Source organism: Leptosomus discolor, chromosome 9 (assembly GCF_034619465.1).
Source record: "Leptosomus discolor isolate bLepDis1 chromosome 9, bLepDis1.hap2, whole genome shotgun sequence".
Classification (NCBI taxonomy): domain Eukaryota; kingdom Metazoa; phylum Chordata; class Aves; order Leptosomiformes; family Leptosomidae; genus Leptosomus; species Leptosomus discolor.
Window position 1 is genome coordinate 30,366,660 of NC_141399.1, and position 142,059 is coordinate 30,508,718.

General features: G+C 44.7%; 4 protein-coding genes and 1 non-coding gene across 9 annotated transcripts; 2 read left to right on the forward strand and 3 right to left on the reverse strand.

Annotated features, from left to right (window-relative positions):
• The first annotated feature begins 5,870 nt into the window (after nt 1–5,870).
• CD40LG (CD40 ligand) lies at nt 5,871–12,613 on the forward strand. Of its 2 annotated transcripts, XM_086470246.1 has the most exons (7): nt 5,871–6,026; nt 7,890–8,027; nt 8,633–8,647; nt 9,314–9,341; nt 9,647–9,703; nt 10,008–10,070; nt 12,235–12,613. In XM_086470246.1, the coding sequence occupies exons 1-7, from the start codon at nt 5,871–5,873 to the stop codon at nt 12,603–12,605; spliced, it is 828 nt and encodes a 275-aa protein (XP_086326372.1). In that variant the 3' UTR covers nt 12,606–12,613. The 2 variants fall into 2 exon arrangements, with proteins under 2 accessions (XP_086326372.1, XP_009956675.1); XM_009958373.2 differs by lacking the exon at nt 8,633–8,647 and having other exon boundaries at nt 9,296–9,341.
• A 4,869-nt stretch (nt 12,614–17,482) lies between these two features.
• On the reverse strand, nt 17,483–58,546 carry ARHGEF6 (Rac/Cdc42 guanine nucleotide exchange factor 6). Of its 3 annotated transcripts, XM_086470373.1 has the most exons (23): nt 58,348–58,546; nt 57,213–57,296; nt 48,819–48,903; nt 48,200–48,202; nt 43,859–43,986; nt 43,244–43,445; nt 40,560–40,630; nt 39,045–39,139; nt 37,398–37,493; nt 36,430–36,552; nt 35,007–35,145; nt 33,046–33,105; nt 30,705–30,851; nt 29,743–29,829; nt 28,681–28,759; nt 27,759–27,892; nt 27,337–27,462; nt 24,331–24,351; nt 23,431–23,524; nt 22,364–22,453; nt 21,449–21,548; nt 20,508–20,562; nt 17,483–19,843 (listed from the first exon to the last, which is right to left on the reverse strand). In XM_086470373.1, the coding sequence occupies exons 1-23, from the start codon at nt 58,510–58,512 to the stop codon at nt 19,703–19,705; spliced, it is 2,325 nt and encodes a 774-aa protein (XP_086326499.1). In that variant the 5' UTR covers nt 58,513–58,546; the 3' UTR covers nt 17,483–19,702. The 3 variants fall into 3 exon arrangements, with proteins under 3 accessions (XP_086326499.1, XP_086326500.1, XP_086326498.1); XM_086470374.1 differs by lacking the exon at nt 48,200–48,202 and having other exon boundaries at nt 43,886–43,986; XM_086470372.1 differs by lacking the exon at nt 48,200–48,202.
• An 8,242-nt stretch (nt 58,547–66,788) lies between these two features.
• RBMX (RNA binding motif protein X-linked) lies at nt 66,789–77,400 on the reverse strand. 2 transcript variants are annotated; one of them, XM_086470629.1, is made up of 9 exons: nt 77,380–77,400; nt 75,783–75,909; nt 75,483–75,589; nt 69,771–69,942; nt 68,550–68,666; nt 68,072–68,186; nt 67,829–67,954; nt 67,645–67,733; nt 66,789–67,146 (listed from the first exon to the last, which is right to left on the reverse strand). In XM_086470629.1, the coding sequence occupies exons 2-9, from the start codon at nt 75,889–75,891 to the stop codon at nt 66,839–66,841; spliced, it is 1,143 nt and encodes a 380-aa protein (XP_086326755.1). In that variant the 5' UTR covers nt 75,892–75,909; nt 77,380–77,400; the 3' UTR covers nt 66,789–66,838. The 2 variants fall into 2 exon arrangements, with proteins under 2 accessions (XP_086326755.1, XP_086326754.1); XM_086470628.1 differs by having other exon boundaries at nt 67,645–67,748.
• Nucleotides 75,660–75,733, reverse strand: LOC147414906 (small nucleolar RNA SNORD61). The gene has a single exon (XR_015183802.1). It is a non-coding gene; the product is annotated as a small nucleolar RNA SNORD61 (small nucleolar RNA).
• A 4,932-nt stretch (nt 77,401–82,332) lies between the features above and the next one.
• Nucleotides 82,333–114,706, forward strand: LOC104346440 (transmembrane 9 superfamily member 2-like). Its single transcript, XM_009951188.2, has 17 exons — nt 82,333–82,521; nt 83,001–83,068; nt 84,379–84,472; nt 86,136–86,263; nt 86,500–86,629; nt 88,932–89,059; nt 91,191–91,302; nt 93,701–93,780; nt 94,711–94,819; nt 99,169–99,301; nt 100,882–101,001; nt 101,179–101,236; nt 103,767–103,926; nt 104,529–104,680; nt 106,165–106,276; nt 106,700–106,871; nt 114,091–114,706. The coding sequence occupies exons 1-17, from the start codon at nt 82,402–82,404 to the stop codon at nt 114,156–114,158; spliced, it is 1,944 nt and encodes a 647-aa protein (XP_009949490.1). The 5' UTR covers nt 82,333–82,401; the 3' UTR covers nt 114,159–114,706.
• The last annotated feature ends 27,353 nt before the right edge of the window (nt 114,707–142,059 follow it).

Below are 142,059 nucleotides of genomic sequence, written 5' to 3' on the forward strand. Positions count from 1 at the left end.
GGGATAACCAGGCATGGCCAGCCTGGGGCTCAACCAGCATGAGGGCTCACTGCAAACCACCAGCTATGGAGGGGAACGCTGTGCAGGACAGCAGCTGATCCAGGTTGCGTCTCACCCATTTCCCATGACAGAATCCACATGAAGTCCTTGGGTTCCCATCCATCCCAGTGCTGCAGTGGCATCACCTCCTGGATTTCAGCCAAGAGCTGTGAAACCCTCCTTAGGACTCAATGCAAACCCTGACCTATGGGCATGTCCCACCGGCATGGACAGGGACCAGCATGGGGTGGTGGGAGCTGAGGGCCGGGTGGCTCCGCCACAGCAAGGTTGGGTTTGGCCCCGTGGAGCCCATCAAGTGCTTGGAGCTGGCTGCAGCAGTGGCTGCTGGGGGCTCAGCCCCACAGGGTGCAGAGGAATGGCAGCGTGTCCCCTCTCCTCCCAAGGTTTTTGTTTTGTTTGCGAGTCCCACACAGATACAGAAGACGTGGTTCATCCCGATGGGGCGGGCGGGGGAGGAAGGGGCGATGCAAAGACGATGCCGGGACCCTCCCCACCCACCCCATCGCGCCATGCCGTGGGAGGCAGCCGCTGGCATCAGCAGCCCTGCAGCCTCCCGTGGGTCTTGCTTTTCCCCACTCCTACCTGCTCCTTTCACAACATGAAAGGGCAGAGCCTTGCCGGGGCGTTTCACTGCAGCTTTGATGGTCGTAGGCCCCCGCATCCCGTCCCTTGGAGACCTGCTTTTGGCATTTGGCCAAGTGCGGGTGGACACACTGGATGCTCCCGCTCCCTTCCGCTGTGACTCAGGCAGCAGGGGCTTGTTTGGCACAGCCAGGGCTGCGGGGCTCCCCCTGCCAGGCTCTATTTTTAGGAAGCCAGGAGAAGTAGATGCAGCCGTCACAGAAGAAGTTTCTAGTGCAATTTGTGGTTTCACAACTTCGGTGAGGCTCAGCATCAGCAGTTTAGAGACCGGGTGCTCTCCATGGTTCAGCACAGCAAGGCTGGCATCACTGCCCAGATGTGCAGCCCAGATGTGGTGCAAGAGCCACATGGGGCCCTTCCATCCTCTGTGGGGTCACTGGGGCTTGTTTCTCTGCCTTTCCATGCTTTCCACCCGCCTCAATGCCCTTGGGAAAGGCCAGCTCAGAGTACATCCGTGAGTGGTATAGCAGGGCAGGGAGGTGAGGAGGGAAGGGGGCACAGGGGATGATGGCCTTCGGAGCAGGGCAGCTCAGAGGGACAGCAGCACCCCAGTGCCATCCCCTGCAGCTCTTCCCAATCGCTTTTTGCTCTCTGGAGGGTGGCAGAGAAGGGGCAGATGACCCTTCACATCTCTGAGGAAAATGCAGTGGAGATGGAACTCTACACCCTGCTCTGATCTACCTGCTGGGCAGTGGGAGCCTGGGACAGCTCGTGTCCCCGTCTGCTGGAGCTTGGAACCTTCGCTGACCTCTGCATGGTGTCTGCATGGCTGAGGGCCATGGCGAGCGGTGGGCTGCAGCCTACCATTACCACCATGTGGCTACAACCACCGTCTTCTGCTCTCTTCTTCCACAGAGAGACGTGACCTTCATAAGTAGTGACACCTTTCTCTATCCCTGAGGCTGCTTCTTGCTGCTCTGGACTCCAAGAGCTTTCTCTCATTCATAACAAGGTAAAAAATGAACGGAAACTGCAATGCAACCTTTTCTTCTCCGGATGCTGGTGATGTATTCTGTGGTGTTCTGGCTATGTCTGTTCCCTCTTCCTCTCCAGTGATGGTGTTGTCCTGGAGACATGACAGCTCAGAGGATGCAGGAGAGGGAAAAATCTAAAGAAGTAACAAAGCAAATGGTGGAAAAGCTCAAATTTCCCTCTGCCTGTGGCCCTGTGCTGAAGGGACTGAATTTAGGTTTCTCATAGATTCCCTTCTGCATCCCTCCCACGGCATCACAGGCAAACTCCTTTTGTGACTCAGAATAAAATCTTCTTTTTGAATGTATTGTTCTTAGTACTGCATAGCACCCAGGTTTTGTTAATTGTAAAGAGCATGTGGGGTGAACAGCACATTTTAAAGAACTACTCACAAAACCTCAGTGGGCATCGAAAAAAAAAAAATCTTCTCATCAGCTTTCACCTTGCTGCCTTCAGAACTGCTCCCAGCCTTTGACAGATCACCAGGGCAGGCAACCGGATGTTTTCTCAGTAAACAAAACTCTAAGCACCGAGTACAAGTGGAGACAATTTGCTGATCAGCGGAAATACCACAACTAGGTCAACAGGAATGCAAGCGATGGATCACATTTTCCCATTGTCTCACCCAGGGGTTATCTGGCTGGAGGAACTGTGCCGTTTTGGGTTCGCCAGTAGATTGGTATGGTTATGGCTGGGAGGGTTTGGAGGGTGAAAGAAAACCCTGTTGGTTTCTTGGTGGTGGGCTCATCACCAGGTGAAGGTGTGACTTCACCTTCGCTGGGGTTATTGCATGTAGGCAAACTCTTCTCTCTGGTGTTGGGTCCTCCCTCTGTTGCCCATTGTCCCTCTGGACCATGCCTCTCTTTCCCCAAGGCTGTGTCACCTCTCTGCTATGCCTCTCCCATATTTGTACAGCAGTCAAGAGGTCAAGGATGTGCAACCATGATGCTACCTTGCCCTGGCATGGGTTAATGTGGATTTTGAGGATTTTAAGTCTTTCCCCCCATCCCTACCATACCTGTGAAGCAGTGAAGTTGCAACAGAGCATGTCCCCAGGGGCCAACACCACTGCATATGCTGTGGCAGCTCTGTCCTCCTGGGCTGGCTGGCTCTGAACAACAACAGTAACGAGATGGCCCGATGGGGCTCTGCCTTCCCCAAAGCTCCATTAGCACCTCCCAGTAGATTTGGCATGATTGACAGCAACTCCCAGCTTGAGCTGGACAAGCTACAGGACCTGGTGGTGTGGGGTGGAGGAGGCAGCTCCCAAGGGCTTGCTCCCAGCCAGCCAGCATGGCGAGGGGCTGGATTGCCAATGTGGAGCAATGGTTTCCGGAAAAGAAACTGCCAGCCTGCCCTCCTTACTGACGAACCTCTGCCAGGATCCACATTGTCATATTTTCCACCCAGTTTCTCCTGTCAGGGTGCTGGTGACTAGTGATTCTCAGTTTCCTGGTTTGCAGCACAAGCTGTCCAACCCTCCAGTAATGTTTTGTGCTGTGTACCCAAAACCAGAACCTTTCCCCATCCTCCTCGCCCAACCCGGCAGCCTTCCAAGGCTGCCACTGGCTCTGGACTCCCCAGCAAGGTACATTCCATGGGGCCAGCGATGCACTTGGGGTTTCTGGCATTACCTACAGGTTCTCCTCATTTTGGTGAAACAGTGACAGGTGGCTATCTAGAAACGGCTTTGAAAAGGTTTTGTCTGCTGGGGACAGCCAGGGCTCAGGAATAGCTGTGCAAAACCTCACTTGCTGCTCTCTGCAATGCTCATTGCTGTGGTTTCACACGTTATCGGCTGCCTCTCAGTCCAAACACTCAGGATTTGGGGAAAGTATTAAGTGATGAATTCTCATGTCGTTTTGTTTCTCATGTAGAGACTTCCCCCAAACGTGAGCTTCAAATTCAGAGGAAAATCTGAAGAACCATTGAAAATGCCAGTGAACGCCATGGGGCTGAGGCACAGGGGGAGAACTTTGATGAGTGGGCACTGCTACCTGCCATGGCCTTGTGGCCCTCAGCTGTATAGGGTGTCCTTGGGAATGTCCACCACGAAATGGCATTTTGCCTGTGGCAAGCTCGCCATGGCAGGGATATTGTGTAGGAGCTCAATGTCAGATCAGATTCCTGTGAGGAGGCCAGGGCTGACCTTTCCAAAGATAATGCAAATTTTAACATTAAAAGGTATAAAAGCAGTGACTTGGTAGTGCCCCCAGGCTGTGTGCATGTCCCATACACAGCAGGAGTGCAAGCCCAAGGGACCAGGACCAAAGCCCAGTGATGCCAAGGGGATCCCCTTTTGCCACCCAACACGGTGCATCCCCAGCACTGTTTGGGTCACCTTGCTGCTGCCAGGAGGATGCTCCTGCGGGGGCTGGGAAACCCTGGTGAGCTGAGGCGTAAGGCAGCCTTTGGGGCACAGGCACACAGGGGCAGGGACCCCAGGGGCCACTCTCTCCTCTAGACAGCAAAAGTGACACTAGAGGGCTGGCCCTGGAGCTGGCAGCCCCATCCCAAAGCTCCTCTCATCACAGAGGGGTGACAACCCTGGCATGGTGAGGGGTTACATGGCTCCAAAGCACCAGCTAGGGCCTCAGCCCCAGGCTGTCCTCTGCCCAGCTGCTGAACTGCTGCCCACAAAGACCCTGGTGCCATCCCACACTTGTGATTTGGATGCTATAATTAGAACACAGCGACCTGCCAAGGTCAAACTCTGACTTGGTTGCAGAGATGTTTGCGCTTTGTAGCCAGCTTTTGCATTTGCTCCTCACAGCGCCCTAACCACACAGGACAGGATGCGAGAGAGTGGGTAGATAGCAAAAGCGAATGCTGGACTCCATCCTGCATGCTTTGAACAGCCCCAATAAGGTGCTGTGTACCCTCCTCTCCTGGGCCTGCTGGCAAGCAGCGCCTTGCTCAGCACCGTGCTGCTTCTAGCAGGATCCACTCCTTTATTTTCTGCATGCACATCTGATAAGAGCATCGCCTTCAGCATGTTACTTTCAAAACAACTTTACGTGCCTGTCTTCAAACCAGCGCCCCAGCCCTCCTCACAGTACAGCCTCGCAACCTTCCTCCTCTGCACCCCAACAGAGACCCAGATTTATCCCCTTTACATGGAGAAAAGGTCTGTTCCCTGTTGCAAGCATTGAGGACCCCTCTGCATTTACCCTAAATTATTTTATTGGCTGTGCATGGCTGCTCAGCTGTTGGATTCCTGAAGAGCTTGGGGGCAGGACCTTACCTCCTTGCTGCCACCTCAAGAGGCATGAGGGCATAGAGGGGACATGGGTTGCCCAAAGTTACACAGAGGCAATGCTGGGAGGTCAGCAGCTGGCAGGACCACCCAGCATCCTCAACAGTCCTTTTCATGCCCAGATAATCAGATATAGGTAACACAGGTAAGTGAGAACTGGGTCTGAGATGGCTTGTGCCCTTGGGTGCAGGGTGAGCACCTCACTAGGGTATCAAGAAAGCTGCTTAAAAATTGCCTCTCCAAAGTGACAGCCAAGAACCAAGACCCAAAGTCCTGCCATCTGTCTAGCAGCATGAAAACTGAGCCCACACTAGGGTCACAGTGCCCATAGAGACAGTCCTTTCTCCAGGATCATCCAGCCTGCCCTGGCAGGGACTTCACCCATGCAGAGCACAAGGGAAGGCCAGAAACCAGCACAAACCACCTGCCTCAGCCAAGTGTCTTCACTGAAAAATCATCCTTCTCATGAAAGAAACAGAGGGCAATAAGTCTTTCTTCCCCTTTTGAGAAACAACTGACTTTCCAAGTGCTTCCTAGCCCCTGGCAGCTCACAGTGCTGTTCAGCTCTCTCTGTGTATTCATAGTCTTCATTTCTTTGAAGACAACTTGCCGTGAAACTTTCATCCACAGCAGTAAAGAAACACCAGGGCATAGTCTGGAGTGTTTCGAAGGCAAATATGAATACATGGAATAAGAACCTCTCTCTGCTTCTGGTAGAATGGTAGGAAAAAGCATGGAAGTGCACAACAGAAGAAAGTCTAAGCAACCTTTTTTTGTTGTGGGAGACAGTAGTGAGCAAACCTACCCACTACGAAGAGTTTTTTCCAGGAAGTGTAGGTTGCTGCAACCTGTATCCCTTGAGCAGTGGGTGCTCACACAACAGTTCTCATGCTACTTGCAAGCAGCACATTAGAAGGAGCTCCAGCAAAGCGCACAGAGGATGAACGAACCCTACAGCCCTGCGATGCCCCGACCCATCAGTGGCACCTCAGCCAGTACCATGAAAATGTTCATGGGCTTCCTCGCTGTATTTATTGTAGCACAAATGATTGGGACAGTACTCTTCTGTTTGTATCTTCACATGAAGATGGATAAGGTAAGTGGAGAAACAAGGTTGTTTCTGCTGGATTGCTAACATGATTTGCCTTCAGCCATGGCAAGACATATGCTCACCAAAAGGATGAACACAGTAGAAGATTATGCTGGTCACTGGATGGATGCGGGAGTGCCATTTATTACACCCGTGTTCTCATTTCTGCTTTAATTTGCCATGTATGCTCAGGAAGACATCTGTTCCCTTCATTAACAAAAAGAGAATGGATCAATCAAGATGAGCTGTTAAGAGCAAACCTGGCAGATAATGACCAGCCCAGGGAGAGGAGAGTGTGGCTTAAACACACAAGTGGCTGTTTTAGACTTGGTGGTGTTTTTGGTGCCGTAGCACTTGACAGCACTGTGACACTAATCGTGAGGATGGTCCAGAAATGTAACTTTTTTTCATGTTTGCATGTATGAATTTTACCAACATCTCATTTCAGATGCTGTCTTTTCCTTCTTCACAGGGAAGAAAAGTGAATCTTAGTACTTTGTCTTTTTTTGAAGACACACACAGTGTCAGTGATCCTGTCCCATACTTGGGACAGTATTTACCAAAAAAATTATTTATTATTATTATTATTTTAAAAATGCAAAACTGGTTTTGAGGTTGCCATGACTGCAGCTGCACTGCACAATGCTTAAAATCACCAACCTAAAGCTACTTTCATCCAAACCAGAAAAGACTACCAGCTAAAGAAATGAAATGTCTCTAAAACCCAGAATGAGTTCTCCTTGCCAGATACAATGACAAGATCATCATTACCGATTTTTAAACATGTTGCCTCAACTTAAATTGAAATTTAAGTGGGTGACTTCTGATCTTCAAGGGTGGAGAGCGATCCTGAGAAGGCTTGAAAGTCAGGGGGATGGAAGGGGACTTTGCCGCACAGAGTTTGCAGTGGGGTGAAGGCGTGAGTAGAGGGTCCCTGGCAGGGAGGAATCATGACTGAATGGGGCTGTGGCAGAGGATCAGAGGTAGACGAAGTGCAGTCACAGGTGACAGGAGGATTTCAGCTGCCTTCAGAGATTGTAGCAGGGCTTTAAATCCGACCCTCTGTATCCTAGTGCTGCCTGCGCTGAGTGCTCTGCCAGGCTGCGTGTCCTCATGGCCATCTACAGTTCTCTTTACTGTTTAGTTGACTGTTGGGTTTCTACAAAAACAAGGCGTAATTTCAAAAATCAGTATTTTTTAATTATTTATTTATTATTTTCTCGTCTTTCTGATTTTTTTTAATTCTGGGGTTTTTTTAAACCTGATTTTTTTTTTTTTTTAATCTGAAGTTCTTGGCAGAATTCAGCCCCAATCCACAATCCATTTTGATCTCTTGGCAGCTCTTTTAGTCAATAAGCTAGCCAAAAAAAGTGGAAAGCCACCCTGCATGTACAGGGCAGTGCAGGTCTGAGCAAACATCCCAGCTGCTTGCCAGGGCCACTGGTGCAGCAGTGGCGAGCGCTGAGCCACTCATTGAGATTTCTGTGCCGCTGTCTGTAAAAGCAGGTGGGTGGATATTTGCCACCCGCCTCTTGGAAAAGGCACAATGGGAAATTTAAATTCATTATCAAGGTGACAGAAAACAGGAAGGGATCCTGAGCAATTCTCTCATCCAGCATTGCCCAACAGGGTCAGCCCTGTGGGTGCAATTCCCAGCGGATACGGGTGAGGACACTGTGCTGAGCAGCTGGTGGGAGCACTTGGTACCTGCGGTGTGTCTGCCCGGCTCATCCTGATGCTGAACAACCAACCCTGAGCTTTCCAGGCTGCGTTTTATTGCTAGCAGGCATAAAGTGTGGCTCCGCTGCCAGCCGTTGCAGGTTTCCAACTAACATCCCATTCACCCTCTCTTCTCTCCCCCGCCGGCAGATGGAAGAGGTGTTGAGCTTAAATGAAGATTACATCTTCCTGAGGAAAGTACAGAAATGTCAGACAGCAGAAGGTCAGAAGTCGACATTGTTGGACTGTGAAAAAATTTTAAAGGGCTTCCAGGACCTCCAGTGCAAGGTACACTGCTGTTAGGTGGATAAAGACCCTGCTAGAGGTGGAGGGGGGGCTCCCAGGCACACACACAGCTTCACCCAAGCTTTTTTTAAACCCATGGTTGTACCTTGGGGCTGCATAACACATGCCCTTTTTAACACTATATTATTTTTACACTCTATTTTTACACTATATTTATATAACTGAAAAATCTCATCCTTTTTTTTTTTCTCAAAATGGTCTTGGCCAGAGTACATCCAGCTGCGGCATGCTGAGGGATGCTCAGGGCTAGTGGTGGGAGAGGTGGAGCTGCAGTCACCCTGGCTCTGCGTTTTGATCACGTTCTGAAAAACGTTGGCTTTCTGCTGTCTGGCACCTTGCTTCGATCCTGTGCTGGGTGGCTGTGAGGATGCTTATGGCCATCTGCTGCTGGGAGAACTTCTATGCCTGCTTTGCCCAGATGTTGGTGATGGTGCAAGGCTTGGGCCGGGCGGCATGGCTCCCAGCAGCCAGCAAGGAGGAGGAGGAGAAGGATGCTGCGCAAATGCCACCCCATGAGCTCAGGGATGGCACCTCCAGCTGGTGCAGCGGATCCTCACGTTTAGGTGCGAAAGAGCCAACCTGCACAGCAACGTCCTCCTGGAGTGGCTGAAGGTTGCCCAGTCAGGGATGAGGTGCTCTCAGCCTGCTCAGCCCTTGAATTCACTGTTTAGGAGGGGCTGTGCTGGCCAGAGCAGGCAGAAGAGGGACATTTCTTCCTCATTGTCAGTGCCTAATGACGTCAAATGCCTCAGCTAAATCTTCGCGTTTGCATCGGTACCCAACTGACAACAGAAAATTGTGTCTGAGATGGGTCCTGCCCAGCAGTCCCGAAAACTCCCTCTTGTAGGGGCAGGGACATGCCCGGCTTGCTGGGCAGCATCTACAATATGGTTCTCTGACACTGCTTTAAATGAAAAGGAGATGGGCTTTTTGTTTGTTTCTTTTTTTTTTTTTTTTCCAAATAGACTTTCCCCATCACATCATTTTAATTGTGAAAAACCTAAGATCATAAACCCTGCAAATGCCCTGCTGCAAACAGCCAGACAGCCCACGGCTGTATGTGATGCTGGGGAAGGTACTGGAAGGGCTCTGCAGGTTCGGGTGCCCTTTGCCAAGAGCTGGCAGGGCTGGCAGGGCCAAGCACCACCAACCTGAGTGGTGACCAGAGCATCCTTTACACAGAAGCTTTCAAAATTACTGATTTGTACATCTGAAAAAAAACCCAACATGTATTTTTGCTGTTTTTACAGGATGGGGGAGCCAGCAAGGGGCAGCCCAAGTTTGAAATGCAGAAAGGTGAGTTTCCTGGTGCTGCCAGTGTACTCATGGCTTGCTAGGGGCAGAAGTAGCAGCTTGGCCTGGGAAGGCATTTCCTTCACCCTGCAACAGCCCACTGGTGCCTCAGGGCATGGAATGGAGGTAGGGGACAGGGTCAGGGTTTGGAGCATCCCCATGGTGGTAGGCCTGTGCATGCCATGGGGCTGGCAGAGGGGGGCACTGGGCATGGCTGTCTCACCAGGGCAGAAGGCTCTGGATGCCACGTTGCCTGAAGTCAATGAAAATGAATCCAAAATTTAATCCATGGCCTTTTTGCATTGCAGGCCATGAGCACCATGAGCATCCCCATTTGATGCACAAGAACAATACATCAGTGGCAGGTAAGGGGCAGGCATATCCAGCTCCTGTTCCCACGGCAGGCAAGATGGCACACCCTCCTCCGTGGGCTTTATCCCTCAGAGGCTCCACCTTGAAGGCAACTGAGTGTCTTTGCTGAGCAGAGGCCTGATCCTGCCTCACTCAAAGCTGGGGGGGAACTTTGGAGACTGTGTCTAAGCTGGATTTGGCCCATAGAGAATTACCAAGAGTGGGAGGTGCCACAGTCCCTGCAAAGGAGCTGTGCTGCCCAGGGTGGGGGATAGTGAGTGCCAAGGCATCAGTAACACCGGCCGTTCTGAATTGCAGCAGAGAAGAGGCAGCCAATTGCAGCCCACCTGACAGGTCAGAAGAGCAGCAAGACAGTCTCAGGTAAGACAGACCTGCTCAGCACTGCCTTGGCCAGGGACCCAGTGGGGCATGGCAGTGTGCATCCCCTGGCTGGACCCTACAATCCTGCCCCGTGGCTCTGTAAGGACAGGGACAGGGACCCTACAACTCCAGCATGAAAGCATATCCCTAAAGCACAGCAAACCTCCCAGTGGTCACATCACCACATGTACCTGTGCCACATGGGGTTCGTGCATCCCGTGCTGGCTGTCCTCAGTAGGCTTATATATGCCTTCCTAGAAATGCATCAAAATGGCTTAATCTTTACAGTGGTTTTTAGGAGGAGGAAATTATTTCTCTTTGTATTCAAGGAAACCAACCTCTCACTTTTCTTTTGGACTCAAAAATGCCATGTTTTCTTCTCCTGGACGTATCTTGATAGGGTGGCTGCTGCAGGAGGGCTCTGCTGGCATACTGTATTACAGAAACATAGAATCACAGAATGGTTTGGGTTGGAAGAGACCTTAAAGATCACCTAGTCCAACCCCCGTGCCATAGGCAGGGACACCTTCCACTAGACCAGATTGCTCCAACCTGGCCTTGAATGCTGCCACATTCTTGAATACTGTGGGGGGACAGCCACAGCTTCTCTGGGCAACCTGTTCTAGTGCCTCTCCACCGTCTGCTGAGGTGTATCTGCTGGTCTAATCATCTGCTCACTTGTAGTGGTCCTGGTAGCAATACAGGCTGTCTGATGACTTTACAGTTGCAACATAGATAGCTCCAACCTGATTTAGGCAAACTGCACTTATCCACAACCATGGCCATATTAGGTTTGAGAAACACATGAGTTCATTTGCATTTGTGCATCCCTCTGAACAGATCGTGGTTGCTCTCACAGTTCTGTCCCACTGCATAGTTTTAGTTAAGGGACATTCTGCAATAGCAAGGATTACCGAAGTGAGTAAGAGCTTGCAAGGTCAGTCTCTGAATCTGGCAAGGATTTTGCAATCTGAGAATGTTTTATTTAATTCTGGAGTAACTGCCAGTAATCAGCAACTGCTCTTTCCATCTCTGACGCAGCATTTCACCCAGAGCTCAATCTACCTGTGGAAAGCTTAGTGTTAGATAAGATCAAAGAAGTGAGAAACTCACTGCATTTTAAAACTCTCTGCTTAAGCATTTGTTGAGCCTATAAAGCAGGCTGAAATTGCGCAGAAAGCAGCAGCTACGTGGAGCTTGGCTCTTCGCCTCAGCAGTCGAGAGCAGAGGAAACATCCCTGCAGGATGCATGGGCATGGACCATGGGCTGTGTGACGACCCATGCCACGCTGCTGCGATAACTGGGACTCTGGGCCAGGACAGTTGAACCCGTTATTCTCCATGGAGCTTGGTTGCTCATTTCTGATGGTCTCGCAGGTGTCTCTGTAGGCTGAAGAGGCAGAGTCCAAAATCGCTCCCAGAGGTTGTAGCTGGGTTCAGCCCCTATGGTCATGGCTTCCTGGTTTCTGTATTTACTTATTTGTACCTGCTCCAGTGGGAGTGCATGTTCATGAGCAGCTCCCATGACACTGGTAGTGCCCCAACAGTCATGCTAGCAGCAGGTCTGCATGGGCAGTAGTCCCGGCAGTGGGAGGTAGTACTTGCCATGCAAGTACTTTGCACCTTATCAGGGACCAAAAGTGTGGGATGGTTATTTTTGTGCTGCCTTGGCAAAGTCTTGCCTTCTCCAGAGGCCAAGTGGAGGAAAGGCAGCACACAGTTTGGAAAAACTGTGCCCTGGGATGGGTGCCTCTGAAGACAGGAGCTGCAGTGTGTTTTATCAGCACTCTGAGGGCTCAGAAAGCCATGGAGATAGAAACCCTACAGGGATGGACATAGGGGTGTTTGGCCCATGGTGGCAACCATGTCCACCCTAAGCATTTCCACTTGGTTGGATGAAGGAAGCATAATGCTCCTCTGCTCACATAGTCAATTCAAGGGTGTTAGAGGCTAGTGACCAGAAACATGGGTTAAATGTGCCGTGGTCTTGGGGAAGCTCCCCTGGGCTGGAGATGGTGCCCTGGGGTGGGCAGGACCCACCCCCACACCCCGCAGCAGACACAGACTGTGATGGCAAAAGTCTGTGGGATGGCCCCCCCAAAATCGGCCTGCCAAACTGATGTCTCCTTCTTCCAGCTCATCTGCCATGCTTTTCCCCCTACAGTGCTAGAGTGGAAGACAACGATGTATGGCCCCATGAACAACAACTCAATATCCTACCAGGAGGGGAAACTGAAGGTGAAGGAAGCAGGCCTCTACTACATCTACTCCCAAGTCAGCTTCTGCACCAAGGCAGCGACTTCAGCACCCTTCACCCTCTATATTTATTTGTATCTCCCCATGGAAGAGGACCGGCTCTTGCTGAAGGGACTAGACACACACAGCACCTCCAAGTCTCTCTGTGACCTCCAGTCTATACGGGAGGGAGGCGTCTTCAAGCTCCGGGAAGGTGACATGGTCTTTGTGAACGTGACAGACTCAACGCAAGTGAACTACAACCATGGCAGCACCTACTTTGGCATCTTCAAGCTGTAGTGAGGAGGGGGCTGCCCCAAACTGGGGTCCAGCCTGACTTTGTTGAGCAAAGTGGCTTTCCCTGTTTCCCGTATTTATGTTCCTCTGCCTCTTTGGTTGTCTTGTTTCTTAATTTGTATATTTTGTTATTTATTAATGAGGGCCAAGGGGCTCTGAGAACAGAAATGGAACAAATTTTGAAGCTGTTGTTGTTTGCACTTTGCTTTTTTCTCTCGTTGCCAATGGTTTAGTACGTTCTGGTGTTGTCTGTCTGGGTCCTCCATGCCCCGCATGCCTGACAGAGTGGTTGTCCCCGTTATGTCACAAGACCTTTATTTAGCAAACTCTACCATCAACGTTTCTTTCCTAACAATGTAGGATGGCTCATGGCACTCCAGCCAAGCTAGGTTCATACATATCTCCCATACCAATCTGCTTGCAAAACATAAACGGAAAAACATTAAAAGGCTTAGGAACGTCTCCTCTAAAGGAATCAATCAGCCGAGCACTGTCCTTACGTGCTAGCTGCTGGTGATGCATCATTGCCACCCTAACTGTCTGCTTTATACTGAGAACTCCCTTTTTTCCACCTGTGGCTATCTATGAAACTCAACGAGCCTTCTTGCTTAGGGTGACACTGCCTTGGCTGGGTTCATGCTTAGTGACAATCACGTCATATCAGAGGGGCGACGTGTGGCCATGGGGGAGATTGCTGATTTCAAGCCAGAGTGTGGGTAGGGCACCAGCGGTGCTCTGCTCTCAGTGGCCCAAATCTGCTCACGAGACTGTTCTCCTCCCACCTCTGCAGGTAGAGGACCCTCTGCCTGTGGACTGTTTCACTCCCCTGCGGAAGGGCTGTTGGCCACCACCATCAAATCTGGACCTGCCTCCTCTCCTGAGACCACTCCTACTCTAGGAGGAGGACCAGGAAAGCACAGAGGTGGCAGGACCAACTGCTTCTTCCCAAGGCGCATGTGCAGAGCATTTTCTGTCTGTCCTCAGTGAGGTCATGCTCACAGTGGCACTTTTCCTGGAGCTCCAAGAGAGCAGATGAACAGGACCCTGTCTTGGGCAGGGGGCACCTGGGTGATGCTGCACACTGGGGTCTCTTTGACCATCTTCTCCAGCTCGGGCAGCAGGGGAGGTGAGCTGAGCAACAGAAGGACAGAAGGATGTTGAGGCAACGTTTTTCAAACACTTCTAAATATGCCAAAGGTGGCAAGCCTGGAGCTATTGGTTATACAAGTCACACTTGTCAGAGTGCAAAAGTTTGGAAATACTCCTGGAAGCCAACAGGTTTGCAACTGGAGGTTTTCAGATTTGTGCAGTCCTTAGGGTTTGTTTGGCTGGAGGCTGCAGGTCTGGTCCTAACATGGTGCCAGAGTGCCATCACTGCCAGGACACACGGGGCAGTCTTTGCACAGCTCATTGGCAGTGCTGGGTGCCTGGCATAGCCCCCTCCCAAAGTCAGTAGAGGAGAGCTCAGAGGCAGTCTGGTTTTACTATAATTTAATATGTATTTGTTGGCTGTTCTCCAAAACTGCTTAACTTCATCAGGGAAAGGACCACTTTTGTCTGACACCATGTATAAAAACCATTTATTTAACTAAAACCATCTTATATTTGCAAAAAGAGAGGGACTGCGTGCCAAGGGACTGTGCATGGCTGTAGCTGTGTTTTACAGCATATTTCAACATTAACAGTTCCCCCTTCCCAAGCGTGGGGTTTCGTCCACTGTCACCCTACAGCTAATACAATTTAATTAAGAGATAGGGTGCTTTGTATGCTTTGAACGCCTCTCACCCTTCTCAGCCCCAGGCTGGGATTTCCCAGGGTCCTGCTTGGGATCTGGGGACTGAGAGGGTAGTGGGGTGGCGCTGGGGGGTACAGTGCAGACAGCCAGTCCCAAAGCCTCTGGGGGCAGCCACACCACCCTGCTCCTTGGGGTATGTTGGGATGCCAGGGCCAGGCAGCACCAGGTGCATTTTGGCTGGAAGAGGGAGCAGGGACCCCCCTGCTTTAGGAAGGCAGAGAGGCACCAGGGCTGGAGCCTCTATCACAGCTGTGGAGCAGAGGGGTGGCGGCCAATTTAAGGGGATTTAGGACACCTGGCTGGAAGAGGAGTATTCCTGCTTGCCCTGAGGTTTTGGAGCGTGCAGGGATATCTCAGCTTTGGAGCAGAGGGATGGATGCTGCACAAGGTGGGATCTTGTGGCCTCTGCATGTGGGGTAGCAGAGGCTAGGTGGCCACTGCTGCTGGCAATGGTGTGGCTCCCACCACCTCCTGCAGTGGTGTGGGTCTGACCCCATCCCTGCTGCTGCCGAAATCCAGCCATCCATCCGTGGGCCAGGCTTGCAGAGGCAGCGCTGGCATGGCTGGAGAGCCCTAGACCTGTGGGAGCCACAGGAGAAACCAAAGGCCGTGCAAACCAGCATGGTCTGAGAAAGGGGAAAAAGCTGGCTCAGAGTGAGCAGATGGGGAGAGGAGGGGAGGGGAGAGGAGAGCTGTGAGGAGCATGTGTGTGGCCATCCTTGGGTGCCCCAAACCTTCAGAAGCCGAAACCAGCTTTGGTGGCCAGGTGCACCCACTGGAGTGTTTGGGCTGAGCTGTAATGCCTGGCCCAAATAAATCACCAAGAGGGGATCCAGGAGCCGCAAGTCGCATGGAGAAATAGATTTTTCTATTCCCCCTGCTGCCCCATAGCTGGGAGAAACAAAGAGGGGAGAAAAAATAGGCATAAAACAACTCAATAAATTCTGCAGCAAGAGCAGCAGATGCCAACTGCCACCTCCCCTGCCTGCAGGCTGCCTGCCCAGCCCCAGCCCCCTGCCCGTGCTGCTGTCTTTCCCGGGGCTTTTGTTTCTTGCCTCTGTTTCTTCGCTTGCCAAAAATAGCCCGTGGGATTCAGATGCGAGGTAGTGCGTGGGAGGGGAGGAGATGCGATTGCTACCATCCAGCTGTGGCCTTCTCCCAAGCGGCTTTGTTCTCCCCCCTGGCCCCTGCCCCGTGCTGTGGCGGGTGCAGGTTTCCTCTCCCCGTGGAAAGTTTGAAGGTCATCAATACATTGATTTTTCCTTTGACGTGGGGCCTCTCTGTCACTCCTTGGGCTGTGGATTTTACGGTTTCTGAACTGATTTTTGTTGTTCTTTCTGAGCAAAGAAGTGAATGAGAGGGTGATGGGTACGTAGCGCACATCAGCAGGACTGGCAGGGTCATCCTTGATGAGCAGCAGCAGGAGCAAGCAGCAGTCATCTGCTTGGAGAGGTGCTTCCATGGCTCAAAACACACAGACCCCTGGGAAATACTTTTTTTTAGGTTTGTATAAGAGATGAGATTTTAGGTTGGCTTGTTTTTTTTTTTTTCCTCAAAAAAGCATTGGGATACCAGTTTCCAAGCAGGGGTCTTTCCAGCTCATGCCACCAAGATCAGGGCTGCCGGGCAGCAGGAGCTGGAGGATGGCTGTCCATGTGCTGCATGTGTCCATGTGCATGGTGGCCACTTGGGTGACAAGCCTGTTCTAGCATCTCTATGCACTACTTTAGGGTCTTTTTTGTTTCCTTTTTTTATCTCCCCTTCCCAGTTAGGCACTGTATGCCTGGGTGCCAGCCTTACCTTAGCACCCTTTGCTAGGTGACAGCCCTTTCCCCTGATCAGGGCAAGGTACCCATCGGCAGGGTCTCAGTCTCTTCTAGGGGGCCAAACGTGTTGCATGCATCCCTGCATGGGAGCAAGGGAAACTTCTGCCCCCCCATTTCAGTTTGGGTTTGGGGACACTTGTGCCATGGAGCGGTGCACACTGGGGCGGCCGGCAGGAGTAGCCCACCATCAACAGGCACCTCCAGAGTATCCTCAGCTGCCGTGGTGGTTTGGGCTGTGGAGATTAAGCTGCTAGGGTTTTTCTTCTATTTTTTCATATTGGTAGTCATTTGGAGCCAAACTTTGTTGCTTGGAGGGTGCTGCTAAAGCCTGTGTTAGAGTTGGGATGTACAAAGGGGCTGTTCGGGAGCTGGCGTAAGAGAGGGGGACAAAGGGACCCTGTATTCAGCAGGAGAGCAGGATGGAGGGTCTCTGGTTAAGGCCTGGATCTGGCCTCATGGGCACCTGGGAGCAGAGGTGCTCCCTCCAAAATGAGCCTGGGAGGCACCACCTCCTTGCTCTTCTGCCCAGTGCAGGCTTTGGGGCGCTCAGGTCTGGATGTGGCCCTGCTCTGCCTCTGCAATAATTCCTCAAAGTGCCACTTGGGTTCAAGCGGGGTCCCTTGCAGACTTCCGTGTTTTTACATGATGCACCCAAGGCCAGTGTTTCTTTTTCACTTGTTCTTTTTCCCGCTCCAAGTGCTGGTCGGGGAGGGAGAGCAGGGTCCAGCCCTCCTGCCCTTGGTCTTCCTTCTTCCGCTGTGGGCTGAGAGCATGGCATCACTCTACCAAAGAGTTAAAAATACCAGCATGCAGGAGAGGTCTTGTCCAATTGGTAGACCAAAGGAAATCCTGTCACCACACCTAATTGCCAGAAAAAAACATGCATTAACTAAAACAAAACAAAACAAAACAAACTCAAACAGGCAGGAAGTCGCTTATCTACAACAGAAACCCGCTGCTGCAGCGGAGAGCAGCTAGTTCTCCATAAAGCATCCTTGTTAACTGAGTGCAAGTGGGGCTTGAGGGACGGAAATGCATCTCCTTCCCCTGGGAGCAGGTGCCCCACCTGCTCCAGGGCCAGTGGGAGCAACAGCCCAAGTGCCAGCATCACCATTCACACCACTGTCCCCACCAGCATCCAGTAAAACAGAAGGTGGATGATGCAGCCATGGCATTTTGAGCAGATCAGGGATGTCCAGAGCAAGCACTGGCCTTGCTTTTGTGGTGGAAACAAAGGAAGCAGCACTGAGAGCTAAGAAGAGATTTTTATCTTTCTTTATTTGTTGAAAATGTCAATTAAAAAACTCTTCAAAATAAAAACATGTTAGAAAAGTTGAACTTGCATAAGTAGTTACAGTAAATAAACCTACATGACAAAGATAAACTGGAAGGCAGCTGACACAACATCCATCTAATGACAGACTCACTGGAACCTATTTACAAAGCACTGTAAACAAAGTAAATATGAAAACATTGCTGTCCATCCGGCATGGCTTCTTTTCCTTTTTATTTTATTTTCTTTTCTTTTTTGGCTTCTAGCTCTTGACAAATGCTTGATCCAAAATGTCCCAGTGTGCCCTCCATCACATTACATCTTACAAACATGCATATGTACACAGCACGGGTTTCAACGAAACTGGGGGGCAGCAAGGAAACATTTCTACCCTTTCCTCAGAGTGTAAATGGCCCTTGGTTTGCTTCCTTGCCCTGGCTGCACATCGCGAGCCCAGTCCCCAGCCCGCCTTTGGGCAGGCAGCAGAAGCAGTCAAAGCCAGGGTGGCTGGGCACAGCCTCCCAGAACAGCAGCGCGAGCTGCTCAGTGTGCAGCAAAGGTCAGCATCCTGGAAAAAGATTAACCAGCACAGTAGGGCTTGACTGCTGACCAAACCGCTCAGCTGTGTGCCTGGGTGGGGATGTGGGGAGCTGCTGTCCAGCTGGGGTGCTCTGGAGATAGCAAATGTAGCCAGAGCAAAAAAGATCTCTGTTTTGTCCTAGAAACAGCTTAGCTTTAAAGAGGGTTGTTTACACTCCTCGTGATGTTTTTGAGTCTGGCTTTCCCCAGACACCATTTGCTATGTTCTGGCTAAATTTTAATTGCAAGGAGGGAGTTGTAGTTATTGCCTCTCTTATGTCCTTCATGACCAACGTAACAGTACGACTGTAATAAGCTGTAGTGTGTCTGCACACCCTGGGACCTTGCTGCCCTGTGATATATGTAAGACCTATCATTAACAGAAGGTTACTTTTATAATGCTGCTAAGGAAGGAAGGAAAACATCAGTTCTAAACTACGGTATAACATCAAATAAGATGAAGATAGCCGATACATATGCATGTTGCCTGTGTGCTGTGTTCGAGGAGCTGTGCAGGGATCTGGAAGGGTGTTGCACGTCCTTGCCCCAGGAGCATTCCAGCTCTTGTCAAAGCATATAAACATAAATATCTTCCCTATCCTAAGAGAAAGTTCCTTTTTCCTAGCCAAAAGCCCCTTTGGGGTGACGGGGGGGAGAAGTGGCCGTTGGCTACGTTCCCAGCCTTTGGGAAGGTGCGACGGAGAGCCCAACATGGGCAGAAGGGAGCAGGGAACCAGCACATTTGGCGGTTGTTTTTTGTTGTCAAGCAGTGTTTACATTTCATACAGAGAAAAGCACATCCTGCAAGGGGAAGCACAGCAAAACTATAAACTCATACGATACCTGGACACTCAATGTGAAAACAAAGCAGGGGGTAGGAGTTATAGGTCATGCATAAGAAAAGGGATGGGGGGGCAGAACAGCAGTTACCTGTTGTGCTGATCACGAGCTGTTAGGAGGCAGTACTGTGCAACATACCTTCCCATGCGCTCTGACAGGTGCTCCAGATCTGACTTCCCCAAGGAGTTCAAATGTCTTCATGTTAATTGCACATTTTAATCAGTATCAAGGCCACACGGGAACCACAGTATTGCTGGGCTCTAGTTCGCTACAGTCAACTAATGGGGAAAAAGAAGGTGGATGGGAAAGGCTTCCCCAGTTGTGATTATCTGAAAAAAGGAGCATAGTGCTTTTTGGTTTCTGCTCAATGCCGCCTCAATAATGTTTTCATTCAATAAATAGGTACCGGTGCTTTTGAAAAGAATGAAAGCATTTAAAAGTGCTTAAGCTTCCTCTAGGAAACTGCTGACAAACCCTTTGTGAGCGGCAATCGCTAGCAGAGTTTGTATTTGCTCCCAGTAGCAGGTACGATGAGGTATTAGTTGCCACAGATGAATTGTGAATCATGGACCGCTTGCTTACTGGTTTAGTTGTGATCGATTGATTCTGGTTTATTTCCTTATTGGATGGAAGAAAACCTATCTTTTTTTTCCTCTATGACTTTTTTTTTTGGTAACGAAATTCCCAAAACCAACAAAATAAGGAGCAAGGAGAGGCAAAGGATCCAGTTCCGCTTCCCAAGAAACACCTGAGGTCACACACCACTGCCAGCAGCTTCTCCCCGAATTCAGGCGATCAGGGATGACTTGCGCCCCGTGTCCTCCCTGCCACACTCATCCGTCTGCTTCAGCAGCCTTCTAACCAGCTTCTCCAAGTCCTTCCTGGATTTAAGCTCTTCCTCCAAACACTGTTTCATCCTTTTGTTCTCCTGCAAGAGGAAAAATAAAGGAATAAAGAAGCAGTTAGCGATCATGCACTTCATGCAGTGAGGTACCTCCATGCGCCTGGCTGCCTGTGCCTCAGAGGTAAGGAAGGATATTTCAGGGATATCTGACAGGTCACTGCTGGCTTGTGACGATGAACAACATGCGTTACTTGTGGTCCGATCCACTCAAGCAGACCCCTACTACCTTAAAGACCTTCATGGAAGTCCCAGTGACTCTGAGCAGGCAGAAGCATCCTCCTGGAAATCTAATTTTAGCCTGGGTTGGAGGACCCTGGTCTCCCAGGGTGGTCTCTCCCTCCTCCAGGCTTGGGGCTGGAGAGAGGAGGACATATTTCGTCTGGGTCTGCAAGAATTGGTATCCACCAGAGCTCTATAAAATGAACAGTGTCAAGTTGAAAGAGCGAGAAAAGAGTGCGAGGAAAGTTTCATGTTACCACAAAGGCCAATTACTCCTTCCCTCTTGCTGGCCTTGGTGCTGATTCAGGGAGCTAAACCAGGAGAAAACTAATGCTAATTCAGGGAGCTGCAGGATTGCAACAGCTTTGGTAAGATTTTTCCTGGGCACTGACCAGTCGAAGACCATGCCCCGGCACAGCCTGGCTGGCTTTTGCTCAACTCCTAGCACAAACAATCCTACTCAAATTACCTGCTTTAGTTCTTTGACTTCGTCTTTCAGTGCATAAACCGTGTCAACAAGGCTCCTGCAAAAAGAAATTAAAAAACCCCAAATAAAAGGAACTGGACTGCATCAAAACAAAAACAAGAAGGGAGCCTTTGTGAGCGAGGTGCTGATGGGGAAGCTGCTTCCAGCTTGTTTTGCTCTGCTGCCCATTGCAAGCATCAGGCTGCTGCTATTGCTGCTGCCCATGAGAGGACTCGAAACACAGCCCAGGAGCATTTATAGTCCACTGGTTCAAAATTCAGTGCTCTTTTCTCAAAACTCAAGAAAAATACCTCGTTCTGCTATCTTTAAATTATCAACAAAGGTCTGTGGCTTTGGCTTCCTTGTTTATGCTACTGCAATAAATAATATTGATTTTAAAACTGGAAATGCCTGAGTGTCTTTTGTAAAATGGCCTTGATTCCTTGAGGTTATGCTGCAAAAATACAAGCATGAAAGGAATGCACTGCCTGGGTTAGAAAAGGAGCAGATCAACACAGTCACCTAGATGCTAAAGCTTCGTAACAGGCTGGGAGCACTCACAGACAGGGTGCCAGGAAGGCTCCCGAGCGGTAGCAGCAGCCCAGTAGGTCAGTAGTTAAAAAGAAAAAAAAAAAGCCACTTGTTTGGTTCTGTCCTCCCTGACCCCATTAGCTACATCCGGACAAGCTCTGGGAGTCGATAAACTGGCTCTCAGGACCCGGCACACAGAATCCCAGAGGGCTACAGCCACATCAGAAGAGCTGGGAAGGCAGCTCTGTTCTTAAAAAGGGACAAAATAGCAACTGAAATGGCCCCATGGTTCTTGTTAGGACTAAGGCAGCAGTCAGTGACGCCAGCCCTGCTCCTCTGTGGAGATCATTGGTTTTTAATGTCCTTCCAAAAAGCAAGAAGGGGATCTGCAAGTGGAGAGCGGCTTCTCTTACTTTTCCTCTGTGACAGTCTGGCCATTGCTTCGTGTTTCCTCTACAATGATTTTCTCTTCCTCAGGAAGAAGGACTTGGGGGATGGAGTCTTTACGGGAGCCTGTGTACAAGAATTACTCATCAGAAAGAAAAAAAGAGAGACTTTCCCTGATGCCCAGGCCACTGCAGAGACAGCACGGCAAACACAGCCCTCGTTCTCCCTGCTCCTCTGCAAGCCTGGGGCAGGCTGGTGATGCAGGGGCTCGAGCAGCCGCCGGCTATCTGCCACAGTTAAATACAGGCTTATACATACCTCTAACCTGGAGCTAAAGAAGCAAGCAGAAAGTTTTCAAGAGTGCTCATCGCATCTAAAACTACACCATGACTTATAAATGAAAACATTCTATTAGGGTCAAGGGCTCTCAGAAGAAACATGCCCTCCCTTTCTTAAATGTACTATTATTCGATAGTTCAGTGATTTAATTTGACATCTCACCAGCAATGACAAATAGTTATATTTCCAGAGTTGAAGACGTTAGATAGATTCTGATGAAGCAGCTTGCTCTTAAACATGCAGCTGATTGAGAGATAATATTCATGCTTCCTTTCTAAAGCTATATGCAACTTGAGATTACCATCAGGTTTTCAGTGCTGACAGCCACAGGCACTGACTAGGTTTGCTTAATTCCTAACAAGTGCTGGTGAAATAGCTGTGTCTCATCTGCCCTCCTACCTGCTTCATTCTCTGTATTTAGAAGAAAAACAATGGCAACTAAACCACTAGATAGATGAACCTCCCTTATCTTGAAGATTGAACACCACACAGTTTCCTAGCATGAGTCTCGTTGCTCTATGATGCAACAATCTGGTTTTTCCCAGAGGGGTTATCAGTGTTGCAGGCAGAGCAAGAACTAAATAATCTGGTTGTGTGCCCACCTGAGCTGAGAGCTTGCTGGAAGCCTGCCCCGGTACAGTATGCCTCGATCACCTTCAGGATCTGAGCATCTTCTTCCAGCGCAGCAGTACCTGTAAAACATTGCAGACAACAGCTATCACAACCAGCAAACTGCTCTGGCTTCACCTCTCCCAGTTTTTGCTCTCAAGTCCCTTAAGCGAAGAGCATGCCGTTGCCTTGACTGACACTCTCTCTGGGACTTTGCCTAATTCCATTTTGAGGTCCTTTACATTTTCTGACTGTTGCAACATCCTGTGGCATAGAGCACCATGACTAAATGGTATGAAAACGCAGTTCTAGCTGCTCATCTCAGCAAAACTCAGGGGGTGATGCCTGACTTTGGGTGCACGCAGCACCAGGAGGTGAGCAGGCAGAACAGCTCTGCTAGGAGGGGTCTGGTACAGCCACATCAGAGCAGGACTTGGAAATGTGAAGACTTAATTTCCAGCCTTAGCTCAGTGCTGTCTTCTCAAGGGAGACAACTGACCTTCAAGCTGTACATCGCAGAAGCTCACTGCTGGGTGACCGTGGCCTTTCATGCAAAACCCCTGAGGAGTGTCCCAAGTGCACTTCAGGGAGCTGTCAGGACATCCCTCTTTGTGAGCAAACACCCCATGAAGTGAAGGGCCTTTTTTTGTTCCCTGGTCCCCCATGGAAACTGTTCCAAGACCTGCTGGCACGGCCAGGTAAAGGTTTGTCCCAACTCTCAGACACATTTTGATGACCACTGACATGCACACTTAATGCAGCTTTTAACTTTGGAAGTAGCTCCTTGGCTTTGTAACCAGAACAAGACCAGTCACAACACGTGATCTTGTGCTAGCAATCACAAGGAGGGTGGTAGCATGTCTGGCAGTCATCACTGGCAGGGGACCTCTCAGAGGCTGACAACCAGTGCACTTCCAGAAGCCTCCCATGCTCAGCAGCATGTAGGCTTGCTCACAACGTGAGCATCCTGTCGCATCCTGCACCGTAACAAAGACTGTTCTCAAAGTCCCATGGAGATAGCACACAGAAACCGCCAAAAATAAGAGAAAAATATGCTTACTTTTCCGAATAACAAACTCTTCATCAGATGGTTTTCTCTCAGTTTTCCTTTTTGGAAGAAACTTCTTCATTGTTTTCGGACTTTTGCTGGAATCCTATAGAGAAATAGACTCTTGTGTTTAACCAGAACAGCTCAAACAGCGGAGCAGCACAGCTGAATGCAGCTATCCATGTAACGCACAACACGTTAGAGAACTACAAAGCAGACAATGACAAAGTTGGGGAAGATGATGCGTTTTGCCTTTCCCATGCGCTAGTTGTGGCCCATTGCTCCCTGGAACAGGGGTGGGAATTGCACCTGTAGGCCTGGGACAGGACAGGTTCCTCTAGCAAATTCAACCCTCAGCTAAGACCCTTTAGCCCAAGAATTCAAACATTCACAGCACTTATGTCTGCTTACCAACTCTGGGGTCTTTGTTAGGAAACCCTATAATGTTGTTTATTTCCTTGACTTGGTTTGATTTCTAATACAAAACAGCTGGCAAATGACACTGCTTCTAAATGCACACAATTTGTTTGAGAGTATAAATCCCCCCCACACACATAGAGAACAAACAAACACACACAAAGTTAGTGTTTGCTGACTCCACGAGTAAGAAACACAAGCTTTTATCTCCTTCACTGAGTTACAAGTCTTGCTGATTTGGAGAGAATTAGTGTATTAGTAGGTTACATGCAATAATGATTTTAAGCAGGGGAAGAGGCATGCCAGGAAGTTTAAGTACCATAATACTAAATCCTTCTTGAGAGTTATCTCAAAATATATTTGCCAGTTGCTACTGACTCTCATGACAATTTACTGATAAAGCCAGGCAAAATTAGGGTCATGCAAGCACGAGAAGCGTGAACAGGAACAAGCATTCTTTGCCACAATAAGCCAAAGAGATGTATCTACCCTTACCTTTAAGATATAAGACATCCTCTACAATGAATATGCAAAGAAAGAAGAGATGAGTGTGAGAGACTGATGATTTTATTGACCAAGTCCATTAAATCCACAATTCTAAAACACATTTAAATGTTAGTCTTGCGATTAATGTGGCACACCCTCCATACTGGTTTTAGAGCATTGTCAACATGCAAAGGAGCACGGTGTCATGCAAAACTGAAAAAATTACATGTGAAACGCACGGTAAGTGGGCATTAATACGCTCCAAACACGTCAAAATAGACAACATGCCTCCTCGGTTAGTAGTAAGTTTCTGTAGATGTTGGTTGTCTAAAACAGTGCTTGAAAATGCAGCACCCCTTGGTGCTAGCCAACACTGCAGCCACTCGATGTGCCCAGCTCCATCCAAGCCCTGGAGAGCAGCTCGGGGCCTGGCCCCATGCTCAGCATGGGTCCTGTGGTCTTCAACCCAACCCAGCCAGGATGATGGGATGCTCTGCCCACCCCGGTGACAAACTCCCAGCATTGCATCTTCTCAAAGGAGACCTCCTCAGAGGGAACCCGCCATCCTTATTGGAGACCTGACAGTGCCAGGCACCAGCACAGCAGCACCTCCCTGCTCCACAGGTAGGACAGGGAGCTCCCTGCACACCCCGCGGAGGGTCCCATCCCTAGGACGCTCGACACAGGGAGCTGTGCGGCTCTCCTGCAGGCCTGCCCAGCAAAGTCCTGAATCCTTGTTATTTATAAACCCTTCACCTAATGCAAAGCAAGCCACATAAAAAAAAGAAAAAAAAAAGGAAAAAAAGAAATAATCTGTAAATCTTTTTCACTTCGCTAACCTGAATCCGGACACAGCGCTTTATGCACAGCACCTGCTCTGTCATTTCAAATGATTACTGGAAACGGAACAGGAAAAATGACCCAATTTCAATGGAAATAACAAGAGTGCTATGCGGTATGCAAGCAGGTTCTGGGGTTTCCTGAGCATAGCTAGGTACGAGGAAATGTACAAGACTGTGCCATCCCGTCCTACACTACTAGGAGCCAATTAAAGTAACACTGGATGTCTGAAAATCTCTAATCTTTTAATCAAACTCCCCCACTCCCCTCCCTGCAAATAACCTTTGAAATTTGTATTCCTTCATTATATCTTCATTATAAGAAGGTGACTTGCACTGAGCTGTTAGCACAGTTTATTTCGTGCCCTACTTCGAATTAAAAAAAAAAAAAAAGAAAATAATACAGGGAAATAGGAGTTCTGCTCAGTGATTAAGCACCCCAGAGAGGAGGATGAGGCAGATGCAGATCTGCTTGGGCCAACAACTGAACTTATTTCACATTTGTCATTGCAAGCTCGTGTCCATGAGTCCCTCCCCTGAGAGGGGAGCTGCCCCGCAGGCTCAGCCTGGACTGACTGGGTACCAGACTGTGCCTGTCCACCTCTGCTCCAGCTCTGGTAGACCTGTTGGCCTTTGGGTTTCCACCAACATGGCCAGCACAGACTGTTCCCATTGCAAATCACATTTTTGGTCCTTTGGCACCCTGCATGCTACCACCCAGCCTGCGGCAGCATCCTACCCCTTGGTGCTCCCTGCCTGCTCGGCCTCTGTGGCAAAAATCTCTCACCTGGTTTCTTTCAACACAGAGAATTTAAATCCTGCTATGTGTGGTAGGGGACAACTGAGAAACTGCAAAGGACCGTGGTATTAATGATATCACTCAATCTGTGGTTTTGGCCTACCTTATAAATAAATACCAGCCTTGCACTTTCACCCAGAAAAATTTCTCCTCTACTTCAAGCCTCTTCCTGTATTTTAATTCACCATGCAAGTAAGAAACGGTTTAGTCTACGTTAGGGATTTGGAGCATGCAAAGATGAAGGGCTGTTTCCAGTCTGCTTGGCTGGTTTTGAACAATTTAATTCCCAAACTGAAATGCGCTGCAAATTTTAAGAAATAAATGTAACAAAATGCCATGAGGCTATCTAAAATCTCTGCCTGGAGCAGTGGACCCAAAGCCCCCTGGGCTGCCGGGCTCTCCATCCCTGCGTGCTGGGGAGGTTGAGGGGGTCCAAGCCCTCCTACCCATCCCCATCGCTGCTGGGAGCCCCGACAGTGACACTCCCAGGGCTGCTGTACCAAGAAAGGTAGCTGACTCAGAACCGGAGTGCTCATTCTGTAAGGGGAATGTTACCCAAGTTACTGGTGAGTAATCCCAAAAGTTTAATGTGAGGTAGGGAAGGAGAGCACTGCAGTTGTAGTGTGGGGTGAGAATCGGAGCTAGGTTTTATTTTGGGTTTCCCCACGCCACCTCCTACCTCCCAGGCTTGGGGTTTCTGCGGGGTAAGCAATCCCTCGGGCTGCTGCCTCCCAGCAGAGTATGGGTGTGTAAAACACTTGGGTGGGCAGCAAAGGAGGGTCGAGCCCCATGGGTGCTGCAGGGAGCCCTGCTCCAGCCACCAAAACACAGGGTAGAAGACACAAGAAGTATCAAGAGGCCTTTTTCCTCTTCCTCTTGGTGCAGCGTCGCTGCTCGATCCTGCAGCACCGGCCTGGGCAATGCTGAGCCACTGCTATGGCTGGAGCTGGGACATGTCCCGGCAAGGAGTCAAGCTCCCACCCACATCTCAGACCAACGCAGGAGGAGGAGGGGAGGCAGTTCCACCACAGCACTGCTGAAGGAGAGTGCTTGGTGGGACACACAAGGCTGTGGGACACCCCACTACAGGACCGGTGACATCCAGCAGCCGAGGGCTGGCTACAGCAGCCGGTAGCAAAGATCGAGCCTGCAAACACACGTGCTTGTGCTTCACTTGCAGCACAAAACCAGCTGCAGCAACAAGCACCCATTGCACATCTGCAGGACCACGGCAAAACTTGGTCTCTCAACATCCCCCTTAACTAAAGGGCAGTAAACGCAAGCTTCTGTGCCCTCACTATGGGATAAGAATCCTGGACACAAGCACCAGGGATTGCCATGAAACCACAGTCTTCTGCAGGCACGTGGGATGATTACCTCTTTGTAACTCAGCGCTGCCGATGGTCTGAGTGGAGGAGCAGGACGGAGGCAGCTCAAGCTCCAGGGCTTGAGGATTTTGGGGGGTTCCAGAGGCCCACGGATCTGTCCAGCTGAACTAAATGTCTGAGAAAATAGATACGAAGCAAATGAAGACTGTTAGCCACCAAAAAGTGTAGAGAAGCAGAGGAGGACACACAAGAGTCCAGTGTGAACTCCTTCGAGACATCTAGGTTGCAACAAAAATAGGGCAGGATACATGTAAAATGGTACAAGCATGATGTGGTTACAAACAAAACTGCAGGATGTGTCTTACAGCCGTACACATTAGCTCAGTATCAAGATGTGTTGCCGAAAGAGAGAGATCAGGTAGCTCTGAGGGACCCTAGGCAGCAGAGAGACTGGGGAGGCAAGATGCTTACCGAATGAGCACTCCAGGACTGTGTTTTGGATACAGTGTTGCACATCCCTTTGGTCAGCCTTTGCAAGTGGTCGAGCCAATCGTGCAAGTCCTGGCTGGTGCTGCAGGACACAGTGATCCGCTCCGTCATGTTCCCTGCAGCAGAGGGTTAAATAACCATCTTTAGCAAGTGGTAGAGACCAAGGAGGAAACACAGGGTGAGCTCAACTCAGCACAGCAGCAAGCAGCAAAGTCCCATGGCTGCAAAAAGGCCAGGGCAAAGATGCTACTGCCCATCGAGCTCTGGGCACTCAGTGCCAGCCAGTGTGGGAGCAGCACAGAAAAGCTAAGGGAACTGGCGAGATGAATGTGTGAGGAATTATTCAATGTTAAAAGTAAGCAAATGCAACATGTTAATGATTAACAGGACCCTGACACCAAATAACACCAGCACAAATAGCTGCACTGCAGCCAAGGCGCTGAGCATGAAATGAGTGTGTATAGCTACAAGTAATGAGATAATCTGAAGAGGAAAACTCGGAGGAACATTAGGAAAGCAACCCGATGACCAGAGCTGTTAATCTGTCAATAAACAAGGTGCTCACAGCTGCAGGGGATGGACCCCAATGCAGATGGGGCAGGCATGCATGGCACAGAGCAGTGCTACTGGGGCCACAACCATCCTTGTCAGGAGATTTGTCCCATACAAAACACTACGGTCTCCAAAAGCTGCCCAGCACCAGTGACAGAGCTCAAAGGCACTGGGAGGAGGTTGCCTCAACCAGGAGGGGGATGCTCAGGAACTCAGACGACGCATGGTAAAAGAGCAATAAGAAAAGCGTGGTGTGGCGCAGTGGTTAGGGGGAGGAGGAGGAGGACCAGTATCTCCAGTGGCAGCTGCTGTTTGGACTGGGAGGATGGCCCCAGGCAAAAGCCCCACTGACCTGCAATTTCAAACATGTGCTCGTTCCCTTCAGCATCTTCCAGCTTTGTCAGTGTCATTCCTGTCAAAGGCAGCTTTCCCTAGGAGAATTGAGGAGGAGTCAGTGTCTGCATCTGCTTCTCAGCGGGCATCGTTCTGCTTGTTTCTGACGATTCCTTTCTCTCTGGCAATCGCCATTAAAAACTAATTTGTGAAGGCTTCAGACTGCAGGAAGAGTCTCCTTTAACGTATGGATCTAGATTTCCCTGCACAACTAGGTCAAACCCCCGAGAAGAGGCTCCCATGACAACTGAGTCATCCTTGGCTCATCTGCCACCCTTTCCCTTTACTAGGTGCAAACCCTTTTCACAACCAAGTCAGATGGATCAACTTCTTCGTTTTTTCTGAAAGCCTTCCCTGTCCTCTGTTTTGCATGCTGAACTGCCTGCTCACCTTACTGGTGGGTAAAATCAAAAAAGCCAGCCAAATCTTCCCCAAATCTTCTCCATCTCCCTTGTGTATGAGAAATGACACATCAACACAAGAGCATCCCTTTTCTAGAGGGTACTGATGGTTTCAGGCAACTGGAGAAAAGCCAAGTTCCCAATAGCATGATTGCAGCCATTCAAATGGTAAAACACAAGAAATGCAGAATTTTGGGGTGCCTCATGGAGTGGAAATCTTGGTCTTTTTACAGTGGGATTTACGGTAGTGAGATTTTTTCGAGAGATCACACAACACAGCTGTCTGGCTGGTTGTGCGGGGCAAAACCCCACAGCTAGGTCAGGACAGCTTACACACACACACAACATTCTTGAGAACGGCATGTAGGACAACATCCTGAGAGGGTTTTTTAATCTCATTTCACAGCACTCACACTTACCAAATGCTGTTTAACCAGGTGGCAGGACAAAGGCACCGAGTGTCCTGGCATGCATGGTAAAACCAAGCCCTGGTTCCCAGCCTAGGGCATTTACATCACAACAGAGAAGTTTAAGGAAGCAGAGGATTTGAACTTGATAACAGCTATCTGATTTCCTTTTTCACACCTAACGCCTTGCAACTTCAGATTAAGCATGCCTACCTGATAGATGAACCCACTCATCCGTGGGCTTGCAGACAGCATCAGCAAAACGTTTGAAAACAACAAGAAGTATCGCTCTTCCTTCTCCTGCGGGGATAAGAATTTAGGTTAGTCCAGTTCGCAATGCATCACAAGCACTTTCCTCCAGCAGACTGAACCTGTTGCAGCTGGAATCACAGCCTGTGAGAGATTGCACCAAACCAATTATGTTGGCTTTTTTTATTACAGCATCTCATTTCTGTACTAGTCTTTCCTGCATACATTTTTGTCTGCAACCTGCTAATCCTCTTCCAATCATTTCAGAGTGGCTCAGAAGACTAAAACCTTATGGACCCCAGCATTTCACATCCCAAACAAGACTCTGGGACTAGACTCTACAGGACTTTCTTTCCAGGTCTTCCCTTCCCAGGGAAAAGTTGCTACAGCAAGCAAGCAATTCAGTGACAACAGCCACTTTCCCACACCTAACATGCAGCACGCATGGTTTTTACACCATTGGTGAAAGTCTGTGGCAAGCACTGCTGTGATGCTTTAGCACCAGTAGCACAGGAATTCCTCCAGTTATTTCCAAGGCATGGTCAGCTCTGGAGTGGGACATCACAGCAGCCGCTGGGACGTGGCAAAATGGTTATGCTAATGCACACTTTCAAGTCACTCTCATTTCTCAGAGTAAGTCACAGGGCAGGAAGAGGGAAATTAACGTGCTATACAACACTGAGATACTTCTTTTGCTTGAAAAGCGTGTCACCAAAGGCCTGAAGCTAAGCCTCCAGGGTGCCTGACTCCAAAGACATGCACAGTCCCATTGCACAGCTCTTCTCTAGATAAAATTATTTATCAGCATTATTTGTCAGCACTTTGCTGGCCTGGAGTGGGAGTAGCTGCCACCTTGCACTGTTGATCCTGCGAGCGAGGGGGTATTTGGACACAATCTCTTTAGCCAGGAGAAGGACTGCACTTACCTCACTTCCCCCACACTGTACCATAACCTGAGACATGTAGATGATGTTTCCCATTGTTTTTATGTCCTCTCCTTCCCAACGCTGGATGGATTCAGAAAGGATCTGCAGTTCGAGTTGTTTCCTCTTCCGCAGCTCCTGGCATTGTGACTGGGAATCACAGCGGGGCACTTCATTAGCTGGAGGGCAGGCTCAAACCCAAACCATCCCAACAAAGATGATTTCACCAGCAATGCTCCTACAGCCACGCGGGCTCAGGGCTGGTCATGTCAAGGGATCAGGAAAACCTGCTTTGGCTCTATTACAGAAAGTTGGGTAAAAATAATCACACCCTAGCGATTTATGAAGTAATGAATACATCAAAATGTCAAAGAAATTGCTAACTGCACTGCGCAAACTTTTCTTTCCAAACCAGTCCTACCTCTGTGAGCACAAGGTCACATTTTCCAAACCAAGCCATCCACAGAGTTAAACGTCTCTCATTTTGCTGCTGCTTAGAGAGATTTTGCCCATTTTGCCCAACAGTAGTAAGAGTTATACTTGCAGCAATGCAAAGCCCCCACAAATCAGAGACGGGTAGATATTTTCTAACCAAAATTTGCAAACCCAAAAGCAAGACTTAGCGCAATATTTCAGCGGTGCAGTAGAGTAGCACAAAAAGCAGCTTTCAAAGGTGCTGTAATTGAAAAGACTGCACCGATGCTCAACAGCTGGGGTCTGGTAGAGCCCCACAGAGCAAGGAGTCCTTCAGCAGCTTTCAGCAAGCAGGGAACAACACTGACTGAACAAACACAGCCCCGCAAATCCAAGCAAAACTTGCTTTAACTGACGCCCTCTGCCAACTGGGAAAATTGCTGCAAAGCCAAACCCAGGCTCAGTTTTCACCAGCTGCTTGGTTTTTTCCAAACCCCAGTTTCTGACAGAGATTTCCCTCCTTTCCAGCTCAGTTTCATACAAACTCTTTGACTATCCAGATCGTCAAACAGAGAGGCTGCATTGGGTCTAGTCTGAAAACACACAAATGTGAACCAAACCGCAGGGTCTTCCTCTGGTTTTGCAAGTGTTGTGTGCTTTGATGGCTCCCCAAGTGTCCAAATCCAATGTTCCCAGGATGCAAATCCATGTAAAATCCACTGCAAACCACCATAGTCTGTGCAGAGGCACCACTGCAAATCACAGTGGCTCCACAGTGCCTCCCTGCCTTTGCTCCGGAGCCTCCCTGGTCCTACACCATGGGACCATGCATCCATTGGAAGGGGCATCTCTGCCTGCCTAACCTCGTATCTGCACTGAACCTATTTAGTTGCATCATAATCACGTTAAATTACTCAGCACCCAAGTACACATTTAAAGTAAAACCATCCATCACCAAGCATTCCTGAAGATTAATGACACCTTGTAATTTAAGTGAATTATTCCCCTATTATCTACTAGCATAAATGGAAACGGAGCTGAGTTTCTAAGTAAATGTAACATGATCACCCTTTCCTGTTTTCTATGAACTTTCTCCTCCTCATCTTTTATCTGCACTGCTAAGCACCGAAAACTTGCATCTGCTGTGCTAAGGAAGGAAGTTGGACCACATCTGGAGTGGTTATAGTGAAAGGTATTCAGTGGCTACAAGCGAGAAAGACTACAGCTTTTTTAATAACTGAGAAAAGCTTTGCTGGGTAAAACCTTTGTGCATGTGGATGGCTTTTCCCCCTCTTTTTCATCTCAATGCAGCAGGACTTTGAGGGGTGTATGTAACACAGCTCACAGAAATAGGTTTGTTACCTCTGACTCATCCCTTTGCTGCCACTTGCTCTGTTCCCAGCCAATGGCCGTGGCACCCGGAACCGCAAATTATCTGCAATATGCTCAAAGCCTCCCAATGCCCATGGAGCAAACCTCAACAAAACCAAGAGCCACTCAATGGGCTCAGAGGGGACCTTCCTGCTGGCACCAGCAGTTGAGTCAGATGCCCGTGTTAACCTTCCGCAGCTCGTCTCAATGAGCAAGGGGCGGTCTAGTTTCAGGTGGCAAATGATTAGGGTATGGAGGCAAAAGGAGATGAAAGGGACCCCACTGCCACCACTACCCACATGTGGCTTTTCTACAGTGGAGGAGAAAGTTGAAGACCCATCTCTGCGGCTGGGACCACGGAGCCAGCGCGCAATTGCTGAAACATGCAGACAGAGGGGCATCTCTAGGCTTGAAACTTGAAATTAAGATTCTTTATAACCCATCTTTTCCACTCCAAAAGACCTTTTTTTCTAATGAGGAGACAAATGTCAGATTTGACTCATTCTTCATGAAACACAGCCCTGAAATGGAGCGCTCTATTTTAAGAATTGCCACCTACCACAAGGGACTTGAAGGATGTGACGGCTTTCAAAACCTCTTCATGATCTGCATGCGCCTCCTAGTGAAGGGAGAGAAAAATCCCTCAGCCACCAGCAGCAGCAGCAGCCACCCTATGCAGCACCCACCGCCCCAGTGCACCCAGGGCTGCAGAGCTCGCAGGGTGCTGAGGGATGCGGGGCCGAGGGTGCAGGCAGCATGGGCTGCAGGGGGGGCCAAAGTCCCCCAGGTACCTTCCTCATGTGACACGGTTTAAAGCAGCTATGCAACACATTGATACCAATTTAGTGAGTGTAAACTGGCCAGAGCAAAAGCAGACATGATTTTACTTGAACAACTTGGCTTGGAAAGAAAATCAATCAAAACAGGCAGAGGTGCAGGGTGGATTCCTAGTTTCACCTTCAGGAAGGAAATTTCCATTGGCATGCATGGTATTCCAGCCATTGCCCCATTAAGGGTGCCATTTCCACGAGCATCAATAGGAGCTCCATCTCCAGGTTTAAGGGAGGGCACATCTGAGCAGAGAGCTCTTGGGCCAGGGAGGGGAAAGCAGGATGCTGCCCCTTATCTCTGACTGCAGGTGCATGCTAGTATTCTCCTACCACCTTCTCCTGGATCTAGGGCCCTATATCATAAGCTCTTTACCATCCAGTCCTCATGCCAAGCAAATCCTAAGGCGTCTAGGTTTTGATGGAGCTGTCCCCGTGGCTGTCAGAGGCTGCCTGGGATCGCTCACCTCTGAATCTGGGATGAGGGCTTCGAACATACCTGCCTCATCTCCAGCTGCGTAGCAGTGCAGGGAATGTTATGGTATGTCATATATCCACACCGCATACATCTATATTGCATATATCCATGCTCTTCCCACGGCATCGCAGCTTAAACCTCAACCCTACTGATTCATGCAACAAAACCCCCACACTCAGCTTAGAAACTAAGAGAAATAGGTGATGTGTGTGTCCCCAAATCCACTGCTGACCCCCACGCAGCATCCCGCAAAGAGCATGCTGTCTCTGTAAGGGCATGGTGACTGCAGCCAAGCTCAGCTCAGTCCCTGCAGCTCAGCTAAGCCAGGTGAGGGCAGGACAGGTCAGATCTGTAGTATGCCTACAGTGCAGGCTCTTATGCCCTCAACTATGCAGAAAAAACCCTGGCTCAAGCACAGAGGTTTTAATCCTCTGTCTGGGATGTGGGTTTGAATGATCATGGCTAAGTGTGTTGAGATATTAACTGGTAATTAATACTGGAAGAGGGAAAAGCAAACCGGGTTAAAAACAGACTGTTACTTCTGTTTTCTTCATCTCCTTGTACCACCCCTGAGGTTTGCATCCCCGCAGCTGGAGTGCAGCAGCAGACCAGTGGCAGAGCTCCAGCGGCAGATCTCTACAGTCCCCGCAGGGAGAAATATCCCAAAGCAGATCTGCCACTCACCGATGAAGTCTCTGTCCCCCTTCACTGCTCTCCCTGCTCCCAGGCACTCACTCCTCCACTCCCATGTCTGCACCAGCTGCCAGACCCATGTCTGTCCCTGCGGCTCTGCCTCCACGCAGGAGCACAAGCCTCGGGCAAGGGGTAGGGATGTGCCTCCGAGCTGCAGGAGCAAGCAGCAAGGGATAGGAATCTTACAAAATGGTAATAAAAACACTGATTTATTATCCGCTGTGCAAATAAATACCAGCTGTAGCCTGACCCTGAACTCTGCTTTTACTTGGGCTGGAAATGGCCCATCTTTGAGGAAGGGCTGGGGTGAAGAGCTGGCAATGCTTCCCACAATGTCCCCCAGACTCCTCCACTGTTTTCCCACTTTTAATCTCAAAGTTGGACAACCCCACAGAGGTGGGACACCTCCTTGGAGGGGTGGTAAGTACTTTTAGCAATGTGGTAATCAAATACCAATGGGCAGAGGTGCCTCTTGCAGCATCAAGAGGCACAGCCTGCCCAGCATCCCCACATCCCACCTACCTCCATGTGCCGCTCCAACTCCTGCAGCAGTGTCACATATTTATCCAGCCTCAGGAAGGGTTTGCTGAGGCTCGTGGTTAAGATGAGAATGCCTGGGTTGGCTGCACCCTGGCTCTCCATGAACTTCTCCAGCTCATCACTATAAATAGAGACAACAACAACAAGAAGGAGGGCTGAGGACTGTGTTTTGCTGCCTCCCACACTCTCCTGATGGCCGGGGCTTTGCTCCGAGCTGCGCCTTTTTAAAGGCAGCCCAGCCTCCCCTCTGAGCACCCCCTGCCACAACCCTGGCAGGGCACGCAGGGAGCTGTGAGCTTCCAGCCAAGCAAGACCCTTCTCCCCAGGGACACAGGGCAGGATGCTGCATGGTGGTGGGTGTTGGTGTGCACAACCTCTGAGGTACATTGGTGCCGGCAGCTGGTCCCCCCGCACAGTGAGGTGGCACAGGGCCAGGTGTCTGGAGGACAGTGTGGGCTGCAGAGGCTGGTGCTGTGCTGGAAGATGCTGCAGCAATGCTCTGGGACCCTGCTGGGAGCCGTGACGCAGGTGCTAGCGCATACATCACTCTGGAAAACATGGCTTGTGTGTGTCAGCACATTTGCCAAAGCTGACTCTTTGGTTCATTTCAGAAAAGGGGTCAGACTGAGGAACTACATGAATGAGTCATTTACATGAGCAAGGCTTTTTGTTAGGCTGAATTAAAGCTGGATTTCATCAGGTAAGCAAATATATTGTGAGTTCCCATTACAGACTGGGAAGACTTCAACAGTATGGCCAGGGTCCTGGCTTTCTCATCACTGCAGGGAGGACAGCTAAACTGCATCAGGATGACACAGCTGTAGCCTTTTGGCTTGCGATGGTCGTTAGCATGACATTACACAAATTCAAGTGTCTACGCAAGTGGGACATGATGTTATTACTGCAATCTATCAATGACCCTGCAAATCAACCACTTGGTTGAACAGCAGCTTAATTAATAAATTGTGTAACTCCAGGTGACTTGATGACCATGCAATGAAGTGCCCCACACCACAGGGCTATGGGGAGCGTACTCCCACCTGCACGTGTGTGAGCAGTGGGTCTGCAATGGCATCTGGGTCCTTTAGCAAGAGACAACCATAGGAGATGCTACTGCAGGGGCTGAGGTTGCCTCTGTTGTACCCAAGGTAAGAGTCCTGTATGTGCAGACAGGACCTGTGAGAACAGCTCTGAATGCAAGCAGTGTGAGTTGTCTCCACACTGGAGTTGAGAGGCTGTGCTGAAGAGCCCAAAGCCCCAGCAGTTTTCCCAGCAGCAGGATCCCATGTTATCCCCTTGCTCTATTGTTAAAATACAGGTCAAAAAGCCAGGACAGGCCAAGTATTAATAATAAAAGTAACTTTTTAAAGGAGGGATTTCAGTCTGAATCTCCTCCATCACTCACCTGTGTTGCGTGAGGACGTTGACTGCTGACGGGTGGTTAGCACAGTACGTCAGGTACAGGGAGCGGAACTGGGGCATCAGGTTCATGAAACAGCCTCCCACGCGCTGCTGGTTCTCAGGGAGCCTACGGACACCAACACACCAGCCACAACATTAAGCCTCTTGATCTCCGGTATCTGCCCAGGAACCACCTGCTGCACGGGGACATTTCCAGGTCACCACTTAACTGTGGCACCAAGCAAAATACCCATGCCTGCCACTTGGGAAGGAGGAAGCAGGAGGTCCTCAGATGGGTCTAGATTTATGTGGTGCAGACAGTGAGTATCACAACCTGTTATCAGCCTGGGACAAGGTGTGACACAGCCTGTGCCGTCCCACCAGCAGAGCTGCAGCTGGGATGCTGTAGCCCACTGCCCCTGATGAGGATGTGCTCGAAAGAACTGAGTGCAATGCAGGGGTGGTCCCACTGTCTGGGCTGTCCATGAATATGAGAGAGGAGATGGAGAAAGAGAAGCCACAGCCTGAATGTATTTCCAATATTCAGTGTTTTCCCCATCTCTTTTCAGGCCTCCAAAGAAGAGGCTGGGCTAAGGATGAACATGTCTGCCAGCCTCCCTGCAGGAAATTATCACTTCTAATAATTTGCTCTTTGCTTTCTGGCAATACCCATCTTCATGCCTGCCAGATCTCCTACCCTGCATGCACCTGCATCTTTGGTCTAGGTACGCTTTCATGTCAGGTCTAGTGACACTCTCATTCAGCAGTTGCCTTAACAGTAGAAATGTCAGTTTCTTCTACCTTCCCTCCTGCCAAAGCACTACCTGCTGCCTTTCTTCAATCCTGTTATTTTCTTCTGTATTTAACAAGCCTAAGACAGCAGCCAGGAGGAACATTAATGAACATGTCTTTCTATTATTTTTAGCTGCAGTTTAATAGCTTAACAACCTCAGTGCTACGGCATGAGCTTACTTTGCAACTTCTTCCAAGGCTTGGTTCAGTGTTTGCTGAAATGCAGAGATTTCTTCCACATTTCCCAGCAATGACGCAATGTCCACGGCGCTGAGCCTAAGAGAGTCAAATTGCCAATTATCATCAAAGAGATGTTGCTCTTAGGAGCACCCCCATGGTATTTGTAAGTGGTCCTTCCAAAAAGACCCAAGAATTTCTCCTTCCCCAGATACACCATCAAACATGGGAAAACACAAAATCCATGATCTGCAAGCTACAGACCACAGTCCCCGGAGAAGATGTCTGCTGTCAGGGATTATCTTAATTGGATTTTAATCACACTAATCTTCTCAGATGTTTAGCTGTCTAACAGACACAGACAGACGGGATTTCAGCCAGGGGTGGGGAGAGAGGTGTGTGCACAGACACAGAGAGAGCTTTGTCTTCAGGGATTCATGCTGTGGGTTTCCCTACGAGATGAGGGTCCTACAGAGCAGTCTCTCAGGTTGGGGTTGCTTTGTTCCTTGAGCAAGGTTGGATTTTTCCTAGCCAAAGCTAACGTGCCTGCTTCGGTCACCCTCAGAGCCATCCTCAGTCACCCTCATACCACCCTCATTTAAGCCATTTGCCACCCACAAGGCTGAGAGCACAAGAAATTTTCACAGCTGAATATATCCCACACGAAGATTTGGGGAAATTAGGAGAAATTTAAATACAAAGGCCTTAAGACACCACTCTCCCATCTCTCCGGGCTGGATGATGTCTAAACATGTGCCCTCCACCCATGATGCCCTGAGGCTGCCTGGTTCTCCTGCAGCATGCTCAGCCGGAGGGACCCTGGCCCCAAAGGCAGTGGCATGGACAGAGTCACCGAGATGGCACTCTTTGGAAGAAATGACTGTAAAGCTGAAGCAATAAGCAGGAGATGAAGTTAACTGCACCGGGTCTTTTATGCAGGGTGAAATCTGCTGATAAGTCACCAGCGCACTGCCTGTCGTTGCCTAGGTAAGGAAAGGATGATGTCTACTGCCTCTCCACCAGAGTGGCCAGCACAGACAGAGAACACATTGGCTTATTTCCACAGGTAAGCCCTGACAAAGTCCCCCACTTGCCCCAGCGCTGCTCAGGCCATAAGCGATGGCAGCATGCTCTTCTCGAGCTTGGATGTACTTAATGCCAATGGATGCGCAGACAGGGAGACAGGGGAGTCATTTCTTGCTCAGCAGCAGTTTAGATTTAGCAAGAGGCAATCTAACCCCACAGAATACGTGTCGTTGTGCGTGAAATGAAGAGATGACTAGGAGATGCCACTTGGGGCTGAGAAGTCACAACAAGGCAAATTACATGGGGAAGAAGCCATGCAAGGCATAGTGCCAGCAAACATGCATGCTGGGAGAGCCACATAAGAGCTTGCACATGGGTTGTAACAGCCAGCCCTCTACCACATGGAAATGCCCATCTCTAACACGGCCCAATGCCTGCACGATCACTGAGGAACGGGAAAGAGCAGAAACCTGTACAACATAGGCTTTTTTTCTGGTTCACAGAGAAGCTGTGAGGCTTTACAAGAAGAGCAGTGAAAGTCCCTAAACATTCAAAAGCAGGAAAGTAAGGAACTATGGTTGATTTCACAGGGTTCTGTCCACCTCAGATGCCCTTATATCTTACTTATCATAAGACTGGAGGGGTCTTAAGTAAGTTCCCAGAAGTGACTGTAGTTCCTTCGCATAATCTCGTTCTGTTTCCAGAATATTTTGCAACACCTAGGGTGAGAGACAGAGCACTGAGTAGATCTTTGTACTAGCGACCAGTCAAAGGAACATGACATCAGCTTCCAAGTGTGGAAAAGCATGGAAGCGTATTTTAAGTCCACAAATTACATTTGTTAATGCAGAACCCAGAACGATCAGGAAAGCCCTGGGGGGTCCAATTTGGGGATTTTACTTTGCAAATGAGGGGGAGGCCTGGAAAGCAGGTGTTAAGGTCTGCTCCTTCTTCTCTGGCAAAGCATGAAGACAATGTCAGTTCAGACCTGAGTTTAGTATTTGACCCCCGAGAGGCTCATGCCTAACCCTGCATGCGTAACTGGCTGCCAAGGTATGCAAACAAATGATTTGTGCATGCATCCTGGGAGCACTGTTTGCACGAAGGCAGGCAATAATTTGATGCAACAGTGGCCAGACCAAGGACGGCTCTTGCAGCAGCTCAAGCCAGCTCACTTGCCACTTCAAGGATGTGCTGTGTTGGGTTTGGTCCTGCTAATCCATCTCAGCAGCCAATTCGTCTCCGGCAGCAGGGTAGGCAAACCCACTGCCTGCACGCTCCCAGTTAGCACTCAAGTTTCTCAGTCTGAATGAGCTTTGGAGAGAGTGGAGCTGGTTCCCAGCTCTCTGGACATACTATTTCTGCTTTGCTTTGCTTGAAATATATTTAGACGTGCTGATGAGCACGTTTCACCTCTGGCACCAAGAGCCAGGGATGTTCACATGCAGGCGTTTTCACTCTTTTACACCACAGGGTTCGCTCTAGCCTGGACACAGCACGAAGGTACCTGCCCCCCTTTGCCAGACCTCGCCACTCCAGTAGCAAGACAGTAGAGGAGGTGATGTTTCTTCACCCCTTCTGCAGCCACAGCTCATAGCCTGGAAGGCTGACCTGTGCGAAAGCCAAGCCCAGTTAACACGCCAGGCTGTGAGCTGCGGTGGCTGCCCCTTTTCCCAGGGCTGCAGCTTCTGGCAGAGGCACAGGGTAGGCAGCTTGGGCTGTAACATCTCCAGCCAAACCCAAGAAAGTGATCACGGATGAGAGCCCTAATTTGGCTTGCTTCACACCATGATATTATCTCCCCGTCTTCATCAACAGGAGATAGCCTGAAGTCAATGGCAAGGACTGGACCAGAGACATCGTGCCTTATTTCCCCAAAATTGATCTCAAAACTGCCACCTCTGCTTATTAGCTCAGTCGCCTACTTTGAGACTCTCTTTCTGACATATTGCAGCAACTTCCATTTGTGGTTTATTGTCTCGACAGCCCCGAATCAAGGAAATAGCAACAGCTGCATTTAAACACAGTCATATCCCAAATTTTGCAAATTGCTTCAATGATTTCTAAAGGAAAGAGCCAGTTGAGAAGATTAATAATATGCTACTTATTAAAATGTATGATCAGCACTTTAAAACTTACCACAGGGTAATAATTCTTTGTCAGCTGAGTGCTTTCAAGTCCTTTTAATGCTTTGGGAGAGAGTGGTTTATCTGTACAAAAAAATACATCAATAAATTACAGTGCACAGCTCTGATTATTCCAGCAGGCAAAGCTATTGCCGCATCATGTCCAGCAAACAAAACTCCATCCCTGCAAACACAAAATTTCAATTGCAGGTTTGTTTACCTGCTTCAGAAAAACTAGGAGCAAACCGAAGGCATGCATGACTCTGAAGGCAGCCAAGCGAGTCGCACCAGAAGCACTGCACAGCCTCTGCCAACTAACTTACAGGTTTGCGCTGAGATCCCTGGCAACAGCCCAGTGTCTGGCACTGTTTGGAGCTACAGTGTGGCTTCACTCGGCCCACAAAATTTGGGTTTTAAAACTGGGTGTCTATCAGAAATGCTGGATACAGTGATTTGTTCCAGGTGATTCACAAGGCACTTGAAGCCAACACCAATATGCTGAACTCCGACCCCTGCAGTCATTTGTGATGCAAAATCCTTCTCTGAATGAAGGTAGATTTGAATAAAAAGCTCACACAAACCTGAAAGTCAATTCTCATCTTCTTCTGCATTTGCTAAATCCCCGCGGATGCCTCCAGCACGGTACAGAGATGCACACAAACACATGCACAAGTCCCTGCTCCATTTTCCTTCCCTAAAGAAGCCCATTCCCTTCCAGCAGCACAGCTTTGCCAGCTCTCCTGGCACTGCAGCAGCACCATTACCCCTCTGGACTGGGACAGGTCAGCAGCTCAAGGGTGCGCCACTGGCCCTGGCCATGCTGCACACCTCATACTGAAATGCTTCTGTGCTGTGTAGAGCAGCCAGTCTCTCCTTTCTCCTGGTAATCACTCACAGAAGGCAATTACTTTCACACTGATAGCAGGGGAGAAGCTTGAAATTGATAAATTTAGCCCCTGGAAACCGCAGCTTGATGTATTGTCTAATTATTGCCCTTGTAGAGTTTCCTGTCACTTCCAGCCGAGAGCTCTGTGCCTCATTTAAAGACTCGGAGGAGCTTTGCTCCACACAGCTAGTTATTTCCACCCAAAGGGCATGCTTAGGACACAGTGGAGGTACAGACACTGCTGAAAAAACAAGTAACTCCATTTAGAGCAACAAGTCTCTCACTTTGGAGGCAAGGAAAGCAGCTCCTGCTGGCTTGCAGCAAGGGCTCCCCGCTGGACTACAACTCCCAGGCAGTGGTCCTGGGGCAGGAGAGGGTTAGCTGATGGTCCCTGCATCCATCATTTGCAATACTGCCACATGTCCTGAGCAAGAAGAGATCAGGGTAATGAACCTGACTCCTCTATGAAACAGGTGCTGGAGGTAGCTCTGCAGATAAAAAAATCTGATGGGCTCATACATCAGGATCAATGACAGACTTGTCCTCTGCTTCATTGAGGTGCCGTTATTTCATGCAGCTCCCATCTGATTCTCCCCATAGGGCTGAAGTTTGCTCTCCTTTTTTTTTAAAACATTTCTCTTCTCCACTCACTGACTTAATCAGTGATTCCTGGGTTGTGCCAGACAAGCCTTCAATCTCTGCTGTAACGTCCTGCTCCAGCTCAGACATCATTCCCCCGAGGGAAACAGTGGGAGATGAAATATCCTAACAATGATTTTTTCACTTAGAATTAAATAAAAACTGGCCTAATTCTGAGCACTCTCTCATTAATTTTATTCTTTCCTCCTTTGCTTTTGCTTGCAAGTGTGGGAGCAAGGATGTCCAACAGGGGTCGTACATTTTGCAGCCACACTGCAGACCACGGCTGACGTCTCACAGTGTTTGAGACAAGGGCTGGTCCTGAGCCATAAAACCAGCACGGAGCACATAACAGGTCTCTGTCTAGGGTAAGCCCTCAAAGCACATTAAGGAATTAAAGTTGGATTTTGTAAATAAACAAGATTACTGTCACACAATGGCCTTGGAAGCACAATGGGGTGAGCTGCTTGAACGGATATGTACACTACAGGGCAGTTCGCCAGCGGCATGCTTCATGTCATCACCACCCCACATCTGGTTAAAATCACATTGCAGAAAATGTTAAGGACACTCAAGACAAAGCTCCATAAAGGCAGATGTCATCAGATGGATCTTCCCCTCCCTCTTCCTTTCTCCATATCGCACCAGAAGATGCATCTGGGGGAAAATGTACTATGTGAAATCAGCCATCACTATGGACAAAACCAGGGGACCATTCCCTGTGGCCATATAGTTTTTGTTAGTTTCCTCACTGTGACTGTGAGCATACATTCCACCACTGCCACAAACGGCAGGATCAAACGCAAACACATTGCTTAACCGAGGTCTCTTAACAAAAAGCTAATTCTGTGCTCAGATCGACCTGGCAGTTCCTCAGGACAAAGGGGATCCACACAGCCATCTCCAGCCTCATCCTCTGGCAACATCCCCGCTCCTGTGCTGCTGGGGCTTGGGGGAGTGATAGAAAGGCAGGATGCGCTGGGGAAGAGGGTGAAGCAGCTCTCAAACAACTCATGCGAAAGACTAGGCTTTACCCTTCCGGCCTCACTCATCCTTCCATTAGCCCTGCTGCTATAAGGACACAACAGTCCTCAATAAATAGCAGCAGTTTCCCAGAGGCACAAGGATTATACCGCTGTCGTTCAATCAGTCCTTGAAAGCAATTTGCTTACCGGCAGATTTGATTTCTCTGACGTAGTTGCTTGGGAACCAGCCTGTTTTTCCATTCAAGGTCCCTTCCCACCAGCCCCCTTCTTCAACCCGGGTGACATAAATAATGTCTCCTTTGTTAACAGAGAGTTCATCCTCATTGGTCTGCTTAAAATTGAACCTGGCCTTTACCACCAGCTGATGACTGCCATTCTCGGTCATCTCCTAAGGAAAGAAACATGGAAAAACATCAGTAAATAGTCCAAAAAGGCAGAAGCCACTAGGACAAGCCATTGTTCTTTGTTGTGACAGCTGTTTTTTCAGTATTGCTCTTTATAACAAGCAATAATGTCTTGCTTTTGTGTAACCACTCCTGCCAGAGGACCACAAGGTCCCTCCCAAGCATTAATTTAGTTTCACAGTGTAATGGACGGCAGATAAGAATCACTCTCCTCATGTCCCAGAGAGGAGCAGCACAGTTTGGAGAAGCCACGAGACTCTCTCCAGCTGGGGCAGCAAAGCCATGATGGAGATCAGGGAGAACAAGCCCCTCTGGCATGCTCGACCCAGGGGTACCACTCATACCCCTCTACCCCCGCAGCCACGAACCCCTTGATGAGATGTTAAATAAAGGATACCACAGGCTTGGACTGTCTCCTTAACACCCTCGCTGATTGTGAAGCTGTGCTGTTGGAGTCAGCGTGGGGACCTCCAGCCGCAGAGCTAAGAGACAATAGATGTGAACATGGCCCTTTTGACAGCTGATCTGGTGAGGCAAAAACAACATCTGAGTTTTACCCAACTGTCCACCATCCCTCTGAATCAGAGCAAAGCAAAGAGTAAAGTCCGTAAAGAAAACAAGAACAGGGCACAACAGTTGAAAGAGCATCTATCAGAGCAAGATAGCAAGTGCACTGCATCTCCAGTGTGGGCAGTCCTAGTCAACAGTGAGGATGGTTTTGCTGGGCTGGGTTAACCCCTTCCATGATGGAAGAAGTTGAATTACATCCCGAGGCACTCCTAGGTTATGCTGGCTCTGCAGCCACACATCCAGTCACAGTATTTTTTTTTAAATACCCCTTAAATTGTAAAAAACCAGAATACTACTCAGCCCAATGCTGCCCAACTGGGAATGTTTCTGGGATCCAAATAAGCACTGTTGAAGGTGTTTCAAAGTTTAGCTCACAAGTGAGTGCTCTTAGGTCACCTCTGCAGCTGCATCGTGGGCTTCCCCGCTGAGTGGGGAAGAATGCTGAACAGCTGGTCAACACAATCGCTCCTCTATTTAGATAAGTCCTTCTGGGTTCATTATACAGCTGAACGAGGCCAGGCACAATTTTGATTACTGTTCGTGGACCGTTGCCATTACCATGTGAGAGAGGGATTCAGATCGCAATGAGGAAGGTCAGGAGTGTCACCCCCAGGAGATGGACAGCCCACGGAAATGCTCAGACCATCCCAGCAGCTCTTGGAGTTGTCTCCTTCACACGCTCAAAGCTCACCATTTTGCAAACTAGTCTCTGGGCTTGCTCCTCACACCATCTGCCTGATGCTGGAGATAATGCTGCTGCTCTGATACAGATCTGTTTTTCATGATTAGTGATTTGTTTCTATATTGATATCAAAAAATTTGCCAGAGGGTAAAAAGTTTCCTGGTCACAACTGCGCTGTGCTGAGATTGAGTCAGTAGCCTCATCACCAAGATGATCCACCCAGGATCCTGCTTGGATGCTGTAGAGTGGTAAAAACATGGGATTCGAGCCACCTAGTAATTCCCAGTACTTCTTTGCTACTGTACCTCATACCACACCGTAGGACGACACTCAGATCACCTCCCTTCTATGTGTCATGGTGCTCAAATGAAGCACTGGCAGACATTATCTTTTCAGATTTGCCTTGTGACTTATTTTCACATTTAAGAACATTTCTGTATCCCAGAGCTGTTGTTTTCCACCTGTGGTGTGGATCTAGCATGCCCATGGGCCTCAAAAGGAGGACAGAGAAGAGCAGTCTGCAGGCATCACTTTGCTGGGTGTGCAAGTCCCCTGGATAACATTTAGAGTTCTTTGAAAATGCTGCAAGAGGAGAGGGTGATCAAGCCACCAAATGCACGCAGGAATCACAAAACACAAACTCTAAGGCTGCTGTTCCCCCATTCTCCTCCAGTCCGAATGTCAACATGGAAAAATCATTCCAAAGGGGAAGTTTGGTGGGAGTTACAGGAACTCAGCTGGGCTTTTACTCCCCCTTGAGGGTTTTTGTTTTAAGAGGAAAATACCTCATCCTTAGACAGGACCTGGAGCAACTGTGAGCTCTTAGAGAATAGACTTGCTTTGTCTCCAGCGCCTTGCACAATGGGGACCAGGTCTGTGACTATGACTTCCAAGTGCTGCTGCCTTACAAACCCCAACCATACCATACCCACACAACGGTCTGCCCAGTCCCTGCTCCAGTGGTGGACAACATTCACGGTAGAACTCGTGTGCTGTCAGTGAGTCAGTTTTCTCTCTTGTCCTGCTTGTTACACAACTGCCTGAGAATCGCATGGTGAATTCCCAGCTCCTTGGGCTGCAGCAACAGCAAAACCCCTCTGCATGGAAACCCCACTTTTCAAACAGAGAGCATTTTTTTTCCTTTGAAGCACCCTGATATTTAAGCAGGAGCAGTTTCAGCTGCTCCTGGCAACTCACAGGCCAGGAGGGGTGGCCGGCTGCCAGCGTGAGATGTTCTTCCTTCTAAAAAGGGAGGGCGTTAACCGCGAGTCCAGACTTCTCCACTTATTCAAGCCATCAGCAACAGTCCCACGGAAATGACTTGGTTACTGTAGATTTTATGCTTCTCCCTGCCCCTCCCAATCTTCCAAAGCTTTTAAAAATATCTGCAGCAACCTAGAAACAAATGTAAAACTGACTTTGACAGTTTGGCAGGGAAGCGTATCATTTATATTGCATCATGACAGCATCCTATTTTATGCCTGGTCCAGCATGGAACACTGCTGCCATATGTTGCTTAAACTACAGTTAAAATAGCTGGGTTTTCTGCTCACATTCCTACACTATTTTTGGCAGATGAGCCTTGCCTGATCCAGCACAGCTGGTTTTCCTCCCCTGCCCTCTCTTTCAGATAAAAGCATCAAGCTCTGTATTGCTATTATTTGATGGACAGCTGCTGAACTCTGAGTTTATCTGCTACAAACGATGCCTCTAGTTATTTGCATAACAAGATCCATGATGACGCGAGGATTTGGACGTCAAATGGATGCTCAGAAACACATTCCCACAGCATTTCCTAAGCTGTCACCTACTTCCCTCTGCCTCCAATAAGGGTGTCGGGATGCAGCAACTCTGCGGGTGTTGGGATGTGCAGGGATGCCAGAGCCCAGGCCATAGGAGGAACTGCAGTAGCCAGTACCAGGCTTGTCCTGATGCTCCATACAGCCCTTGGCCTCTGGCGAGATGGACAAACCAGACCATCTGCAGTGGCAGTTTGTAGGACACAGGCTCTCGCTTCTCAGGAATGTGGCCAAGCCACCAAAAAGCAAACGTTTTAGACATGTATTTATTTTACCCTGTACTTTTCTCAAGGGTGCGCTCTGTCTGAGCAGCTGATTATATCACAGGCATTGCGCTTTTTAACATTTAAACAGAGAAAGCATATGTTCAAACAGATGTTTGCCATGAAACCAAGAGGATCCCAGCTTTCCTATAGCCCCATCAGTAACATGTGATAAAAACTATTCCCCAGCAAAGCCACGTCCCAAGCTTCACCCAGTGACTGCAGGGGTGAGCAGGGACACAGGTGGCTGCAAGAATAGAGCTGGGGCTGTAAATAAGGGGACTGCTGTGACAACTGCACCATGGCCTTGCTGCCTCATAGGCACACAACCCATCACAGCCCTCTGGTCCAGCGACGGGATGGGCAAGCACACAGGCAGGAAATTTTCTCACTCTTTTTGCTTTCAGAATAATGAAGCTAATTCCATCATAATGACAGTATTTGCAAAGGTTGCTCCCGGTCTAGGTAACCTGCATTTTATATCCCCCATCATATTGAACCGCAAGAGCTTTCTACATGGGGTCATGGGTGCTGTCATTTAATGGAGCTGTAAGAGGCTGTAGGGAGATGTTCTGAGGCTGAATTACCATTCACTGACTTCCAGGGAGTGAGCTGGCGGCAGGACTGAGTACTGGCTGCAGAAAAGCAGCCTTACTTCTTCAGAGCAGCATTATACACTCATACACACATACACACACGTGCGTGTGTGTGTGTACATATATATACTATTATTATTACACATATATATTATTATACATTATACACTATTATGTTGTTATAATATATATGTTGCTGTTTCTATAATATATACATGATAATGTATACAATAGTTTATATAATGTATAACTATAGTATATATTTTACATATATATGATTTTATAAAACTTTGCATCAGAACAGAAAAGAGGAAAAAGGGAGGAGAGGATCCAGTCCCAGAAATGAGGTTGTTTCACTGAACACCTGAGCAGCCTCTGTACTAGCAGAAGAGAACCCATAAGCAAAAACTCAGTTGAAAGAGAAGCAAAACAACCATAGCGAGAAAATCACCATACACCAAAACTAGGCAAAACGCAGTAAGCCAACAGAAAACTGGGAAAATCATGGGTTTGGGTTTTGAATTTTTCTCATTTTAATTGCCTAAAATGTAATCTGCAACAAGGAAACAGAACTCTTCCCCCAGTGCTGTATTTTGGTGAGTGTGCAGGACTCTGTGCAAACCTGTTTGTATGGTAAGGGGCCATAAATGCTTTCCACCCTGCACTCTTCCCAGCTCCATACAGCTCCAGCTTCCTCATCACCTCAGAAAAGAGACCCTTGTCCTCTCAGCCCTCCCCAGAGCACCACGCTGTCATTGTCCACCCCATTGAACTTCTCCTTTCACAGCCTAAGTGACTGAATATCAGTTTAAAGCAGCCTGTGGGGACCAGCTACGTATTTGGGATGGAAACAAGAGGAGCTGACTTGCGTTCCTTCAGCAGCCTGCTCCTGCACCCAGGGAGGCAGGGCAAGCCATCAGCTTGATTCCCAAATCCGGAAGCCTATTCCACGGACCCAGGGAGAGGAGAGAGAGAAACATCAATACAATTGACTAAGCATCTGGCAACGATGTTTGTTTTGACATTCAGTAAAGATATTGTGCAGATGGATCTGTTTTTCTCTTCGCCTTTAAAATGTGCTATTTAAAATCTGATATTTGCATTTTAAGAGGTGCATGCTCATTTACATGGAGGCTCCTTTACAATGACCTAATTTGAGATCCCTTAATACTGTCAAAACTGAGCAGAAGTCCCTTGGTGTAAAGTAATAATAATCAATTCTGCAAAGTGCATACAGCAACCCTGGAACACTACCTCTAAACCCAGAGTTGGCGGAAGCATGAAATGTCGATCCCACCATCCAGCATCAGGCATTGGTGCTAGCAGCAAAATTTGCCAAGCCTACAGAAATCATCATAAACTAGGAATTACAAAAAAACCCCACCAACCCCAGCATACATATAAGACAGAATTTGAAAAGGCGACAGAAAAAAACCTTTTTTCTTACCTTCAGTAGCTTTATTTACAGCTGTTAATGTACTCAGGACTTTGGAGAACTGTTCTCCGGTGTACAAATCATGTGGATCAAACACCTGCGAAAGAGGAACTTGGTCAGTTGAGCCTGAAACATCTCACTCTGGACATCTGAGCAGCCCACGCAGAGGGTGACAGTGAGGATTAGGCAGCCCGTATGTCTCTGCAGGTGAAGGGTCAACAAGTCCCATTTCCTCTATAGCAAGTGAATTCCTGGGGTGCCATGGCAGGCGGTGTGGGAAGGGCAGGGGGACCCAGCAGCATTTGGAGTGTAACGCTGGGGACAGGGAAGGAAGAAATCAGTTCTGTCTGCAGAGCAGGGACTCCTCTGAAAATCAGAGAAGGTTATTGCTTGCCTTGAGGGAAGGAAAGATTTTGCTGCTATTTTTGTATCAAAAGCTGAAAAGATTGAGGCTGTACATACACGTATGTATATATACACACACACGTACTTTCCACAGCAGAAGAAACAAACACACAGAATTTTCTGCTATTGCAATATGGCATATATAATATATTTACACTTTTTTTACAGGAAGCCAAAACCAGTTATTCTATGTGCAAAAATTCTGCTCCAAAGAATTTTGTGTTGCTAAGCCTCGGCAGCAAAACAGACATACAGAGTTAGCAAGGGCTTCTTTTCTATGACGGGTAACTTGGAACTTGTACACCTAGCCCTCCAGAAACGACCACCAGCACCATGAGGGGCAATTTGAGTTTCCAAAACACTGCAATCCCCTCTAACACCTGAGAAATGCCCTCAAGTTCATACAGACTGTACAGATCCTACCATTAATGAAGCAAAGAGAGGTGATACAAAAAGCCTCCATTATTGGTACCACGAAGGCACCATCTGCTAATCCCCAAATCCACGTTGTCTTGCAGATGGAGACCACAGATCCACAAATCCAGAGAACAGGAAGGATGCTTTTAAAGCTCTCCTGGCAGACACCAGCTACTCACAAACACTTCCAATGAACTAAAAAGTGTATCCTGCCAAATAAGTGCACGAGCCTTAATTACCTTTAGGGCAGTACTGCCCTTTAAAATGTCCCTTTCTTGCTTTCCACATACAGCTCCTTGAGTACACTTGGCATATTTCAAATAGGAAAGCGATTGGCCTCTTCCGCAGCCCTGGATGCTTGCGGCATCTCTTCCTCTCGACTGACACATCCGTGCAGCAATGAAGTCTAATACAGGCCGTACAAAGGCTGCTCTTTGTTGAGAATGTATCTAAAAACTGACTCAGCCACTCAGTACTGGGAGAGAGGCTTTACCCCAAAGAAATTTAATCCATGCTCAAAGGGGGAACAGCCTGCTGTCATTACAAATAATAAAATCAGTAGCTCTGCAGCTCCAACCGTAGCTACCACTCTGCACATCCCCACCTACCTTGGGCTGTTTCTGAGCTGATCTGTCACCTGCGCTCACTTGGGTTTGCGCCTTTGGACCACGCAGACCCCATCCCCTCTGCCAGCTGGTGCGTGAACTACTTTTCCTGCCTTGCGACTGCAGCCAGCGCTATCTGAGCATCGCCTCCAGCCCTAAGCAGCAACGTTAGCATCTCCGTGGAAAGGGAGACGGTAACGGAGAGCCCGGGCGAGTGCTGACCCTGTTGGCAGCCGCTGGAGGATGTAACATTACAGCAACGCACCTTCACCCTTCTGCCAAGCAGAAGACCAAAGGAAACAGCGAGGCTGGGATGTTTGCGTGCATCTCTCTGGTGTGTCATTTTCTCGGTGGTAAACTTTTTCTTCCACTTCAGTAAGTCCAGAAAAACAAGTCCTGCCTGAATGAATGGCATCTTTTCTTTTTTTTTTTTTTTTTTTTTAAAAAACGACTAAAGTAGTAAAAATACAGCCCTGATCCTTCAATGCACAGAATAATGCTGTAAGGTCAGAGTCATCAGATCAACTAAGTCCAGAAGAAAACGGTGGCGGGAGGGATATGCAAAAAATTCTAGCACAAAAGCAAGCAATAACTTTCCAGACTTTTCTTCATGGAGAAATTGTCTGAAATAGCTGCTGTGGAACAATGGCTATGTGGAAAACTCTTCTGGATCGGCTACTGTAATGTAAATATACTCTGCACCTTGCTCCAGAATAAATTCATCATACAGAAAAGTCCTCATTTATGAGCTAAAAATTACTTTTTCCAGCACAATCCATCCATAATTCCATTCCTAACTAAAAGACAAGCTGCAAGGCTAGAAGGAAAACAGACAGGGGAAAGGCTTTTTCACTCTTAGCTCATGGAAGATCTGGCAGACATAAGTAAAACCCTGCTTAAATCGATGGCTCTCATCTAGGGATCTCCGTTAAAATGCTTTTCCGACTTTTTGAACCACAGACTGCGGCTCCCCTTGGTGAAACGCTCCGGCTGCTCCATCAGCATCACACCGGGACAGAGAAAACCTGCACCGCTGCACCACCAGTCCTCCTCCGCAAGGCAGCGAGAAGGTGAGGAGGGGCCGGTGCTCGCAGACTAGAAGACCACCCAGCTTTTCGGAAAGGACGAAAAATCAAACCCAGGTGCATCCAGCAAGTTACCAGCACCCAAAACCCCAGCACAAGGATGGGAGAAGCAGAAAAGTTTGGGGAGGCCGGGTTGTGTTTCAAGCCCGAGCTGTCGTTATCTGCACGAACCGTTTCCACAGCCAGACAAAACCGCGGCGAACCCCGAGCTGGCTGCAAAGCCCCGGGCTCGGCGCGACCGCGACCCTTCATCCAAACCCGAGGGCTGGAGCAGACGGCCGCACGCCCGCTCCCAGCGCCAGAGATGCCGGCGTTCCGCCGCTCGCCAACCCGGCTGCCCCCGCCCGCCAGACGCGCCGCGACCGTCAGCGGGAGCGGCGGCGCGGCCGGGCTCCGCCGGCGCTGCCAAAACCGGCGAGAGGGAGCGAGGCGGGCGGCGGGGGAGCGCCTCGCCCGGCCCTCGGAGCCCTCCTCTTCGGTGCCGCCACGCTCCCGCGCCCCCCAGCCGAGCCCCACGCCGGGTCTGCTCTCTGGGCAGCAACGAGCCGCGCTCCTCCTCCGGCGAGCTCGGGGCAGGGGGGCACACACCGCGGGAGCTGCCCGGCGGCGGCAACACCCCCGAGGACCGGCGGGGACACCCGCGGGCACCACCTGAGCTGCCGGAGGACGGGGACGCCGGCGAGGCGAGGCCGAGCCAGGCACAGCGGCGCGGCGGGTACTCACGGCGGCGGGCGGGCGGGCGCGCAGCCCCGGGGCATGGCGGCGGCGTCGGGCGGTGCTGCGGTCCGCGGGGCGGCCGCTGCGGCTCTGACCCGGAGCCGGATCGCGGCGCGGGGAAGAGAAGGGAAGGGGAAGTGACAGGCGGCGCTGCCGCCCCGCTCCGCCCCGCCGCTGCTCGGTGCGGGACGCGGGCGGCCCGTGCGGCCGCAGCTCCCTCCGCCGGCCGCGGGCGGGAGGCGCGGGGCGGCCCGGGGGGAGAGGGCGGCAAAGGGGAAAGGGAAGAAGAGAAAGGCCAGGGGAAGGGGAAAGGGTGAGGGAAAGGGGAAAAGGGAAAAGGAAAAAAAGGGGAGAAAAGGAAAAAAGGGGGGAAAGGGAAGACGAAAAGAGAAAGGAAAAAGGAAAAGGGAAAGGAGAAAAGGAAAAAGGGAAATGGGAAAAGGAAAAAGGAAAAATGGAAAAAGGGGAAAGGGAAGGGGGAAAAGGGAAAAGGGAAAAAGGAAAGGGGAAAGAGGAAAAAGGGAAAAGAGGAAAAAGGGAAAAAAGGAAAAAGGGAAAAAAGGAAAAAAGGGGAAAAAGGAAAAAGGGAAAAAGGAAAAAGGGAAAAAAGGAAAAAGGGAAAAAGGAAAAAGGGAAAAAAGGAAAAAGGGAAAAAAGGAAAAAGGGGAAAAAGGAAAAAGGGGAAAAGGACAGGAAAAATGAGGGGGAAAAGAGAGGAAAATCCAGGCTATTGAAATGGTAATTACAGCGGGTTTGCACGACTGAGAAGAGAAATGCTGCAGAAGGGCCTGAGGATGAGGCACAGTTCAGTTGAGGCAGTGAATGCTCAGAGACAGCATGTCCTCGCCACGGCAAGCATGGTGCCTCTGCTGTGTGTGCCAATCTGTTCGGGGAACACTTTCCTGCAGGGAGCATGAAAATCCCCAAACACTTCAGCACAACAGCAGGCTGCAGTGTGGAAAGGGGAAGCAGCACTGTACTGACATCCAGGGTGAAGCCCGGCTGTGGGTCCCAACCCTATGCAGAGACACAGGGGTGTCAGAGACACCCCACACACCTGGGAGCTGGAGACCCCTGGGGCACAGGGTCACTCTGAATTCAGACATACCCATTCCCCAGTGCTTGTGCTGGTTGATGCTGGGCAGGAGCTCTTGCTTTTGACGTTACCCAGTTGAGAAAGGTAACGTCGCTTTGGAGCGAAGCCAAAGCAGAGAAGGCCTTCAGAGCATATGGGTGGGGAGCCGAGGGGGTGATGATTGTCATGTGCTCTCCCACGCCATCAGTACAGGTACAAACAGTTTGGTGAAGGTTGCAAGCACCTCCGACTGCAGAAATAGCGTCAGTTCTGCCCACAATGGCAATGACACGCTGCATGCTCTATGATCATTCTGGACAGTCAGGTTTAATTCAGCTATTGATTTATCTTGCAGATACCATTCTTAGTTCACAAAATTCAGCCACTTGCCAGAAGTTTTGTGGTCGGATTAGCAATAAAATGCTGCTGCTGAATGAAGGTCTCGTGCTTCTTCAGCAGTAAATGATCCTTAGCTATTGAGCTGTGGTTATTATATGCACGGTGGTGTCAAGAGGAAAAGCAAAGACTAACAGTTCCCATTTGTGCCCTCAAGAACAAGCTAGGCCAGGACCTTTCTACCTAGTTTTTCTCTTTCCTCATGATCTTTTCCTGCTATCTTCTACACCTGGCCATCAGGACAGAACCTCTTGCCTTCCACTTTCCACCTCAACCTGCCTGCATCCAGTTGTCACTGCCTTACCAGTACTCACTCACTTGGGTCATATACACAGCTCAGAGGTTGAAGCCAGAGTGTAAATTAAGCACAATCAGGTTATCTGCACTGTTCCTCAGTCCAAAGAATCCTCTAAGGACACTTAAGTTCCAAAGAGGTGCCTGTGTCCTCTACCTAGTCCTCTGTCTCAGCAGAGCTGGGCTGATAGACATGACTTGGATCAAATTCTAGCACTGAAAAGCAGTTGGAATGTTTTAGACATGGTGTCATTGTTTCACCTCATTACAGCACACTTGTTTAGTTAGAAGGTGTTGATTCCCCTGCTTGCCTTCTTTTTTTTAGGATTAACACATTTGAAGCAGCAAATGTTTGGAGGCTTCAGTCCTGGGCTGAAGCTAAGAAAGAGTTTGGTTGTTTATACCCTGCAATGAGATGGACTCTTCCAGCTCAAACAACCAGCCTGTAAAGCTGCTGCAGCTTAATGGAACCACATCAAAGAAGGAAGGTCACAGAGTGTCCTTCTCCCTCCCTTCCACTATGTCCAAATGTTTCACTGTTCCGGTAAAATAGAAGAAGGTTCTGTTTCCTTCACTGTGTCTTTCTTCCACTTCCTAAGATGGAGTTACCAGGACAACAAAGAAGGGTAGGAGGGAAGTGCGTATGTGTAGCTCTGCAGGAGTAACCTCTTTGCATGCATTCCCACTGGAAGAGATTGGCAGGCAGTACCTGTTCAGTAGAAGATGGGACTTGGATTTCAACCAAAAGCTGCTGGAAGCCCTACCTTCCACACTGATCACCTTCCCTGCACACTACCAATGCCTAGTGAAGTGATGTATTCATCTCCAAATGGCAGCTGTACAGACATCTATGACAAAAACAAATTTAAGGCATAGTATGAAGGTAGCCACTGCTTTGGCAAAGTACAAGGAAGCCATCGGATGCTAGGATGGGATGCTAATGTCATGTATGAAGTTTTTCATGATTGAGATTCCCCAGGATGAGGCCCTTTTGTACAAGTCAGTATCCAGAGCAGAAGCTGTGAGCTCTGAATTTCCTCAAACATCCTCTTTTGCTCACATCTGCAACAGGAACAGAGTCTCTGACCATAACATGCACTTCTCAGTCTTAAGACAGGAGAAATGGCTCAGATCCAGTCCCAGGCTACTTCGTCATATCTAAAGAACAAGAGTTCTCTGTGGCATTTGGAGAAGGGCAGAATTTTACAGAACCGTTAGGGTTTTATTGTCATATCCAAAGTCTGGGTAAGCAGCAGGATGGAAGTCAGGGAATTCAAACCTATTAAGCCAAGAGCTTTCCTGATGTGACTTCTTTCTCAAGCTAGGTTACTGGGGCAGAACAGATTTTCTATCCTATGCTCATCTTCCTTAGACATAACACCACATCACTGCAACATCCTTGCTGACAGATCTTGGAACTAGAAGGTTCCCTGCCTGTTCTGATGCTCCAAACATGCTTTCAGAGTAAATGTGCTGCAGAGAAACCCCCTCTGAAGGGCAATGGCCCTTCTCAAGGCAAACTAAGCATGAGACATGAGGGAAGACCACCTCTAGATATACTTCTTAGAGTCTCTTTGCCAAGAGGGTCCAAACAGGGCAGCATTTAGAAGGAACAGATGGCAGAGGGTTGTCATGTCTCTCTCTACCTTCAGAGCACTCAGAAAAGCTGGCAATACAGGAGAAGAGCCAGAGGGAAGCACAAGCACTCTGACTTGTGCCATGTCTTGCTCACCATCTCAGCTGTCCTACCACGAGCATTCCACTGCCTGAGGCTACAGAGAGGAGCCAGAAAGAAGCAAAATTCCTGTCTTCACTTGGCATTCTAAGATGATTTAGTATCTTGGAAAAAAAAATAAGAAGTAATTTTCATTTTGATGCAAAATTTAAACTCGAATTTGAGAGATTTGAGCTTTTATTCAGCTTTTGAGTCTCCTTTCACAGCAACCACAACAGGGGCAACCACATGAGCACTAGGAAGATTACTGAAGTGGCAGAATATGTCAAAGATTAAGGGTGTTATAAATCAGAAGAAAAAATGAGTCAGAAACTTTTTCTTAAATTAAAACCAAGGAAGAAAAGGCAGAGGGAGCATCAGAGCAACACTCAGAGCTGGACACACAATGTTGCTAGTTCTAGTATCTGAATATTGTGGAGTATCACTGCAATATTGCAGAACTGGCTTTCAAAACTATGAGATGTTAAAGCATGACAGTTGAGGGTTGTTCCCTTGCCCTATGTTTTAGCTGTTTAAGACTCCTATTTATTAACATTTTCCACCATAACCATCATGATTAGTTCTTAAATACAAAAATAAACTCTCTGAAAAATGGAGGAAATCAGATGGTCAGTACCAGAAGACTGCCAACAACTGATGTCTGATGTGATGGGCCTTCAGTGATTCTATATACATCTGCTCTTCAAACTGGGCTGCTGCAGCAGGCTCTGAGAAATGCATTACTGGGAAACAACAAGCTAGTGAAACTGTTCTGGAATGAGCAAATTTCCATGCTGGTTAGCTAAAATGCTCTGAAGAGAAGAAAGGCTCTTTACTTCAAAGGAAAAGCAGAGGAATGGAGCTACCATGGGTTGGACTTTTCTCACTGTAGTGCATGAATATTCTGTGTAATGCCCAAGGATGCTGTCCCTGCTTCTGGCAGAATTTGTCTTCAGAATGTATTTTTTTCCACAATGTTGAGCATATTTCATACAAGACAGTGATGGCTCTTAGTTACAGGTTTCTTTTTACCGTAGGAATTTAAGTGATACAAAAGTCTTTACATTTTAAATCCATATGCACTTAGTAAAAAAATTGATGGCAAAATTAGCTGAACTCTTTAAGTGATTCATTTAGACTCTGGTCTTGCAAATATGAGCTATGCTTAAGCATAAGAATCAGCATACAGATAGGATCAGGCGTAGCCACAGAAAAGGTGTCTTGTCTTCATTAGGATTATTTTTACGTGTAAGGATCAATTTATTATGTGTCTGGCAGAATCTCACACAACAGTTGCAAGGGGATGAAAAATACTGCAGTATTAAGAATATTTCACCTTCATATTAAAGCCAGGCTAAAACCTGCAATCCCCTCTCTCTAATAATGAAAAAAAAATGTAAACAGGTCCACACTGCTTAACTCTTGTTTAGACAAACCTCCTGTAATTGCTGCACGTATTTCTACCTGACCATTTAGGTTTGTCTCAAAAGATGAGAAGGAATCTGTTAAGATCACAATCAATACACTCTGTTTCCAAATTCTCCACACAGAGTATTAAATTACCCATGCTCTAATTTATGTTATTAATACAAAAGATGAGGAATGAGTACCAATTTTGTCCCTCTGGCATCTGGCTTCCTTTCAGAAGGCTGATTAAACAAGCATGTTGTGACAATAGAACGATCCAAGTTGACTTACCTCCACTTTAAGGAGTGCGCAGCCTTTCAAGAACTCTTGAATATTACTGATGCAATCAGCTTCATTTTTAGGCTCCAGGCAATACTAAAGAAAGAAAATCCACTGAGATCATTGCATTATCTTCTCTATAGCCTCTGTTCAGAAGGCCTGCGTGAATATTGACATGTGCGTTTTATACTGAATTAGGGAAGCTTCTTAAGGGGGCGGATGGGGGTGGCAGGCAAGCTGTCGAAGCAGGAAGAGCGAGCCACTGGAGGAAGTGATGCACACATCGAAATGGTCGGCATCTTGTTTTGAATGTCAACATATGACAGTGCCCCAAGTGACAGTGGGAAATTGATGACCTTTAAGAACACGCTGTCCCCCAACCATCACATGTTAGCAAAAGGAGCTAGCAAAACTGATTTTTGCATAATAAATAAAGGCTCCCATTTTACAGCGTGGAGAACCTGTTTGTTGTTTTTTTAATTAAACAGCTTCTCTTCTGTGTTGCCATTTCCTATCTCTCATTGGGACTCCTTCCCTTTTTTTCTCCTGCATTTACTTTGACACTTCTGGACTGGCTGAATACACGCCTCATAAAACTGTAACAGGAGGTACTTGCATGGCTTAAACGGCTTCAGTACCAGTGGATTTGCTGGCCTTGGGACAGTTCAAAATGGCACAGATGCAAGGTTTATACTTTATTCCTAACCTAATCTGCTTGTCTAGTGTATTTTCTGACTAACCAAGTATTTTACAGTAAGAGTTCTGAAAAAAGTGAATATATTTACCGTTGTAATTAACGATATTTACGTAAATACAAAGTGCATATCCTTTTATTCAAAACCAAGATATTTTCATCTCTGGTAGGCCCGGTATTTCCTGCCACTGAATGAACATATGTAAGTCGGCCAACTGCAACCTTTCGGGGTTTTTTTTTGGATGTAGAGACAAAATCAAAGAACTAAAGCTACAATCGTACTTTGCTCTCAATTAGATACAACTAGTAACTGAAATGTAACACATTTCTCTCTCTGATGCTCCTTGCTCATCTGACTGAAGAAAACCATCCCTCAAAATGACATGGGCCGTATTTTACTGAGCAGTGCTCTGTTTCAGGCTAAGGCTAGCAAAATACATCTTAAAGAGTTACCTTTTCTGCAGATCCCGGAAGAAGTCGATTAATGAGTTTACAAAGCACAGTTCCATCTTTCAGAGAAGTTTTCAGGAACTCCTCCGGATCATCTACTATTTTCTTAGGGGAATTTAAAACTCCCAATGAAATAAGCCATGTTACAATTTGTTCTTCTGGATTCATCGCAGAGAGCTCTGCCGCCAGCGCAGTTCTCCTGTGCTGCAGCTTGCTGGAACCCACATCCGTGATTACATCTTCCTGCCTCTGCTGCTGCTTGCAGAGCTCAAGTGTGAAACTACTTTTTTTTTTTGGTCAGCACAGAAACTCACCAAATCTTAAGAACGAGTAGTTACTCTAAGGTAAGAAACATGGGGGTTTCTATAAAATAGTTTCTAGTGCTCTGTTACTTTAGACAGTGAAAGCAGATCTTTAACTACACATTTCCAACATTATTGAAAATAGAAGAATTTACGTGGATAGTTTTTCCACCAAAGATATCTTACCTAGTAACTTCCTCCTTGTGGCAGCTGGTAACCTACCATCTGGTAAACTTGGTCTTAACTCGTGGCTATCGCCCAAAGAAGTAAATGTAAATTTATCTTTGGTACTGTAAATAATGAGCATTAAAATTGAAATTCACACTAAAGATTACTGGGGAGAAACAACACACTGACTTTAAATACGTATTTTTTTAACTCTGCGTGGCAAACCTAGATCTTAAAATTGCCTTTTATAGTAGTTTTCTACTTTCAAGATCTGATTTTTGAAAATCAGTTCCAATCATGCACTTCATAGGAAAAATCTGGCTTTTTAACTACTTTATGTAAGAAGCGCACATACAATCCAAATGGGGTTTTTGGAAGATTATAATCTCTCAAAACAAACACCTGGCTAACTTTGAAAAGTTTGTAAGTTTAAGAATGAAACTTCTCAACTGTTTTGCTTGTCCTATTAAAATGTCCCTTCCCACCAGCTCTTCAGGATCTGTTGTATGGTGCAGTGTCAGGTTTTCACACTGCTCTGGGACAATATTAACCATCACTATCGATCGTTATCAATTCAGAAAAGTCCAGCCATCTTGCCATTTTCTTAACTGTTCTTTCACCAAACAGATGGAAGATGAAGCAATGCTCCATTTATGATGCCAAAGAAGCTGGAGCACCATGGATTGAAGCAATACAACGGGAACAGATGAACCTAGAGACCAGAATTCCTCGGTGACAATACTCTGAGCCAATTCTGTTTCTTGAAGCAACTGTTCTCAAGACATCAGAGCTCTCAAACGCTTAGGCTAGTAATTTGAAGGGTATGGAGAGACAAGACAGCAGAAGGATAAATTACATACCACAAATACAGATGGGTTTGTGTCCCCGCTTTCCAGGTCTTTCTTACGACTGGTACTGGGACCTACACAGGGATCACTTTGAACAGCCACCAGTGAGAAATCAGTGAGAACTGCCCTTTCAGGGTTAGACAGACTTTTGACCTTTATGATGACATGGGGATGAGTTCCAGTTCCCTCGTGTGGAAATACTAGTCACAGGTAGCTGCAGCCAGTGTGAACGATAAAGCTGGCTGAAGCTAAATTACAAAACTTATTGCCATCTGAAGTACATCTCCAACTATTGCTGTGTGTGGAAAACATTTCAAATTTATGACTAATTACACGAACTTCAGGGGTTTTCTTTCCTTTTCCAGTTCTCATGAGCACCGTTTTGTAGAAGTACTTGCAGTTTCCACTTTCATAGGTTGCTTTTTCTTTTTCCAAATCTGTGGTAGGCAAGGACAACTGCTAATGCTCATTCATCTACTGGGGACAATCATTTGTACATGGCAGACATCCACTTCAGTCACCTCATCAGAACATAACAATTTCTGATGTAAAGAATGACATAAGTATTTCAGCACAGGGAGAATTACACACCTGCTTCACTGAACTACATGCTACAAACCTGAACACAGCTTCGCCCACTCCCTCCTCTAAATCAAACCTTTTCTTTGTGTAGATAAGTAGATTTAGTTTCATGACTATTTCACATGCAGTTGTTGCAGCCAAGCAATTAATGGTTGCAACTGCAATTAAATGAAAATACTTCCCCACGTCTTGAACCCTTACCAACAGCTTGAAAGACCAGGAGACATGCACATATTCAGAAAGCCCCAAAATGTAAGGCAGTTCTGATCAGCCACCTCAAGGCCAACCTTACATCTTTCAGAAAGGACCCATCTAAAAATTTTCCAGCTTGTTCACCCACCTCATTAAAATTAATTCTGTGGCAAACCCAGGGTATGAAGGTATAGCTACCAATCAAGGAAGTTTTTGGTCTAACCTTTTGGAAAGACTTCAACTTTGGTTATTTGCTGACAGGGACATACCACATGAACTGTGTCACGTCTTGCAGAGTCCATCTCCACCCCAAGTTACAAATACACTTGTATTTGCAGCCTGACTTACACCACTGATGACTATATAGGACAGTATTACTTAAAAAAAAAAAAAAAAGGAGGTGGTGGGGTTGTCTATACCCAATTATCAAAGGACTCTGACAGCATATACATCATAACAGCATGGTAACCAGAGCAAGTTGGGAGCAGCATTCAGACGTTCAGAAAACGTTCTAGAACGATTCTCCTCAGTTGCTCACTTTTATGTAACTTGCTCTTTTTTCAGCAGAGAGAAAACCCCCAACACAAAGAACAATGCTGGAGTCTTTCTGCTGCAGAATCTACTGATGCCTTACATTCAAACCAGAGACTTTCAATGACGAAGTCTGAGTCAGCGCATGAGCTAATTTACATTGGTGTTACATTCTCATAACTTAGAATTTTAGGCAGGTATCAAACTTTTCTCGTGTGATAGCTCATATGTTGGCATTACACTTTAGTTAGGGTTATCTGGTTCAGCCTAACAGCAGTACCCAGTAAGCTACTGCTGAAAAAGGAGTCTCATATTCTTCTATCGTGGAGAAGATACACTCTCCAAGGCCACTTTGTAACACTAAAACTCCATCAATATGCAACACCTGTAGTCCTTTCCACCATGCAAGTGTTGCTCAGTAACAGGTCTTTTTTCTAATTTTAAAAAAAGCAAAACCAAAACCCATAATGCTTTTGTTTAACAGTAAATTTATTAGCCCTGGGAAATACTGCAGTTCTACCCATCTGCTACATTCAGGCAGACTCACTCCTACAATCTGCAGTCCACAACTGAAGTTCAAAGTGGTATCCCAAAACCCAAAGGTAGCAACCCCTAGACAAGGTATGCATGCTTTTTCTTCTTTAGCTACTCCTTACAGACTGATAGTTGTGTAAGAGATCAGTTTATGTCTACAACAGAAGTCAGTATAAACTTTATTAGCCATGACTGCTGAAGTACTTCAGTCAATATGAAGTTAGTTTTCTACATAAAATACTGGTGCGTGAGGATTCCTCTCTCATACACTGGCTCATCCAACATGTATGTAAGATAAAAATGCATCAAAACCAAGGCAAAGTTTTAGAGGAAAGCATCCTGTTGCAAGAGATTCAGTGCTCTCTGGGGTTTTACAAGAAGCTAGTATATACAAGGACACTAATTATTCTGGGGATTTATCACTACTATTGTCTTGGTACATCAACACTTCCTCCCTGTCATCCAGAAGGCCTAGACAATCATAAAACTCTGAATGTAAGACTATAGTGAAACTTTTCATGGTCTCTCAGTGAAGAAGAATTTCTAGCAATTTAATCCTCTGTATTCCAGAGGACTAAAACTTCTATATAACTTGCTCTTCTTTTCAGCATAAACAGAAAGCACCCTCAGGTAAAGGGGGTGTAAAGTAAGTGAAGGGCAACCCCACAGTATTTTTCTGCTGCAGCATCTATTGATGCACGTATACTGACTTAGAAAAGGCTCACTCTTGACTCTTGGAAGATGTTAGCTACGGCAGACAGCAACTGACTTCCATCCGACAATTTTTTTTTGTATCCAAGAGATTAGTAGTGCTACTTTTCAAGGCAACTCCTGAATGATAGCACAACCCTCTAAAACAAATAGCGGGTAACACCACACTCCAAAGCCAAGCTTTATCAGTTGTGTTTTGTTATCCTTCCATCTTCCAACGCATATCCACTGCTGCACTGCCGCCTTCTAGTCACCATAACTGAAAAAAGGAAACGCAAGTTAGTACACTCTCAGAAACCAACTGACAAAAAAGCTAAATCACCTTTGAGTTGATTGGGTTTATAGACACAATGCATGATTTGGATTATATTCAATTTGTCCCAACAGAATGAAAAAACATCACAACAGAATACAACAACTGAAATTACGTAAGGACTACTTGTATTAAGGAACACTTCTTGTACACACTGTCCCCAGAGCAAGTGCTAAGTAAAGCCTCCATAATTCCTGTGCGTATTGCCCCTCCAAACCCTGCCCACCACAAAACTCCACTAGCTCTTGACCATCTCAGCACGACACTCAGGACTCCTGTAATAAACTGGTATACGCACTAGTGTTAATCTGTAAAGGATAATGTATTATAAATTTAACAAAATTTGTGATCAAGACAAGGTGAACAGCTTGCTGAATTATTTACAGTTAGCATGGCCTTTCCTGCCATGAGCTAAGTTCTGTTTACTGCTCCATAAACTATCATTGGCACCACGCCTGTTAAGAATTTGCAAATGTTGGTAAGCGGCAGAGTAGGCTGAAAAAGTGTGCTTTTACTTTTAGTATCTTCATTAATTACAACACCAATAAGTGACAAAACAGATCTAGTGAATCGAGGAAAAAAGCACTTAATTTTTTCCACAAGAGAGAAGCATTTTCACTTGCCAAGAGTCATTAACCTTCAGCTTCCCAGCCAGCACAGAGAATGGAAGCACACGCATACAACAAAGCTGAAAACATTCTGACACAACCTATACAATGATTTGGCAAAACCTTTTAAAGTGGCCTAGGATGCTGCATATTACAGTATTCCACCTCTTTTATTAGAGTACTCATCATCTGGATCAGCCTCAAACTATAAATTTAAAAATTGACTCATGCAACTTTTTGTAGGTTGGTGGGGTAGCAAGGCACAAAAGCTTACTTTTAGATCTATTTCCCTAATCCACTTTGGTGCCATACTACTGACAACAGTGATTTTGGATTGAGAAGTGATTTTTGAATGAAAAAACGTTAGGTTTTTTTAATCTTGAGAGACACCTCCTGTAGTTCAAATGGTGTCCTTTCCAGTAGGATTTGTGATTTAAGTATTTCAACTGTCAAGCTTAAGATGAACACAAAGAAAAGAAAAGTAACACTTTGTTGGTTGAAATTCTATCAAATGACAGAAAAATAAGAAGTTGGTCAGGTAGAAGCTTCTGTTTTGTTTCACTATGTGCTTCGACTCAGAACAGAAAATTCTCATGCTGCTTCTGTACTTGACCTGAAAAAGATTCCCGTACCCTGAAATAAAAGCGTGGGTTTTCTTCTTTATCAAGGTAACGGCAGCAATTTATCAGGAGCATTTACAAAGCATTACAGGCATATTCTGACAAAGGCACTGCATAGCCATTTAGCTGCTGTTGCTGAGACTCTAGAAAGAATAAACTGTAAGCCAACAGACTACAAACACCACACAGTATGCAACAGAACCTATCCTTCACACTAGATGGAAATTCCCTGCAATCAGTGACCATGTGTCAGATGAACAGCACTGTACCAACTACAGCTTTTTCTTTTCACTGTTTCAAAGGTGGTTCTCAAAAGCAGTATTTGAAACTAACAACAAAATATGTTCTTACATTTACACAGTACTTTGAAAACCAATTGAAAAAATCACATAAAAGTACATACACTTCTTACATAATTCCTCCCTTGGAAAAGGGACTATCCTTCACTCTACACTAGATTTTAAGATTTTGCATGCATTAAGTTATTTCCTTTTTTTTTTAAATATCAAATATTTAGTAGGAAAATTTTCTGAAAAGCTGTATTAGCATGACAGCCCCCACCACTTTCTGGTTTTCCTGGTGAGTTACCAGAGAAACAGAAGAGGCAGTCTCTCTTCTACATGAAGTCTGAAAATAATTTTAATAGCGTAGGCTTCAAAGTCATGAAACGCAGCTAACCTACAAAGTTTTAAACCATTCTGGAGATACCTGGAAGCCTGCAGTTTAATCCAAGAACTCTGCCAGACATTAATTCCTAATCAAAGATTATACTCAGTATAGTCATTAAATTGCACGTTCTGCGCATTTAACAAGACTGATTAAATATCTGTACTGACATTTATTGTTCCTCCTCAGATTTTTATGGTCTGGTCTTATAAAGATTCCTAGAGTAAGTACTCTCTACAGCATGTTTTAAAATGCATTTGTAATCCTATTTTACGTTCACCCATAGCCAAACTTGACCAATTTCTGCAGGTGAGAAGACTCTCACTGTCATTTCCAACTTGGTAAGCTTAAAAAGCCTACTTAAACCTCCTCCTCCAACACTCAAACGGGAAGTTGAAAATATTAGCCATGAAGAATGTCCATCCAAGTCCATGAACACAGAACCAGAAATCTTCTTTCCAGCTATTACATTAGTTTATTATTTACCTTATGTATGGGCACAGGCACTACTCATCTCTGCCATCAACACAGATGAACCAGCATTACTTCAGTGGTATCTTCTAGAAGGTATCACCCTGCAATCAAGAGAAGATACGATAAATTGACAAAAGTACGCTTTACAGCACCAGACAACCTATAGTGCTTCCCCCCATTTTCAAAAAGTCACAAGCTTGGGTTTGTAGATTACTCTGTTGCAAGTTTTACTACTTCTTTTTTAGTGGTGGAAGATTCACTGGCTTGGAATAGACTGGACTGGCTTAGTAACAGGTTGCATGGCTTATGGATTCTCATTCCTTTCCAATGGTGCACTGCCATGTTAAATCCATAAGTTGAACGACAAAACTTACTGAGGACTAAACAGTGGTACAAAGCTTTTGGGTTTGTGGTTTGGTTTTTTTTTTTAGTTGGAGGTCTTCACGTCTAATATATTCAAGAGCATCTTTTCAACTTCATGGCTTTACCTGAGTCATAACTTGCCACAGGTTCTGCCACATGTACTAGATATCCCTGTGACGCAGTGTCAAACTAAACAAGTCAGGCATCCAACTAAACGTCAAGTTTGCAATGGCTTGCTTCAAACTCCCAATAGCCGAGATGATATTTGTCAATCTAAACCAATTCCTGATTTCACAAGGCTTTAATTTTGTTAAAATATAGTATATGTAGCCTCTTTAAGCATCTTCATTGAAAGATACTGGGCACAAAATACCCCCTCCCAACCCTACTTGGCAATATTCTGTCTACAGTCAGCTGCATTGTCTTTATTTCAAAATTGGTGCTTAAATGCTTTTATCCAAGAAGAAATGTTGAATTTGGAGAACTTCTAATGTATTGGAGTATTTCTTTTCCTTTTTTTTTTTTTTTTAAAAAAAATCTAGACAGCACTTCCATTGCCATGACGTGCAACTTGTCTTACTGTACTAGAGGAAGGTAACTTGGTTCAATTTTGACTTAGACTGGAAAAACTAGTTTGCTTTGCTTACCATCTTTGCTGTTTCACAGGCATTTGATGCTTTAAATCAGCTGTGGAATGCTGAAAGATTCACTTGTTTTTATGAAGCCATAAGCCTTTGAGAAGTTGGAGAGAAAGACTTCTTTGCTTATCTTATTTTCTCCTTTGGAATCAAAGATGTTCCTTTAAAAGTGAAACACTACAGAGTTGCAAAAATTTGAAACAGTATGAGTAAGCATCGTTTTGCAGCTTCTTTGATGGAATTGGTCAAATTTTTTTTTTTTATTTTTACAGTATTCTGTAGCTGACTTACATGTACATGATTTATTTTGAGGGGAGACCTTTTCAAACTCCCCATGAAACAGTAGGAAGGCAGAAAAGAGTATTATCCACTTGCTTTTTCGGGTTAAGTGAACGATATCCTCTATTTTTCTTTACACAAGGGTCTGAAGGCATTTTGTACTGGAAACACTGTGACTTCAAATTCTAGGCACAACTGAACTTTGTGTTGAATATCCCCACCACCCTCCAAATCACAAGCAATACTTTAAGAATGAGATGCTGAACATGTAGAACAATCCATCTCCATGTTAGATGGTTGGATGTTGTGTGGAAGATCTTAAGAACTGCTTGTTCCATTCATGAGGAAAATCAGATGGGAAGAGTAGCTTTCAGGGAAACTTTACTTTGAAAATTACAACACTAGTACACAGCTCAAGTTTTATACATTTAACATCTGCTTTTTGAAAGAAATGTTAACAATTTTGAAATGAAATTAAACATTGGTTTAACTTTTCCTCACAAAAGCATAAAAGTCATGGAGGGGAAAACTTAACAGGCAACAATAAAAAAAGGTAAAAACAACTTTTCCTTTTAGTAGTCCTCTGGTAGTAAAGATAGAACAACTTCCACTTTTCATTTTTTTTGAGAAGTAATCTGTCTTGGTCCAAAAGTTTAAGAGTGTTTTTAGTATCTGCTTCTGCCTCCACCTCTATCAGATCTGCTTCCACCACGGCCACCACCTCTGGGTGCTCCGCGGCTTGAACTACTGTAAGAATCACGAGGAGGTGGATAGCCCCTTTCCATGGATGGGGGAAGACCCCTGTCTTGTCTTCCAACACGATCACGTCCACTTGAGTAGACATCACTTCTGCTGCTTGAGTAACTTTCTCGGCTTCCATATCCATCTCGTGTGCTGCCGTAATCATCGTATCGACTGCTTCCACCATAAGATGGCGGGGGCCCTCGTGCAGGTGGAGCACTACGTGAGTTACCTGCAGGGTCAATGGTCAGGTAATATGGCAACACCATAAGTTATATATAACAATTTCAATCTGAATTTACAGAATTGCTGTATTTAAATTTTTACTGCTACTCTTTTGTATGTATCGAGATGTTCTTAATATAATCTGCCACATTAATGGTATTTAAAGTGGGGATTGCCTATCAGGCAGTGAGTGGATTTAAAGACTCTGAAGGAATGAAGACGGTGTTTATTCAGGCAGGCTCTTTACTGGGTATTCCAGAACAGCTTGTTACTTTAGAGAAGAAACTCAGCCATATTTCCAGAGATAGTTGCCATTCTGAACTGTAGACTTTGCTTCTTTAGCTTATTTAACAAGATGATCAAATGATAACCAACAACTGCACTTTCACTGTAGGGGGAAAAAAAAAAGTGTGCCACTTCCCCCTAAGACATGAGCAACCTAGTAAAAGTCAGATTTGATGACATCTGTACAGATTACTACACGATCCTCAAAATGGATTCTTACCATAACTCTCATATGAATCTCTGTACGAGCCTCCACTTGGATGATCCGAGTAGTCTCTGTCACGTCCACCACCGTAGCCATCACGATCACTATAGGAGGAAAGACTACTAAGACTTAGTACAAATCAGTGAGGACCCAGCAAGAAAAAAACACGACAGGGAGAAAGAAATCCAACAGTAGGTACCTATAGCCCCTAGAGGGATATTCATCACGTGAACTAGAATGACCATAGTCCCGATACGCGTAGTCTCGTGGAGGTGGTGCATAGTCCCGTGTATCCCTGGAACTGGGATAATCTCTGCTTGAATACCTACAAAGAACAAGAATGGAAATGTTAGCAATATGTCACACCTCCAAAGATTTGGGATCAAAATCCTTCTCTGAACAACCAAAAAAAAGGACAAACTAAATTAGTAAAACAATTTACCCATCTTTAGTGCTATAGCCATCATCTCTTGGAGACATGTAGACATCTCTTCGTGATGGCATGGGTTCTCTGCGTGGAGGACCACCATAACTGTCTCTTCCACGTGACACGGGAGCTTAAGAAAAACAGTCCAAAGCTTAATTAGTATTTAGCCACACAGAAGACTCCTCAAGGCAAGTGAAGTATTAGCAGACTGTTTATACCTATGTAATAAGTATCTCTGTAGCCTACATATATAACACTTTACATTTCTGCTTGTACAATTTTAAAGCAGCACTGGGAGGCACATAAGCCACCAAATCACACCAAACTGTTCCAAACAGCTACAAAGTGATACTGGTATGAACCAATAGATTAGAAAAACAATACACTATGCCACAGCAGATTTAAGTTAGAATCAATGATTTGCAACTGTTCCTGAAGACAGACTATGAGTCTACAGCTGACTAAGCAACAAAATAATTCAGGAAGTCCTTACCTCTTCCTCCCATACTACTGCTACGCACTGGTCCTGAAGGTGCAGATCTTTTAGGTGGTGGGCCTCCACTTCGTGGAGGTGGACCTCTCTTCATAGGAAGTGGCCCTCGAGAAGATCCTAGAAGGATAAGCCATGAACCAACTTATTTCTGGGATATTCACCTGTATGCCCCTAAAGCCTGAACTACAAATAACTAGGCACTGTTATATTACCACTATGTGATCAACAGTAAACTTCCAAAGTTAGACCTCAAAGCCTCTTCTTGTGTTTTGGCCACTACTAGATGCTACTGGCAGAATCGAGAGCCCACCAAGTTAACTTTCCACAGCCTAAATTCCTGTCAAGAACTGTCTTTTAGAACTTATGCAAAAGCCACAAGGTGTGACACAAGTGAGAAAGATAGCTGCTATCTGTAATCAGTCACAGCTTAAATGCTCAACAAGTTACTGTTCTCAGAAGACAAGAGCCACCTGGGAAGATGTACTAGAGAAGATCCTACGTAGAAAGGGAACAGAGACACTACAGAGTCTGTAGAACCTACTACACAGACTCTCCAAGACAGCAGTTTTCACTACTTCCAGGGAATTTGTTCTGCATTACAGCTTTTACTGTTATACTTCAGGTGCTGCTTGCCTGTTCTCTTAAGCAATAGTTTTGATACTGAAAAGTCTCTGCATAAATAGCTGTATCGTAAGTTACAGAATATCCAGTATCAAGTAATCTACTATCCTTCCACTTCAGAAAGCTTCAACTCAACACACTACTGTTTTATAACAGCAAAGAAGGCTCAGCTTCCCTAACGCCCACTATGATCTGGAAGGATCAGTCCTAGAATTTAGTAAGTTTAGACCTCTTGCTAGTAAGAATGAAAGGCAGTTCCCTTTCCCTGACGGAAGAGAATCGCTTTTTCAACTTGAATACCAGAAAGCTTCCTTTCTCACGTGCAGGGCAGGAGTTTTGCTTTTCTTTCATAGCCAAAAGTCAAGTGGAGTGTTAGCTGTAGAAGGGAATCTTCACATTTGAAAGCCTTTTCTTAAGGTGTACTTGTCTAATCAAAAATTTGACTAAACTGCTGAGATCACATTTCATCATTTTAATAAAGAACAAGGAGTGCACTATTCGGCTGTTTGACTTTTTTTTTTCCAGTAGGATTATTGTCATCTTCCAATGGGATTGTCTTGTGTGTTGTCCAAGTATATAATGAGAGAGGTAAATACATACCCAAGTGACTCCCTCTTGAAGGTGGTCCTCTCGCGCCACTTCCGCCTCTTGCACCTCTAAGGCCCCTGGGAGGCCCTCTGCTTCGTGGAGGGGGTGGCGGCCCACGCCTACCACCACTTTCAAAGGATGGCTTGGTTGCTTGTTCCACTTTAATTGCTTTCCCATCTAATGACTAAAGAAGAAGCTGCTTTACTTACTGCTCAGTCATGTTTGTATTTCTTAAATTAAGCCCCTCTTGCTTGACAATTATAGGGCTTCCATTTTATAAAGTTAGAGCAACTCTAGAACTGATTTCAGTCTTCAGTATTAGTCCCCATGTACTCAGCAGCACGTTGGGCCTAATTTCTACAGTACTTCATTCTTGTGGTATTGATGAAAAAAATACAGAGCAGCATCAGAAAGGACTTTCAGTGAAAACACACGCGTCCAATGATTACGGCAGCCCCATGTCATTTATTCTGTAAATGAAACACGATTTATATCATCTCCAATTTACTTTCAATTGCCATGGACTTTTGTACCAAACTAGGACTGCACCGGTAGTTATAGGATTAAGCTGAAGATACGTTAGCTTCAGTTGGGATTTCTGGCAATGGGGAGGCCGTTTAGTACATTTTCTTGATGTCCTGATATAACGGTGATCACTGCAGTATTTAGAAGTAATTTCAGCATCTACAAAGCAGACTCAGTATGATACTTCACCCCTCTTTTCTACAGTTTCAAGCTGGGTTTTCAAAAAAGGTGACTGTCACAATTTACTCAATTACTTGTTTTTCCAGAGTGGAGGTGCTTTGTGGGTATTTTTGCTTGTTTGGGGATTTTGTTGTGTGGGTTTTGGGATTTTTTTTTTGGTGGAAAGAAGTGGAAACTTTTTCTGGAATACAGACCTGCAGTAACAGGAACTCTGCAGCCAACTATCATACCTCAAACATGAGCAGGTGCTAAGACATATTGAGTAACTCAACCTAATTCATCAAATTTCTGTGTAACCTTTCAGACACCACACATTTGGCAATTATAGCAGAGCCAAGATCACAAGCTCTGCTGAAGTTCGATTACTACATATCTATCCTGGCAAACAGAGCTTATTTGCCTTTTTTAGCAGTTAAATATTTAATGCTGCTACGACAACTAATGAATCACATCGGCAGGAAGTGTCGTTTATCACACTTTGCTGCAATAAATGAACAAGAATATGACTGCTAGTAATGTCTTACTCTGAACTGCTGATAGTATTTTACTGAATCTTTTTTGTTCTTCACTGAAATCTAGCCCTCTCTGAAATCATACACTTTAGTAGCTCTGGTATTCTGCCACCATATGAACTCTTGTAGCTACTGTTTGAAAAACCTACGTGTATATCCACAGGTTCAACTTGATCCATTGTAAGGAAAAAAAATAAGGATTACTAGCAAAATCACACCAGTCTTGGCTTTTATCTTAAAAATATTTTACTTATGGAAGGTTCCTCAAAAAGCCTTTTGGCATGACAAGCTGAAACATTCCAGGAGTAAGCATTAGTACCTCTAATCACTGGAACTGCTCAGTTTGTATCATATTTCGCCATCATCATCATTTATCTCAATCATCCTTCTCAAAACAGGAACAATGGGCTTGAAGCCTTAAGCTTTGCCATCATGACCAGTGCTGTCCTCAATTTCATAGCAGATTCTGGACAGCTTGTTTGAAATTTGGAAACCAAACACCATCCCCTTCTGGTAGCACAGGTTCTGGAAACCTGGAGGCTAGGTCCAAGGTTTTGGGTTTTTTTGTTTTTTGTTTTTTTTTTTTTTTTTTTTTTTTTTTACAGAGGAGGTAAAGTTTTCCTTCTCATTTCTATTTCCTTCTGCTTTGCACTTAGGCATCTCACCTAGGCAAAAAGATACGTTTCTCTGGAAACTGCTTTATGCAAGCAGTCTTAAAAAGCTATGCCTAAGGTCCAAAAAGACCTTTTGTTAGGTCCAAGAAGATTCTTCTTTTTTGTTCATCAGAAGATATTTGTCAAAGTTTGTCCTGTTTTAAAGCCGAGGGGACAACTTCATTTTACAGGTTCTTAGCTCAAAGAAAGGTCTTGTCTCACTGAACATGTAAAACTCACCCAAGCCACCTCAGAATAAAGAATTTTTTTTTCCAATGAGCCCAAAGCACCAGCCATCAAAATAAACACTCAGTTTATAACGTTGATTCAGAGTGTTACAGTAGCATTTTTAGTATGATATGGGCACCATAAAGTGGAGTCACCTTGGCGCTAAAAAGCAGTAAAGTAATTTAAGTCACTTAAGGATAATAATAGATTGGCAATCATAAAAACTCCTATATGTGGAATTAACAATCTATACAGCTTTGTAAGGTGAGCCAGGGAACATTAACCAAACAGAATGAGAAAACGGTCCTGCAAACTGTTCCACATTCCAACAGAAAAGATGAATGAAATTTGGAAAGTTTTGGGAGTGGGGCAGAAATCAAGTATTCCAAAGAAACAGTTACAGAAACGTGCATGAAACTGCAAGCTAACACCACACAGGGCTTTCCTCTCCAACGGATGGTTTTATTGTCGATGCTGCGACTCCACCATTTCTGCATGTTCCTTCATGACACATCAAGCGGGCTTCCTTTCACCAAACATATTCAAGAACTGAAGATCATTTCTTATGAAGCTGAGCTTCTACATATTGTTACTGCTTCTTCACTAAGAGAACTTGAAAACACTTTCTGTTGCTTAGAGGAAGACAACCTTCTGTAGCACTGAGTTCAGTTTAGACTTATTTGGATTGTAGCATTTACTTCCAACCTCTTAACATAGTCCAGCTGGTTTGGCAGGTCTACACTGGAATTTACTGGTCCTGGATGTTTCCTCTAAGGTCCTACCCTCTAATTATCCATTTTGTCCTCAGGACTTAAAATCAAAAGGTCATGAGAACAGCCTACTGCACAAAATGACCATTACAGACCGAGTGATTCACACTTGCATCCAGATAAGCATGTGCATTTCATGACATAAGCATTTAGACTTGACTACCATGAATTACGGTTGCTCTTAAAGAAGGTTAGTAATTTGCTATGATGAAGTACTTCTACCACTTCTGTGCTGCTCAGACATGCTAACATTGATCCAATTCTGCAGAGAAAGTAATTTTTTCAAGTGAAAAATCTCTACCCTGACTCTAAAATCATTATGTCCTGACTGATCTCTTTCTGCAGGACTGAAATCAGTCTTCAACAAGCAATCTTAGACTAGTCTGTATTTATCCCATTTTGGAATGAAATATAATTAACTCCCTTCCACCTACCCAGAAAAGAGCAAAACACTGGATACATGCTTTTCATAAATATTTGCAGGGAAAAAAAAATTAAATGGATATTCACTCTTGCAGAATCTAAGTTAAGTCAGCCTCTTCTACTGGCTGCAACTTTGAATTCCTTTGGAATGAAGAAGTAAGCAACACATTGGCAATGCAGAACTCTTCCCCCAACGAGACAGGTTGACTAACTCTTTACAGAGTACTTCGACTGTTGTCTGCACAGTGCTTCTGCTGCTGCTTCTTAAGTGCTTGAAATACTCATGATGCTCCAATCCATTCTTTCCAAATGGAGAGAAAAACTCCAAGTTCTGATTTATTACAGCGATCTCTTCCCACAGCATGCCTCCAACATTGCTCCTCCTTGGATCTAGAATGCAGTGTCTTTTTGAAGTATAAGCAGTATTTATTGTCCAGAAGGCTTTCTGAAGATGAGGACAAGAACAAGATGATGTCATGAACATCTTCTGTATCTTTCATATCCATGGTTGAACCAAACTAGACCAGTACAGAACTGGAACTATACACAGCAGCACCTAAATGTTTATGTGAAAAAGGTCATTCTAGGACAAATCCCAAGTGAGGATGTTCTTTTCACATTTCAAAGCGGACGAAGGTACTTTTAGATTTGTAGTGCTGAAGACAGAAACCATGAGAATGATGATCCACAAGGCAGTACTTTCTAGCACTTCTTGACAGCGATGCAGATGGTGCATTCCAAACATGTAGGCATTATCTCAGCCAAACATTCAATCACATTTAGCTACTTTACGAAGCATTGCTTTCTTGAATGTTTCCAATGTGACCAAACACTTGCCACAACACTCAAGATTTAGAACAGTTGGTGATTATTTCCAGAGGAATTTTCATTTGAAAGCTGCACTCCACAAACACTCAGGATTAGCAACTGAACTCCTTTCAGTCTGACAATTAGTTGTTGGTGCTTGAAGTTACCTTATGTGAGGATTCAGTGCAATTACTACTTCAGAGCAACTCAGTGTTTAAGAACTACAGTAAACAAATCTTCAGAACTGCAGCAAACTACACAACAGAGAAATAAATAAAAGGAGCATCTTTAAGGATGTTTAGACTTGTACAGAAAGGACATTACCTGACTTGTCACTCTCTGCCTTGAAAAGAACTACTAACTTGTTTAAAAAGGAAGCAAGTCTCCAAAAAAAGTAACACTGATCATTATGCAGTTGTCCTGAAGCACCCAGAAACTAAAGTACACATAGCAGAAGCCCTGCTATAACACAAACCAAGGAAGTTTTACTACTTGTGTTCACTGTGAACACCACAGCAAGCTCATTTTCTTATTCCCAAAGTGCAAATATTTGTTCTGCTTTACTTACTTGATTGCAATGACTGACATTTTTCTTTCACTTCAATGTCTTACGCTAACAAGACAAACAGCTACCAAAATCCCAAGTGTTAATTAATAAGAATCAGTAGAAGCCTCTTCTCCTTACACAAGCAGCATCTCAGAGACACTGCTTAGAAACAGGCCAATGCAGCATAACCTTAACACCACTGTTCAGATTATGCATGAAATACCAGAGTCTGACATTCAGGTGAACTGAGAAGACAGCTTTCACTGTCTAAAGAGACAGCACTGCTATGAAGATAAGCAGCTGTGGATCAATAAGTTACAAACTTGCATCCAGCTTTTCAAACACATGCCAGAACAGACACAGATCACAACAGCCTACAGCCCTTTGACAAACCATCCCACCGCTTATCTCAAAACTTTTGCTCCAAATTCCTACGTTTCTCTTTTTAAAGAATTACATATGCATTGAATTTTTACTACTTAGAAGTCATATGGTTGCATTGTAGGGTGTAAACAAGCAAATTCAATTACTGGCTAACTGGAAAGTTATTTCACATTAACTGGCAAGATGCTCCTCATACATGCCAGGTAGATTGATGATGCAACTCACCAATGTAGGAGGTTATCTATAGATTAACAGATAAGCGCATCAACACTCCAGCACAGTAGGGAAGTTCCATTAAACCCATGTTAAGAGAACCATTAATACTTTCAGGTAAGACACTTCCCTGAAGTGTAATTTACACGTTACTATAGTCAAATATGATAAAACAAGAGCATTATAGAAGACATGCAAGAATGAAGAGCTGACTAAGAAGTCCTCCACCACCAATTAAAAAAAAAAAAAAAAAAAAGAGTACAATTGACTGACTTCACTTTCTAGTGTTAAATCCGTAACCAGGAGAAAGTGATTCCAGCTTCATGGAGGCAGAGACATCTTGCCAAAATTCAAAGTTTTGACTTGTCTCGAGGACATTCTAACCCACTGTCTTTCCAACATCTATTACTAGTTAATTTACCCCAAAGATCAACACTGCTGGTCAGTAGCCACGGCAGCATATAATTGGTGTTAATTCCTACCTTTCCGTTCATATCTCTGGCAGCATCTTTTGCATCTGCTGGACTCTCAAATGTGACAAATGCAAATCCTCTGGACTTGTTGGTTTCACGATCTTTCATCAAAAGGACTGCAGAAATAAAGCCGTGTTACCCTTTCCTGTAATCAGGCAGCAACACTTAACCTTTATTTAACCTTTCAAGCTCAGAACTTCTTAGAGGACATGAAAGCACTATCATTTCAGACAATCAATGCCAAAAAAAGTCATCACAGCTATGTTATTGCTTTTTTATATCTTAAAATAGAAAGGCTTTTCTTTTTACCTTCCACAATGCGTCCATATTTGCCAAATACAGCCTCAAGGGCTTTTTCGTTAGTCTCTGTGTTCAGGCCCCCAATGAACAGTTTCCCAGGACGATCTGCTTCAACCATTTTGATTCTGCAAATGACCTAATAAAAGCGTAACATTGTTATTAACAAAACATCAAACTGCACAGAGACTTCCATACCACCTCATGGAATATAAATGACTTCTTTCCTCAAACAAGCAAACTTTCTTGAGCTATTTGTCCATTAAGAGACATGAGGTATAAAGAACATTAATAAAATTAAATTTAGACAGAAGCAACTAGAAGTAGTACTGCCTTCAGTTGCTTCTTCCCATTGTACAGTCTATTTCCAATAGATCAAGTTAACTTTAAAAAGTGAAACAAAATACTGGTAAGAACTCTCTTAAGATCAAGCAGTATGGGTGAATGTGAAGTCTTTCAGGTTTACAGCCGTTTTGTGCTCGATGGTAACTCCCTCTAGATCCCGCCACAGATGTTGCAAAAAACTTAGTATGCCAAGGTAACAGCAAAATACTAACTTTAAAGTCAACTTGGACCAATATTCCAAATTAACCTCATTCTTTATATTATTTGATGTACATCAAAACTACGCCAAAGTCCTGGCCTACGAAACGTGTCAGCCCGAACGGATACCAGACCGTCACTACAGTTCTACAGAGCAAAGCCACGGCCAAGGCAAGGCGGGGGGGAGGACTTAAAAAACCAAAACAAAAACCAAAACAAAACCAAAAAAAAAAAAAAACAAAACCCAACCAAAAAAGCCCGGGGCCTAAGACAAAACAAAACCCCGAAGTGCTTGCCAAAACGCCTGGCGCCTGTGAACAAACGCTACCCGCAAGCCTCCAGCCCAATGGCGGGAAAGCCCGCAGCAGCGTGCAAGGGGGAGGGGGCGGCCTGCGCAGCTCCCGCAACGCAGGAGGGCAGGGAACAAAGCAACCCCCGGGAAGCGGGACACCGGCGGGCACCAGGCCGCCCCGAAGGCCGCGCCGCGCCCGCCCCCGTCTCTACCCCGCGAAGGGGCGCACCGCGCCGGGGGGAGCGCGCGTGGGGGGGTGTCAGACCCTCCGCGATCCCCACGCACCTCCACAAAATGGCGGCCACCTTTCACAGAGACTCGTCTCCGTGGCGGCGCCGAACGACTGCCCCGGCGCTAACCTAACCACGCAGCTCAGTCCCGTTTTGAGCTATCCGCCCGGCCTCCAGGCTCGGCCGCCGCCCTCCCTTCGCTCTCCTCGGGGATGCGGAGGCCCAGGCAGCGGGACCTCCAGCACAACCCCCCGCACCTAAAATGGCGGCGCCACCGCGCCTCACGCGGTTGGGGTCCCCCCGCTCCCCGCGCCGCCCTGCTCCCTCCACCCTACACGGGGCCAAGCGGACAAGGAGGCAGGCCAGGCTCCGTCGCGCCTCACCTCGGGCCCACAGCGGCGGGCGTGCGGAACGAAGCTCCCTCACGCGCGGGCCGGGCCTTTCCCCGCGCCGCCACCCTCCGCGGCCCACTACCACCCTGCAGGGCCCCGCTTTCCCTCTCCCCGAAGCCCCCGGGCCTGCTCAGCTGGCCTCGCACACTCACCTCCGCTCCAACCGAACGGCAACTGCGCAATGAGAGCGAACAAAGGCGCTGCAGGCCTTTATACCGCTGACGTCACCAGCCGGTTGGAGCCCCGGATGCACGCGGCGGCGAGTCCGGCGGGGGGAGGCCGAAGCCTGTCGGGGTCCTCTGGGACCGGCGTGAAGCCCCCGGGCCGGCTCAGCCCTCCGGCAGCGGCGGGGAGCGGCCCGGCGAAGGGCTGCGGGTGCCGGAGCACCCGGTCCTGCCCGGAGACGGGGCGCGCACCGGGGTGGGGGCCGTGAGCCGCGGTAGGTGAGCGCGACTAGATCCTCCGGCCAGGAAAGGCGGGCAGCGCGCCCCTCTTTGTCTGCCGGCCCCTCCGCTGGCACGTTAGCCACTTCCGAGCGGGGTGGCCGACGGAGCGGCTGCACAATAGGGTCAGTTCAACTTCGGGGAAGTGCCTGTGCGGAAGGTTAACCCCGTGCAGGTGAAGCAGGCATTGCTAGTTAGTTTAATTAATACGTGTGCGTGTCAATACCCCTTCCTTGGAGACTACGTTGGAATAAGCGTAGCTTAGAATGAAATACTTTGTTGATAGCACAAAAGTTTTGCGCTGGTTCAATTGACTCCAGTGTTTAATTATACCTGAAGTTCAATTGTGGCTGTTTTCCTTTGTTGGCTAAACCAGCTAGCTGAGAAGTTAGGAGGAGTCTGTACATACAAAAATTGGCTGAATTTTCATAATTTGAATTTGTAGATCATCTAAACCAGTATTAATCGGTCACCAAGGCCTGTTTTCTTAAAAGTCTAATCACCTCTCAGTCTTTAAATTTAAAAACATTTTTTCTGATTTTTCTGTTACCTTTTTAAAAGCTAAGTGATAAAAGCAAAAGGGAAGTTGTCTGATCATATATTCGGTGTGATTTTTAAACAGGACAGCTATTTTGCAAGCCTGTCTGTCTCCATTCATTACCTTTTATAAAACTTCCAGAAGCACGGTGAACTTGGTCACTGAAAACTGGCAGCCAGGACCTGTAAATAACACCCATTTGTACCCCTTGAAGAAGGAACCTTAGAGTTGATCTCTACAAGATGCAAAAGCTTGGTTTTGCAGGTTCCTTGAATGTTTTAGGATTTCATACAGCTTCTGACTTGTCCTTGTGCAGTGAGGGAACAGTGCCAAGATGTATCGCAGGTAAATTGTTTAATACACCTGGTTCCCATGGCGAAATCCCACTAGGATTAACCAGAGGACTTAGAACCTCAAGTGAATCCCCTGGTCCCAGGTTTGAGTAACAGGGTGCCAGCAGCCAGTCCCTGTGCACTTGTGAGGATTTGTGGTGCTGAGGGATGCCTGTTGGGTCTGAGAAGCTGATCTCCAGAGCCGCTCCGTGTTCTGTACTGGACCTGCACCAGCTGTGGCAGGTCACCCGCTGTTTTTTCCTGAGGCTTTTCAAAGGGTATCCATGTTCTATAGTAGGCAGTGGTGCCTGGTATCCATTCAGCCTCTCACTTGTACATACCGAACCTTTCCCTACAGACACTACAGCGTGCCTTCACTGAGAATCCCTAGGGCTGGCAGGGCTCTACAATGAACCTGCTGGGAGCTAAAGGGACAAAAGGTCCACCTTTCCCACCTGTATCTACGGTCCTTCTGCTCCTTGGCACAGTTATTTGTACCAGCTGCATGGAGGGGTAGGAGGGGATGGGTAGGGTTGAAGCAGTCAGAGAGGGTGACGCAGTTTCCTAGGCCGTATTGTCTTATAAGAGTTGTAGGAGACAAGGAATATGGTCCTCCAGCATATTACCTTATCTACCTTCTTAAAAGTGTGGAACGGACATTGCTCAACTCCCCCGTGACCTCTCTTCTCCCGTGTGGTATTCTACAGACCTTTACTTCTGAGAGGTGCCACAGAGTCTATAGGCTCTACTGGTACTGCCCGGTGCTGTTACAGTCACGGAGCTGCGTAATTGTCGCATCCTGATAAAAGAACATCAGACTCTATTCTTATCTTCAGTTCTGCGGTCTCCTCTGTTCAGATACTGATAGTCAACTGCCCTTTGTGTTAGGGAAAGCGGAAGGCAACATTGCTTCAGACTGCCTCGGATCTGTGGAGAATACAAAAAAGAAGGTAGCTCTCAAACACTTCTCTAGACTGTAGTACGTACTTAAAGCTGATCACCTTTCCAGCATAGATGCTCAGAGTTTCTGGGTGCGATTACTGTGCATGGGAAAAGGGAAAGATGACCTTCGGTAACGAAGTGGGAGGGCCTGCGATAACAATGCAGTTGCCAAAGAAGGGCATGGCTAGATACTCATCCAATTATCATATGAAAAAAAAGGTTCAAAATCTAGTCTCCATACAGAATTTAAACCTCAGAACCTCCCTGGAATGGGTAGTGAAAACTGAAGTGAATTGCTAGTCATGTAAGAAACATGCTAAAAATAGTCTCCATCTATGTGTGAAGTCTCCGTGAGCTGCTGTGACCTACAGTAGAGTATTTGCTGACTGCCTCCCAGGTGATTGGAAAGATAAGCAAAAGCAAACTAAAGTCTCTTTTCCTTCCTCTAATTAAAAGAGTAAAATATTTCATTGGTAACTTTAGGTTTCATTTTATTAGCATTCTGTTAACACTACTGTAGATGTAGCTAAATCGGATTAGCATGAACATAATTACATTTGAAAAAGCTTTTGAACATAACTGCTGTAATTGTAAGAGGGCCAAATTCTTCTATCATTTGTCCTAAAAGATATCTTCATCAGGTTTCTCATCAAAACCTTAGTTCCACCTGTATTGCAAACTGGAACAGTATTTTACTGTATTCCACTACGTAGTTTATGTATAGTCTTGCTCCAAGTTCAGTGAGGATATGTAATTGTTCCCTCTCCTCTCTTTCTTTTTTGTAAGTTTGAATTTTTGTAGAAAAACTACAGAAATCTTTAGGGAACAAACTGCAGTCTGAATGGAAACTAATCCTTCTTATGCTTCATTCAGTAAGAAGTTCAAGGCTGAAGAGCCATGACAGTTTCTTTGGCAAATGATCTCTCAACTTTGAATTTTCTGATAGGAAGTTAAGACAGTAATAAGAGGTCCTAATACTGGCCTGTGCAGAATAGGAAATAGATGAGATATCTGGGGAAACAGACCAGAACTCCACCAACCTTTACACTGAAGGCAGTTGCTATCTTAACTAGCATAGATATACTTGCCCTCGCATTATCACAGCTTAGAAAATTTTCCTTACATTTTTAAAAGTAGAAGAAATGCAATTAAGTATGTTACTTACAAACCCACATACATATAAACTGATCCCTTCGTGCCTTTTCATAACCATAAATATGAACCCACTAGATGGGACAGGTGGACGACATTCCATGAGGGTCATATTTTATGAATTTTTGTGGTACTTTCATCTAAAATGTCACTCTCTTGAATTAATCCTATGATATTTAACAACATAGTTGAATTTACACTACAGACTTGTTCATACAGAGGGCAGTACTTGGATCTCCCTTGTACCATGCTGTGTATTTTCCATGAACATACTGACCTTTTGCCAAGTTCATCATACTTTGGGTTTAAACTGGATAAAAGATTCATGAGAACTGGGGGATGAGGACTAACGAATACATAAATAATCTGATCACATAAGACTCATTCAGTATGAATAAAAAAGGGAATGTAATTCCCTCTAGATATATAGACAAAAACTAGTAACTGAAAAGATCGGTTTAATGCTTTCGTGACAAAGAGCAATTTTCTAGGCAGCTGCCAGCTGATAGGTATTTATAGAAATTCATCATTTTTTCTCTGTAAAACTCTAGCTAGAGTGGATGAGAGCAGCAAAAAAAAATTGTTTCTGACACTGACTTTGTCAACAATTTCTAAACTGGAGCTCCTTAATGTGCTTCTCCCAGATCACCTGTTTGGGATCCATTTGTGGCCCCTTTCAGTTTAGCAATACAAGGTGGGGTCCATAAGTCATAGCTGGAGCTGCCTGAAATCACAGCTCAATTTTTCCAGGCTCATCTGAAAGGAACACAAGATAAGCAATTATTATGCACCCTTTATTCTTTCTCCTTTTACCTGGTGCTGTCCTATGGTAAGGGCAACTCTCTAGTGATGGTTGAGTTGGGTAAAATTGTTGGACATGGAGGTTTTGCAGGGGTAATGCAAATGTAATGTCACGGGTTGGAAACCAAACCAAGCAACAGCTTGCCTAAATGGGAAATACAGAGAGGCAGATGGAGGTGTTGTCTGCCTGGTATTGACAGCCATGCCTTTCACACCATGTCTTAGACAGCAGTGAGCATCTGTCTTGCCATGGTAGCACAGAGCTCGGCTTGCAGCCGTCACTTGTACTTACCCCCCTTCTCAGACAGGTTTTGCAGCTGTCCCAGAGTGCTGCTCCTGCCATTGCAACTTGAACAAGTGAGCCTGAATCTTGGCATCCCGTTCATGGCACCACTGTGGCTGCATTGTAGCGAGGAGCCACAGGGCACCATGAGCTGGTGCACAAACATCACAAGCTGCTGAACCAGACATCGCAACATTATCCAATATAATTCTTAGAAGTTGCAGATAAAGGTTGCAATACAAAATCTTGGATTTCCACCCCTATTTTCTGAGCTGGTAAAATCCAGTTTAAGTCTTCCTCTGCCATGCTCGGCGCTAAAACCTGAAAAGAGGTTCTGCTACAAGTCACGACAGGCGACTTTCGGTAAAAAGGACGGAACTGGGCGTGGAAAGCAAGAACAAGGGAAACCACCTCCCCCCCGAGAGGGAGGTGGCAGCCCGCCCGAATGTCCCGGAGCCAATGGCGGCCTCCGTGAGAACAGCGGTCGTGCCTCAGGGTGCCCTGCCTCAAGATGGCGCCCAGCGCCTCAGCCCCTCACTGCGCAGGCGCCGCGGCCCCAACCCGAGTGTGACGCCGCTGCTACCGGCCTTCGCCTCGGCTGAGGCCGCCTTCGCAAGGCGCTGGCCGGGGCAGTCGGGGCTGGAGCCTCGGCTCATGGTGCCTTCGCCCCTTGAGACTAGAAGATGAGGCTGCTGGCGGCCGGACTTTTGCTGGTGGTGGCACCCCTCTGCGCCGCCTTCTACCTGCCCGGCTTGGCGCCCGTCAGCTTTTGTGAGGAGGGCGACGAGAGCGAGGGCTGCAAGGTGAGAGCCCTCACGGGAGGGCCCGATACGGGCGGTCCTCCCCTCGCCGCGGGAATCTCGAGCGGGGCTTCCGCGGCGAGAGGGGGCACCGCAGAATATCCTCCGCCCCGCTGCGAGCAGGCCCCGGCCGTTCTCCCCGTTGCTCCGGGAAGCCAGCTCCCGCCAGCTCCCTTTCCGTTGGTGCACCCGGTCTTTTTTTCACGGTGCAAAACTCCCCTTTTCCCGCTGAACTTTCCAGTCAGCGCCGGGAGGGTGCTCCGGCAGTGCTTCGTCCCTCGCTGCAGCCTCCCGGGGCGGCCCAGCGCCCCGGCGGTGGTCGGGGCCTGTCAGAAGTCTGTGCGAACTCCGCCGTGGGGTAGTGAGCTCCGAAACTTGCAACAGCTCTCGCCAGCTAACGATGCGTGTCGTGTCGGCCGTACGTTTGGTCTGGCAAGTCTGTGTTTTCATACTTTTTCTCCTCTTGGCCTTTCCTCTTTCAGTCCCTAATCGAGCTCTTTGTGAACAGACTGGACTCGGTTGAATCGGTTCTGCCATACGAGTATGATGCGTAAGTACATTATGACAGACTTCCAGAAGTGTTTGGAAAGCCTCTTTTCTGTTCTCAGTGTGGTGATGCAACTCCTGATACAGTACGTGTGTTCCTCCTGAGCAATATTTTTGGGTGTAGGGGTGGAAAAGTAAATCAAGTGCTCAGCAGCAGGAATGAAATACAAGTGGGTGGAATAGATGAAGGCCACACCTGTGCCTCCTGACCATTCTCTGTTAAAGACAGGACCGCTGCTGTTTCTAATGGGTGTATTTTTTTGGCATGAGTACTAGATTTAGGGTTGACTGATAACATTTGAGAGTTCTTCCTCTTAGTAAAATCCAGGAAGGCAGGAGCTTTGTGTTTCTTGTTTCTGACAACTAGAATGGGAAGAAGAGTCATTGTTATTTTTCCTTTTTCCACCAAAGCTCTCTATCTAATTCTTGGGGGTTTTTTAATTTTGATTTTTGCCTGTGAAAACTATTACCTGTTTTTGCAGATACTTAGAGGCTTACGAAGCAATGACACACAACATGATTTGTAGTCTTGCTGTTGGGCATAAAGAAAAGAGAAACTTGCAGGTGTTACAGGCCTTATCCTGTGCAGTGCAACAGTAGCAGCAAGACCAGAAACTAGCTTGAAAAGCCCACAGTGCCTGTATTTGCATTAAACTTTATGGAAGCAAATGAATTTAGGACCACTTATTGAGGAAAAAGTACTTAGTCGCTGAAGAGAAGTGATTTTTTTTTTTTTTTCATAACCTACTGCTACCTCTGTTTAAATAGAGAAGATCCAGAATGGTTACATTCTCTCTCCCATATTCAGCTGTTTCAGACTGTATGTAGTTGAAAAGAATTGCTGAATGGTGTCAGTGTGGCACATTAATATTAAAAGCACTTCCCTCCTTTGGAACATATTTCACAGTAAATACTATTTGTAAAGACTCCTTTAAGAAAGGGGTAGTGGTGTTTTTCTGAAACTTTTTTGCAAGAGAAATGGACAGTCTGTAGCATAGTCTCTTTTTTCCTAGTATGAAACATTCTATTGTTTGTTTAAATTGCCATTTGAAAAGAGTGCTTGGACTAAGCATCATGCATTTTGTTAGAGATACTTCAGCTGTGATACCTTGGTTGAAATTGATACAAAAATAGAATATTAGATATTTCTACATAACATTTGCAAAGACACTCAAATTTTTACTAATGGTGCCTGACCTGCCAAAAGAAGCATGAAAGCTGCCGTGTTAATGATATAACTTAAGAAATTATTTTAGGGTGATACTTGCCATTATATGTCAAAATTTAAAGGTGGTATTTCCCACTTTTTTCCAGTTTTGACTTCTGTCAAGATACGGAAGAGAAAAGACCATCAGAAAATCTTGGACAAGTGTTGTTTGGGGAGAGAATAGCATCATCTCCATATAAGGTTATTTTTATCCCTTGAAGTTGATCCTGTTTCAGTTTGATAGCTGTCATTTTGTTGCTTGTAATCCATAGACATAGCTGAAGATTTGATAATTGTGTGATTATTTTTTATAATATAAGCTTTATAGTGTTTATGTGATAAAAACAACCCCTGCCCCACCCCAAAGGCATCTTAGGTGGCTAATTGAAGTTAGGAAGTGAGCCAGTAATTATTTTTCTTTCCTGTTCCTCTGGTAGAGAAGTCCAGAAACTGTATCTTAAGCAGTTCTTTAACAGCTGGGTGTATAGTGTGTTAGGTGGTCTGAAATAATTTTTAAAATGTAATATTGGAGACTGTAAACTGGTGGTTCAGGAACTTTCATATACTTGGTTGTGCTATTGGGCAACTTCCAGAATGAGAAGGGGAAGGCAAGTTGGAGCTCACTTCCAGCTTTTCCCTGCTTGTACACACATAACATTTGTTGTCTAAAACCAGATTTTTCATTGTTGATCCATGTCACTTGATTAGGTATGTAATGTTGTTCTGCCTCCTGCCCTGCGTTAGTAATGGCCAAATGCAGCATCTCTAAAAAGGTGTACAATCAACTTGGGAAGATTATTAGCAGTAAAGGAGATACGGTCAAACACTGGCTTTTAATGCTTGAAAGATGTATACTGCTCAAGTGCAGTTTCCAGACTGGGGTTTGCTGGTGAGACTGAAAACTGGGCTGTCTGTGCGTGAGGGTTGCTAGATAATCTAAATCCCTGTGAGAAAAAGAGCCATCAAAGTTTTTGAGTCTACTGCTGCTCAGTCATTAGTGACCTAGTCACATCTTTTCATAGCACTGTGAAGGAGGTGATGCCTCCTCCCTTGTGTAAACTGCTCCTAGAAGTTTCTTTTTCTTTGACTGTCTGAGCTAAAGTAATTTTAAGTCTTAGGACTACTGGCCACGAGAAGCTTTTAAATATGTAGCATGATGGGTCATTTGGGCTGGATACCCATTGAGTAGATTAAGTATTACAACAATTACTTGTTTTAAATGGCTGCACACCACAGTAATTAGAAAACACTGTTATTGGTTAGCACTTAAGCCTGGATATTGATAGAGTTTTCAGTTACGTTTTAAGTATGTTAGCTCAATAACGGATAAATTCTAACTGGGTTAGAATAGAAATTTGATAGACAAATATGAGCATGTTTGTGTTAGGTGGTGTCTACACTTGAAGCTCAGATGCTCTGTGGCTTGTTGCGTTTTTGGTAGCCTTGTCTAATAACTTCGTTGTTGTGGAGAAATGCAGCTAAAATTAACATGAAACATTCAAAAAGGATGTAGTTAGGTCAGGTTTAGCAGATGATAAAACTACCAAAATAAAGCAAACGGCAAAAGAAAAAAGCAATACCTTTTCTACTGATTTTCAGCTTTCAGTTCTCAAGGTTTATCTGTAGGATATTTATCTGGGCTACTGAAGAGATTTAGCAATGTGAAAGGGGGTTGCTGGTGCTGGATACACATAAATCTTGACACTTGAGTTAAAGCTATTGTGTGGGGAATTCTGGCTTTAGAAACTTGTATAGCAAGGAAGTGAAGTATCTTAAAAAAGTCAGTGTTGCCTAAAAAGAAAAAGTGCCTAAAAGATTTTTGAAGCAAAACTGGAATTACTCTTTTTGTATGCTTTTGTAACAGTTCACTTTTAAAAAGCAAGAAACATGCAAGAAGGTTTGTACAAGATCATATGACCCAGGAAACAGTGCTGATAAAAGCAAACTGGCTTTTTTGAAGAAAGGAATGCAGTTGAATTATCAGCATCACTGGTAAGCTGAGATGTGTGCTTGAGGTTGGGAGGGTTTTTTACTGTATGGGGTTTTTGGGTTTTTTTTACGTTATCTGTGTTCTAAGTGGTTGTTTTCTTCCTTCTATGTAATAGTAGTCCTCTATTATGCATCTTATGGGCACTTCTGAAAGCTGTACATTACATAAATGTTAAATGTCAATGTGAAATAAGGTGCATCCCTTTCTGAGGATGTGTTCTTTGATGATTTCTGTCTAGGATTATCGATAACATGCCTGTAACGTGGTGCTATGATGTGGAAGATGGACAAAAGTACTGTAATCCAGGATTTCCAATAGGATGTTTTGTTACTCCAGATGGTAGAGTTAAAGATGCTTGTGTTATAAATGTAAGTGGTGGAACTTTTTTTATTAGTATAGCAGATGCAATTTCATTTACAGTTTTATTTTTAAGCTTTCTTTTCCTGAGGAAAAAATAGATTATCTTGTAAACGTGGCTAATGTTCAGAACACGGACATTGACAAAGCTGAATGCTGCTTCTGTATGCAGTAACTCACTGATAAAATTGTCCGAAAAAATGTTCATACAGATCTTTTGACTAATATAGATAAAGCTATAAAACAACTGTATTGGTGTTTAAAAGCCTTAGAAAATGAAGGTTTTGTTCTGAAATTTCGTGTGTATCCATCCCTGTACCTACTCATTCTTTGTCCGTGTCATGTTTGTGCGCCAGACCTTCTTTTATCCATTTCAAATAGAAGCTTTCTAGTGAAGACCTTGAAATGAGCACTGTGTTCTAGTTGCAGAAGTTATGTCTAGCACAGTTTACAAGTGAAATGTGTCAGGGTTTTCCCAGATGGCTGGAAGATAACAAACACAGCTGTGACAGGGAAAGAATTGTATTGACAAGAATTTGAAATGTGTCAGTCATCCTGGGAGTTCCATGGTGAACTAGTACAGTTACAGATAATAGTGGTGCAGTTTTATCTCTCCTGGGGTGAGGGACCACACTCCTCTCTGTGAGGAGGGAGCTGTCTACTATGGCTCTGCTTTGCCACATGACTTACTGCTGGTATGCGGTGCAGTCAATTTATTTGTATTCAGCAGGTCTGATGCTTCTTGGAAGTGATGCATCTATCATGCATGTTCATTTTTCTCTGTCTGCAGTCGCCTTCCAACTTGGTTACTCCTCAGCCTCCCTAGACTATTGAAAATGGTCTATGAATAACCTGTTACAGTTAGGTGTTCAGCTTTATTGCTTTGTATGTGAGGTGGTTCTTCTGTTAAATTGATACCGGTGTATGTTGTGTGGAAGCTACTTTGTACACAGAAAATGGTTGTAGCAAAGTCAGCAACTTGGATGAAAAGTTGTGGCTTTTGGTTTGTTTTTTTGGTGTTTGTTTTTTTTTTTTTCTTTTTACGGGGAGGCCTCTGTACATAAGCATCAATGGTTGAATTTCCTAGTGAGTATTTGGGGAGCCTATACTGTGTATCCATGAAGTGCTGTGCAAATTGTCTGTGCTAACTGTGGTCTGGATGCTCTGCCAGTGTAGCTGTCATACCCAGTGTAAATTTTAGTCTGTGAATCTAGTTGTATTGAGAATGTTACGTGGTGTAGGGCTAGAGGGATGATTGTTACATGGGCAAATAAGAATGTAGCACCATTGATGTGACTGTAATCTCTGGTCTGAATTGGGGAATGTCATCCTCTTTTAGAAGTATATCCAAATACCTATTCTAGCAGACGTAATTATCTCTTTAAAATTGGGGGCAGGAAAGGGGTTGTTGTGATGCAATGGCACAGCTACACTTAATCCTTGCATTTATGCAGCTGCTGAGCTGTATTATCGCTTCAACTGCTACTTTGGAAGTGGAGGAAATGGGTACCTAAAGATGGGGTTATAGTATGACATGGGTATGATTCTAGTCTTCTCCTGATGGGAATCTTGGTCATAATGAAAGAAGAGGAATCCAGATAAATTTAATGCCAGACACCTTCATATTTTGCTGGAAGGGGGCAAGGGGTGGAAATTGTATGGCAATTGGAAAGCATTTAATATACGTAATAAATGAACCTCAGTTAGTGGTCTGTCATCCTGGTCCCCTAATTCAAATTCAAGTTAAGGGTTTTTAAACAATGACAGTGTTGAGGAGAAAAGAAAGTCCAAGGTAACTTAATTGATGCTGGTGGCATCTGAGCTTTATACAGTTCTTCATGATTTCAAGCTCTGAAAGGGTGGGGATGACAAAGCAGAATAGCTACTGAAGGTGAAAGGTAGTTATTTGAAGCAGAACGTGGTTTGTGAGCTTTGGTAGCTGGAGTGTCTACCAGGAAGACTGTGGGGGCAGGAAGAAATGGTGAATCTGAATTACTTGTACCTTGAATAAATAGCATCTTTGAACTTGTTTTGGCAGTTTTTTGAGGTAAATATAAAAATGGTGTCAAATACATTTAAATTTTACTAGCGACACAAATGTGATACTTTATGTGGGTTTGTATTTATGTAATACAATGTAATATATATAAAAGTATATAAATATTTAAACAGCTATATTAAAAAAGTGAATGTTGAAATATTTCCCCTTCCTTCTTGCTCCTTCATTGGACAGTGGTCTCATTTTAAGGTTCTTGACTGCTTGCGCCCTCTCCTGTTGGAGAAGTTTGTCAAGCTCTTGATGATCTTTTGTAGTCAGAGTTTAACAAGAAGAACACTTTCTACCTCTTCAACCACGTTGACATAACAATCATGTACCATAGTGGGAAGGATGAAAACTGGCCTGGTGCAAGACTGGTGATGGCAAGACTGAGACCGCAAAGGTAATTGTGCATTAAAGCAGCAAGTTCTAGTACTGGGGAGTCCTAGCAGGAGTTGCAAACTTAGAAATGGTACTTGGTGTCAGTAAGTTCTGAGGAACTGGTTATTCTGTCTTCTGATGCAGTTCTGGCCATGAACCAGTATACTGAAAGCTTTATCTACAAAGAGCAGTTCCATGACTGTACCTGTCATTTAACTTTGCTTTTAAAATGTTCCCTGAAGTTCCTCCTGATGGAAGAACTGCTTATGCAGATACTTAGAACCTGACACAAACAGCAGAAGCTTTTTTATGGCTTTATTGATTTACATCTCAGTGTCCGCTATTTTCTTTTAAAAGACATGTTTTCAGATACACTGAGAAACATCCATTAACTGAGTGGCAGTTTCCGATGTCATTGCTCTTGTTGCTGCAGTGCCTCCCAGATGTACCTTGTATGAACGTACAGTGTTTGTACAGGTGTACTTTTTCCTGTTTAGTTTGGATACTGAGGTATAGGTGAAATACCAAGTTAATACTGGTATTCAGAACACCAGAAGACGACTAATTGCCGAAGGAGACTTAACATATTTTCTTAAACTGTAGCTTCTTAGTTTCTGTGTTGATAAGACAAAATGCAACAATTCAGAGGTCAGAAAAAGACTGAAGCGATTACTTTGTCCTCTTGTCAGTCTGTTCATAAAAGTTCACACCAATATTTGAATAGTGCAGTCTGTTTATAAAATCAATGTTACCTTTTTTTAGCTAAACTCTTCCCTCTTTTCTACAGAGGTTAAGTACTTTCTTAAATTATGCTAGCAGAGTTTCTCAAGTCATACAGACCTGTATGGTTCAATGTGGCTTGGGTATACTTGTTTTTTCTGCTGCAGTGGTATAATGTGTTTTTAGTGAATTATACTTGCTATGCAAGTTTATGCCTTCCATTTACATCTGTTCTGAGATGGTGACAAGAAGATTCTACCAGCCTTCTCCATTTTTGATTAACACTTCATCAGTTGCATCTGAAGTGGTTGAAAAATGAGAATTTGTCTTTTCACCAGTAGTGCAGACCACGAGGGGGCAGAGTGAGGTTGCACATAACCTCAACTTTGTCATTCTTTGATCTGGTGTTTTGCTTGGTTTTTTGCTTCAACCTTGAAGGTCATCTGATGGGGAGTATTTCTGGTTGGGGCACCCTAGGCCTTTCATGAAAGTTTTTATCTTGCAGCTTGACTTAGTTGTTGACATATAATAACGCATGTGAGGTAGAATTGTTTATCTAAATTGGGTAAATAAAACTTACCCAAGAGGGTATGAGAGGGAAGCTATTTTCCAGTGTTAGAAGAGGTTCACAGGAGTGAATTCAAGCAAACCTTAAGGTATTTTTGACTTTGTGCTTCTATAGCTGCAGTCTTTCTAAGGTACTGCAGAGAATCGTTTGCATATTTGAACTTTAGATTGTAAAATATTGTTCTGAGTTGCTCTGTATTTTTCAGAGTGCACAAGACTGACCAGAGGTGAAGTAGACCACATGTATAGGAATGGAAAATGGAAAGGTTCCCACAGTCATTTCTTTTGTCCCAGTGTAAAAAAATAATAGTAAAAAAGTAAAACTCACAGTCTCACAAAGATCTCCAGACTTCACAACCTGGTTTAACCAAGCAGCATTTTGGCTTTGGACTAGAATTTCATTCCGATAACGGCAGAAAAGCGGGTAGGGTGAAACCACATCTCATGACCTTTAGTGGTCTGTGGTTTGTCTCCCACATGCTTTAAACAACAAACAAACAGCTTTACCTGTGGTGTTCTCAAATGCCTAGAAGTGTGAACAGATATTAACTGAATGTAAGATAGTGATCCAAGATCTGAATCCCTAGGGTGCCTTCTGTGGAGTTTTTAGCTTTCACTACAAATGCTTGTGAGAACTAGTGTCTAGTTCTGTTGTGGCTTTAAGGCTGTTACAGAAATTCTGAATAATGATACCTAATTATATACATAATTTTATTTTTCTCATTATATCTAGCTACAAACATAAGTATTAATGAAATATATTTTAAGATCTTTGACCTTTTTAATTACCTTATAAAAGAATTTGTGAAAATTAATCTTGTAGAGCATGTGCAATTTTTTTAAACTTTTTTTTTTAATCCCCTTAGCTACAAACATACAGATGAGAACAACTTAAGTTGTGACGGTCCACCTATGGAGATTCCTGGAGAATTTACCAATAAACTGAATTTGATCTACACTTACTCTGTGACATTTGAAGTAAGTATTGAATCTGTTACATGAATATGTAATTCCCCAAAAGAATGAAATCAAAACAACTGGATAATTTGCTGATAGCTGTAACTGGATTAAAGCAGTGTCAATTCCATAAGGATGGTCTTGTGAAGTAGTTTTCCCAAAATATGTCGCTCTGTTACTGTAGTTTGTGACACTTGGAATGTATAAAGACTTTTTTTGTCCCTGTTTTATTAGTTAATAGAAAGGTAGTAGATTGAATAACTACAAGAGTTGTCTTCCTTGAGGTGTGCTCTGTGTTTCCAGAGTTCAGCCAGGGTACTGCGAGTCTTGTGTTGAAGAAATGTTTATATTGTATTTGGAGACACTTTTGTGTTAAATGTTGGTTTTAGCATCTTGTAAAGCCTTTTTTTTTTCTAGTGCAGTTGCAAGTTTTAGTATCATTTTGCATTGCTTTTATTCACTAGCTTTTTTTTTTCTTTTTTTAGTAGGTGGCCATTTATCTCTTAGAGTTAAAAACTGTAGTGCTTTATTCAGCCTGTTATGACTTAACAGGAGGAAGTTGGGCTTTCTTGCAATGGGGGCTTTACCCCAGCACAGGAAGTGAGCCTCCCTTGGGGGTGAAAATAATTTGATTCAAGCTGCTTCAAACCTTGATTCCAGTCTGTCCCGAAAGCATGGTTGTTTTTCTGATGTAAGACACCAATCTTAGAAGATTTGGCTTGAGACCACCAGCCTATTTTGTATAGGCAGTCAAGCAGCCGACATATGGTAACAGATTTCATTCTACCAAATTGAATTTGATTTGAACCAATGACCTTGAGGTGCAAGGCTCTATATCCTGTTACTTTTCCCTTGAGACACCCAGTCTTCCTTAGACTCTCTAATTTTACTACATGAATGAGCCTCTGTCTATTAACATTTGTGTTTAAATCTTGATAATAATTTGCAATTTAGGATTGCAATGTGAACTTTGTCCAGCTATTCACACTGTGTTACACATTTGGGCTACCTACTCACTTTTTCTCGGGTGTGGAGCAGGTGAGGCTTAGCTGCTGTGGGCTCGGGTGCTCCCAGCAGATGGCACTCGACACGTCTCAGTCACCAGGCACTTCAAAACTGCTGATTTTCTCTGTTATCAGTTAGCCTTGATTTGAAATAATATCAGTATGTTTTCGTTTTTATTAGTAGTTTCAAAGTAACTTAAAAGGGGGGTAGTATTTATCGGTGAAAAGTATTTTTAAATAGGAGAACACTAGTTTCAATGAGCCTGAATACATAAATCAGTAAAATGCATAACTGTTTTGTGGTCCTTTCTAATAAGGCAACTGACTTTTGATGAGAAGGCTGTGGTGTCTGCTTTAATTATTGAAATGGGCAAGGTATTTACTCTATGTATGTGGAAAGTATGCCAGTTTGTGCCTTTAATGTTTAGTACAAAGGTGTACAAAACTGTAAGCATGTGAGCAGTTTGGTACTCAAGTAACAAACTTCAGAACCGCACTTCTGAAACTGTCCCAGCTAGATGTGAACTACTGATTGTGCTGATAAAGAGCAACTTTGGGCAGTTTTAGCCACTTTGTTGTATTGGTGCAGTTCTTCATTGTTACATGGTCTTGATCCATAACATGAATTGGAACGTAAAAATTCTAGGCTGGAGACATAGTCTGAATTTTGAAAATTAACTGTGCAAACTTAACACCTGGTGAATAAATGAAGAAGTTCAGCAGAACTTCATGGCAGTCAGGAGACAGAATTTGGTAGCAGATGTACATCCCATGAGACAAGGTGTAGAGGACAGGGCTTGGGGGTCAGAAAAAATCATCACTTGTACAGCTCTCATATGAAGCGTTTGGAGAAGGAGATGGACGAGAATGGAAGCATCTTTTGAAGAAAGAATCATTCAGCAGCTTTCACCTTCTTAAATCCTTTACAGGGATATCTGAAAATGAAAGTTGTCTGTCAGGAATCAGAATGGAAAAGAGTCTGTATGAGACAGCATTATGTGAGGAAGCCTGTGCTAAATACATTAAAGATGATGAGTGAGAAAAATTCCAGGGGAAGCTAGAAATGTATTCATAGAGTAGGTTTAACGAAGCTGAAGTTTCAAGATTGGTGTGCTACGCTGGGAGTATCTTTAGTGATGGTGTGATTGTTTTTCGGTGTGCATTTGGGAGCTGCAGGCAGTTACATACTGAGTCATGGAAATGAGAATAGGAGATATCAATAAACAAGATATTCTTTGAGAGTTTAGGAGATGAGTTGGTGCAAGAGGGAGGTCTAACACCCAGGGTTGATACCAAACTTTGATATCAATGCTGAATGGAAGGTTTGTGGAAGACATTTGATAGGCTTGTTCTTTCTCGGAGACTGTAACACACTTGTACTTGTTTCTATTAATTGCTATTTAATTTCTTTGTAGGAAAAGAATAATATTAAGTGGGCTTCCAGATGGGACTACATTTTGGAGTCCATGCCACATACAAACATACAGTGGTTTAGGTAAGATTTGCATTTATACAGTGAATAACTTCACAGGGGAGCACAAAGACTTATTTGTGCTTCTAGGGATATATAACTTCTGTTGTGGTAGAACAAAGTCTGTTAGTTTTCAGGCAAGAAAACTTTCATGTTTTCATATGTGAAGTAGCTTTTATCAGTCTTCCATCTCTTGGGAGCAACTGTAGTATTGCATTTCAGCAAAGGAATGCACTATTTGCGTCCAAAAGGAAAGCAGCTTCCATCGTTTTACTTTATCATCTCCATTCGGTAGAACTTTTGAGACGTTATGCTCTGCAGTGCTCTTATTGTTACTGTCTGGTTTTCTCTAACTGCCAACTGAGAGGTACATATGTGTACTGCTTGTTTCGTACTCGGGAGCTGCTTAGAGTAAAAAGGGCTTTTTTTATGAGTAAGATGCATGTGAAAAGCTCTTACTTATTTGTACCATGCAAATGATATCAAGTATGTATGTAATCTATGTTGAAATGTTAATGTTTTACAATATATGGTGTTTGAAAAGGCTAATCTGACTAAATATGTCTACAAAATACTGAATGGCATGATGTAGATTTGTTGATAGATATGAAATCTACTTGACAAAGTCTGCTTTAAGAGCTGTAGCTGTTTCACTAGGGAAATTACTTCTGAGCTGTATGAGGGAAATAAAGAAAAGCAATATGTAACTGCCTTGAGAATTAAAAATATAGCATAAAATGCTATTCTTCTCACTTCTGTCTCCTAAGAAATCATAAGGGTACAAAACCAAGTTTATCTTCTCTGCGTGGGAAAATACTAAAAGGTCTGAACGACTTAAGTCTGAATATCTAAGGCTATTCCTCAGACTTGAACTGTCCGTGTGGTATGAATTGGAGTGCATGTCCTGACATCTGAATAAGTGGACTGAAATACTGACTTTTTCTTTATCTACAGTATAATGAATTCCCTCGTAATTGTTCTCTTCTTATCTGGCATGGTGGCTATGATCATTCTGAGGACTCTTCATAAAGACATTGCAAGATACAACCAGATTGATTCTTCTGTGAGTAAGATTTACAGCTTTTACATGAGCATGTTTTTCTGGCGATAGTAGTATCTATCAATAAGTTTTGGATACAATCTAAAGAGATGTATAATTATCAAGAATTTGATACATGCTAATATATCCGGGGGTTCAAAATAGCTTTATTGCTATTTCTTCTTTTCTAACAGCATGAATACATGGCCAGATGTGACAGTCTTACTTTTCTAGTGTCATTTGATGAGCTTGTGAATACGCAAGACAGACTTCAGGTTTTAGAACTATGTGGAGTAATTCACAGAAACTTTTTGGCAGTGAACAAACTCGTATTTGAAATGTAAGTCCCCTTGTTCCAAGGTCTCAACCAAGGAAAGCCTTTTTTTAATAGATACTTCCACAGTATACGAACAGCCACAAGACACAGTGCAGACACTGAAAAGAGTACTGGCATTGGTCACCCTCAAGGTGTGGCCATTGCTCCCGAGTCCTATGGTTGCATTATGGAGTCAGTCTGGACATGTAGCTGGTGGCATGACACTGACCGAAGCAGCCGGTGTGTTATCTATGGAATCTCTATCCTTGGAGGTACTTAGAAGCCATCTGGACACAGTTCTGGGTAACCTGCTTTAGATGGCCCTGCTTGAGCATGGCGGTTGGACAAGATGACCTCCAGAAGTCCCTTCCAGCATCAGCCATTGAGTGATTCTGTGACTCTGGCAACCTGGGTTTATATGCAAGATTCCTTGTCAATGCAGCCCTGTTTCAAGTCATGTTATGTGGCCTTAGCACAGGACCTGCACTTGTTTGTGTTGCAGAGACATTTGTAGCACAGAAGCAAAGACTTCACTACCCACTTTGGCGTATTTTCTGTGTAAAGACGCATTTTATAGTCTGAGCAACCAAACTTGAGAAGACAACAGGTATTTTTATTGATAACTGTTTTCAAACTACTACAGCCAGCTGTTGTCCCCATTGTAATGAAGCTGCATTAGGAAGCTCAGTTGCTATAATTTTTGCAGTTCCAAGGTGGTATTTCTTTATAGTAGTTGGTAGTATAGTTGTCCACAAAGCGAGTGTGCTAGCACGTGACTTGAAGTTTGAAAAGTTTGTGGTCTAAATTTCATGAGAAATATGATGCTATGCAACTTCATAAAGCAACGTATTTTTTAAAAAAGTTGTATTGGGCAACTAGTGTGAAAAGGACAAAAAAAAAAAAACCAACGGCTAATAATGGAGTGAACTTAGTGTCAGAATCAGTAGTTGCCTTGCAAAACGTTATGGGAGAGATTCAGATTAACGTAGGCTAATAAAAATTAATGTTGCCTTTTGTCTGAGGCTAGAAAGTGTGGTGGAAGCACATACTTTGTCTCCTAACTGGAGACAGTGATATTGCAGTTCAGGTGTAACGCAACTGTTAGAACTACTGGCTCTGTGTGTAAATGTTTTTTTGTTTGGGTTTTTTTTTTTTTAATACAATTCTCCTGGGGATCACTGTGTAATACTGAGCCTGGTTTGTCTGACTTAATGCAGTGACTGAAGCTTGTTGCCATCCAACTGAACCTGTTGCAAGTTCTTTTGAAATATGTACCCCTTAAAATGGGAAAGGGGCAGGTCCCTATGGTGGCTTGTTGCCTTGGCAGAAGAGAATATAACTGTGAGTTAAAGTGACTTGACCAGTTGACTGTGAGTGAAAGGCTGAGTAAAAATTACTCCTCCTTGTTGGTAAAAGTGGTATCTGTAAGCCAAACATGAGAAATAATGTCAGATACTGCAAAGGTTTGAATTTTCACTGTTGTTGCCGTCTGTCTGGGTAAAGAAATACTTTAAAGTGCACAAAAATGTTTAATATTGAAACTAAACCATCTGAAAATACTTTTATTCTTCTTTGTGTTTTTGATATTTAATGTCTTTTGTTAGTGCAAATCCATACAGTAATTAAAGTGGAAGAATTTTTCCACATCCTTTAACTGATTGTTTTTCTGAAGCTCCTGTTTGATCTCTCAATTAAATTATGTTCAATATCTTATACTGTGTTGTCTTTATTAGTTGGTCATTCTTAATGTGATAAAGAGCAAGACTTGTAGAAGATTGATTAGTTTTTATGGATAACAGCGGGGATAGGTGTGACTTTCAAAAACATACACGTTTTTATTTTCTTGCCAGTTGTAAGAGACTTAAAAATCTGTTGCAGTTCAAGGAGCTGATTAAAAAAGCTGTGAAATGATTGTGCAAAAGAAAACCTGGGCTGAGGAAGCTGCAATGAAGCAAATTAGTATCTCGCACATATCAAATGCTGGTGATTCTAATTGAAAAGAGATCAATGCGCAAGCCAGCGATGGTAGTCTTGGTATGTGCGTTTAACGTTCGGCTAATACCAACTGGCTTTTGGTGTGAAGTAGATTTAGTGAGACATACATTAATGAAGTGTTTAGAAATGATTAGATTACTTTTAGGGCCTTATGACTAAGAAAAGATAACTGAATTTAAGAGGTATTATATCTTTTCAATAGAAAGAGGTAAAACTCTTGTCCTCTTTTTTTTAAATCTCTTTGATTGTACCCCTGAGTGTAGGGGACTTAAATCTTTGTTAGAATATCTTGAGAACTGTGCTAAATTAATGGATAAGGTGAGAATTACTGCACCTTTTTTAAAATCTAGAGTAATTTTTAGCGTATTGGCGAAGATTCAAAAGTATCTTTTTAGATTTTCCTCAGATTTTTTTTTGTAACTATGAAATATAGCTTCCTTCTTGCATTAGTTGTACAATTCTTATCCTTATCTTTGAACGGTAAAGGTTAGCAATATAAAATACTGCTGAATTCTGTAAATAAAAGTGTGGGAAATACTGACTCATAGCTAATTGACCTGTAATGGAAGAGTTTTATTAAAAGTCGAGCTTTGAGATGAACACTTTGGCCCATAGGCCCATACAAGATAAATCAGTGGTCCCAATCTGCCAAGCTTGCTTTCTTTTTCTTAAAACAAGATATTTACCGTGTAGCTATATGTTTTAAAGTTTGTATTGGAACCAAAGGGTCTCTTGAGTGCGTTTGCCAGATTAGGTGTTGGTAAGAGATCTAATACCAGCCATTCCAAATTTGTACATTTTCCTTGTTCTGTCAGGCGCTAAAGTCCTAAGCATTTATTTCTGCTTAGTGTTCACCATTTTGAAAACAGATTTGCTTTAGATGGTTACCTTTTAAATTCTTTCATTCTCTGCTTACAACTCCCTGGGAAAAGGCTTCTGTCTTACCTCAACAACTTTCTCATCATCATCCCAATTCAAGTTCAGATTTACAGGAAAGTGTGGTCTTTATGGTTCTTTAACCAAACACACCTTTCTTTGGTGGAAGGGCACTGACTGTGTTGGAATTATACCTAGATACCTGGTATTGTCTTCTTTGCAGGCATAGTTTTCATTTGTTTTTTTTAATCGAAGTGTTATCTTGTGTTTAATACTTTTTTTTTTTTGTGTTAGTGTATCAGACTTCTGAGAGTAATTAGTAGCCAGTAAATGCAAGCAGAGGTATCAGTATAGGGAAGGCAAAGATAATCTTCCAGGAAAAAAAATATTACATAATCTGTTGCGTGGTCTATGTCATTAGCCAGTTTGGTCTGTATTCTTTCTTACGCTACTTTTTGTGTGCTGTAATTCTAGTGATAAGCAGTCCATTGAACTAAACTCAGTACTCCTAGGTTGAATGAACCTGTAGCTTTTAACTTTATGAGGAATAGTCGTCGTCTTGAGGGGCTGGTTATTTGTGGTCATGTGTGTTTGGGTTTTTTTTGTGAGGGAAGGTGTTTGTTTTAGTGACTTCATTGAAAAGTTTTACTCTTCAGCAGTGGTTCCTTAAGATCGTCCCCACCCCTGCCATGCCATCCATCCGTTTGCCTCTGGCAGTGGGACAAAGAGCATTGGTACTTGCCCCGGTGATTCTAGGGAGCAGACTTTCTTCTGGAGTACATGAAACATTTAATTCTTTTACAATATTGTCATTGAGACTGATGTGATTTGTAATGGAAGCAAAAAAAGATAAATGCTTGAACTAGATTAAAAAGCTATAATCCAAGTTAAATTAAATGGAATGCTTTGGTTTAGTTTTAAATTTAGAATGATGTTATATGGCTTGGCTAATTACTTTTTTTTTTCTTGCTTTGAGATGAAGATTTTCTTATAAATCCTGCCTTTTTCTTTCACTGAACCATTAGGGGGTTGTAAAATCAATGACTGATGAATCACATGCAATTAGTCTGTCTTTGGATTTAAACTGGAAGTTAATCAAACTTTAAATATATATTTTGCATCTTGTTTGTGTTAATTCACTACTGCATTATGTATCTTTGCTAAAGACATTGTTGATTTTATACAGGAAGATGCCCAAGAGGAATTTGGCTGGAAGCTGGTTCATGGAGATGTGTTTAGACCTCCAAGGAAGGGAATGTTACTGTCTGTCTTTTTGGGCCAAGGAACGCAAATTTTCATTATGACATTTATTACTTTATGTAAGTAACTTCTATTAAAGTGGTGTGTATGTAGTGTAATAGTGTAAGAAAGATGCAATATATGAAACAAACGGTAGAAGCCTTGTATGGAAATTAAGTCTTTCCTTTAGTAAAATAAAATATCAATGCTGTTTCATAACAATAATCTAGATAGCTTCAGTAACGCTGTTGTAAGTGGTGTCGTTCAGAACATTGTGGTATCTGGGTTAATTCAGATTCTTTATGATTGCAGAAATGAAGCCTCCTTGTTACAAGTTTCTCTTTAAAAAAACAAAACCACTTTCTCATGGTGTAAATTATCCAAGGATCCAGTAATGCAAGTTCAAAGACATGTTATCAAAGCTTTAATATTCTCGGAACACTTTCTAGTACATTTGACACAACAGCCTGCAGCCATGCAGAAAAAACAGCAAGAATGCATGCCAATGAAATGATACTGACGCAACATTGAGATAATATGAGAACCTACCATAAATAGCTATACATACATGTGATGTAACCTGTCACGAGTTGGTGTTTTGTTATGTGTTATCTATAAAGTATATGGCCATTCCTTTTCTTTCTGTACAGTAGAATTAGGAACTATACTGATACTTATTACAAAAGAAGATTTTTTTCAAATTCTGCTCTCCAGGTTTTATTCAGGTGTTTTGGTCTGTCATAGAGGAGCTGCTTTTCTTCTATTCATTGTGCGATGCTATAAGATTAACAGCATTTTCTTGATGGGCTTGTTGATCACAACTCTTTGTGATGTACTTAACTGTGATAGTTTGCTGTGCTACCAGTGTAGCATAGACAGAAATTGGGATGTGGGGGGTGTGGAATCCTTTTTCTGTTTGAAAACAAAACTTCCCACTAGAGATCACTGACAAACTCATTTTCTGAGGATGCCTTTGGGCTGGCATCTACAATTAGTTCAGACACAGGCAGCCTTTTTTTAGTAAAAAGGCTTATATTCAAGACAGCATGTTCTTGAGTAAAGTATTGCCCATCATGGTGGTGGAGAGCCTTTTGTGGAATTTCAAGCAAGTGACTCCATACTAAGTTCTTCTATCTTCACACTTACTTCTGCCTTAAACAAAAACAAACCCCTCTTCACCCAAAAGAAAACACCACCAAAAAAACCCCAACAACTTCCTCTCCCAACAACAAAAAAAAAACCTTAGCTCTGTCAAAGTTTTTGGCTTCTCCGGACCTCCTGTTCTCCTATGTCCTTTATGCTACATACTAAACTTCTCATGTTACTTGGCATGCGCAGTATTGAGCATGGATGTTTACAGGAGGACTAGATTTTGGAAGCAGACATTTCAAGATGAAATTTGGTTCAGGTTCACTGTTCATCTCTGTGTGGCATTTTATTTTTCAGTCTTTTGGCTACAAGAAACTGTGTTTAACATCAGGTGGAGATAGTGTTTTATTGTAAATGAAACAGTGACAAGTGATGGGGATATACGAGAGCTTATGCACATAGTCTTAAATTAAGTATCTGGTAGTGAAGGGGATAAACGTGTGCAGTGGTATGTGTTACAGGGGAATTTTGACATGTGTCCACAAATGACTAAATTTTGTTGTCTTTTTAGTCCTAGCTTGCCTTGGTTTTCTTTCTCCTGCCAACCGTGGTGCTTTGATGACATGTGCCGTTGTGTTGTGGGTTTTACTGGGAACTCCGGCTGGTTACGTGTCTGCTAGAATGTACAAGAGTAAGTACACACTTTTGTTTGATGTGACACAGCAGGTTAAATTCAGAATTGCTTGACTTAATACAAACTTCAGACTGGAGCTGATGTCTCAGATGACAAATCTGCTTCTTGCTGCTGTACTGTGAAACAGCTGGAAAAAGTTCTCAACTTGGAATTGTTTTTACTTTTTCCCCTCAGCATTTAAAGGCGAGAAGTGGAAGACAAACGTTTTGCTTACAGCTCTTCTTTGCCCTGGGTGAGTGTTGTTTCCCCTCATTCTTTCCTTTATTTTTAAGTATAAATGAGTCTGGGGCGGAGGAGGAAGTAAGTTATGATGCTTGTTTGAGTGATTATTTTCTTTACTGAATATTCTTGAAGTTGCTGTTCTTTTTCTATATTGCCTATCCATGAATATAAAGGAAAGTGAATTCTGAGGAGCTGGAGCCTAATACTCTAGAACACAGCTTCTTAGCATCTTGTTTTGTAATCAGCTGTGGGGGTAGGATGACTCTCACAGCCTTTGAGAGTCACTTCACTTGAACATTAGGTGTAGTGATGGGGTAATTCCAGTGTGGTACCACAGCAGTCGCTATGTTCCAGGTAATCCTGTTTTAACTGGTAACAGGATGGTCACTTTGTTAGGAAGTACATGGTTTTGTGTTAACTTTGGAGTGTCTTTAGTGCTCTTCTGTAAATGCGGAGAGACAGACCTTTAGCAGAACCTCTATTACCTTAGTTATAGTATCAGTGTTTTCTTGTAACCATGTTATTGAAAAGGACACAGGTTATATAATTTAGAATTTATTTTAAATATTTTTTTAAAGTAAATAGCTGTATACTGCTACACTGAACAGTAGATGTTTATATGCTTCTGGGTGAGAATGATGCAGAGATTCTGTTAAATGGATTATCTTTTATACGAATGTAAGTAGTGTCCAGTTTCAGATATGGCTGTAGCATGTATCATACTATGGCCTATACTGGCTTGGGAAAGGTGATAGCTCTCCTACCTTTTGTTTTCTTGTAGCTCCCAAGACCTTCTGTGAGAATTAGGTCAGTGAAGAAAGGGGACAGAAACTACTTTCTTTTGCAAGTCTTCTGTATTTCTTGGTTGCGACTTTGGGTACATGAAGTTACCCTTTGACAAATGTCCTTGACAAAAGTTGAGGAAAAGGTTATAGATAATTTCTTAAGGTGTCTCTCCCCCAAAAAAGCCCAGAGCATGTAAAACGTGACTTGGTTTTGAGTATAGTAGAATGTCATCAAATGAAATGCAAGGCATTCAATAACAACTGAGTGCAGTATTTCCATGAGGAAATCTTATTTCTAAACAAAATATGCTTCAGTCTCCCTGCTGTCGTTTTGATACTATCTAGAGAGAGAAGAAAATATTTATCAGTTGAAGAAAATATTTATCAGTTGAAGAAATATTTTGCTGATCATTTAAACTCCCAAATAAATTGTTTCACAGAGGAAGTAAAATGATTGGGGATGGTAGATTTGGAACAGATGTCTTGATTATGCTATGCTAGTTCAGTGCATTTGCATAATATCATAAACAGCCTAAGGCTGTTATAGTCTCAGTAGACTGATGGGCGTTCATATTTGCAGTATTTTTTTCTAACTTTGGGGAGGGGTAAGTGGGTTTTGTAACAAGCTTGGGCAGATGATAAAGATTAGCAAGACTCCTAAAATGGATAATTTTTTTTTTTTTTTTTTGTTCTGCAAATGCTTACACCAGGGGTTGCTTGGGTGTGCTTATTTAACAAGTCTATTCCCCCAAACAGTTTTGGCAAGTGTAAGACCTCTCCTAGGAAAAAAAGGAGCCTGCCTATTGCTCTAATCCTCCCTCCTTCCTTTTTAAGTTAAATACAGTGGAGGATGCATGTTCGCTCAGGGCAGTTTAAATTCTGCCTTGGGAACGTTTTTAACAAAACCTAGACAATGGGGCCCTTCCTGAGGCTGAATCTTCTGTGGTACATCTCTGAATCCATGAATAATGGAAATTCAAGCAGGCTTTTATATGGGGTTCCCCTCCAGTACATTTTGCTTTGCTTCTGAAAATGGGGTGGGTTTGAAATCTTCGTATGTCTTGGTGTTGTTTTCTAGTGTTTTTCCAGGATGTGTAGAAAACGAGGCAGATGCACTTAACTGGAGAGGGAAGAACAGGTCTGGAGAGATGTCATGACTGATGCAGTCTTTATTTAAAGTTCTCAAAAGGTGTGGGCTACTTAACTGTGTAACTGCGTGAGGTGTTAATACAAAGATTCTTGTAGGAAGAGCCCTTTTTAATCCACCCTTCTGCTAGCATGTTGCTGAGACACACGCTGCAGCAGGGTATATGCTGTTTGTGAGAGTGACGTGTGGCTTCCTAAATACAGGGGTTTGCTATCTCTGTGTTTTTTCGGAGGGAATTTACTGGCTAGGAAAGACCTAAATAAAGGAGTTAAATGACTGGCAATAATAGAAAAGATGATTCAGATACGAGGGATTTTTATTTCTTTTAGCATTCTTTGTATCTATTTTTACACTTGAATCTTTCTGTTACTCTTTGGCTTCGTGTGCAGTCTTTATTTAAGCAGTGGCTTTACCATAGATAGTTGCGTTGTAGGCGCTGGGTATTGCAAGCATTTTTACATTAACTGCACTATTGCTGAAAGTAACTAGGAGTGTTAGGGAATGAAAGAATGTTTTTCTGATGCAGGCTTAACTGGCTTATGTTTTTTAATATTAACTGATTTATTCTTTACTGAATGTTTTAATACCCTTTATGATCTTTTTTTCAGGATTGTCTTTGCTGATTTCTTCATTATGAATCTCATTTTATGGGTGAAAGGATCCTCAGCTGCAATCCCTTTTGGCACTTTGGTTGCTATCCTAGCTATGTGGTTTGGAATTTCAGTCCCACTGACCTTTGTTGGTGCATATTTTGGCTTCAAAGAGAAGGTAGGGCTGTTTGAATACAGTTTTGAAATATACCTGTCTTCTGCAGTTGAGCCATTGAATCCGTAAGCATACAAGAACTGGTTGGATTGAAATGTCTATGGCTGTATGAGTGCAAAATGATGTTTCACTTTGTCATGATTTTGAAACTGAGTATATGCTCGTAATGTCACACTAACCTTTTTTCCTGTCCATTCATGAGAATCAGATTTTAATAGTGCTCTTGGAGGTCTTGCTTGCCTTTTTGTACTTCAGTAATACCTCAGCAGTTTCATTTGTGTCTTACTTCAGAGTTACTTCAGTTTGTACTTCGCTCATTTGAGATAATACCAGACAACTGAGAAAATGTTTGTTTTTTTTTTTATTAAAGACTGAACAGATTTCTTTCCTTTGTTCTGATTTGCTTACTGACCAATAGTTGGAATATCTAAAGCATGTGTGTTTTTTTCCTAATGATGGCTATCAAGTTCATAGTTTTCTTGGTTTGGTAACTTGTGGTGGCTTATGGATGAAAATAAGTTATGTTTATCAGATCTTTAGATGCTAATATTAGGGAAAGGCAATCATATTTATGATGTAACAATTTATCTTAATTTCTTTCTAAGCCTATCGAACATCCAGTTCGTACAAACCAGATTCCTCGCCAAATTCCAGAACAGTCCTTTTTCACAAAGCCGTTGCCTGGTATTGTAATGGGTGGTATCTTGCCCTTTGGCTGTATTTTTATTCAACTTTTTTTCATTCTGAATAGCATTTGGTGAGTATCTTTTGTTGTTGTTCTAAGTTATGCTGGTTTGATAATAAACACGCGGTTGAGTTTGAACATCCCAAATCAATGAATATGAGGAATAAAGCAATTCTTAAAATTTCTGGTGTTCCTGCAGACTTCTGTGGAATTCCCAGAATCTGCGTATGTATTCCCATGCTTAGAAGTTATAAAACTAGTTGTTCTCACTGACAACTGCAAAGTATGAAATTTGAGTCCTGTTTCCTTGTTTTATCTTTGTGGCTCTGAACGCACAAACGTGGTTTCATGCTGTTGTGGTTAGGTGGAGCCTAATATGTTGTGTAACTATATTGTGGTTTATGAAACTAGTATGATCTAGCAGTTTCAGCTGTTAAATCAGAATCAGATAAAGAATTTGGAGTTCTATGTTCCTGCAAACCAAAGACTCCACCCCACTCCTAAGTCTTGTCAAAACCTAGTCAAGCAGGTGCATGGAAAATTAAACCAGTGCACTTTTTCATACCTTTAACAATGTAAATATGAGATGCTTAATATATTGCTGTTCAATGGAAAATAACCTGAAGGTGCCAAGTTTTTAAGATGTTCTCTGTTTATGTTGTGATTTCTTACGGAACAGTTTTCTAAATTAAATCTTAAATGCAAATATATTCTGTGTGTTAGCCTTTCACGTTAGTCCTCAACAAAAGTAGAAACTGTGTAATATAGCTAGGCTGGAAAATGTACAAACAGGTACACTCTGGGCTTTTGTAGTCGAAATTACTGAATTCCCAAATTTTCTCATTATTTATCCTACAGAAGGGACGCGTGGAGGGAACGTACATCTTCCCTTCCCTCTGTCAAATCTTACACTGCAGTGATTGTCACCATCACTCTATAATAAAGTTGATTTCGTTAGTTCCTTTATCTGAAAGACACCAGATTAAAAGTGAACAAGCATATTTCACTTTTTTTTTTTTGAGTGTTTGAGTGTTTGGTTAGCCCTTGTATTGGAGTCAGACTTGGACTAGGAATAGACTGGAAGTGGAGAAGCATCTAGTTGGATGTAGTGAGGAGATGCAGAGACACTCGGAAAACTGGGCAGCTTAGCTGCAGTAGTAGGAGGGAGTTGGGTATTGTAGCTGGGGAGGAGTGCGGGTGATGCAAGTGTTAGGGAAGCTAAAGGAGGCCTGAAGTAATACACACTTCTGGAGACTGCCCATAGCTGTTTTCTGTGAAAGCTGATCGAAGCTCATTTCAAGGGAAGTGTAACTTGAGGACTTTCAGCATTACTCTGTAAAGCAGTGGTTTTACATACAGCATACATTCAGATAGAAGGGAAAAAACCCAACTTTTTATGAATTGGTCAATAGTGGTATCGACAAAATTACCCCAGTGGTGTGGGGTTTTTTCTTTTTTCTTTTTTTTTTTTTTGGTTAGCTTTTAGCGTCTGGCCGGGTAACACTGTAAACCAACTAGAAGAACTTCAACCAAAAATAGACTTTTTTTTATTTTAGGTCTCATCAGATGTACTACATGTTTGGTTTCCTGTTCCTGGTTTTTATAATTCTTCTAATTACATGTTCTGAGGCTACAGTTTTGCTGTGCTACTTTCATCTGTGTGCAGAGGTAAAAAGTACAGTTTCGATGTAGATACCACTTAGAGCTGGCAGATGTTAGAAGTAGAGTTGAGGTATTCGCATGTACCATGACGTGCTGGATGCTGAATGGATTGTATTGTCAGCCCTTGACACGCCTGTCTTAGCCAGTCTTCTGAAATGTGCCTTTTGCTTCTAAATCCACTGTTTGCGGCAGATAAGCAAAAATAAACAGCCTTGATCTTCGAATAATTTCATGTTCATAATGAAAGCACTACAGCTGACTTTAAGAAAGAAGTAGCTACATGCTATACTGGAATTTTTTTTTTTTTTTGAGATAATTTTGAAGAATTAGTTGTATTTCATAAGACAATGTTGGTTTTTGTTAACCAGCTTATTTATATTCTGCTTTCCCTGTGATGTCTATTACTGAATGGTTCATTGTTTCTTTCAGGATTATCATTGGTGGTGGCGATCGTTCTTGACGAGCAGCTTTACAGCAGTTTATCTCTTTATCTATGCAGTTCATTACTTCTTCTCTAAACTCCAGATAACAGGAACCGCTAGCACCATTTTATACTTTGGTTACACAATGATCATGGTCTTGATTTTTTTCCTTTTCACAGGTAAGTACGTTGTTCAAACTAAAATGAATGTGGGGGGGTCTGTTTTTGAAATGAGAACCATTAGATGAAATTTAGACTATCCAAAACATTAAATAAAATTTCTGACTCTTTAGACAGTGTTACTTTCATGGTTTTTGACACCACACATCACAGGAATATATTCTTTAAGGGTTTTTTTCTAATTTGAAATTACATTTATTTGTAGTATAATTAATTTTCCTTTATTGCATATTATATTAGCAGTGAGTTCAGACCATTATATTTTCGAAGTGCTGTTCTTGTTCGCTTTGTCAGGGGTGTTTAACTTGATTGTGCATTTCATAATTGGTTCTAGGAGCTCTGTAGTTAGAGATACTGCACTCTGCATACAGAAAATAAAAGATGTTTTCAGCTTTCACTATTAGCAAATTACACAGATTGGTGCTGGGAGAAAAGTGAATGTTGACAACGGAGAGTTGTAGTTTGTAGAGTTGTGCTGGAGGTGGTCTTACGTGCTCATTAAGCACCACTTCTTAATGGCAGGAATGTATCTTTAACTGGAGGAACCTGTTTGAAATACGGCTCTCCATTTTTAGTAGTCCAACTTTTCTGATGTTACTCATGCAGACTAAAACTCTTCTACAGAATTACTTTAATGTTCATAATCACTTGGCTCAAACTATTAATTTCGAGGTTGATTTCATATGAAATCTGTGCCAGATTTGCTGTGTGTTAGATGAAATTAGAAGCTCTTTGAAGGGTACTGGCCCTTAAAAATAGCCAGGAGCGTTTTGTGTTGGTGTTCGTGGTACTGCTGGTGTTGTATATGAGTTTTAACACATGAAGTTGGATCTTGTATGCATCGCTCTGCTTAGCACCATGAAGTACTGCAGTGGCAGAACTAGAGAAAATGCTAGTTTGTATATAATGGGTTGTTCATAAAATCAACCTTTACATTCGTTTCTAAGATTTGTAATAGAGGATCTCCCTTGTGGATTGCATCATGGTTCGGATTGTTGCTTCATAACAACATCTGCCTGATTATTAAAACCTGCTGTAATTGCTTTGTGTTGGCTTTATGAAATGCATCACTTAACTCCCTTGATGCAGTTAAAAAAAAAAAAGTGGCTAAAATAAGTAATAAAAGTATGTCTTAGCATGAGACCTCAAGTCTGTCAGTTCAGTAGCAAGAAGGACCTCTTTCATCTTTATTGCCGCTAATATGGGTTGATACAAGGCAAAAAACCCCACTGTTCATAATAAAACACTGAAGAAAATTAATGTATGTGTTCGAATGAAGCAAGCACTCTGTAGAAATTATATTTTATAACATTAACTGGCACTTACTGCTGGATTTTTATTGTTGTTTCTTAGACCTGTATCTCTTCAAAAGAAAATCAAAACAAGTTTTCAAAGGAAGGGGGGGGGAGATGAGGATTTAATTCTATTAATTTTTAGTTACTAGAAGGCAAACACAGAGGTTGGCATATTGCCAGTTAAAGCCCTGCTTAAATCCTGGCAAAACAGACAAGCTCCAGATGTCCTCTGATATATATCCCTGTATTTTTTTAAAAAAAACCAAACCCCAAACTATAGTCTAAAATGTTTTAATTACTTTTAAACTGAAGCAGGATGTTAATTTGTCTCTGGGTTTTAGAATAGGTTACTTGCTATTCTGCCAATTTCAATTTCACTTACAAGATGCAAATTTGTAGAATTAAAAATATCCCTTTCATATATAAAATGATAATTGAAATTGTCATGGCAGCTGCTCAAATGGTATTAAAAGCTTCAGATGTGCTGATCCTGGAGTTCTTGATGTGGAGGCCAGTGAGGCCCCAAGAATACAATAATAAACTGTTTTGCAGTGTCTTTTTTATTGTTTGTTTTTTGAAATAGAACTACAATAGTGATGGCTATGCTGCATTTATTGCTCATGAGTAAAGCTACTACATAGTCCCTTTTGGTTTTTTGTTACATTTAGTAGAATAGGTAGTCACTAGAAGGGTAATGGGTGTAATAGGTATATGGAGTGTGTAATAAATCCTTGCTAATATAAAATGCTGTGATAAATTTCTTTCCCGTGTTAGTTTGATATTTGGGGGGGGGGGGGGGGGGGGGGGGGGCAGGCGGGGCTGAAATATAAGCTATTCAAGGTAGATGACTCAAGCAGAAGACACCTAACTTTGCTTTGTTTTGTAAAAACTTCCTTAATAGCACTTGCTTTGGAAAATAAAGGTTCAGTCCTATGTGAGTTTATGGAGGTGAGGGACTTTGCTAATGTAACTTTACACACTGTTTGCATTAATAGTGTTCTTCCTGTATGTATGTTCCCAAAATGGGACCTTATTTGTTCCACTTAAGTTAGCACTAGGTATTTTGGTTTTCTTTATTCTTGCATGTTAGGTCTCAGTAACTGTGACAGAAATATAAAGGGCAGTGGTAATTCCTCCTACGTGGCCGTGTGCTGTGTTACTGTGGACATTACAAAAGAGATCATAATGAAGGAATAAATGAAAACTGAATGCTTGTATGGCAACAATGACAATAACATAATCTGGCTGGTGAAATCTGACAATTAATGTGCACACCGAAAGAAGAGAATTTTATTTTAATGTACAAAGTGCTGCTAATCTTTCAAGAAATAGTAAGTGTGGGGATAGCTGCATGGTTACATGCATTTTATGCTAGGAGACAAAAAAATGCTGAACATAGTCAAAGCATGTTGCTTTACAGTGACCTCTATTTTTGAACATCATTTTCACTTGTGAGTTAATGCCATTTTCAAAATTGAGTTTTGATCTTCTGGGTAGATTGTGTTTAGAATCCGAGATTTTTGAAGCACCCACCACTGTGTGGTGATTGAAACCAGTATGATACAGAGAGCTTTTAACGTACATAAGAAGTATCAGGCAAGTGCAGAGTGCTTTTCTATTTGCTTTCTTACAATCAGTTCGTGCTTTGAATTCTTTTTTCTTCATTAAGCAATAAAGCTAGAAGAAACAGTCTGCTTAATGTATTTTGGCATTTTTATGTGCAATAATCCTTGGTTTTAATTTTGAATTCAAACTAGTTTCCTAATAACTTTCCCTTACCTAGCTAGATGCTAGCTTTCTGTATCCAAGATCATCTTTCCGTGTATAAGAATACTGTTGGTGAGTGGTAGTATGTATATTGCAGACCAGAGCATTCAATAGTATATGTATGAACTGGAGGATAAAAAGATCAAAAAACAACTGAGGAGTCAGTAAGTATAAATGGATGCATTCGACATATTTTGCTTCTTGGCTAGAGAAGTTACTTGAGACATAGTCACCACAGGGTTCTTGAATTTTAAATGGCTCCTGCAAAAATGATCTTTTAGCTGTACCTCCCTAGGATGATCAATGACGTACAGTGGGCTGCAGTGCACTAGGATGGCATTGGTTTCCTAGACTAGTAGGGGTTATTAAAAAGGCAGAATCTTAAAATATGAAGGTTACCCACTTGGGGAAAAATAAAGGTCTACCCCGTAGAAGTTAGTTCTTAAATGTATGTCGTTCAGATACTTTTTCATTTAATCTAAGCTGGTGAGTGGTAAGGATTGGTTAAAGCAAGCATTAGCCACAAAACTAATTTGTAATATTAGATTAAAACAAACGAACAGATTTTACAGGCTCATTGGAGGAATTGGTGTTAGGGTTGGTATGTTTGTGCTGTGTTGTGTGACAGTGTGCACATGAAAGGTGTAAAAACCTTACAATGGAAAGGAGTTTTTAGACCAATCAGAAAATAATTTTAGAGGTCTCAACTCTTTCAACTAGTGGGATTTTTTTTGTTGTTTATTTGTTTGGGGGATTGGGGTTTTTAATTTTGTTTTTGTTTTGCTTTTTGGATATTTTTTTTTAACAGCTTTAAAAAATCCCCACCTTTGGGTATCTGTTTCCTGTCATGTGTTCATTGATGTCTGTCAGTGAAGGAGTAAGCTGGAGAGGTGTGCTCCTTGTTGATAGTGCTGCAAAACCTTGCTTTCAGTTTGAATGTGTTTTGAAAGAAACAAATACAAGCAAGATCCCAGGGTGGTCCTATCTAAAGCTTACCTAAATAGTCCTACTATTCCAATGAGAGGCACAATTTAAGTAAGGGAGCAGCTTATAAATAATGTTTCCTTAATATACACTAATTTCTGTCTTATTAATATTGATTTTGTAATATCAACACAACTCTGTGCTGACCTGAGCTTTTGGAAGTTCCTAATCTGAATGTTTGACCCATGTCACTTAAAAAAAAAAAAAAAAAAAAGGGGGGGGGGAAAGGGCAGTTTAGTGTTTAGACTATGAAGTTTTAGAAGAACTTTATAGGTTTTAAAAGTTTAAAAACTAGCACTTTAATTTTTGACCACCTAGTTGATTTGCTGTGATTAATTCTCACTTCTAAATCTGCAGCTGGATTCTTGAGGTAGATTTTCAACCTAGCTGTGATTCTACCAGCACTTTTAAACCATTTTGATCTTTGAGCATCAAGTATGCTGTTTAGGAGAGGTAGTTCTGGGGTCCTTAGTTTGATGTTTTTTGAAGTTTCTGGTCCATAGAGCTATCCACATCTGGAACTTGTTTGTGGGAGGGAGGAAGAAATTACAGTACTGGTAAGCCTTAATTGTTGGTATGGGGGTAACAACAGAAGGGAACTCTGCTGACCAGGGAAGGTACTGACTACATAAGACTCTATTTTGGTGATGAGTTTAGCCGTTCTCTCCTGAGCTCCTAAGTTCATGGTTCAAATCTGGTGTCTGACAAACATTACCGCTTACTGCTTGTGTTAGGAAACATAGTCTTACTCTAGTTCCACAACGTTATCAGAATTTTTCCAAAGTTTAAAAACGGAGCAGAGGGTACTTCATCTTTAATTTGCTAAGCAGACTTTTTTTAGGAGGGAAGTTGAAAATCAATGTTACCGAAACCTGTGAAATTCTGTTTATGGATGAAATGCTTGTTCACAGTATGAAGTCTTCAGGTTCTGCTATGAATGAGGCCGTGTTTTATAGAAAGCTGGTGTATCAGGATTCAGAGTGACAAGGATTGGAGGAAAATACTGTGGATTTAGAGTGTGTTCCCATATGAAGTTATGGAATGCTCAGAAAACTGTGTGGAAAAATCTCCTTCTTGTGTTAAAGTTATACATTTTTGTTATGATATTACAATTCTGTTCTAGAACAACAGATACATTTTTAAGAGATCTCATCTGTTAAACATTTGGTGGAAACACTGCTTTCAAAGCCATAAAAGGCTCAAAGTGGGCTCTATTATAAAAACAGCTAGAAAGTAGATGCTGAGAACCATTATTAGGAAAAACCTTGAGAGTAAGGCTTAGAGTAACAATGCTGATATTGGAGTATTGGACACAGTAGGAAGGAGTGAGAATTGACCATAGACTGCAAAGACTTAGCGATGTCAAGCCTACAAGGGAATTAAATTCCTTCTGTGGCTGGTGTCTGATCTCCTATCAACAGCAGTAAATCTGCCATCTCCTACTGTTTTAGAGGCTGATAACTGCAGATTTGGAGGGAAAGGGTAATCTGTGGCATATAATAGTAGGCTGACAAAAAGCCTTTAGCTGCAAATGTACATGGTAGCACAAAGAATACAAGAATTGGCATATAGATAATAAGCATCCAAAGACAGGTTCCTCACTTACCAAATACATAGGTGTGGTCCAAAACACAGAAACATAGTGAATATGGAAAAGTCAAGTGCTTAATAAAGAACCTCCTAGTTCGCAAACCAGCCACAATGAGGTAGTCAAAAAAGTTGGAGCTGATGATAAACATGGGCTGTCCAAACACAAAAGGATGAACGTAAAACTGGAGGAGCTGAGTGCGTGATCTTGCAAGTGCCTGTAGTGTAGCTGGTAAGGGCTGTCACAGGGCTGGCCTGTAGCTGTGTCTCTGAGAGTGAATTCAGCTGAAACTGAGACCTTCCCCTTTTTTAGCTGGTAAGCCTTAACATCTGTGTGGCAGTTTACCCCTAGGTAAAAGCATGAGGAGCAATGCATTGCTTCCCTTAGAGGCTTAAGACTCAGTTAATTGTATGGTACTCAATGTCTCCTTGCATACTAAGTCCCTAAAGTAATTTAAAAAAAAAAAGAAGTGATGAACAGTGTCTTTGCACTTGCACCATAATAGTGACTGTGTGGTGCAAATTTCAGACGTGTTCTTCAGCTTAAAACCAGAAAATTGGTATTGACTAATCTTGTTTGCTGTCATCTCCTCTCTCCATCATCTTACTCTGCGCTGTCCTAACTCAAGCCACAGGACTTGATGTGTGGCCCAAAGTCCCTCCAGAAGGTAGTTGCGGGTTTGGTTGTTTTTTTTTTTTCTCCTCCTGTTAGGTTGGATGACTAAAGTAGTGGATTGGTAAGAAATCAAGGAAGGCTGTACCAAACCTGACCCCAGATCTGCTACCCAAGCGTGCTAACAGCAGTATGCCCAGGAAGGGGTGTGAGAGCAAGGCACTGCTGTACTTTCTCCCAGCCTCCTGTTAGCTGTGGCTCAAGGGCTTTTTTAGCACTTGAAATGTTGTCTGTAATTAATAGCCTTTGGATTTGTTTGTTCACGAACACTTTCAGGTGCCCAAACTAGTATATGTTTTTGTTATCTATAGTGACCTGTGACAAGAAAATCCACAGCTTGAATATGTTACACAAAATTACGTGTTTTGGTTTGTGTCACTGCTATTTTCATTTGATGCTTGCTCCCAACTGCTGTAGCACTCAGACCATCGCTTTAGCAAAAGGAAGTAACAGGATATACAGAGTAAGAAGTTCACTGTTCTTGAGTATAAATAGAGCATGGTGAACAGAAAACCGGGCCAGGTGATTTTTCCCAAGGCTGTGTTTTGTCATAATTCATAGGTGGCTGTGAACTGTTGTAGACCTAAAAAAAAACCCGGGTAGGTGTTGAATTTGTGTGCGTATAAAAGTCAGTTTCTTAAATGGCGCTGTGTGCCTGCTAGTGGTGATAGTAGCATCATCTTCGGTGGCTTAAATGTATATCAAGCAGCCTGGTCCTAAAAGTCATCTTTGATCTAAATCAATAACTTAGCCTAGGGATGAATGTGTGTTGTTAAATTTTAACAAGTGCTGTCATTCTGGATAGTTAGCTGGATTACAATGTTGTATTCTGTCCTGCTGGGAAGTACTTGTTAGATTTTTCTCTCAGAACAAACTGGAAGATAACCTAACCATTTTCACTTTCTCATTTTAGGGACTATTGGATTTTTTGCCTGCTTCTGGTTTGTAAGTAAGATTTACAGTGTTGTGAAAGTGGACTGAAAAGCTTCAAAGTGTCTTTTTGAACGTACCTCCCTTGCTGTTTGATAATTTTTACCATGTATTGGAAAACATCCTGTGTAATTATTCTAATTTGTAAAAGCTGAAGAGCAGACTACAGCATAAAATACAGATTTTTATGGGAGGAAATGGCACCATTGGAAAAATGTTTACATCAGCATATTAATTGAATATGTTACCTTTAATAATTCTAAAAATTATATCCAGAATTTGATTTAGGACAAATAAAAATTCTGTGAACTAGTTTATTTGAAAAATGAGTGCATTATACAGTCCTCCAGCTGAAATTCCTTGTGACTCTTTTTTTTGTTACCTCTTTTGGTTACCATTTATACACCATGAAAGCATAAGACTGTCAAGTAAATCTATGTAAAATGTGAATTTTTTAACTTAACTATGATTGTACATATTATCCTGCACCTTCTTTACAACTAGGTATCTTCTTACAAATGTACATGCATTTAGTGTAATGTAGACTTTATTAAAAATATCGACACTGGTTTTTGTTCAAATAAAACTGCACAACTCTAGCTGACTTGTTTCCTTTCTTGGTAGTTAGGCCTTTACTATGTGGGCACAGATCACATTAGTTTGACCAGTTGATAATTTTTGAGGTTTATATTGTTTGTAAGCAGTTTGGCTGTGACTGGCTGCAGATTGTCTATGCAAGCAGAAGGACTGCTAGGTCCCTTGAATCCATAGCCGTAAGGTGGGCAGGGGGTTCTGAAGCTGCTCCTGCCATTACCCCCTCAGCTGTGCGCTTACTCTAACTTTCCCCAAAATATTTTTTGCTGGGCAAACTATTACTTTCTATCAAAAAGCAAAACCCTTTTCCTTCTTTTAGCCCTCTGAAACACACATCTCATTGTTCTTCATCCTGTGACGACTGCGTGGTGCTCGTTGGGAAGTTTAGCAGTGAATCTACTGGGCTTGGGAATGGGTGATTCTTAAAGGTGAAGCCTTTCTTCCTGCTCTGCAGAGTTCATGCTTAAATGCTGGATTACATGAGATGGAGTATCTTCATAGCCTCTTCAGTTATAAGACTGCAGGCATTCTTCTCTCAGTAATGTCAAGGCTTTAAAGAGGCTCCCCAAAACCTTGAATAGCACTTGAAGCTGAGCAGAGAATCACTGCAGACACATATTTCAATTGGCTGTGTTACTGACCCCGTTGGAGATGAATAAGGGGATGTTCACTCAGATTAATGGGTGAAATACTCAAAGCTTATTAACTGGCATATGGAAACATTCATCACTGGAAGCTGCTTTTCAGTGTCTAAGCCTGCAATTTAACAAGACCTAAAATGACTTAATATCTTTTTTTGTAGTCATACGAATACCAGATAATTGCAGTTAATGTTTAATAACCTTCCAAAACGTCGTCTTTGGTATGAGGATTTCGAGTCTCGCATCTACATGTAGTTGTTCCTTCCAGATTACTTAAGTCGGGGACAGATCACCTGGATAAGGTGGGATGAGTATCATCGAACAGTGTGGGTTGGAAGGGACCTTTCAAGGCCATCTAGTCCAACCCCCCCCTGCAGTGAGCAGGGACATCTTTAGCTGGATCAGGTTGCTCAGAGCCCAGTCCAGTCTGACCTTGAATGTTTCCAGGGATAGGGCTTCTACCACCTCTCTGGGCAGCCTGTGCCAGTGTTTCACCACCCTCATTGTAAAAAAATTTCTTCCTTATATCTAGTCTCAATCTGCCCTCTTTTATTTTAAAACCATTACTGCTTGCCCTACTGCAACAGGCTACATCTTTTAAACGGTGTCTGTGGAATAAAAAATGAGGCCTTAGACAAATTAATAAAAAGAGGCAAGCATTAGTGTACCAGGAGGAGCTGGCTACAATAAAGATTGTTGCAAGCAAGGTTCAGGTATGCTCTTGATGGCAAATCAGCCTTCCAAATGTTTTTCCCTCCTACCACCAAAATCTGTTTCCCTTCTGTTCCCTACCAGAGGTGGAAAACTACAGAGTTGCCATTGGAGAAATCAGCTTGCTGTTATCTGCTACTTCAGGAGCACCATTCACTCTACTAAAGATTTCATGCTCATATTGAGATTGGTGCTGCTCTCTTTAAAAAGGTCCTTCCTATTAAATCTTATATTTAAAGTTGGGGGGGTGGGGGGGGTTATTGGATACTTTAAACAACATGAAAATTGTTGGCTGAAGCTGCTTTTGAATTTTACATGTTCAAAGGGAAATAAATTCATGAGAGAATTTGGAGATACAATTGGCATAAGCTCCCAGCAAGAAATTTTGCCAGATTACTAAATATGCATTTCACAAGAGGCAAAGTAAAATGAGTTGTAAAATTGTATTTACAGTGCTTTCTCTGCTTTTACTGTGACTACTGGTGAGCTAAAAAGTAGAAACTGGGTTAAGCAAGTTTCTGAAGCTTGCCAGTAGTCTAGAGCCAAAGCCATGAAAGTAAAATCAGTCATTCTCAAGCAGTTGTCATCAGAGAACTTTTTGTTGTGTTTGTGGTTTGTTTTTTTTCTTTTTTTTTTTTTGGGGGGGGGGGTGGTGGTGTTTGTTTTGTGTTTTTGTTTTTTTCTTTTTTTTTTTTGGTAATAGGCCACATTCATGCAAATCTGGCATAATTCACAATTCAACAGTCTCTGTGGCAGAGACAAAAAGTTGTGGAGCAATAGAGTGTATCTAAAACAATCAGAAAAAGGCTTGAGTTTTGGTCTGATTCCTTCCAAAGAGGTGGATACCGTTATGGTACGGGAAACTATTCCACTGTTATGGTCTGTCATGGGCTGAGTGTTTGAGTATAATTAAAGTGAATTTTAATTTGCATGCCACAGGGATGAGCTGGGGCAGGCAGTGTCCTGACTGACTACTATCTGAGAAGGTAGCTTGTTTTAAAATAGCTTGTCCATTGTTGTTTTCCCATTTGTGGACACCCATCAGATCTGCCACTGCACTCCCCCTGCCAAAGAGACAATGACCCCTCTCATCTCATGAAGTCCTCTATATCTACATATTTGTGCTGTTTGCAGGCAATCTGGATATAAGCCCTCAGGATTTTCTGGCATCTTTTTTTGAGCAAGGAAAAGCTGCAAGTTGTCTTTTGGCTTTGCAATTCTAGAGAAAGCCATGTGGCTGTAAGTTAAATACAAATTGTTATGGGCATGTATCAATTTAAAGGTGGAGTAGCCAGAAAGCAGTGAACAAACTTCTTAGTTTTAAATTTATTAGGCGCAGTATGGGCTGTAATAATGTGGTTTTCCTGTGACTTTAATGCTCTTTGGGAGTTCTTAAGCTGTGGGTGAAGGTCTTGTCCACTCTGTGTGGAATCAGCCATGGGTTTTGAAGGTGAAATGGTCAGTATGGGGACAGGGGTGTTAAGTACTGCAATTACCAGTAACTGGTGTCTGATCTCTAACCCATTCTGTATCAACTTACGAATAATAACTGTCAGTGGAAATAACTGTTATTCATCCACTCGTTAGAACAATGGGCTTAGTAAAGCATTCCCTATCCTGTTGCAGATACTCAAGCCTTCCTGCCCTCTTTAAACAAAGGAAAACATTAGGCTAAGTTTTAGCTTCTTTGAAGTGCATGTATAGGCATCTACATTGCATTTTTGCAATGCTCCCAGTAATGGACTTGCAGCAGACAAACTAAAGCGTTTCCTGTGTAAGACTGTTCTTGTAATAACCACCCAAATCCAGCAGACTTTGTAGAATGTCATGTTTGTCATATTTTAAGTAAAACTTGACAAGTTACAACAGAACCTCAAAGGAAGGAGGGCTTTCAGTGCTGATGTTTTACATTTCATTCCGCTTGCTTGAACAGTGTTGAACAGATCCAGCCACATCTTCATTCCTGCATGTAAATGCCAAGAATGAGGACATGCTGATGTACAGCGAGGGTGGGAGTCAGGTGCAGTATGTATAAGGGATGGCTTCCCGTACCTGTGTAAACCTTGAGGACTGTAACAGTGCTGCTGAGGGGGAGCTGGGAACACGTGGCACATTCGTGATTAGCTGTGATGGAAGGATGTTTGATGAACAGCAATGAACCTGCCTTCAGTGCCTTGCTTGATGTTCCTTACACCAGTTGTGCTTTTGCACTTGATATCGCATTCCAAGTTCACATTTAAAATTTGTCTCAGAATTAAGTCTGCTATGCCAATAGCTTGAATGTTTACAGAGGTCTGTTGCAAAGGACGCAGGGAGAGGAAATTTAAACCGAACTTTGCCTGCAGTTAAATGCTAGTGTGGACATGGGCTCTCTTCTGGAACATGTGGGTGAGATCTTTAACAATAATCACTACATGAAGATGCAGCTGTGAAAATCATGCATAAAAGCAAGTGGGTTAGGTGTTGTAAGAATTGGGGACCAGGCAAACGGCTGATGAAGTTGATGGAAAAGGTTAGATCATGCTGATCAGAAGCTGTAAGGGAAGGATGATTCTTAGATGTGTGATTTCCTGATGGAGATCTGTCCTCCATAGTCTTACACCAGATGTTCACATGTCCAGTTCCATTCCTGTGAGCTGTATCACCAAAGCTAATGGAAATAAAGTAGTAAAGTTGAGCGCAGGTGTCACCATTTCTCTGACCACTGTTACATTACTCTGCATTTTCCCTTGCGAGCAGGAATGAAATCACTGCGTTTCTGCAGAACAGCTGCTGGTGCTTCCAGGCTTAAGAATAGCTGCTGTGCTCTCCACCTGCAACTGACTTGTTTCATTTAACTAAACTTAGATCTGGGTCTGAAAAACAGTGTCTGCTAAACTCGTGTCATGGAGCGGAGTTATTTCATTATTCCTGTTTTTATTAAATATGAACTCTGTGCACTAACCATTTGTTATTTTTAGAAAATGCTACTGTCTTTTCTACAACTGTACTGATTTCATACTGATAATGGGCATTAAATACCATGCACAAGCCTGGTAACATAAAGCTGTAAAATCTCCCAAGCTGCAACACAGAAGCAGCAGTTCCTCCAGGTGCGCCTGGAACGGCACTCAGGGCGATGCAGTGGCTTTGGGTTACATGGCCTTTGTTTTCCCTTTCTTTTCCATGTCCAGGGACACAGTTCTGCCCTGAGCAGGACTCATCCTGCCAGAGAAGTGTGAAAGAGAGGGTCTGACCTCATTTCCCAGAGCTTTCCAGTGCAATCCTGCAGCGAGGAAGACCAGGAGGGGGTCCTGGAGCAACAGGTGCACGAGGGCCTGTGTACATGAGAAGAGATCAAACTGGTTTAGCCTCATAGTTAAGACCGAAGTCGTGACTTGACTACAGTGAGATTTGATTGTGGAGAATGGACTTTTTATGGCAAAGAGTGGGTGGGAAGGGGCTTAACAACAGCATGGGCTTTTGCTTAAGATAATGACCAGTGATGCAACTCTCCTGGAGACATGGTGCGTCCTTCTTAGTGCGGTCTCTTTACACCTGGGTGGGGTGTCTGACTTTGCTGGAATAAAAGCAGGATGAATGTCTTTCATGTTCTGTTGAGATGTTGGAAGCCTGTACCCAAACTTCAGGTCAGGGTCACTGTCTATTTTGGTATCTGGAGTAACTACAGTTAGGGAGTTCACAGTATGGTACTTTATCTTCCTAATCTAGATGCCTCTTAGTTACAGGCTACACACACTAATTAGCTTTGCTCATACAAACTGGGAAGCCCTTAGACTTTCTGTGAAGTCATTAGCGCCAGGATTTTTATAGAGAACATTTAGCATCCATGGAGTTTACCCAAGGTAATTTATGTTCTATTTGCAACCCAGGGAAAACTCTTAGATATTTGACATCATAAAACAGTAAAACTGGGAGATTTATTACAGGGGCAAAGAGAACAGGGCCCTTGAGCTGCTTTGTTTATCATTAAAAGTCGGGCTAATCACATGTGCACATGTGCCTCCCATATTTTCTGGTTTCATTTCCCTCCTGTGCTGCTCCTTGACAGGCTCTGCACTAGATGAAAAGGCATGGGAGCCCTGGCAAAAGTCAGTTGGACTCTACGGGATGAGGATTGTGTTCGTACAGCCAGAGGATGTTTATCTCCCTCTTGAGCTGCCATTAATAGAAAAGAGACCTATGCAGCCGAGCTCTCAGTGAGGCTGTAGCTCCTGTAGGAGAAGGGTAATACAGGAAATCTCAGTAGCACAGTTGGTCGGTGGATCGAGAGCTGATGCTCCTGGAGTGTACCGGTGTGATGTCAGCACCTCTAAAACCCTCCTCCCAAAGGGTGGTGGCTGCAGGCAAAGAGAGACACAGTAACGATATGTTTCAGGCACATGGCTGGACTCAGGGCTGGCTGGTGCCGGCGGGCAGGGCTGTGGCCACCACAGCATCCTCGGCAGCCTGGCCAGCGCAGCAGAGCTGGGGGGGGCAGCCTGCGGCCAGTGTCCTGGCTGTATTAGCTGGCTTGATAAGGCACTCCCTCTGCCTAGAGGGCTTTTCCCACTGCTATCCTGAGAACACCATGGCTGCAAGAGCCCTGCCTCTTCCCTATGGGGGGTTTCTGCAATATCAATGTGAGTAACATTAGGTGTTTTGGGAGAAAGTGGTTTCCCCAAACTGCGCTGGAGCCAGGGCTGTATTTGGCTCAGCTCCTCTGGCAGATGCTGCTTGTGCCTTCACATTTGCAGGTTCTCGCTTGTACAGCCTTGTCATGCACTCAGGTTTGAAATTAATCCAGATTAAGAGACAATCTATCAGATTGGCAGGGGCCAATGTGTAGGTTCCCCTGGGGGTTAGCATGGGGTACTTCTTCCAACAAATTTCCTACTGATGCTGGCACTGGGCACCTCAGGATGATCCCCATCCTTCCTGCTACAGCGACTCAGATTTTGATCTCTGTTGGCTGGTCTTCTCTTCGCCATGGATGCGTGGCGTGCATTGAGTAGAAGTTCTCTGATGCTCCCGGGCGGCAGCAAGAGAGATTCTCCAGGTTTCTCAGTGGTGTTGGTCTGTGAGCAGAAAGAGAATTTATTTTAGCATCAGGTGGGTCCTGTGTTGTTCAAGCAGGGTGAGAGAGCTACCATGGCTAGGCATCCCCCTGGGAGGGGTGCGGATGGGGTGGCAGCAGGGATCTCCCAGCCAGGCTGGGGGAAGCGGGGTCACGCAGGTGGCTGCAAGTCCTCAGGCTCCACACAGGCTCAGCTGGCTTCCAGCTTTCTCCTGTCTCTCCTCTCCAAACACCTCCTTTGGATGTTGCATCAGCAGGGAATCTTTGGTTAAGAAGCGGGGGCGGGGGGAAGGCATCTGCCCACCATCCTTCATGCACTGCATGATGAGCATGTGCTGCAGGAAGAAGCCCTGTGGGAATTAGGGAAGCTGAAGCACAGGTAGAGCGAAAGCAGGTAAAATGGTCTAGTGTGGGTCTTGGGGGGCTGGGTGAACAGCTTCATGCAGGGCAGGCTGGGAGAGCCGAACTAGCTCCAGCATCAGAGGGAAAGGGTGAACTGGTATTAATTGTGCAGCTGAAGGTGGTAAGCAGCAAAGCCCATAAGACTCTGTGACTTTCTGAAGTTGTTAGGGCTTTCAGGTGTGGTGAGGAGAGGAGCTGTGGAAGGATGTGAATGTTCAGCTGCTAGCCGAAGCTTCTGCTGGCTCTGTACCCCGTGTGGCAGGGCAAGATGTGAGTTAAACAAACCACAGTTGTTGAACTTACCCGCTCTGAAGGGGGTGGGGGGGAAAGGGGATGTTTGTGCCAGTAACTGTGGTGATGTTGCCTTGGCATGGGGGTTTCCTGGGCAGAGGTGGGCTGTGTGGTCATGTGGGAGGTGAGAGCTGGTTTCTGAAGCTCCCTTGGAGCAGGGAGTGTCTCTGAGCAGGAGGGTGGCTGTGCTGTGGTGTGTCCCAGCAGGGTGTCCCTAGGCTGTAATGCCACTGTCACAGCAAGCTTGGGGGATCCCAGACCACCTCCCCAGGAGCTGGCAAATGTGCTTTCTGGAAAACGGCAGGACCCTGGTGCTGCAGGACCTTGAGGTGGGGGAAAGGATTGTCCTGGCCTTAGCTGAGGCCAAATGGTTTCATGGTGAAGCATCCAAATTGGGAAATTCCAAGCTGGGAATGAAACCCTGTAAGCTTGGTCTGGGGTGTTTCTGTGCCTTGGGTGTAAAACCAGAAGGATGATACTTGGCTCATGATGGCAATGGAAGAAGGTGCTTGGCCTTCAATGATGGCAGGACAGGCATGTCCCTGCCATGGGTGGCTAGATATTGCATGTGGCACCAGCGTTTTTTTGCACAGGAGAGGCCCTCAGGGCATGTGTCATGCTTAGCTCCTGTCCTGTCACGTTGTGGACTATGTTATGGCTGGTGGAGATATGTCTATATTGTGATCAGGGCTTGCACTTTGTAAAAGGGCTTGACTGGGGTGGCTGTGGGCATGGAGAACTCCTGCAGACCTTGTAGGATCAATGTTGTATTGGGTGATATAGGGAGGAGGATGCCTTTTACCACCCAAACATCTGACTTGACCCCAAAACAGCCTGAAAGAAGGTCACTTTGAAGCCTCTGAACACGTCCATGGGCCACGGATCAAACCCAGTGGGCAGCTGTCATCTCTAGCTCCCTCTTTGTGTGGCAGATGCTGCACTTTGTGCTTTGTAGGAGCTGCCAGGCTTTCCTGGCCTGATGCAGGTATGCCTTGGGAAGCACAGGATGACTTCCCACACACTGTATCATTAACAACTTTACACCACCATTCCTGCATATTGTACATAATTCTCTTTACATACTGGCTAGAGGTGTCCATGCTTCAGAAACATTCTCCCCGTGTAAGAAACACATGCCACACTCTACTTAGCTGGCTCCTCAGGATCTTGCTATAGGGCGTGTGAGACTGGGTGCCCTTATTTTTCCCCTTCTTCCAGCTCTGAGTGACTCCCAAGTTTCCTCCTGCTCTTTCTCTTAAGGAGTTGTGCTGTGCTGGGACAGACCTCTTGGCTGAAAGTCTAAATTGCTGGAGTAAGGATCAAATAGCTATTAGAGTGTTTTCTACTAATTAATTATTGCTTGATGCTGTTTGGAAGTGGAAGGGCTCAATTGCAATGTAACAGGCTTACCGCTGCTAAATAACTACTGTTTACAGCTACAGGGACCTGAAGGCTAGTGGTTACTCGCTGCTCATAATGCTGACTTCTGGGCATGTGGGGAGGGCTGAGCCCCCTCTTTGTGTTACACTTTTTGTTGTTGGTTTGGTTTGGGTTTTTTTCAAAGTCTTGTGGTTTCTTGCTCATCCTGAATGGTTTTAGTTGGTTTTAAAATGGATGGTGTCTCCCTTACCTGTTCAAACATTGCACTCTAGGAAACATCAAAGAACTAATTAACCTGCAAGATTGCATAACAACATTACAAAAATATTTCCTGTAACTAACTACAGGTCATATCTGCTGTCTACTTTGCTCATTTTTAGCTTAGAAAAGGTGGAAAGCTGTTGGGGAGAAATCTGTACATCCAACTGGAGGACTGATGGTTGACAACCAAGCGGCAATGATTTATGGCTGGGTAATTTTCCAGCTGCCATAGTTTGTGTTAGCACAAATGAGAATTGATGGCAGTTTGAGTTAATAGCTGATGCAGTGAGGCGCTGGCACATGGTAGCTTTGATCTCCACTGCCACGGGAGCAGCCGCTTCTCAAACCACCCAGGCTTGTCTGCCGAAATCCAGAGGAGCAGGTGGGCTCCAGCTGCGTGGAGGGGTGGGTGCCTGGGAGAACGGGGGAAAGGTGCGAATGGATCCAGGCAGGATCTGGAAAGGGCCATGTGTGGGGCAGTGATGTGGGAGCAGATCCCAGTGCGTGCCAGGATGGCTGGGAGGAAATTTGGATTTATCTCATTATTCCCCTCTCCAACATCTTGTTCTTCTGCTGTCCAGGGCACCTCAAACCCTGTCTGCACTCTACCCTTCCTTAAGCATCTTGCACTGCTCCTCCAAGCACTGATAAAATAGCCAAGGACAGTACTGGGCTACCAAGCTATGATGGGCCATGCCACCAAGAATCATAATGATGCAGAGACTACTGGAGAAGGAGCTGGGGTTTTTGAGCAAGAATAAAAAAAAAATAAAAAAAGGTTTCCCCTCCTCTCCCTTGCTAATGCCCGGGGGATATTTGGGAACCCTCTACCCAGCTATGTCTCCATCATGCCCCACTCCAGAGGGATGCAGAGGCTGGGGCAGGAGTATCATGCCTGTGGAGCTGGAGCAGGCCTAGTTCCAAAGTGATGGGAGCAGGAGCGGAGCAGGGTGCCACTGTTGCAGCAGGGGCAGAATCGGTGCTGGCACCATGGTGGTGCCCACCCTGCATGCATGGGGCTTGTTGGGCCTCAGGGAGATGCCAGCAGCCATCGGATCAATGGAGAGGTGTTTAGTGGAGAAGAAAACAAGTGCATGGAGAGGGCGGCCACCAAACACGAAGCCCCTCAGGGCTGCCCTGTGACCATCCCACAGTGGCAGCCCAGTCCCAAGCATATGTAAACACATCAGTGTGTGGTCCCCAAACCAGGAGTTACACTCTCTATAAGGTGTTCTTAATTTTTCACTGAATTATTTTATCAGCCTGAGCAGTGGTAGAAAAAGCTTTTTATTCCAATGTGGTTTATTTTCAATAATTAAGGGGGAGAGTAAGGCAATTGCCAGCAAAGTACATTGCTTATAGCACAAATAGTCTTTGGTTTAAGGTTTTCCCCAGTGTCAAAGTTCTTCAGTGGCTCTCATTAGGAACTATAACACACACCATCCTTTGACAAGTAGCAATGAGAGGAGCGTAGCCTAGTGGGAGGAGTCTAAAATATTTAAATATAAATTATTTACCTCAAAAGTTGATTCTCTGAATGTTTCTTGCCACTGCACCTGACTAATTATCATGTTATCAAAGGAGTGTGCAAGCCTGTAAGCCTCGGCGTTTGGAGTGGTTTGACAGATAAGCCTTCCTGACAGAAATAGATGTAACTTTGCTATTATCAGTCTGGTTCACTTTTGAATTTTGAATTACTTTTTTTTTAAACTAATAGTCTGTTTTATGTAAACCGCTCAGAGATTAGGAGTTGATTTCAAAGATTATCCTCCATAAAGTCTCTTGATCATATTTTATGGTTCCTGTGACTCATGGGTGTAATCTTGTATCCCTGGGATATTCATGACATGTTCAGCTAATTCCCCATGGTAGCTAATCTCACTTCTGTACCTTAAAAAAAAATATTAAAATATCTTTAAAGCAGGACTGGTAAAAAGGCAACTTTTACAGACAATCTTCAGCTCCAATTGCTCCTGCTGGGGAAGTCATAATGATGAATTTGTGACATAATTTCTGTGGCAACATGCTGGGATTTCATAAATGGGGATGGTGATTATAGAGCAGGATCAGGTGAAGCTGGATTGTGATGGAAAAAGCCCCGATTCAAATGCAAATTGTTCAATAATGGCATAGGGGATACCAGAAATTACTGGCAATTTATTTTATTTGGGTTAAGCTCCTCATTCAGTCTTCTCCAGTTGGAAAGTCACTCTTTTAAGGAAGTGAGCAAAAGAAACGGCTCGAAAACATACCTTTCTCTTCTCAAGAGAATGCCCTAATTTAATAATAATTAATCAGTTAGTGTAATTAATAATAATGTTCCGTATTTCTATGATTCCTCCTATTCAAGACTCCAAGTACTTCACAAACCCTAATTGATTCCACCTTATCACTCCCTGTAGCAGGACCATATAAATTACTGCATTTTCTGGAGATGGAGAGGCATGTGAGCCAGGCAAATCATTTTAACCAGGTTAAATGATCTGCCTAAGGTCAGACGAGGAGCCAAAGTCAGGGCAGATCTGCATTTCAAAGATCAGCTTCTACCCAGTTGGATTTTGGCTGTGGGACAGCGCATGCAGCTATTGCATGGCCATGGAGTGGTGGCCACCCACTTGCAGCCTTAGAATAAATCTGGGAGTTTTCTGGTGTCCAGCACGTGGAGTTGTGAATAGAAACAAGCCCCATGGGCATGCACTGGTGGCGAAACCAGCAGAATTGGCTTTTCCTTAGTTATTCTCACTGAAATTGGAAGCAAGTTGGTTTGTTTGGGGGGGTTTCTTTTCCTTTTTTTTTTTTTTTCCCCCCTACAAATCGCTTTGAATTTAAACTGTTTAGCTGGGGATTAAACTAATTGCTTCTGTAAAATGCTGTTCCCACACCATCTAGTGTACATCTGTTAACTGGGGAGGGATAACTGAACCAGTTGCCAGATGGTCTCTTGGATTTGGGTGGCCGGGAGCCAAGGAGCCGCCAGTTGGCGGTTTGTGGGGTTCTAGCAAAGAAGTCACGCTACGTGCACATTCCCCTTGGTTACTCTTCTCTGCCTTAATGAAGATACTGCCTAATGCAATAAAACAGCCATTAACCCCCTCCCTGCACTCCCCCCTGCCCAAAAGGGTCGAGTTTCTAAGTCTGATTTGTCTGACTGAAGCAGGCTTTTCCAGGAGCTCGGGTTCTCTGCACGCTATGTGTGCAAAGGCACTTTCTCAAGTACATGAGTTATTCAATCCCGTGCCTGCTGGCTGCCTCTTTCCATGCCGTAGTGGAAAGATGCTGTTGCAACAAAACTGCTATTTGAAACTGTTTCTTACCTTCATTGCTAGCAACTCAAATGTCATTGTTTAGCCTTGATTATTGATTGTCACATCCATAATGCCTATTGGAACAGTGTGATGTGAGCCATTTTAAAAACTTCAACCTAAGGGCTAGAAGCTGTGTTTTGTTATTTAAAAAGCATGCAATGCTTACCCGTGCTTGGAGCAGAACACAGCCTATCTGCTGGAAAGGAGTGTTAGGTGGAAAGGAGTGTTATGTCAGACTCTGAAGAGACTGTCCATCCTTGACCAACACTCAGAACATCTTTCCCAGTTCTGGGCCAGAGCTTGGGATCCTCAGAGGTGACAAGTAGGTGGTGTGTTTTGCATGGGACTACTGCTAGGGTCAGCCATGTCATCCAGAACCCAGCCTAGGCATGGACTTTGCTCTGTTTCTGACCATGCAGTGCTAGACAGGAATGGGGTGCATTAAGAAGAGTGTGCCCAGGGCGGTTGTGGAGTCTCCTTCCTCGGAGATATTCAAAACCCACCTGGATGCAGTCCTGTGCAACCTGCTCTAGGTGAACCTGCTTTGGCAGGGGGGTTGGACTAGGTGATCTCCAGAGGTCCCTTCCAATCCCTGCCATTCTGTGATTCTGTAATTGCATCTGATGGGTGGTGGAGTCACTCCCAGGTGTGGGATAACCTCAGCCTGGGGTGGTTTGGAGTGGGAAGGGGCACCCCATGCTGCAGGTACAATACAGAGGAGGCAGAGAGCAGTACCTGAGCTGGTGGCCAGCTTGGGCTGTATTCCCACTTAGACTTTGTGCTGGTAAGGTTTCTTCTTCAGAGTGTATGTCTTTGATAGCCATGAACAGCCAAAGCTGCCTTCTGGGGTAGGAAAGGACAGAGCTGGGAGTAAATCCAGTTTTACAGCACTGGTTTCTTTTTGGCAGAGTGCATTTACTGAGAAATATGAGGCTTACGTGACTTACACTGAATGCTGCAGCGTAAATACTCAGCTGGATCCCTTGCAGTGTAAGTACTTCCTAAGCCATGATGCTGTTACTGTCCTACCTGGGCTGGAGCTTGCATGCAGTAAGGTGCATGTGTCTGTCCAGGTGGAGCACCGCTCAGTAAAAATAACTACTAAAAGCAATGAATGCACTTGGAGGTGACAATACAACCAAATCCAACTGCTCTTGACAGCCAGTCTCATCCAGAGCCTTCTGTAGTCTGTGGGAAGATTCCCACTCAAGCAGGTGCATTTTGCAGGTGACAGTTTCCTGCATCTGGGGAGTTTATCTGCATGCTTCAGCATGGGCTGTGGTGCCCATAGCTGTCATGATGGGTTGTGGAGGGGAAAGCACCCACCTTGAGACGAGTTAGTGAAAATGGGGCTTTCTTCTGGTTAAGAAGGTCTGGGTGGTGCAATGTGGAACCTGCTCCCCCACCCCCTTACACCAGCAAACCCTTTCCTGCCCTGGCTTGGTGAGCCTGTTGGCTTGAATGCTGCAACTCCTGCAGAGCTCTCCTTGGAGGCAGGTCCCAGCAACAGCACGAGGGACCTTCTGCTCAAAGGAGTGGAGAATTTATGGCTTCACCATTTAAAAAACACTTGGGCAGCTGAAATCTTGGTTAACTGTTAGAAAGATGGTAGGCATGGACAAGTTCCAATCAAAACCATTTGTCAAGGGGAAGTCGAGTCAGCAATAGTTTCCTCTCTATTCCATAAGTGAGATGGAGCAATAGCACCTCCAAACTCATCAGTCAGACCATGGAGCTGCACTCCCATCCCACCCTGGCTGGGTAGCTCCTGTGACCTCAACCGGCAGCAGGCCCTTGCTCTCTCCTGGTGTTGTGAGGGGAAGCTCAGCTTGACAAGGACGTTGGAGCTGTAAGCTTTGGCGGATGGTTTGCCGCCTTGCAGGCGCCTGTAGCTGTGGGCTTTTTGGGATTTTCCTCTCAGCTGTGCATGGGTGAGTCCCTCCCGCTCTTGTGGCAGGCAACATGGGCTTTCTCTGATGGCAGAGCAGCATGGTGGAAGTGGTGGTTGTACCTCTGGGTCTGCATCACTTGAAGGGTGACTGAGCCTACTTCCATTCATATCCGGAAATTTGTCCTAGTTGTTAAAAACTACTTCCCATAGTCAATGACTGCCAGCTTACTGCGTTTTTCTGCTGTGCCACGCAAAGCTAATAACATGAAGGCTAATGAATCTTGCCCTCTGCCGTATCCCCTACACTTCTCTGCCTAGGACGGGCCGAACCATTTGGGTCTATTAATGATAGTGTTAATGGATTCTTTAGCAACTACTGTTGCTGTGAGAGGTGAATTTATTTTTTCTTACAAGGAGGAGTTTGGCAAGGGGCAGAAGTGGTGGGTGCCCCCAGTGCTGGTCTTGCGCAGCTTGCAAACCTTCCCAGGGTGGGTTGTGCTGGTGAGCAAATCTCCTGACATTGCAAAGCAACGGCCATTTCCAGATGTGGTCTGTGCTGGTGAGGAAAGCTGAGACCCTGTCTGTGGAGAGCTGGAAGCTGCTCTGGGAGTGGGGAGGTCAAAAAGTCCTTTGCTCTGTGCCTGGAGAGATGCTTGCTCATGTTGGGCCCAACCTTTGGTGGGGCAATGCTGATGTGGAGGCTTTCTCAGGACATGGTGTCACTTGGTGAACATTTGCACAGTTGCTGGTGGAAGTAGGGCTTGGATCTGCAAAGCACCCTGCATAGGCAATGAAAACAGCCCTGACCCTGCAGAGCTTTCTCCCAGCTTGCCGTGGTGCCCTGCGGCATGCTCCTGGTAAGCCCCTGCCCGTGCCTCTCGCGGAGCGCGCAAGCACGGGTCAGGCAGAGGCTTCCCTGAGCAGGGGCTGCGTGTGACGAGAATAGCACACAGCTATATACGGAGGTGTCTGTGCCGCTGTTCAAACCCGTGTCCTTTTGTTCTTCCTCTGGAGGAATGGGATGTTCCCTGCCAAAGTGCTGTTCTCTGGCAGAATGACACCCTGTCCTCGGGTCGCTATGCCAAGAGATTGCAGCTGCCTATGCTGTTGCCCTGCCAAGCAGAGCCTTGGGAGATGTGCGACACCTTTTCCTTTTGCTCCAGCTTTAGTGTGAAAAGTCTTCTAGAAAAATATACCTGACCACTTGGGGTTTGGGCTTGGACCTGGGCAGGTGCAGGTGAGGCAGGAGAAGGGTCCCTGAATATTTGTTATTGTCTGGGGATGTTCCTGCTCCCTTCGAGCTCCTGCATCTGCCTCAGCCCTGAGAATGCCCCAAAGCTGGCTTACGGGTGCAACCACCGCTGTTGTCTATGTATTACAGGTTTCCCTCTCCAGCAGCCCTGCACCCTCTTGGCAGGTCATGGATTATGCAAGCAATGATGTAGCTTGATGGTGAGGAAACAAGATAAAAAAAAAAGGCATTTCTCTTCTTGGCAGTGGCTGCTGGGAAGTTGGGTGTGCCTTGAGACCTGTTTCGCTAAGCCTGTGTTTCCAGGGGTGTGTTGCTGTGCAGGGAGCAGGAGGGGGCCACAGGAGTAAGTAGTGGTGAGGACTGAATGCAGCAGAGTGGCTGGGGCTGGGACTCCTCCTGTGGCTGCCTGGGCTGGGAGCAGGCAGGAGAGCACCATTTCTGCTGGATCTTTTGGACTTCCCAGCAAGGAAGGGTGTCAGGTAGGTGTGTGATGGTGTGGGAGGCAAATGATTCAAGTTGCTTTTCTTCTCTTACTGGCTGCAAGCCTCTGATGGTGGGTTGGGGCTGGCCTGCAGCGGGAGGTGCCAGGTCATATCCATCACTGCAAGGCAGCTCTCCTGGGACCACGCTGTGTCAGCCCTGCTCGCTGAGCTCCATGTTGCCCATTTGTCTTGTGCCTGTTTGGCTTCTCCTGCCAGCTCGTCGTGCATGTGCAACACCAAGGGATGACAAAATGTGTGTGTGGCACTGGAAGAAGGAGGAGGTGAATGGGCTCAGAAGTGTTTTGTCTGTTGTCTATACACAGGCATGTGGGTAAGGCCTTGTCTAAAATTCCCAAGGAATATAAAGCAGAAAATAGCATGCTTTCTTGAGAATGGAGAAAGCAAAGCAAAATACCCTGAACAGGGCCCACATAGAATGCACTGCTGCTGCTTGGATGCTCAAAGGACAGGGCCCAGAAGCTGTCCTTGGAGCAATATTAGCTAGATCACCAAGTCAAGATATGTGGATATACAAACTCCATCAGTGCAGTCGTGCTCTGCCCTGCCCATACCGAAGAAGGGAGATGATGCATCTCTGTCCTTGGACGGCCCTTCTGAGAAACAGAGGATGAAATGTGAAGCAAGCCTTTATGGCTGTTTTTAAGGATGAATCGAAGAGATAAAGGCAGATCGAGATGCTGAGAAGGTGCACATATGGAAGAAGCTCCTTTATTGAAATTACAGGCACACAAATCCAGAAAAGCCTCGTGGGTTAGGTCTAGGTGCTGATTTTGGTAAGCTTCTTAATCAGCATGATCCCTCCTTGCCCGGGCTACAAAGAAACTGACCTTCAGAAACCCAGGTCTGGGATGATCATGGCAATCCCTGAGGCTGTGTGGTGGCACGCAAGGGGCCCCTGCTCCATGGGGCTGTGACACAGGGCAGAGGAGTGAAGGAAATGGCCAAAAGCAGAGGACAAACCCCAACTCCTCAGTTTCCCAAGACAGTGCTGAGCCACGATGCTTAAAGAGAGTCCTTTGGAAATGACTGGCAGTGAAATGTTAGCTTTGGTTTCTGTACCCATCCATTGCATTTTTTAGGATGTTTGCTTTTTCACCTGGTCCAGAAGGTCCGGTTTATTGCAGCCCTTGTGCACAGAAGAGCCTTGGAGGTTGCAAAAGCCACAGGCAGCTTGGAAATACCAGCCTGGCCTTAGGACGATGCATGGCTTTGCAGGGAGCCATCCTGCTGCGCAGAGCTGCGTCACTCCTTCTCACATCCAAGTCATTAACGTGCAAGGAAATTTGGGAGATCATCATTCAAAACTCTGTGTCTTCCACATAATGGCATCTATTTCTCCGAGCTCATTTGGAATGTGTTTGGGGGTCAGATGAGAAATGAAGTGGGATCAGAGTTAGCCTGAGGGAAGCTCCCATTTACGTGCATTTCTCTCTTTCCAAAAAGATGTCTCTAGTGTATACATGTGTAGAAGAAAGTGGTCTGGGCAAAGAATGCTCCCTCAAAGCAATTCCAGTTTTGTCTTGGGGATGTGCCTTGCGTTTTGCATAAACTGAACTCAGTCCAATATGCTCTGCATGTTAGATTACAGCTTTGTGATCACGTTCAAATGCGAGACTAGTATTAGTAGGCACTCGTGCTTCAATTTATACTAAAAGCCAACAGATGGAGAAAGTAAATGCCAGGAAACCAGGCCTCGATCAGGTGGCTTGAGCTGTGCTCATACTGTATTTAGACAATAGGCTGTATTGCATATTTGGAGACTGATCTTGTGAAAATGAAACCCTGCTGGTGCTAACCCACAGAGGCTTTGCACACTGGGAAAATGGCCAAATTCCTCTGGAAAATGGTGAACCTCCAGCTGGGGGAATTAATGAAAATTCACTTTTGCCAAAAAGCAGAATTTCATCTTTTTGCATGACAAAGATCGGCTCTCGCTGATGGAGATTCCCTCCCTCCTGCCATCGCATCTCGCACACACGCAGGAGGAAACATGTGGCAGTCAAATACCTAAAACTGCTGCAGGGAGCATGAGTAATTTGTTCACCATATCTGCTAGGGCTAAGGCAAGAAATCAGGGCTTTGGGCTGCAGTAGGAACGGGTAGGCTTCGTGCTCAGAAACGCTTCCTAGATGTAAGGAGTCACCAGGGATGGGATTGCCCAGGGCATCTGTGGCATTGGAGGGTTTGAGAACAGCATGGTGAGTATGTTTGCAGACATGCAGGCTTATACAATCTGTCTCGAAGTGCAGGAGCAGACTAGGGCATCTCTTCTAGCTGCATTTCCTATTTCTGACACCTGCTCCTCAAGCTAGCTGTTTGGGCAACTTGGGCTCAATTGCTGGAGGAGATGGCCAGCTGCACAGCTCTCCTAGTCCCAGCACTGGCCTTGTCCTGGAGTTTCCTTGCTTTCTGCAAAGCTTTGTAGTGGTTTGGCTGTTCATCAGTTGAATCTGGCTTTGCTGGGATGGTTCCCTACCTCTTTCATAGAATCATAAGGTTGGAAAAGATCTCTGAGATCATCAAGTCCAACTGTCAACCCAACACCACCATGCCCACTAAACCATGTCCTGAAGTGCCACATCTACATGGTTTTTAAACACCTGCAGGGATGGTGACTCCACCACTTTCCTGGGCTGCCTGTTTGGATGTCTGACCGCTCTTTCAGTAAAGAAATTTTTCTTAATGTCCAATCTAAACTTCCCCTGGCACAACTTGAGGCCATTTCCTCTTGTCCTATCACTTGTTACTTGGGAGAAGAGACTGACCTCCACCTCACTACAACCTCCTTTCAGGTAGCTGTAGAGAGCGATCAGGTCTCCCCTCAGCCCTCCTCCAGACTAAGCAACCCCAGTTCCCTCAGCCGCTCCTCATAGGACCTGTTCTCCAGACACTTCACCATCTTTGTTGCCCTTCTCTGGACACGCTCCAGCACCTCAATGTCTCTCTTGCAGTGAGGGGCCCAAAACTGCACACGGTATTTGAGGTGTGGCTTTCCAGCCACTCACCCCCAAGCCTGTAGCGCTGCGTGGGGTTGTTTTGACCCAAGTGCAGGACCTGGCACTTGGCCTTGTTAAACCTCATACAATTGACCTCTTTCTCTCCAACCAAAGTGAGACTAGGCTTTTGCTCTTTGTACCAGCTGTGTAAGTGAGCACCCAAAATCCCCTGCTTGATCCTATCCCCTTGCCCAGGCTGACTTCAAGGAGACCAAATTCACAAGGACCACATGCATGAGACAAGGTCTTTAGAGGGCAACAGCTCCTCAATCATACACTCGTCAAGACTTTTACAGAATTTTGACCTAAATAAATAACTTTCTCAGACCAGTTTTCTTCTCTGATTTCCAGCACCTGGTTTCTGAGGTGCAGTTCCTGTCCATTAGCTCAGCTCCTTCCCTGGCACAGACTGCAGGATCTCAGCTGGTAGCACAGGTGAAATAACCCAGCACCTCAGATGGACACCAATTCAGGCAGTATTTTAGTTTTTAAAGTGCAGTATAGAGCATTTCAAGGGTTTTGCTCTTCTATGAGAGCTGTTTGCCTGTTTCTGAGTGGAAACCTGATCCAAGTGCTCTTGCAAAGCCTTGTGCTATTTTCTTCAATAGCTCAGTGGTTAAGTTCCTTGACAGTATCTTTTAGACAAACTGCCTGGTAATCACAACTAGAGTAAGTGAAAAAGCCAGTTTATCTTCAAATGCAATAATTATATGTGGAAGAAAAATAACTCAGCATGTTGCTGTGCTGTATCTTGCCCTGCCTAAGGAGAACAGGCAGCAGAATGACCTGGAGGATGGGGTGCTGCTGTACTGGGGAGGAGGGCCGGTTTTCCTCTTGAAATCCAGCCTTTGGCTTTGCCACTGGATTTTAGCTTATGATGGGGGAAAAAGGGGAAATTCAGGATCATTTGTCATTTCTAATGTGAAGGGGAACAAAATGATCTGGGATCACTGATCACATATCTATCTTGGAGCACCTACAATGGGTTGTGTTTAGGGAAATCTGTCTAACTTTAAAAGAAAAAAGAATTTCTAGGCCTAAACTTTAAACCTCCTTGAACAATATTTGTCCTGAAAAATAACCCGCAGAAGGATTTCTTTCCTTTAGGGAAAGACACATCACAGTGCTGTTGTAGCCAGGAGTAAATTAATTCATTGCTTCTAGTGCAGGTATGTAGCCATCATCCACTCCTTGCATGGCTCCAGCGGGTGTGTTTGCTCAGCTACATGTCTTTTGCTCACTGTGATGTAAGTTTGTCTCTCATCTTAAAAGCCAAAGGCTGGGGACTTCTGGCAGGTGGTGGAACACAGAGAAATGGAGGGTTGGTGCAACACTCTTGGGAAAGGATCAGGGTGACCAGGTGGGATCTCCCCTTGTTGTCTCTCTCTGCATGGAAGCAGTTTCTCTGCTGCTGGTGGATGGCCTGAGTGGATGTACGGAACCTTGCCCTGGGGCTCCCTTTCAGGTCCCTGGTCACCAAGGACTTTGCTGGGGTCACAGCATGAGCCCAGTCGCAGCCCTGGCTCTTGCCACCCACTCCCTGGTGCCCAGAACCCCACAGTGCTACAGCGCTGGCCTTGGGAACCGCCTTGCTGCATGTAACAAATATGGGCTGTAGGGAGAAATGACAACATCTTTAACAACCCTGGAGAGATGTGGGTCGTGCCTACGACTTGAATGTTTACTTGATGAAGAATGAATTGATGCAGTCCCCTGTGCCCCCTCGCAGCCCTTGGGAACCACTTGTGAAATGAATAGCAATTGTTCTCTGCTCAATTAGTCATATATAAGTGAATGCCTCATGGTGGCCATCCCCAGAATGGTGCATAATTGATGCATTTCACCGATGGTTACACCAGAAGGATCTCACTTTCTTTGCATGGCAAAGGATGGGGAAAAGATATGATGATGGCTAAGTTGTCCTCTGCCTCTTGAGAGGAAGCGTGCTGTTGCTGTATGGAATACTATTGAGCAAAGCATGGTGCTCTCGAAACATACTGAGCTTATTAGAAGTGCATGTTGACTCTGGGACTTCAGTCTGACTGCGTGGCAAAACAGTTAGGCCAACGAATATGTGATAATGTTTTTTATAAATGTGATAATTAGATAAAAGAAGGGGGAGTTGGAGTTTAGACTCGAAGACACTAATTAAATTCACATTGACAAATCAACATATTGGTCTCATATGGATTAAAGCAGCCCTGAAATGCTGCTTTTGTTTACATTACACTAATTAAATTCACACGTTTTGCCAATCCACAACCGTTACCTTGAAATGCAGAAGGCTCAATCTAAAGCTTCAAAATGCACGTCGGTGAACGTGCTGAAGTCAGAGCATTTCTGCAGAGTAAATAGACAGGAATTTTAAAAAATTTGGGGGCTAATGTTTGTGGAATTTTTATACCCTCGCAACCAAATGCTGTCAGAATGATGCATGCTTTTACTTAAATGCTGAGTGCTTAACTGCAGTTTTAAATTATGCTCAGTGATGAGGTAATAAAGTATTTCAGTAAATATGTCTCAGAGGAGAACTTGGGAAGGAAAAAACACATATATTCCCAGTAGCCAGTCTGTTCAGGTCAGTATTTAAAAACTGTAGGTCACAAGTCAGAGAATTATGGCCTGCTGCTGGCAATATTTTTGAAAGTTAGGACTTCATAAATATATCAATTACTTGATGCGGGGCTGCCCCACAGCAGCTGCCACTGAGCAAAAGCTGGGGGATAGGAGTTTCAAAAAATGAAGCTAATATTTGTGCGCAGCAGTGAGTTTCTGTTGGGTTAATTCTTAAAAAACTGAGTTCGTTGATGTGCATGTTGCCCAGAAATGGGAGAGGTGGTGTCAAACTGGGTGCACACTGTGTTGAGCTGCTGAGAACCCTGGCAGGTAAGTGCCTTGGGAAGGTGCTTTTTAGGGTTGCAGGCTGCCTTTCCAGCCTCCGCTGGCTGGAGAGGGGCCCAGCAGCATTGCAGGGCTGTGTTTTGTGCTGTACAGTCTGGACAAAGCCTGTCTTTCATCTTTAAGAACAAAAACCCTAATGCAAGTGTTACTGTCTCATCTCCAAAGCCTTAGGTGTGAGCCCCGCCCCCCCCCCCGCCCCCCCCCCCCCCCCCCGCAATAATCCTGAGTCATCACCACGTAGTCATTAGCGAATATTCTGTTTTCTGTCAGTAAACACAATTGGAACACTTATCAGTTAAGCTTCTTAAGATTCATAGCTGATGAGGGAGCAATTAGGACAGGATTTTAATGAATACACATAAACTGGGGGGTTCCCGTTGGGAGAAAGCAGAGGTTGGAGCTGGGTCTAGAAAAGTATTCAGACACATGGCAGTAAAATGCACTTAAACAGGAACTCTTTACTTCGGGGCTAATTTAATCTTTGCCACATTATCTGTTTAAAATCTGACTGTCAAACGGGCAGCTGGCCCTGTAGCTGAGGAAAGGGGAGGAGGCTTCTGCTGCAACTGGTGCTGCACTACCACAATAATTTACTATATTTCCTTGGTTAGAGGAACACTTTTTGTCTGTGTTCCTCCCAGAAGGTTTGATAGTTGCAGGGTTTGTTCACTAGTACAGGGAGAGATTTGGGGCTTTATTTTAATACAGACTGCACTTTGAATGGAAGTGTTTCCGGCTGCAGGTGGAAGGTGTGTCTGTGTGGGACAAAGGGCGAGGGCTCTGTGAGGAGCAGGGGGGCTATGAGGGGTGGCAGCACTTTTCAGCTGTGTTTTTTTTTGTCTCTGCTGTGGTCTTTGGTTTGGTTTTGGTATGGGTGGGGGTTTTTGGTTTTGTTTGTTTTGTGGGTTTTTTTTTTTTTTTTAATTTTAAATCAAAGCACCGAGATGCTGGTGGATGAACAGTGCTATATAAATGCAAGCTTCATTCACTTCTGTCTGCTGTCAGCTGGGGCGCAGGTGAATCGCAGTTCTCAGGCTCTGGAGTGATATGCTTGCATGGGGATGAATGATCACCCATGGGGGCTAAATCAGCACCTTTGGGGCTCTGCTCTCCCTGGTTTAAGCAGCCATGAGGGTAGTTGGGTAAGGGCTCATGCTGAGGGATGGCACCGTGCCCCTGCAGCCCTCCCAACCCCAGCATGGCTTGTATCCACAGGACTACCTATGGGAGGGAAAGGGGATGGTGTGGTGGCTTTCCATGTAGTGACCTTGAAGGTGCATTGGAGTCCAACACATAGCAGCTACAGATCCTTGTCATTTTCATACTCCTTTGCAGATGTTAATTAATTAATCCTGCCTAATTTGAGCTGTTTGTCAGTGACTTGCACTTGATGATCACCAGCCGTGTTGAGGAATGGTTACATGGGTAAAGTGGCAGCCAGTAGTGGTGAGGGCTGGTTGCTGGGAATTGTCTGACAGCAGTCATTGGTTGTGGGGAAAATGTTGGCCTGTGGCAACATAGAGTTTCTGTCACCCACCTTCACCCAAGGTGGGATTTCTAGATTGCTCCTGCCCTGCAGTTGGGGTGTTTGCGCTGGTGCAGAGGCTCTGGCTTGCAGGGTGCCTGGCAGGGAGGTGGCATTGGGTCCCCAAGTTGGACCCAGCAGGGGACAGTCCCTGTGCATGGCTCTTGCTTTTCTTGGGTGGGGGAAAGTTTGTTTGAGTGCTGAAAGCTCCTTAAAGCCTACGGCTTTGTCTCAACGCACCACGGGAGTTGCTGCTGCTGAAGCTGCAGTTCTTGCTTAGCTCTGCTGGTGACAGTGTCGCCTGAGTAAAAACCCACTGCAGCTCTCAAGGGTGGCGAAATGCTGAGTGCCTCTGTCCCAGCCCTACTGGGATGTGGGGATCCACACGCTGGCTGCAGCCCTGGGACATGCGTGGCTGTGGACAGATGAATGGCAAGGGTAGGTGCCTGGGCTGTGGGGGTAGGAGAGGAGGTTGAGTTGGGATGGGAGAACGAGGGATAAAGTGTAGGAGGCTCAGCTGAGTTTTAGCTAACTATCCAGATGCTGGATTTGCTCAAGCTAGCCAAAGTTCAGGCTTATGCTGCTATGACTGGTTTAAAAATGCCCATTGCCCTGGAGGGTGCTCAGGTCCTTAGCCCATATCCAGTGAGGTCCCCTGGGAGCTGAGTTGGTTCAGACCTCTGATTGCAGGGATTTTTGTGGGGCTGCACCAAACAACCACCCCAAGATGGTCATATGGTCACATGGAAATTGGAGGTGGCAGCTGGCCAAGGCAGCTGCAGACCTGGAGTCATCCAAACTCCAGACAGTACAAATGCATTTTTGGGTTTTCTGTTAGATCACAGCAGGTACAGAGCCCTGCACAAAACAAGATACTCGGGAAGTTGCGGACTGATCCCATGACTTGCTATGCCCACATACCTCAGCTATGTAATTACATCTTGCAAAGGATCTAACAGCTGCCACGTCCCCATCTGTAGCCCGTCTATTCAAGACAGCCTGCTACTGGACAAATGAGCTGTGTTTTTTAGACCAGTGGTGACCAGTGTCCCCAAGAGGAGAAATGCTCCACTGTGTATAAGGTGCATCAGAAAATTGCACAATAAATGAAGCCAAGTGGAAACTTGGATGGGAAGGGATTAGTTGATGAACTAAATAATTGCACACTGCCAGTCTCCCTTTGTGTGAGAATGAGTGCATAATTCAGGTAATAAGCAGAAACCAAGCTTCCCCCCCCTGCCTACTGGTGGGCTGCAGGAGCAGAGGAGTGCTTTGGACTTGGTCTGACCCAGGTGTAAATCAGATTATTGATGTCACTCAGTGCTTCCAGTCCTCTGGAAAATCAACTGCTCTTAATTGTAACCTGTCCCATCCCATGGCAAGTGCCCCCTTCTGCTGATTACCCCCTCATTTTAAAAATAATGAGCACCCACTGTTTGTCCACGAAGATGATCGGAGGGCTGGAGCACCTTCCCTGTGAGGACAGGCTGAGAGTTGGGGTTGTTTAGCCTGGGGAAGAGAAGGCCCCATGGAGACCTTATAGTGACCTTCCAGTGCTTAAAGGGGGCCTGCAGGAAAGGTGGGGAGGGACTCTTCATCAGGGAGGGTAGTGATAGGACAAGGGGTAACAGTTTCAAACTGAAAGAGGGGAGATTTAGGTAAGTGATTAGGAAAAGGTTCTTCACTGTGGGCGTGGTGAGACACTGGAACAGGTTGCCCAGCGAAGCTGTGGCTGCCACCTCCCTGGCAGTGGTCAAGGCCAGGTTGGATGGGGCTTGGGGCAACCTGGTCTAGTGGGAGGTGTCCCTGCCCATGGCAGGGGGTTGGAACTGGATGATCTTTAAGGTCCCTTCCAACCCAAACCATACCATGATTCTGTGATGATGGGCCCTGTTGCACCTCTGACCTCCACTGCTCTTGGTGAAGAGCTTGCAGCCTGCAGGCACCTGGTGGCTGGGATGTCCCCAGGCTGCATGGGTGCCAGAGATGCCACTTACTGCACAAGTGTCTCCTGGTGGAGAGGGGCTGGGCATGCTTGCATGCAAAATTCATTTTTCCTGGGGCTTTTTAGCTGCAATATGGTTCTAAAGATAAGTTTTCACACCCTAAAGGAGCCTGGCAGGTATCTCTGATGTCTTTGGGGGGGCATAGCAATTCTTTTTTTTGGCTTTTTGCAGGCTTCCGATCCCAAAGCTGTCCTTCCTTTTTCAGAACAAGCTATTCTCCAAAAAAAAAAAAAAAAAGACCAACAGAATAATTTGCTTAAGACTCAGACTCACAGCAGCAAGTAAGATATAATTGCACCCTTTGATCTTCAAAGATCTCATCCAGTGTCTGCTGAAGTCAGTGAAAGCCACTCTGTTTGACTTCAATGAACATTCATAATATACAACTCAGAAATATCCTTCCATTTTATCTATACATGTCTGATGCCTCTCCGGTGAAAATAAACTTCAGCGTGTAAGTTTGGGTGTTTTAACATAATTTTATGTGGCATGAAAGTGTTTCATATTTGAACATGAAAGGAATAAAATTTGTTTGCCCAAAAAACCACAACTGCTATTAAAGAAGCGTGTGGCATCAAGCCCAGATCACCTAATAGGAGTTTATGCAACACTCATAGCTGCATCAGCATTGCCGAAACAAGTGCTCAGTTGCTAATGAGCTGCCAGCCAAGCACTGATGCTGCCATCTGAAAACCTTTCTGGTCCTTGGCATCTGCCTGTAAAAGAGATGTATGATATATAAGCCCAGAAAATTATCTTCGTTGTGCAGAATTCATCTGACATGTAGTCCAGTGTTTTAGCCTAGTGTAAAACTGGAACTATCTCTATGTAAATGCACTAAATAATTATCTGAGATTTGCCAGGGGGCGGGGGGGCGGGTTGGTGTTTTCCATCCTCATCTCCATCCCTATATACATCCTCAGCAGCAAATGTTACAGGCTGGTCCGGAGGGGAAGGTTTTAGCAGCAGGAGGAATTTGTAATGGAAATCAAATATTAGTACAAGCAAGATGATATCTTGCCCAAATGAGACTTGATTACATTATTAATCTTGATAGTTATACATGATTTTTTGTGCATGTGATTTGAATATTGGATTAAAAAACCAGGACACGAGTCACTGAGATGACTTGGTTTCTTGGGAAATCCAGGCAAATAGGGAGACTTACCACTGAGCAAAATTTCCATGGGCTCTGGGAAAAGTTTGTAGGATTTCATCCTTCTTGGATGCTGACGGAGGCCTTTCCCTGCAGAAATCCCAGGCCAGAGCTACCCCTTGTACAGGCCACACGCAGATAAGCAGTTCAGTGCGTGCTCAAGCACCCTGGCCACTGAGGGGAACTGAGCCCTCTGTTGCAGTTAAGCACATGCTCGTGCTTTTGAAGAACAGGAATGGTTTTAATGACACTAATGATTACCAGCGTTGTGGCCTCAGTACATTTTCTTCAAACATGTCATCACCTAATGCGACATACCCTTCAGTGCACAGCCATCGCTGTAGTACCTTATCTCTTCTGCTTTCCAGTCTAGCTTCCGTCTTACCCTCTTTTCCTCTACCATTATTGCTTTGTACAGATTTGTACACCCTTCTCTGCTTCATGGTGTTTTTGGTCAGGGGAGCACCAGACTGCATTCCTCCTCCCAGGGTGATGCACCTCATGGGGTAAGTGTTTTGGGAATACGCTCTCACCAACATCAGGCTCTGCAAGCTCAGCCAGGACCCCACCAACAGTGAAACATGGAACATCTCCAGCAGCCAAGAGGGCTGCAAATATGTGTGTATTAAGGATCTGGCAGACTAGATCCCAGACATTTCAAGGACCAAATATCTCACACTTGGAGGTTTAACATCTGATATTTATTTTTTTTCCAAAAAATCCTTTTTATTCCCCTTTTTTTTTATATAGAATAGTTGTAATGGGGGGGGGGGGGGGGGGAGGAAGTCTTGCTGTTTGGTCTTTACATTTACTTTTCAGTGGGATTGCTCTAGTTCTCCCATCTGCTTTTTGAAGGCTGCTTGTAGTGTGTGCATGCAGTTCAAGAACATTGCAGAAAAAAGAACTTCTGTAAAAATCACTGAAACCACACTTTGCAGACTGATTTTTTTTTTTTATTTTTATTTTTTTTTTTTAATTACAGCAGGATAGTTGTTGCTCCTTGAGTCTCCTGGAGTCTGTTAGGAATCTGGTATGAATGCACGAAAAATCCCTAGAGGATCTTTGAAAAGGTAAACACATG

Excerpts from the sequence above, each read along its gene's own strand:
- CD40LG (XM_009958373.2), top strand. The coding sequence starts at position 5,871 with ATGAACGAACCCTACAGCCCTGCGATGCCCCGACCCATCAGTGGCACC. Across the intron at positions 6,027-7,889 it reads TTCACATGAAGATGGATAAG|ATGGAAGAGGTGTTGAGCTT; the intron begins GTAAGTGGAGAA and ends CCCCGCCGGCAG. Across the intron at positions 9,704-10,007 it reads GAACAATACATCAGTGGCAG|CAGAGAAGAGGCAGCCAATT; the intron begins GTAAGGGGCAGG and ends TCTGAATTGCAG.
- ARHGEF6 (XM_086470373.1), bottom strand. The coding sequence starts at position 58,512 with ATGAATCCAGAAGAACAAATTGTAACATGGCTTATTTCATTGGGAGTT. Across the intron at positions 48,904-57,212 it reads GCGCACTCCTTAAAGTGGAG|GTGTTTGATCCACATGATTT; the intron begins GTAAGTCAACTT and ends CCTCTTTCGCAG. Across the intron at positions 19,844-20,507 it reads AAGTCAAAGAACTAAAGCAG|GAGAACAAAAGGATGAAACA; the intron begins GTAATTTGAGTA and ends TTCCTCTTGCAG.
- RBMX (XM_086470628.1), bottom strand. The coding sequence starts at position 75,891 with ATGGTTGAAGCAGATCGTCCTGGGAAACTGTTCATTGGGGGCCTGAAC. Across the intron at positions 68,667-69,770 it reads TTCAAGAGGGAGTCACTTGG|GATCTTCTCGAGGGCCACTT; the intron begins GTATGTATTTAC and ends TTATCCTTCTAG. Across the intron at positions 67,147-67,644 it reads AGATTCATATGAGAGTTATG|GTAACTCACGTAGTGCTCCA; the intron begins GTAAGAATCCAT and ends TTGACCCTGCAG.
- LOC104346440 (XM_009951188.2), top strand. The coding sequence starts at position 82,402 with ATGAGGCTGCTGGCGGCCGGACTTTTGCTGGTGGTGGCACCCCTCTGC. Across the intron at positions 82,522-83,000 it reads ACGAGAGCGAGGGCTGCAAG|TCCCTAATCGAGCTCTTTGT; the intron begins GTGAGAGCCCTC and ends TTCCTCTTTCAG. Across the intron at positions 93,781-94,710 it reads ACAAACATACAGTGGTTTAG|TATAATGAATTCCCTCGTAA; the intron begins GTAAGATTTGCA and ends CTTTATCTACAG.